Here is a 125,287-nt window from a genome sequence, read left to right on the forward strand (position 1 = left end):
GTCTCTGCTGCTTGCTGGCTCAAGGGTTCTTCCTGTGGCTCTTACTGCCTGGCACGCCTGGTTTGCCCTGAGGACTCTAAGGAGGGCTAGGGGGATGGGTGGGCACTGGCGGCATCTGCTGTAGCACCTTCAAGGTTTCTCCCAGGCAGGTCCTCACTTGGTGTTCTCTCCCAGCTGACCTGGGGTTAACTGCTGTCACTTGGACTGATGCGCTCCTCCCTAATTTAAGACAACTTCCTGAGAACGGGCCACATTGTTCTTTTCGGCAGCCCAGGTGCTCAGAGTAGAGTCTGGCACTTGGGAGAAACACTCAACAAATGGATGGGAAAAGAGTACATGGTGAGTTAGAATGTCCTCCGAGGTGCCCAGGAGTGGATAGGGCAGGACGCAAAACAGCAAACATTAAATGCAAGTGCCTGAGATTTGCATCCGAGGTCTGCCAGCATCCCAGCCTTGAGAAGGGCTCAGGTAAGGGTTGAGATGGGCATGGTGGGTGCAGGTGGGGGTAGGAATGGAAGGAGAGAACTGGGTCACAAAGAAGCCTCCAATCCATTTTCCCAGTACTCCCATGGATCTTCGGGGGGAAGGTCTCTTGGAAGAAGATCACAAGGTTAGAGTGTTAGTAAACCCATAGCCTGCAGGAGAAAAACAATGAGCCAGTAATTAGACACCTGGCCACAGTTCTTTTCTGGATTTAGATCAAAATCAGAGTCATGGGTCCTTGGCCTTAGACGTGACTTTAGAACTTGTCTGATTCCACCCCTCCTTGTCCATTTTAGAGGGAGAGAACTGAGCGCCACTGAGGGAAATTGGCTTGTCTGGGGTCACATAGTTGTGTCCGAATAGTCCAGTGAGAAGGAAAGGTGACCTAATTCTCACTGCTCTATTCTGGGCTCTGGGCTCATTTGCACAGTCAGCCAGGTCTCACCTGCCCTGGCATTAGCACTGTGGGCCTTTCCCCATGGTTTCCCATGACTAAACACACCTGACTCATCAGGTGACTGGGCAGAGTTTCTAGGGGTTCTGACACCTGCTGTCCTGATGCCACCCCCAGAACCCCAGAAATAAATACCCCTAATACAGGCTGCCCCAGAGACCCAGAATTTGTGCTTTCCAAGGCGGTCCTGTCTGGCTCTGTTCACAGTTCTGGCAGCCTGGGTTGGGTGAGGGGGCCTGGCCTAGATGACAGGTGCCTGGGCAGCCAGCTCCCCTGCCCTGCCGTCCAGATGCCAGATGACTGTGCTGAGGGTTCTTCCCTCAAGTGCTGGAGTTGGAATGTACAAACTTGAAGGCTCATTCTTCTCTGACACCAGAGATAAGCTGGAGGAATGGGAGGGTGATTGTGGGAGGAGATGGTACCAGGCTGTCAAGTCTCCGGGCAGCAGCTCTCATGGAATGGTATGCAGAGCAGAGGTGGGGCCCAAGACATCTGAGTGGGCTCCACTGATGTGGCCGATCTGCCTGTGAGGAAATGACCTTGAGGGAATGAAATAGTAACGGGTTGAGACTCATTTATTTTTCTATTGAGGTGTCACTCAGTGGCAGTAAAATTTTAGCATGAGGATTTGTAGGATGCTTAGAAATAAAAAAAAAATACATACCATATGGGGTCTTGTTAAAACCTGTAGTGGAAAAGATTAAAACTGAAAAGTCAGACTCTGCCACTTTATTCTGCATGTGGCTGTAGGAAGTGGGATAAGATAGCATATAGGCTGTTCTTATAAACTACATTCTCGAATTTACCACAGCCCAGAGGCAGCGTACAAGTGAAAATTTCCTTAAACTGGGAGAGGATACTGGGTTCGCATCCTAACAGTGCTAATATTTTATTGGGTACAATGTATCCTTAAACTTCTGTCTCATATTTTTAAGTAAATGAATTGGTTCAGGCTTAGCAATTGAGCACATGTATCCTCAGAACATGCCAGCACCTGCCCCAGGTTCTCAGTATATAAAAGAGGGACCCCGTCCTCAAGCAGTTCCCAGTCTAGAAGGGGCAGAAGACAGAAAACAATCCCGCACAGTGTGAGTGCACTGTCGCGTTACAAAGGGCTGAACTGTGAGCTCTGTTAGCCCCAGGGCGTGTCTAGCCCATGAACTGCTGTTTCCAGGGTCTGGCTGTACCTGCATACAGTTTGTGCTTAAGAAATATTTGCTGAATGAATAAGTGTCTATTAACTGTGTCCTCCCCTTCTGTTTCTGATCAGTTATATTTCCTAATTTGGGATTTTACATAGAAGAACAGTCAGGGTTTGCCTGTATATTTATTTAGATTTTTAATATGTTGAATAAAATTCTTCCAAAATCAACAGTGTTTGAGTTGCACAAAAAAGGCAATGATTTGGAATTTCATGGAGCTTGGATGTTATTTATTCCCATTGCTATAGCCACATGCACATGCAATGTGGACGTTTGATAACATTTTGTGGGATGAAAGAATGTATGCCATCCAATAGGCAAACAAGCATGTGCTCAATGTCAATACTCACCATGGAAATGCAAATTTAAACCACAGTAAGATACTAACATGCATCCACCAGAATGGCCAAAATGAAAAAGACTGACAGTGCCATGTTTTGGGGAACATGTGGAGCAGCTAGAACTCTTATACTCTGCAGATGAGAGTGTCAGGTGGTACAACTACTTTGGAAAACTTGCAGTATCGATCCATGAATGCCAAGCATACATCTACCTAGTGACCCAGCAATTGCACTCTTGGGTTTCTTCTCAAGAGAAATGAGTGCATATATCCACCAAAAGAATGTTTATAACAGCTTTATTCAAAAGCCCCAAATTCAAAACAACCCAAATGCTATAAATAGGAAAATAGATACATAAATCATGGTATAGTCATACAATGGCGTAGTCATGACACAGCCACAAAAAAGAATGAAGTATGCCACGCTCGACACCACAGATTACGCTCACTGATGCTGTGTTTAGCAACAGAAACCAGGCACGAGGGTACATACCATATGGTTCCATTTATATGAAGTTCAAGAATTGGCAAAACTAATCAAAGGTTAGAATAGTGGTAACCTCTGAAGAGCATCCCAGGCAGAGGTTCCAGTTATGCGCAAAGAAATGGAGTTTTGACAAGTGATGGTGTGTTGAGGGAAGGGTCAGCTCAATATGGCAGGAGGATTGCAGGAGCCATGGAGGAGGAGTGGAGGGAGAGAGAATGGGAAGGTTTCTTGGGCCATTTTGTAAAAGGCCCTGTGGTCGTCATTTGTGCTATTTGCTGCATATTTCAGATTCTTTCCCTCTGGCCACTTGGTGAGACTGTGCTCCTGGCCCTTTGTGGTTGAGTGGGACCATGTTTCCATGTTTTGTTCCAGCCAATGAGTTGTAACAGGAAACGGTGTGTGCCACTTCCAGGCAATGCATTTAATTGCTGTATGAGACCCTTCAGGGATCTCTCTTCCCCTCTTGCAATTGGCACTATTTGGGATGGTGGCTGCTCCATCAGCCTGGTCCCTAGGAAGACCAGAACTCCCCTGAGGCTGAACACAGGCATATATAGTGTGAGAAATAAACCTTGTAGTTTTAGGTTGCTTGTTACTGCAGCATATCCTTGTCTATTTGGGTTGATACAGGCCTTGATTATGGTGTCAAGTTCGTTTGTTCATTTATTCATTCACTCACTAATTAATTAATTAATTAATTAATTAATTAATTCAACACACTGAGCTCTGCTCTGCACTAACCAGTGTTCTAAATGCTGGAGCAGATTTAGTTTCTTCTTTCAGGAGCTTTCATTCTGTCGGGGAATACAGACAACATGCAAACACATGAATAATTCACAATCTGACTTACAGATTGCAGTAAGAGTTATAAAGGAAATAAGCAGGCTGATATGATGTAAAGGAATTGGGGAGGAGAGTGGAGATGGTCATCAAGAGGGGTTGCTTCATTTGAACTGAGACCCAAGGGTGGGATGGAGCTGTCATGCCAAGAGCCATGGGAATAATGTCCCAGGGAACAGCAGGGAAGAGCCTGCAAGGAAGGACCTGCTGTGTTTGAGCCACAGAAAGCAGATCTCTGTGTCTAGAGGAATGTGGGGGAGGGGAGGCGGAGGCAGGGATGCTATCTTTTTTTTTTAAGGACGCTATCTTGCAAGTAAGTTGTGCATGGCCTGCTTGGTGTGTTAAAAGATCATTCTTTTTCTATGTCTATTGTACGCAAGAGCAAAGCTAGGGAGTTACATTAGGAAGCTGTTGAATGTGTCCAAGGGGGAGGTGATGATATTGGCTTGAGAGTGATGACAGTAAAAGATGAGACAAGTATACACATTTGAAATATGTTTTGAGAGGAGAATCCACAGAATTTGTCAATGGATTGAAAGTGAGGTATGGTAGGCTAAATAATGGCCCCCAAAGATATCCATGTCTTAATCCCTGGGACCTGTAGATGCTACTTTATATAGCAAAAGGAACTTTGCATGTGTGATTAAGGTGATGATCTTGAGATGGGGAGATTATCGTGGATTATCTGGATGTAATCACAAGTATCTTTAGAAGAGGGAGGCAGAGGGAGATTTTACAGCAGAGAAAAAGAAGGCAAAGTGGAGACTGAAGGAAGATGCTCCACTGCTGGAGTGAGGAATGCAGCTTTAGAGGCTGGAAAAGACAAGGAAGTGGAGTCTCCCCTAAACCCTCTGGAGGGAGCGTGGTCCAGCTGACACTTTGATTCTGGCCCAGTGAATCTGATTTCAGAATTCTCACCTCAAGAACTCTTAAGAGAATACATGTCTATGCTACTGTTGTTGTTTTTATTGTGGTAAAATATACATAACATAATATTTAACATTTTAACCATTCATTAAGTGTTCAAGCCAGTGGTATTAAACTCATTCACAATGTTGTGTAACTATTACCATTATCTTTGCTTTAAAGACTTTCATCATCTGCAATAAAAACGCTGAACCCATTAAATACTAACCCCTCCTTCTCCCCTATCCCCACCTCCTGGTAACCTCTGTTCTACTTTCTGTCTCTATATTTGTCTATTCTAGATACTTCCTATAAGTGGAGTCATATAATATTTACCCTTCTATGTCTGGCTTATTTCACTAAGCATAATGTTTTCAAGGTCCATTGAGTTGTAACATCTATCAAGTTTTCATTTCTTTTTATGGCTGAATAATATTACGTGTTGTTTTAAGTCACTGAGGTTGTGGCAATTGTTATAGCAGCCACAGGAAACTAATACATGAGGGAGGAGAGAAAAGAAGGTATGAAGGATGATCCCTAGGCTTTTGGGCCTGTGGACTGGATGGATTGAGATGCCATTTACTGGGAAAGAGAAGTCTCAGAGAGCAACAGATTCAGGGTAGGAAAATCACAGGCTCTGTTCAGGCCATATTAAATTTGAGATGTTTGCTGGACTTCCAGAGGAGATGTTGAGGAAATAACTAGACTGTGGAATTCTGGGGGGAGGTCAGAGCTGGAGAGCTACACTTGGGAGGCGTCACCACATAGATGGTGCTTAAAGCCAATAGCTTGGTTGAGGCTTCCCAGGGAAAGTGTGGAGAGAGAAAAGGAGGGGGCTGGGCCAACATTTGCAGGTAGAGCCGAGGAGGAGGAGTCAGCCTATCTGGCTGAGAAGGAGCAGCAAGGGAGGGGGAAGAAAACTCAGGAAAGTTCTGTATCATGAGAGTTTCGGTGAGGAGGGCACAGCCAACCAGGCTTTGAGAGAGCGAATAAGGGGAGGACACTTATGACCTGGATGAGAGCAGAGTTTGGGGTAGGGCGAAGGGACAGAAGCCAGAGAAGGAGGAGTTAAGGACGTGAGAAACGGGGTAGTATTAGCCTTCTTAACTCTTTGAAGAAATTTTGCTGTGAGAAGGAGCAGAAAAATGGGATAAGGTGGAGTTCAAAACTTTTTAAGGTTGGAAATATTGTTGTAGTTATCTATGGCTGCCTAACAAGTACCCTAAAACTTAGTGGCTTAAAGCAATAGTCATTATATTCTTTTCCATGATTTTTGTTGGCCAAGAATTTGGTGATAGCTTGGCTGGATGATTCTTTTGCTCCACGTTGCACCAACTGGAGTCACTGATAGTATTCAGCTGTTGAACGGGCTGTTTTTGAGGGTTCAAGATGGCTTCACTCGTAGGTCTGGCACCTTGGTGAGCATGGCTGGAAGGCTGGGCTCCACTGGGACTGTCAACTGGAGTGCCTTCTTGTGGCGTCTCTAGCATGGTGGTTTCAGGGCTCCAAGTGTCCTGTGACAAGAAAGAAGCTACGTGGCCTTTTATGACTGATGTTTAGGCATCACAGAATATCACTTCTGCTGTACTCTATTGGTCAATCCAGCCAGAAGCCCACCCAGATTTAAGGGAGGGGACATAGCCCCCACCTCTTGATGGGAGGACAGTCAGAGAATTTGCAGCTATGTTTTAAACTCCTACAGATACAGAACATGTTTGCAGGCTGGATGGGAATGCACCATGAGATGGGAAGAGGTGAATGATGTGGAAGAGAGAAGAGAAAACCTCAGGAATCAACAAGTCCTTCGGAGGTCACAAGGGGACAATACTCAAAGGCTGGAGACTGAGCACTATTCTCCCTGGGGCAGGAGGGAAGGACATTGTGAGGACGGATGCAGAGTGAAAAGATGAGGCTGTTCCCCTCTGATGATTTCACTGTGCCCAATAATGTGCAGGCAATTACGTTACACATCATCTGCTGAGGGTAGTCGTTGAGGAGGGTTAAGAAGAAAAGAAGGTGTACGTCATAGTAATTTTAGAGAGTAGGAACATTAGGTATTTGTTTGAAAAGCAGAGTTTAACAGTGATGGCTTTCTGTTATTGTTGAAAAGAATATAGATCATAAGTACATGATTATTAATCCTCAAGTGTATATTAACAACAAAATCAGTTTATTGGTGATTGTTAATTATGCCAAGTATTTGTGGAACATATGAGAGATGCTCCAAATTCTAGGAAGTTGACGACCAATTCTTGCTCACCACACTCCTTTAGATGGGGTGTATGTGCTGTTATTTCAGCTTTATTGCTTGGAGGAACTAGAGTAACTTCATAAAGTAAGTCTGAGAAAGAACCCAGGATTAGAACTCTGAGATCATTTCTTTTTTTTAGGAGTACTGAGGACATGGAAAATACCTGCCTGTTTTACTTGAGAGGATATTTGGATCATCAACTCCTGAGAGTAATTAAAAAAACTCTCTGGCAAGAGTTGGTCTTGAGCAGAGTTACTTGGTAGGTGGTATCCTTTTGCAAATGATGCTTTTAGTGTTGAAAATATATTTGTAATTCTTGTTCTGGAATTGCTTTTAGAAGGAGTTTATGATTCGTGCACAAAACAATCAACAGGATTACTTTTATTTATTAGAGCATTCACCAAAATATTTTATCACAATCTCGTTCTAGGGGCTTCCCTGGTGGCGCAGTGGTTAAGAATCTGCCTGCCAATGCAGGAGACACGGGTTCGAGCCCTGGTCCAGGAAGATCCCACATGCCGCAGAGCAACTACGCTTGCGAGCCACAACTACTGAAGCCCGCGGGCATAGAGCCCGTGCTCTGCAACAAGAGAAGCCACCGCAGTGAGAAACTCGCACACCAGAACAAAAAGCAGCCCCCACTCAATGCAACTAGAAAAAGCCTGTGCGCAGCAACAAAGACCCAACACAGCCAAAAATAAATAAATAAAATAAATTTATAAAAAAAAATTATCACAATCTCATAACTCACCTTATTTAGTTTTAAATATTTCCAAAAACTGAATCCCCCATGAAAGTAATGAAGATTCATCTACAGCCAGGATATCCCAAGTAAGGTGAATGAGGGTTTGCTGAGAATTTCCAAAGGGGAGTTCTGAGGATGCACCTTTGCCAAAGTCCACACATACTTCATAGAATTACATCATGTCAGGAATGATAGAGATATCAGACTCACCCAAAACAAATTCATTGTCTATGTCCACTGATTATTATCTATGCCTCCTTTCCCTCCAGTATCCATTTTTTTTCATCTTATGAGAAACTTTATTCAATTTAGATTAAATGGACAAATATACTAAAAAACACAATGTACCAAAATTGACACAATAGGAAACAGAAAAATCTGAATATCTTCACACAGAAAATCACAGTTCCAAGTGGCTTCAATTCTTCCAGACACGTATGGAAGAAATAATGCCAATATCACACAAGCTTTTCTAGAAAATAGAAAAAGAACACTTCTGAATTCATTAATGATACCAGTGTAACCTTTATAGCAAAACCTGACAAAACTAATACAAGAAAAATTACAGATCAAGCTATCTCATGAACACTGATGCAAAAATTCTCAACAAAACACCAGCACTCAAATACAATAAGGATATGACATCACAAAGTGTATTCCAGTAATTCAAGTTGGTATGAACTTTTGAAAATCAATGTACTTTAGCACAATTACAGAATAAGGAAGAAAATCTATATGATCATCTTAGTAAATGCAGAATAAACATTTATTTCAATCCAAGACACTAAAATAAAAAGTCTTAGCAAACTAGGAATAGAAGGCAAACCCTGAGATCAGCTCGGTGCTTTGTGTCCACCTAGAGGGGTGGGATAGGGAGGGGGGAGGGAGACTCAAGAGGGAGGGGATATGGGGATATATGTTTATGTATAGCTGATTCACTTTGTTATACAGCAGAAACTAACACACCATTGTAAAGCAATTATACACCAATAAAGATGTTAAAAAAAAAGGGAACCCTCTCCATCTGATAAAGTATATATATCTATCAAAAGCCTGCAGTGAGCATCATTATTTTTGGTTTATATTAAATAATATTAAACAATTTTCCCTGAAGTTGGGAAGAAAATAAAAATGACCACTCTTACTACTTCTTTTTTTTTTTTTTAACCAGTCATCAATTTTATACACATCAGTGTATACATGTCAATCCCAATCGCCCAATTCAGCACACCACCATCCCCACCCCACCGCAGTTTTCCCCCCTTGGTGTCCATACATTGTTCTCTACATCTGTGTCTCAACTTCTGCCCTGCAAACCGGTTCATCTGTACCATTTTTCTAGGTTCCACATACATGCGTGAATATACGATATTTGTTTTTCTCTTTCTGACTTACTTCACTCTGTATGACAGTCTCTAGATCCATCCACGTCTCAACAAATGACTCAATTTCTTTCCTTCTTATGGCTGAGTAATATTCCATTGTATATATGTACCACAACTTCTTTATCCATTCGTCTGTTGATGGGCATTTAGGTTGCTTCCATGACCTGGCTATTGTAAAAAGTGCTGCAATGAACATTGGGGTGCATGTGTCTTTTTTTTTTTTTTTAAACATCTTTATTGAAGTATAATTGCCTTACAATGGTGTGTTAGCTTCTGCTTTATAACAAAGTGAATCAGTTATACATATACAATATGTTCCCATATCTCTTCCCTCTTGCATCTCCCTCCCTCCCACCCTCCCCATCCCACCCCTCTAGGTGGTCACAAAGCACCGAGCTGATCTCCCTGTGCTATGCGGCTGCTTCCCACTAGCTATCTATTTTACATTTGGTAGTGTATATATGTCCATGACACTCTCTCACCCTGTCACATCTCACCCCATCCCCTCCCCATATCCTCAAGTCCATTCTCTAGTAGGTCTGTGTCTTTATTCCCATCTTGCCACTAGGTTCTTCATGGCCTTTTTTTTTTTTCCTTAGATTCTGTATATATGTGTTAGCATACTGTATTTGTTTTTCTCTTTCTGACTTACTTCACTCTGTATGACAGACTCTAATTCCATCCACCTCATTACAAATACCTCCATTTCATTTCTTTTTATGGCTGAGTAATATTCCATTGTATATATGTGCCACATCTTCTTTATCCATTCATCTGTCGATGGACATTTAGGTTGCTTCCATGTCCTGGCTATTGTAAATAGAGCTGCAATGAACATTTTGGTACATGACTCTTTTTGAACTATGGTTTTCTCAGGGTATATGCCCAGTAGTGGGATTGCTGGGCCGTATGGTAGTTCTATTTGTAGTTTTTTAAGGAACCTCCATACTGTTCTCCATAGTGGCTGTATCAATTTACATTCCTACCAACAGTGCAAGAGTGTTCCCTTTCCTCCACACCCTCTCCAGCATTTATTGTTTCTAGATTTTTTAAATTTATTATTTATTTATTATTTTTATTTTTGGCTGTGTTGAGTCTTCGTTTCTGTGCGAGGGCTTTCTCCAGTTGCGGCGAGTGGGGGCCACTCTTCATCGCGGTGCGCAGGCCTCTCACTGTCACGGCCTCTCCCGTTGCGGAGCACAGGCTCCAGACGCACAGGCTCAGTAGTTGTGGCTCACAGGCCCAGTTGCTCCGCGGCATGTGGGATCTTCCCAGACCAGGGCTCGAACCCGTGTCACCTGCATTGGCAGGCAGATTCTCAACCACTGCGCCACCAGGGAAGCCCCCTAGATTTTTTGATGATGGCCATTCTGACCGGTGTGAGATGATATCTCATTGTAGTTTTGATTTGCATTTCTCTAATGATTGATGATGTTGAGCATTCTTTCATGTGTCTGTTGGCAATCTGTATATCTTCTTTGGAGAAATGTCTATTTAGGTCTTCTGCTCATTTTTGGATTGGGTTGTTCGTTTTTTTGTTATTGAGCTGCATGAGCTGCTTGTAAATCTTGGAGATTAATCCTTTGTCAGTTGCTTCATTTGCAAATATTTTCTCCCATTCTGATGGTTGTCTTTTGGTCTTGTTTATGGTTTCCTTTGCTGTGCAAAAGCTTTTAAGTTTCATTAGGTCCCATTTGTTTATTTGTGTTCTTATTTCCATTTCTCTGGGAGCTGGGTCAAAAAGAATCTTGCTGTGATGTATGTCATAGAGTGTTCTGCCTATGTTTTCCTCTAAGAGTTTGATAGTGTCTGGCCTTACACTTAGGTCTTTAATCCATTTTGAGTTTATTTTTGTGCATGGTGTCAGGGAGTGTTCTAATTTCATACTTTTACATGTATCTGTCCAATTTTCCCAGCACCACTTATTGAAGAGGCTGTCTTTTCTCCACTGTATATGCTTGCCTCCTTTATCAAAGATAAGGTGACCATATGTGCGGGGGTTTATCTCTGGGCTTTCTATCCTGTTCCATTGATCTATATTTCTGTTTTTGTGCCAGTACCAAACTGTCTTGATTACTGTAGCTTTGTAATATCGTCTGAAGTCAGGGAGCCTGATTCCCCCAGTTCTATTTTTCGTTCTCAAGATTGCTTTGGCTATTCGGGGTCTTTTGCGTTTCCATACAAATTGTGCAATTTTTTGTTCTAGTTCTGTGAAAAATGCCAGTGGTAGTTTGATAGGGATTGCATTGAATCTGTAGATTGCTTTGGGTAGTAGAGTCATTTTCACAATGTTGATTCTTCCAATCCAGGAACATGGTATATCTCTCCATCTATTTGTATCATCTTTAATTTCTTTCATCAGTGTCTTATAATTTTCTGCATACAGGTCTTTTGTCTCCTTAGGTAGGTTTATTCCTAGATATTTTATTCTTTTTGTTGCAATGGTAAACGGGAGTGTTTTCTTAATTTCACTTTCAGATTTTTCATCATTAGTGTATAGCAATGCAAGAGATTTCTGTGCATTAATTTTGTATCCTGCAACTTTACCAAATTCATTGATTAGCTCTAGGAGTTTTCTGGTAGCATCTTTAGGATGCTCTATGTATAGTATCATGTCATCTGCAAACAGTGAGAGCTTTACTTCTTTTCCGATTTGGATTGCTTTTATTTCTTTGTCTTCTCTGATTGCTGTGGCTAACACTTCCAAAACTATGTTGAATAATAGTGGTGAGAGTGGGCAACCTTGTCTTGTTCCTGATCTTAGTGGAAATGGTTTCAGTTTTTCACCATTGAGGACAATGTCGGCTGTGGGTTTGTCATATATGGCCTTTATTATGTTGAGGAAAGTTCCCTCTATGCCTACTTTCTGCAGGGCTTTTATCATAAACGGGTGTTGAATTTTGTCGAAAGCTTTCTCTGCATCTATTGAGATGATCATATGGTTTTTCTCCTTCAATTTGTTAATATGGGGTATCACATTGATTGATTTGCGTATATTGAAGAATCCTTGCATTCCTGGAATAAACCCCACTTGATCATGGTGTATAATCCTTTTAATGTGCTGTTGGATTCTGTTTGCTAGTATTTTGTTGAGGATTTTTGCATCTATATTCATCAGTGATATTGGCCTCTAGTTTTCTTTCTTTGTGACATCTTTGTCTGGTTTTGGTATCAGGGTGATGGTGGCCTCGTAGAATGAGTTTGGGAGTGTTCCTCCCTCTGCAATATTTTGGAAGAGTTTGAGAAGGATAGGTGTTAGCTCTTCTCTAAATGTTTGATAGAATTCGCCTGTGAAGCCATCTGGTCCTGGGCTTTTGTTTGTTGGAAGGATTTTAATCACAGTTTCAATTTCAGTGCTTGTGATTGGTCTGTTCATATTTTCTATTTCTTCCTGGTTCAGTCTCGGCAGGTTGTGCATTTCTAAGAATCTGTCCATTTCTTCCAGGTTGTCCATTTTATTGGCATAGAGTTGCTTGTAGTAATCTCTCATGATCTTTTGTATTTCTGCAGTGTCAGTGGTTACTTCTCCTTTTTCATTTCTAATTCTATTGATTTGAGCCTTCTCCCTTTTTCTCTTGATGAGTCTGGCTAATGGTTTATCAATTTTGTTTATCTTCTCAAAGAACCAGCTTTTAGTTTCATTGATTTTTGCTATTGTTTCCTTCATTTCTTTTTCATTTATTTCTGATCTGATCTTTATGATTTCTTTCCTTCTGCTAGCTTTGGGGTTTTTTTGTTCTTCTTTCTCTTATTGCTTTAGGTGCAAGGTTAGGTTGTTTATTCGAGATGTTTCCTGTTTCTTGAGGTAGGCTTGTATTGCTATAAACTTCCCTCTTAGCACTGCTTTTGCTGCGTCCCATAGGTTTTGGGTCGTTGTGTCTCCATTGTCATTTGTTTCTAGGTATTTTTTGATTTCCCCTTTGATTACTTCAGTGATCACTTCGTTATTAAGTAGTATATTGTGTAGCCTCCAGGTGTTTGTATTTTTCACAGATCTTTTCCTGTAATTGATATCTAGTCTCATAGCGTTGTGGTCGGAAAAGATACTTGATACGATTTGAATTTTCTTAAATTTACTGAGGCTTGATTTGTGACCCAAGATATGATCTATCCTGGAGAATGTTCCATGAGCACTTGAGAAAAATGTGTATTCTGTTGTTTTTGGGTGGAATGTCCTATAAATATCAATTAAGTCCCTCTTGTTTAATGTATCATTTAAAGCTTGTGTTTCCTTATTTATTTTCATTTTGGATGATCTGTCCATTGGTGAAAGTGGGGTGTTAAAGTCCCCTACTATGATTGTGTTGCTGTCGATTTCCCCTTTTATGGCTGTTAGTATTTGCCTTATGTATTGAGTTGCTCCTATGTTGGGTGCATAAATATTTACAATTGTTATACCTTCCTCTTGGATCGATCTCTTGATCATTATATAGTGTCCTTCTTTGTCTCTTGTAATATTCCTTATTTTAAAGTCTATTTTGTCTGATATGAGAATTGCTACTCCAGCTTTCTTTTGATTTCCATTTGCATGGAATATCTTTTTCCATCCCTTCACTTTCAGTCTGTATGTGTCTCTAGGTCTGAAGTGGGTCTCTTGTAGACAGCATATATATGGGTCTTGTTTTTTTTTTTGGGGGGTCTTGTTTTTGTATCCATTCAGCCAGCCTGTGTCTTTTGGTGGGAGCATTTAATCCATTTACATTCAAGGTAATTATCGATATGTATGTTCCTATTCCCATTTTCTTAAATGTTTTGGGTTTGTTATTGTAGGTGTTTTCCTTCTCTTGTGTTTCTTGCCTAGAGAAGTTCCTTTAGCATTTGTTGTAAAGCTGGTTTGGTGCTGCTGAACTCTCTCAGCTTTTGCTTGTCTGTAAAGGTTTTAATTTCTCCATCACATCTGAATGAGATCCTTGCTGGGTAGAGTAATCTTGGTTGTAGGTTTTTCTCCTTCATCACTTTAAGTATATCCTGCCACTCCCTTCTGGCTTGCAGAGTTTCTGCTGAAAGATCAGATGTTAACCTTATGGGGATTACCTTGTGTGTTATTTTTTGTTTTTCCCTTGCTGCTTTTAATATGTTTTCCTTATATTTAATTTTTGACAGTTTGATTAATATGTGTCTTGGCGTGTTTCTCCTTGGATTTATCCTGTATGGGACTCTCTGTGCTTCCAGGACTTGATTAACTATTTCCTTTCCCATATTAGGGAAGTTTTCAACTATAATCTCTTCAAATATTTTCTCAGTCCCTGTCTTTTTCTCTTCTTCTTCTGGGACCCCTATAATTCGAATGTTGGTGCGTTTAATGTTGTCCCAGAGGTCTCTGAGACTGTCCTCAGTTCTTTTCATTCTTTTTTCTTTATCCTGCTCTGCAGTAGTTATTTCCACCATTTTATCTTCCAGGTCACTTATCCTTTCTTCTGCCTCAGTTATTCTGCTATTGATCCCATCTAGAGTATTTTTAATTTCACTTATTGTGTTTTTCATCATTGCTTGGTTTCTCTTTAGTTCTTCTATGTCCTTGTTAAATGTTTCTTGCATTTTGTCTATTCTATTTCCAAGATTTTGGATCATCCTTACTATCATTATTCTGAATTCTTTTTCAGGTAGACTACCTATTTCCTCTTCATTTGTTAGGTCTGGTGTGTTTTGACCCTGCTCCTTCATCTGCTGTGTGTTTTTCTGTCGTCTCATTTTGCTTATCTTACTGTGTTTGGGGTCTCCTTTTCACAGGCCGCAGGTTCATAGTTCCTGTTGTTTTTGGTATCTGTCCCCAGTGGCTAATGTTGGTTCAGTGGGTTGTGTAGGCTTCCTGGTGGAGGGAACTAGTTCCTGAGTTCTGGTGGTTGAGGCTAGATCTTTTCTTTCTGGTGGGCACGTCCACGTCTGGTGGTGTATTTTGGAGTGTCTGTGGCCTTATTATGATTTTAGGCAGCCTCTCTGCTAATGAATGGGGCTGTGTTCCTGTCTTGCTAGTTGTTTGGCATAGGGTGTCCAGCACTGTAGCTTGCTGGTCGTTGAGTGAAGCTGGGTCTTGATGTTGAGATGGAGATCTCTGAGAGATTTTTGCCATTTGGTATTACATGGAGCTGGGAGCTCTCTTGTGGACCAGTGTCTTGAAGTTGGCTCTCCCACCTCAGAGGCACGGCCCTGATGCCTGGCTGGAGCACCAAGAGCCTTTCGTCCACACGGCTCAGAGTAAAAGGGAGAAAAAATAGAAAGAAAGAAAGAAAGGCTATAATATAGTGGAGTAAAATAAGGTTATTATAAAGCAAAGCTATACAGACAAAATCTCACCCAGAAGCATATACATATACACTCACAAAAAAAGGAAAATGGGAAAAATTAATATATCCTGCTCCCTAAGTCCACCTCCTGAATTTGGGATGATTCGTTGTCTATTCAGGTATTCAAAAGATGCAGGCACATCAAGTTGTTTGTGGAGTTTTAATCCACTGCTTCTGAGGCTGCGGGGAGAGACTTCCCTTTCTCTTCTTTGTTCGCACAGCTCCTGGGGTTCAGCTTTGGATTTGGACCTGCCTCTGTGTGTAGGTCGCCTGAGGGCGTCTGTTCCCTGCCCAGACAGGACGGGGTTAAAGGAGCAGCTGCTTCGGGGGCTCTGGCTCACTCAGGCCGGAGGGAGGGAGGGGTACAGAGGAGGCGGGGTGAGCCTGCAGTGGCAGAGGCCAGCGTGACGTTGCACCAGCCTGAGGTGCGCCGTGCGTTCTTCCGGGAAAGTTGTCCCAGGATCACAGGACCCTGGCAGTGGCGGGCTGCACAGGCTACCGGGAGGGGGCGGTGTGGAGAGTGACCTGTGCTCGCACACAGGCTTTTTGGTGGCAGCAGCAGCAGCCTTAGTGTCTCACGCCCATCTCTGGGGCCCGTGCTGATCGCTGCGGCTCGCGCCCGTCTCTGGAGTTCATTTAGGCGGCGCTCTGAATCCCCTCTCCTTGCGCGCCGCGAAACAAAGAAGCAAGAAAAAGTCTCTTGCCTCTTCGGCAGCTGCAGACTTTTTCCTGGTCTCCCTCCCAGCCAGCTGTGGTGCGCTAACCCCTTCAGGCTGTGTTCACGCTGCCAACTCCAGTCCTCTCCCTGCGATCCGACTGAAGCCCGAGCCTCAGCTCCCAGCCCCGCCCGCCCCGGCGGGTGAGCAGACAAGCCTCTCGGGCTGTTGAGTGCTGCTCGGCGCCGAGCCTCTGTGCGGGAATCTCTCCGCTTTTTCCTCTGTGCCCCTGTTGCTGTGGGGTCCGCGCTGATAGCCACGGCTCGCGCCCGTCTCTGGAGCTCGTTTAGGCGGCGCTCTGAATCCCCTCTCCTCGTGCACCAGGAAACAAAGAGGGAAGAAAAAGTCTCTTGCCTCTTCGGCAGCTGCAGACTTTTTCCCGGACTCCCTCCCATCTAGCTGTGGTGCACTAACTCTTTCAGGCTGTGTTCACGCTGCCAACCCCAGTCCTCTCCCTGCGATCCGACCGAAGCCCGAGCCTCAGCTCCCAGCCCCGCCCGCCCCGGCAGGTGATCAGACAAGCCTCTCGGGCAGGAGAGTGCTGCTCGGCGCCGAGCCTCTGTGCGGGAATCTCTCCGCTTTGCCCTCCACACCCCTGTGGCTGCGCTCTCCTCCATGGCTCCGAAGCTTCCCCCCTCTGCCAGGCGCAGTCTCTGCCCGCGAAGGGGCTTCCTAGAGCGTGGAAATCTTTCCTCCTTTACGGCTCCCTCCCACTGGTGCAGGTCCCAGCCCTATTCTTTTGTCTCTGTTATTTCTTTTTTCTTTTGCCCTACCCAAGTACGTGGGGAGTTTCTTGCCTTTTGGGAGGTCTGACGTTTTCTGCCAGCATTCAGTGGGTGTTCTGTAGGAGCAGTTCCACGTGTAGATGTATTTCTACTGTATCTGTGGGAAGGAAGGTGATCTCCGTGTCTTACTCTTCTGCCATCTTCTCTCCTCCCTCCATGTGTCTTTTTGAATTACAGTTTTCTCTGGGTATATGCCCAGTAGTGGGATTGCTGGATCATATGGTAATAGTATTTTTAGTTTTTTAAGGAACCTGCATATTGTTCTCCATAGTGGCTGTATCAATTTACATTCCCACCAACAGTGCAAGAGGGTTCCCTTTTCTCCACACCCTCTCCAGCATTTCTTGTTTGTAGATTTTCTGATGATGCCCATTCTAATTGGTGTGAGGTGATACCTCATTGTAGTTTCAATTTGCATTTCTCTAATAATTAGTGATGTTGAGCATCTTTTCATGTGCTTCTTGGCCATCTGTATGTCTTCTTTGGAGAAATGTCTATTTAGGTCTTCTGCTCATTTTTGGATTGGGTTGTTCGTTTTTTTGTTATTGAGCTGCATGAGCTGCTTGTAAATCTTGGAGATTAATCCTTTGTCAGTTGCTTCATTTGCAAATATTTTCTCCCATTCTGATGGTTGTCTTTTGGTCTTGTTTATGGTTTCCTTTGCTGTGCAAAAGCTTTGAAGTTTCATTAGGTCCCATTTGTTTATTTTTGTTTTTATTTCCATTACTCTAGGAGGTGGGTCCAAAAAGATCTTGCTGTGATTTATGTCAGAGAGTGTTCTTCCTATGTTTTCCTCTAAGAGTTTTATAGTGTCCAGTCTTACATTTAGGTCTCGAATCCATTTTGAGTTTATTTTTGTGTATGGTGTTAGGGAGTATTCTAATTTCATTCTTTTACATGTAGCTGTCCAGTTTTCCCAGCACCACTTATTGAAGAGACTGTCTTTTCTCCACTGTATATCCTTGCCTCCTTTGTCATAGATTAGTTGACCATAGGTGCGTGGGTTTATCTCTGGGCTTTCTATCTTGTTCCATTGATCTATGTTTCTGTTTTTGTGCCAGTACCATATTGTTTTGATTACTGTAGCTTTATAGTATAGTCTGAAGTCAGGGAGTCTGATTCCTCCAGCTCCGTTTTTTTCCCTCAAGACTGCTTTGGCTATTCGGGGTCTTTTGTGTCTCCATACAAATTTTAAGATGATTTTTTCTAGTTCTGTAAAAAATGCCATTGGTAATTTGATAAGGATTGCATTGAATCTGTAGATTGCTTTGGGTAGTATAGTCATTTTCACAGTACTGATTCTTCCAATCCAAGAACATGGTATGTCTCTCCATCTGTTGGTATCATCTTTAATTTCTTTCATCAGTGTCTTATAGTTTTCTGCATACAGGTCTTTTGTCTCCCTAGGTAGGTTTATTCCTAGGTATTTTATTCTTTTTGTTGCAATGGTAAATGGGAGTGTTTCCTTAATTTCTCTTTCTGATCATTCGTTGTTAGTGTATAGGAATGCAAGAGATTTCTGTGCATTAATTTTGTATCCTGCAACTTTACCAAATTCATTGATTAGCTCTAGTAGTTTTCTGGTGGCATTTTTAGGATTCTCTATGTATAGTATCATGTGATCTGCAAACAGTGACAGTTTTACTTCTTCTTTTCCAATTTGTATTCCTTTTATTTCTTTTTCTTCTCTGATTGCTGTGGCTAGGACTTCCAAAACTATGTTGAATAATAGTGGTGAGAGTGGACATCCTTGTCTCGTTCCTGATCTTAGAGAAAATGCTTTCAGTTTTTCACCGTTGAGAATGATGTTTGCTGTGGGTTTGTCATATATGGCCTTTATTATGTTGAGGTAGGTTCCCTCTATGCCCACTTTCTGGAGAGTTTTTATCATAAATGGGTGTTGAATTTTGTCAAAAGCTTTTTCTGCATCTATTGAGATGATCATATGGTTTTTCTCCTTCAATTTGTTAATATGGTGTATCACATTGATTGATTTGCTTATATTGAAGAATCCTTGCAGCCCTGGGATAAATCCCACTTGATCATGGTGTATGATCCTTTTAATGTGTTGTTGGATTCTGTTTGCTAGTATTTTGTTGAGGATTTTTGCGTCTATATTCATCAGTGATATTGGTCTTTAATTTTCTTTTTTTGTAGTATCTTTGTCTGGTTTTGGTATCAGGGTGATGGTGGCCTCATAGAATGAGTTTGGGAGTGTTCCCTCCTCTGCAATTTTTTGGAAGAGTTTGAGAAGGATGGGTGTTAGCTCTTCTCTAAATGTTTGATAGAATTCACCCGTGAAGCCATCTGGTCCTGGACTTTTGTTTGTTGGAAGGATTTTAATCACAGTTTCAATTTCAGTGCTTGTGATTGGTCTGTTCATATTTTCTGTTTCTTCCTGGTTCAGTCTTGGAAGGTTATACCTTTCTAAAAATTTGTCCATTTCTTCCAGGTTGTCCATTTTATTGGCATAGAGTTGCTTGTAGTCGTCTCTTAGGATGCTTTGTATTTCTGCGGTGTCTGTTGTAACTTCTCCTTTTTCATTTCTAATTTTATTGATTTGAGTCCTCTCCCTCTTTTTCTTGATGACTCTGGCTAATGGCTTATCAATTTTGTTTATCTTCTCAAAGAACCAGCTTTTAGTTTTATTGATCTTTGCTATTGTTTTCTTTGTTTCTATTTCATTTATTTCTGCTCTGATCTTTATGATTTCTTTCCTTCTGCTAACTTTGGGTTTTGTTTGTTCTTCTTTCTCTAGTTCCTTTAGGTGTAAGGTTAGATTGTTTTTTGAGATTTTTCTTGTTTCTTTAGGTAGGCTTGTATAGCTATAAACGTCCCTCTTAGAACTGCTTTGGCTGCATCCCATAGGTTTTGGATCATCGTGTTTTCATTGTCATTTGTCTCTAGGTATTTTTTGATTTCCTCTTTGATTTCTTCAGTGATCTTTTGGTTATTTAGTAACGTATTGTTTAGCCTGCATGTGTTTGTGTTTTTTACGTTTTTTTCCCTGTAATTCATTTCTAATTCCATAGCGTTGTGGTCAGAAAAGATGCCTGATATGATTTCAATTTTCTTAAATTTATTGAGGCTTGATTTGTGACCCAAGATGTGATCTATCCTGGAGAATGTTCTGTGTGCACTTGAGAAGAAAATTTAATCTGCTGTTTTTGGATGGAATGTCCTATAAATATCAATTAAATCTATCTGGTCTATTGTGTCATGTAAAGCTTCTGTTTCCTTATTTATTTTCATTTTGGATGATCTGTCCATTGGTGTAAGTGAGGTGTTCAAGTCCCCCACTATTATTGTGTTATTGTCGATTTCCTCTTTTATAGCTGTTAGCAGTTGCCTTCTGTATTGAGGTGCTCCTATGTTGGGTGCATATATATTTATAATTGTTATATCTTCTTCTTGGATTGATCCCTTGATCATTATGTAGTGTCCTTCCTTGTCTCTTGTAACATTCTTTTTTTTTTTTTCTTGTAACATTCTTTATCTTAAAGTCTATTTTATCTGATATGAGTATAGCTACTCCAGCTTTCTTTTGATTTCCATTTGCATGGAATATCTTTTTCCATCCCCTCCCTTTCAGTCTCTATGTGTCCCTAGGTCTGAAGTGGGTCTCTTGTAGACAGCATATATATGGGTCTTGTTTTTGTATCCATTCAGCAAGCCTGTGTCTTTTGGTTGTAGCATTTAATCCATTCACGTTTAAGGTAATTATCGATATGTATGTTCCTATGACCATTTTCTTAATTGTTTGGGGTTCGTTTTTGTAGGTCCTTTTCTTTTCTTGTGTTTCCCACTTAGAGAAGTTCCTTTAGCATTTGTTGTAGAGCTGGTTTGGTGGTGCTGAATTCGCTTAGATTTTGCTTGTCTGTAAAGCTTTTGATTTCTCCATCGAATCTAAATGAGATCCTTGCTGGGTAGAGTAATCTTGGTTGTAGGTTCTTACCTTTCATTACTTTAAGTATATCATGCCACTCCCTTCTGGCTTGTAGAGTTTCTGCTGAGAAATCTGCTGTTAACCTTATGGGAGTTCCCTTGTATGTTTTTTGTCGTTTTTCCCTTGCTGCTCTCAATAATTTTTCTTTGTCTTTAATTTTTGCCAATTTGATTACTATGTGTCTCAGCGTGTTTCTCCTTGGGTTTATCCTGTATGGGACTCTCTGCACCTCCTGAACTTGGTTGGCTATTTCCTTTCCCACGTTAGGGAAGTTTTTGAATATAATCTCTTCAAATATTTTCTCTTTTCCTTTCTCTCTCTCTTCTCCTTCTGGGATCCCTATAATGCGAATGTTGCTGCATTTAATGTTGTCCCAGAGGTCTCTTAGGCTGTCTTCATCTTTTCATTCTTTTTTCTTTAGTCTGTTCCACAGCCGTGAATTCCACCATTCTGTCTTCCAGGTCACTTATCCGTTCTTATGCCTCAGTTATTCTGCTATTGATTCCTTCTAGTTTAGTTTTCATTTCAGTTATTGTATTGTTCATCTCTGTTTGTTTGTTCTTTAATTCTTCTAGGTCTTTGTTAAACTTTTCTTGCATCTTCTCGATCTTTGCCTCCATTCTTATTCTGAGGTCCTGGATCATCTTCACTATCATTATTCTGAATTCTTTTTCTGGAAGGTTGCCTATCTCCACTTCATTTAGTTGTTTTTCTGGGGTTGTATCTTATTCCTTCATCTGGTATATAGCCCTCTGCCTTTTCATCTTGTCTATCTTTCTGTGAATGTGGTTTTTCTTCCACAGGCTGCAGGATTATAGTTTTTCTTCTGCTGTCTGCCCTCTGGTGGTTGAGGCTATCTAAAAGGCTTGATGGGAGGATCTGGTCTCCAGTATCCTTTATATTTAATTTATCAACTGGGTTTCCATCCACCCAACTAGCCAAGTTAGAAACTGTAGGTAAAGCTCGACCCTCTGCTTCATTACTCTACAAATTCACTTGTTTACTGTTCACCACAATCAGCTGGGGATACATTCAGCTGAAAGTTATAGAAAACCTATATAATAGTGGCTTAAACACATTTGTTTATTGTTCTCACATAACAAAAAGTCCAGAATTAGGCAGCTGTTGGTGTCCCTTCAGCTGTCCCATGATGACATGGACTCCTTCTGTTTTCAGGCTCCACCATCAAAGGGGATCCTTTCATCCTCAGGCTTGTTGCCTTTGGGTTGTAAGAGGGCTGCTGTACCTCCAGGCAACACATCCACGTTCAAGGCAGGAAAAATGGGAAAGGTGAAGCCAGCTGCATATCCCTTTTATCAGGATAGAAAAAGCTTTCCCAGAAATCTCCACAGTGTACTTTCCCTTAGGCTTCATTGGTCAGAACTGGTCACATGGACACCCCTACCTGCAAAGGGAACTGGGAAGTGTGGAACAGGATGGTCAGATTGGTCCAGACAAATAAAGATCCATGCCTGGGGCTAGACACATTCCCTCAGCCAAATTCCAGTTCTGTTAGCAAGGAAGAAGGGAAAATTGTGTTGGTAGGTAAAACTGTGTTGGTGGGTAAATAATAGTGTTGGTCATAGTTGCAAAGTCTGCTGATTTTAGTTCTGAGATAGCTCTCAGGTTTCCTATCTCTCTCTCCACTCTCTTAGCTCCTGTCCTCAGTGTCTTTTGACTTGTCTATCACAGCAGCCTCTGAACTGACCCTCCAACTTCCAACATAGCCCTCCTACCACCATCCTCCATCAGTTGCCAGACTTATGTTTCTAAAATGCAAATCTGATTATGGCCCCGCAAGTATAAGAACATTCAGTGGCTCTCTCTACTAGTGGCTACTCTGGCAAGCTTGGCCTAATTCCCATCCGTCTCCTCACTTGGCAAACTCTTACTCTTCCTTCGAAGCCAAGTCTAAATGTCCCCTCCTTTGGGAAATCCTTCCTACTTTTCTCCTGATCTAACAAAACTATTCTCTCCTTTTTTTCTCATATGTCTTTTTTATATATCAAGAATAGTACCTGTTATACAGCATTACAAAGTTATTTGCTCAGAGACCTGTCTCTTGCTAGATTATAAACTCTGTTCAATAGATTCTCCTTAGCAGCTGACATTGTGTGTAGCATGTAACAGGAGGTTATGGCAGAGGGAGCTCCTCATCTCCCAACAACTATTCTCACCTTTATCAGAAAAAGAACGCTGGTTTTTAATTGAGTTCATGTTACTTTGAATAAAGACCAAATATTTCAATCTCCCTTGTAGCTAAATGAAGCCATGTGACATAATGCCTGGAGCTAAAGCACCCACATTAGAGATGACATCAAAGTCACCCCATGAGATGGCAGAGTAAAAAGCTAAAAGGATGTGGGTCCCTGACATGGTATATAATGTCTTTTTGGCCTAGGCTTGCCTTAGTTTTAGGTGGAAGAGAAAAACATTTTCTTGTTTTTGAGCCACTATTATTTTGGGTTTTCTGTCACTTGTAGCTAAACAATTCTAACTGAAATGTGTAAAAATTGTGTGTGTGTATTTAACTAAATTGGTTGAATTATAATTGGCTGAACCCTAGCATGGCTTGAAAACTCTTGGCCCATAGACTGCATTATGTTCTCAGATATATTGGATATATATTCACATATTTTAAAGATATGTGAATACTAGGCATACTGGGCATGCCTCACGAATCCCTGTGGTCTCATAGCTGACTTACTGTGCCCATGCACATTGCCTACCCCTGAATGCATTTGCATTTACAGTGCTTTAGCCTAGAGTGGACTCTGTTAGGTTTTAAGCAATGGATTATTCAACAGCTTGCAAAGTGTTTGACTGCCCATTTGTTCTCCTGATGTTTACTGGTTTCAAAGGACTATTTATAAAGGGCAGAAAAGGCAGAATAAACACATTTCAGTCAGCCTCTGAAAACAGAGCTCAGTCCCTGAGGAAGAGTCACCTCTCCCTGGTTGAATTGTCATCAATCATTTATATGCAATGGCAGGAGCTAGGCCAACCCTTTGTCGGGCCAGGCCGGGGCGGGGGGTGGGCAGGGGTTGTGTGTCGGCGTGGGAGAGGTTGCCTCCTGTCATGGTTTGGTGTTTGCTCTGTTGGGAAGAAGGTAGAACTCTTTCCCCCTCCTAAACCCCATCTCTGACCCAGATTTGCAGTCAAATGTCATATTGGACAGGTAGACCAGCTGTTGGGGTCTAAAGATTTTTTAGAGGAAATTTTCACCATTTTGAGGTTTGAAATCTGATGTAATGTGATTGGGAGGAAAAAAATGGCTATGGAGTTTTGTAGTCCTGATCTAATATGTTCTGGGAAAAGTCATCTCAGGGGTATATTATCACATATAAAGACAGTCTAGGGCTCTTGGCTCACAAGGCCTTGCCGTTCACATGGGAATATCAAGAGCTGTGCTAAAGTCAGAGGTCTGGGTTCACATCCTCACTTCCCACATTTTAGCTGGGTGATCTTGACTAGTTGCTTGACCTCTCTGTATACAGTTCCAGTGTGTGCTGGAGTTGGGTCAGCCCTGTCAGAGAGCCAGGTGTTTGAATCTCTTCCCAACTCTGTGTTCACTGATGTCCTCTTGGGGTCATGTTGGCTGTAGTAGGAGTCTTTATACCAGGGAAACTGGCAAATCAGGGCTCCCTCCTGCCCATGGAGTTATTAAAAATTTATCAGGACTCCACTGCACTTTCCAGATCTGTACAATGGAGCTGATAATACCTATCTCACTTAGAGGATGAATTGAAAGACCTGGTGGGAAGCACAAGTGATAGCCCTTAATACGTGTTAGCTTCCTAATTCTTTTAACTGTGGCCTGTTAGCTATATTATTGTTGAGACTGTTCTTTGGGGAGGCAGGAGCTGACTTCAGCGGCTTTAAAATGACACAGCCATTTAACCTCTCGGTATCCCTTTTGCCCCTGGGCCATATTTGACTGCCATGGCAGGCTGTCAACCTGTCCTGACGTTTGAGTCATCTATGTTGCCTGATACAGATAACAGGGTCCTGTTGACAGAGTGATGCCAGAGTTTTGAGAGAAAAGCAAATGTGTGGTAGAAAGGCCCGGAGTGTTACATCAGAGTAGGGGACGCAACTTGGCCTGATTGGGGGCGGGGGGAGGAGGGGGAGGAATGGACCGTAATCACTGAATGCTGGGACGTAAGGGGCTACAAGAAACCACACAGTACCAAACCCTTGCCTTACAGCTGAGGAGACAGACACTCTCAGACCGAGGCTTGATCTTCCTTTACTGTTGTTTTTCCAGTTTCATTTTTGACCAGGCTGATGTTCTTAGCTTTTGATTATGGTGAAAACCAGATCAAGTTCAGAATCTGTAAGAGAATTTTCTGAATGGGATCAGAAAAGCAAGCGAGAAAATATCGTAAAATGGGAATGTAAATTGGTGCAGCCACTGTGGAAAACAGTATGGAGGTTCCTCAAAAAATTAAAAATAGAGTTACCATATATGATCCAGCAATTCCACTTCTGGGTATTTATCTGAAGGAAATGAAATCATTATCTTGAAGAGATATCTGTACCTTCATGTTCACTACAGCATTATTCACAATAGCCAAGATGTGGAAAAAACTCAAGTGTCCATTGACAGATGAATGGGTAAAAAAAATATGGTACATCCACACAATGGAATTTTATTTAATCATAGAAAAGAAGGAAATGCTGCCATTTGTAACAACATGGATGGACCTGGAGGGTTTTATGCTAAGTGAAGTAAGTCAGACAGAAAAAGACAAATACTGTATAATCTCACTTATATGTGGATCTAAAAAAACTGAACTCACAGAAACAGAGAACAAATTGGTGGTTGCCAGAGGTGGGGAGTGGAAGCTGGGAGAAATTGGTGAAGATGGGAAAAAAAAAAAAGAAAGATAATGTCTTAAAATATGAAGCATTATGTTCCACATCAGAAGTTGTAAGCTGCCTTAGGGCAGGATCATAGCCCCACAATGTGCATTCAGACAGCACTCAAATAGCTACTTTTTTTTTCCCCCAATGAATATCTTATCAATTAATTAACCAATTTCCACGAGTCTGTAATACCTGAATAGATACTATATTGAAATACAAAAAAACAAAAACAAAAGCAAAAACAAACCAGGGTACAGGATGGTATAAAGACTGGAAAGACACTCAAAAATGCCAACAGAGTATGTCTTTGGATAATGTTAGTGTGCATAGATAGACAGTGGATCGATTTCTTTTTCTACTCTTTGTGATACTTTATTCTGTGTTAGCTATTCCACAATAATGCTGCTTAACAAATGACCCCAAAACTCAGTTTCAATAGCAAGAATTGATTCCTGTACTAATAGTCTGAGGGTCAGCTGATCTAGCCAGGCTTGGATCCACCTTGTGGATTAGGTTCTGACCTGCTGCATGTGTCTCATTCTGTCGCCCAGGTGATTACCTAGGGAGCCTGTTCTCACAGTGGGTGATAGGAGTGCAAGAGGCCAGTCAGATTGTACAAGCACATGGAGGCCTCTACTCACATCAACCACTAACATCCCATTGGCCAAAGGAAGTGATATGGCCAAGCCCGTACAATGGGGCAGGAGGTATGCACTAACCACACTGGGAGGGGAGCAAGTATCCAAATTATCACGTGAACTTCTTTGAAAATAAGTACGTAAATACTTTTATAACTGAAAGTATGTCCTCATTAAAAATAACGATACTTTACCTTTGTATTGCATTTTATAGTTTTTAAAACATCTTTGCCATCATTCTGTCCTATATTCTTTCCAGTAGCCCAGTGATATGGTGGGGAAAGCAGCAACCCCATTTTTAAAGATGTGAAAATTCTGGCTACGTTATTTTCCTTGAACTGCCATAAAAAATTATCATAGGCCTGGTGGCTTCAAACAGAAATTTGTTCTCTCACAGTTCTGCAATCTAAAAATCTAAACATAAGATGTCAGCTGGACTGTGATCTCTCTGAAGGCTCTTGGGAAGAACGCTTCCTTGCTCTGGTGGTTGCCAGCATTCCTTGGCTTGCAGCTACACCACTCTAATGTCTGCCTCTATCATCACATGGCCTTCTTTCTCCTTGTCTCTGTGTGTCTCTTGTCTTCTTATAAGGACACTGGATTTAGGGTCCACCCTAATTTAGTACACCTCATCCTAACTTGATTACATCTGCAAAGACTATTTCCAATTAAAGTCACATTCACTGGTTCTGGGTGAACATGAAGTTTTGGGGGACACTAGTTAACCCACACACTGGCATGCAGAGTTTATGGCATTTATGCTCATAATTCCTCCAGTGTTTGGTGTCCTCCCCACCAAATCCATACCACGTGTCTTAGGCCAGAGCTTCTCAAACTTAATTGTGTACACATATCACCTGAGTGTCTTGTTAAAATGCAGAGTCTGATTCAGAAGGTTGAGGTGGGCCTCGGAGCTGGGACTAGGGTGAGGTAAGGAGGCCCTGACGGTGGGATCTCCTTAAATGTTGTGCCCTGGGTAACTTGCTAGTCCCGGCCCTGTGAGATTCAGCATTTCTGACTAATGCTGTGGATTCAAGCAACACACTTAGAGTAGCAAGGTCTCAAGCTGCAGTCTATGTGGGTTTAATGCTCGGTATCCAAGCCTCAATAGCGAAGAGGATGCTTTCCATTTTGAAGCTGGGTGCGTGGGCTTTGTAAGTCCTAGAAAAGAACACTGGTTCTGCTATGTTTTTAACGCTGGGTCTTGTGGGCTGACCTGGCTGCCAATATTGGTGCTTTGGGAACATCGCAGGGAGTTAAGAGGTAACATGGATATCTAGGGCCCCTTTGTAAGCCCCTCATCAGACCTCCATCCCAAAGCCTGACCGGTTCCTGGGATACCTGACTATTCCAGAACTGGCTCCCCCACTTTCTATCATATTGCCTGCAAGAGCACCCTTGTTCTCTCCCAATAGCCACAGTGGGCACAAGTGGGGGCTTCCTTTACCAGCCAGGTGGTGGGCTCAAACCAGCCATCCCATCACCAACCCCTACTGTTGAGCCCCCCAGGCTCTGTTGCATTCCCCGCCCCCTCTTTTCTCAAGGAGATATATATATACATAATTTTTTCCCCTTCTGGAACCTCATTTGCCTTCCCTGCTTCCCTGTCATGGGCCCTGCTTGGGGTCAACAAGGACCCTGATGACACACCCCTTGAGTCAGAGGACACAGGCTTGGGCTTTGGACCCTCCCCTCCCCTGAGGCCCTGGGTCACCTCACAAAGGGCTCCGCCTCTTCCCTGGGCAGTTCCCGCATCCCAGGGATCTCAGAGAGCAGCCAGGGGCCGGGTCTCCCAACTCACTGGCCCAAGAAGAGAAACAACGTCCTGCTGGGTTCCCGGACAGGACAGCACCGTCAGTGGGGGTCCCCTGAGAAGGAGGGGCGGTGGGATTTTTCCTCTGTAATGACTGGAGAAACTGAGGCCTGCTGGGGAATTATGGGTCTTCAAGGTCACATGGCGAGTCAGAAGGAAGTAAATTCATTTAGTTGAAAATCTCTTCAACAGTTGTTAGTGAGGAGCATTAGTGAGCCTGAAGAGAAACCTCACATTCCCATTCTGCTTACGTGCGTTCATAGGGGCTCTTCTGAGGGAACTGGGTCTTCATGCAACACGGATGTTTGGGCAAATGTGGGGAGGCTCCCGGAGGCTGTTTCTAAATCGTCTGATCTGGTGTTATGTGAAGTGGCTTCGCTGGAGCTCTGGGCTCAAGGGTGGCTTAATTCATTGGGATCAGACCTTTCACTCAGCAAAAGGGTTCAGCTCTGAAGAAGTCTGAGAACCCGTCACCCCAAGGCCGGTGGGAGCTCCAGGGCAGCGCAGGCATTTGCGAGGAGGGAGAATGCGCAGGCTGGTTTTGTTCTCTTTGATGGAGCTCAGTAACTCCACTCGGCTTCAGGAAGGTACCTGCTGTTGAGAAAGGGGACAGGGAAACTTGAACACAAGGAAGGGCCACGTGCTGAGCTTCGCTTTTCCAGGATTTCCAGGGTTCAACGGCTCTCGAAGGAAGGCAGCATGAAGGGAAAAAAGGGGTGAAACAGAAGAGGAGGTGGCTTCCTCCCACCCCTGCCATCCAGAGAGATTCTTGGGTGATAGTGGGGCGGCGGGGAGAGGAGGAAGCAGGAAAACCACGTTTGTGTGGGAAAATAATGAAAAAAATTCATATATATAGCATTATTTCACATGATCATATCTCCTGTGATTTCATAAAAATCATGTGTTCGTGTGGGAAGATAATGAAAGAATATAGTTCGTATGTATTTCATTATTTCACATGATTTTCCTGCCTCCTCCCCTTCCTCCTGTCACCGCAGAATCTCTCAGGGAGGTTGGAGGGGTGGAAGGGAGCCTCCCTTTCTATTTTACTCTTTGCTGAATGTACTGAAGTGAAAAAGAAGTCTTTACTTACAAGTGAATTACATTTTTTTTTTTTAGCAATTTCAGAAAACAAATATTGCAGGATGTCTTGGCTTCAAGTGCCTACAACTCAGATGAGTTTTCAAATGAAAGACTCATTTGCTTACTTTTTCGACCGTGGGACTGAAAATGAAACTTTCCCAGAATCAAAATACTCACTTCTTTGGCTCCCAGACCTTTTTTTAAAAAATTAATTAATTAATTTTTGGCTGCATTGAGTCTTCATTGCTGCACGTGGGCTTTCTCTAGTTGTGGCGAGCGGGGGCTACTCTTCATTGTGGAGCATGGGCTCTAGGAATGCGGGCTTCAGTAGTTGTGGCGCACGGGCTCAGTAGTTGCGGCTTGCGGGCTCCAGAGCACAGGCTCAGTAGTTGTGGTGCACAGGCTTAGTTGCTCTGCGGCATGTGGGATCTTCCCGGACCAGGGCTCGAACCCGTGTCCCCTGCATTGGCAGGTGGATTCTTAACCACTGTGCCACCAGGGAAACCCCTCCCAGACCTTTTTGATCCACCTGCACCTCCCCAGATCCTCTGGGGCAGCCAATCCTCTGACCTCCCTGGCCCTCCCCCACGGGTGCGTGACATGCGGACACTGAGCTCAGGAGAGGCCTGCCTTGGGCCTGGGGGTGGGGCAGGCAGTTCAAGGCTGAGCAGGGCTGGAAATGGAAGGGTGGGGTTTGCTGGGTTAAACTCAGTGGTCTCTGGAGTTAAGACCTGGCTCTGAATCTTGGTTCCACTGCTTACTCTTGGTGTGACCTTGGGCAAGTTACTTCACCTTCTGAGCCTGGTTTCTCCTTTGTGAAATGAGAAGGCAACCCGTTTCTGCTCCCTGTGGGTTGATGTGAGAATTGCACAAAGGGTTATATAGCACATGGAACTATATTCAATGTCTTGCAATAACCTATAATGGATAAGTATCTGTACACCTGAAACTAATACAATATTGTAAATCAACTGCAGTTAAATTAAAAAAAAAAGAATTTCATGAATGGATATCTAAAAACTGCACATTCCTAACCCTTATGGACCATCTATCACTAAATCAAAGATGTGCCCGTGACATTTGGTCATCAAATCAGAGGCCCTCTGATGCCCCTTTGCCTCTGGCTATTTTTTTGCTCTATGGTGCTTTTTCCAAAAGGTAGACCTGGATAAAAAGAGCTCACGATATGTCAGGAAATCTAGTGACAGTCAATGAGAAAAGAGTTGAAACCAATGGTTAAGTGAGGTTTCTAAGTCAATCTCACTGCAGAGAATAGCTCAGATATTGGAACTGTGAGGAAAAGCAAATGTTAAACCTGAAAGTTGCACTCCTTTTCATAATGGAGGAAAGTTCACCTTTTTAGAGGCAACAGACTGGAGAGGACGCAACTAGACCATATTCAAATCCATATAAACCTTTTAATTTACAAAGTCATATAAAATAACACACACAAAAATGCAGACTTCCCCACATACTGTAGATAAGAAATCAAACAGGGTTGAAAGGCACACATTAATTTCAAATTTCATCATAGGAAGTCAGGTGACCTTTGCACCCAATGTAAAAAAAAGTCCTTAAGTTGCTCTTTGGAAAAGCAGTGTTTAAGGTTTTCCTGCCATGCTTGTTTATTCCTCTGGGATGTGGCTGTGGAGTTGTGGAAGAAATGCTCCCCTGAAAGTCTGGTTAAAACTGGTCAACTCTTTTGAGTGTTTTCATGGAAATGTCAGACAACCAGGAAAAGCTAAGGAAGAAGGTTGAACCAAAGGTTTAGCTTTGGTAAATTAGGCAGAGCTGCATTTGACAGCAGACAGGTAAACTGTGACATCAAGGAGCATTATTTTAATGTCAGGCCCAGCTAGGTTCTAAATTAATGGAGCCCAGGACTATGGAGAAATGACTACCAAGTTCAACGCAGTTCACTTGGCACTGGTTTCTGCACAAAACGTTTCAAACTCAGTTCTTTTTGACATGGACCAGATTTTCCAAGTGCCCGAGCCACATCCATGCTTTAAGCTAGGCCTCAGAAGCTCAGGTGTTGCCTGAAGATTCTTCACTAACATTCACCTCTAAGGAGAGGCTGAAAGAGGAATTTCCAGTGACAGCTTCTGGCTCAGGGCCCAAGGGTCCCCAGCCAAGGCTGTCTCGAGGTGGCCCCCAGAATTGCAGAGATCTCTCTTCTCAAACAGTTTTGTTAGAAAATAAAGCAACAGCCAATGTTTTTGAGCATCTGAAGTCCAGCCAGGCCCCCTGAGGTTTGCATCCTAAAAGAACTTCAAAATGGAAACAGAGTCTCAGCCTTACCCTTGCAACCCACATCCTTTGTGTGACAGGAGAATATTTATAAAAACATAATAAAATACATCTGATATTTCCCTCTAACCCCAGTACTGCTTTTTACCTTCTTAAAACTCACTCCTCCCAACACTGATGAACCAAAACAGAAAATGACAATTGAGGCAGCTGTTAATTGGCCCACATTCACGTCTCAAGGCAGAGACAACAGAGCAAAAAGTAGAGAAAAAAAAAAGTCCTTTATCGGCTTTTGATTTACAAAGCCAAAGGCCTTTAGGGGAAAGGCCGTGAGTCATATAAACAGACACAAATCCAGAACACTGGGTAGTGATAAGAGCAAGGCTTCCTTACCCCACAGACCAGCCAAAGGCCGTAAGTAGACAGAAGCCCCTGGGGAAGCTGAGAGCCCTTAAGTTGGTGGTCTTTGGGGACGGGGCTGCCCTGTGTCCTGTTCTTCTCTCCCAGACTGGTTGGGATGGAGACCTCACTGGAAGCCTTGATGCTGGGAGGTGGTTTTCATGAAGAGAGAATGGAGCCCATCTTCCTGAGCCCCAACCCAGAATAGAAGCTGTTGAGACATGGAGTGGGTTTGAGGAATGGGTTTCCCTGAACCCCTGTGTCACTGTGTCTTTAGAAGGACTTAAGGGATCCCCTTTAATCCTGGCTGAAGGATCCCCAGGAATGGAATGGGACTTGCAGGTGGGGCAGTAACCAATGTCCAAGACCAGATGGGTCAATGGTCACCTTGGCAGATGTCACTCGGGACTGATGACACTGAGGGCCACTACTCTGACCCCTTGTCACCAACTGGTACCAGGTAACCCCACCTTTCCCCAGACCTTCACCCCCAGACTTTGACCTACAGGACAAAAGTGTATGCGGAGGCTCCCTCTGCCATTTTCACAAGATGGTAGTTAAAGGCACTTCTGTTAAGGAAAGACATATTTCTTTTCATACCTGAGTTTGGGGAATGAGATCTGTCCTTGCTACATGTGCATTTAACCTGTCTTTCCTTTGACTTAGCAACAAAGCAGATAAGCACACGGACAGCTTCTAGCCATGCACTTGCAGGTTCTGCAGGGCATAGCTACACGCGGAGCCTTAGAGCAATGCCGAGCAGTGTCCTCTCTCCCGCCCCGCGTTACAGAAGAGGTGAACTGAAGCCCCTTCCGCAGGGGGTAGCAGAGGGCAGAGTGAGGAGAGGGATGTGCTAGGCAGGGTGCTGGAAATGAGGCGAGGGTCTGGGTGTCCGGTGGTGAATATATGCTGTCAGCCTGGAATGTACACATGGTGCAGGCTGTTGACCCAACGTCCGGGTAGGCCCGCCCTCTGTGTAGGCCCAGCAGGCCTGCTTTGCTCACTCCTGGCCGCCGGTCAACTTGTGGAACAGGTCCTCGTCGAGTGTTTCATTCTGGTCCTTGGAGCGGGTGGACAGGAAAATGTAGCCCCCGATGTACTCATGCACGACTTTGCAATCCGCACTCAGGCAGGTGAATGCGATGGAGACATTCTGATCAAATTCGATCGCCACCTGGAAGAGGAAGGCACAGGTATGCTTAAGCTCTGACAAGGACGAATGAGAAAGAAGCCGCTTGGTTGGAGATGGTCCCAGAGCTGAGGACTGCTGAGGTGCTGACAGATGGGTTTCCCCAAACCCTGCAAAACCCACCGCTTGCATCAATGCTTACAGAAAACGTCTCTGCTCTCTGGGCGCCCTCTTGTGGTGTCAGCTTTGCTGCACACCTGGCAAAACATTCTTACGCTCAACACAAAAGATATTTCCTGTCTGGCTCTTGTTTAGATGAAAGAACTGTCTAAGCACTCCCTGTGTGGAGGGGCAGAGTGCTTTGCAGATTTTTTAGTGGAGAGGAAAAGGCCCACGTGAATTTTCCTACAGCCACGGCCCTCACTCCTTCCCAGCTGGAAGTCATAAACTCTAACACTAGAAGAAACCGAAGCTTCACCCGTTCTCCACCTTGCCTGCCCACTGGAATCAGCTGGGGACCTTTAAGAATCACTGATCTACACAGAACATTCTAGTCTAGAACCCTTCATTTCTCCCAATTCCTTCTTTCCATCATCCAACAGTGGGTGAGTACAGGCACATGTGTCACTTAGATGTGATTTACAATTTCATTTCCAAAGATCCTTTTCAGAAGACGGCCTTTCAATGAATTTTAACACAAAGTGTACAAAATGTGTTAGTTTACTAACTCTACTTTTGTCATACACTGGCAACCCCTTTAATATCTAGAGACTAGATATTATAAAATTAGGACCCATTTGTCCAGTATATACATAATATATACAGTAAAGTTAAACCAAAGGCATGTAACATAGAGCAATGGATAAGTTGAAATGTTCAATAGTATACACCAGCAAAAATCTTTTTCAAGGCTCATTATTTTGCAACATCTAAGCTTTTCAGATGTCCTGAGGTGACAATATATGATAAAAAGTAGAGCTAGTGAATTAACCAATGGGTGAATATCTTTGTTAAAACTGATAAATAAAAGCAGCATCTTGGATATGGAATTGTTAAACCGTCTCTGAGAAATGTACGTCAGGACTAGCTCACTAGGTTAGCAGCAGAGGGGCAGAAGGAAGTATAAAGGGAGGCATGTATGTGGATGTGTTCGTATTTATATTTTGCTTTCTGTCTCATTTTTGATGGAACATTAAGGGAATGTAGTATTTTAATCATAACTCTGCCAATATCTTTATATAGATGCCTGTTGCCATTTTTGTCTTTTATGAAATTTTTGTTGCCAAGAAAGGCAGGATTACATTTTTTTCCTTGTAGATTGAGTTGGTGTAGTGTATTCTTGGTTATCAAAATACTCAAATAGCTTTGTGACTTTGAAATGGTAAATATTCCTGATGTCTGAAAAAGCACAGTACATAACTGTATGATCTTACTTATATGAAAATGGATACTTAGTTGTATAGATACACAAACGAAACCTAGAAGGAGACATCAAATGGTAAACTGCTTATGATTATGGATGACTTTGTTTTTTGCTTCTTGTGTTTTTCGGTTTCCTATCATGCACATGTTAACTTTTAAAAAATAAATGTTATTTTAAAAACAAACAAACAAAAAAAGAATCACTGATCTCAGTAATTCCCAGAGTCAGATTCTTTTCTTTTCCAAACAGCGTTATTGAGGTATAACCGATGTATAATAAACAGATCTATTTAAGGTGCACAGTTGGATCATTTCTTTTTTTTTTTTAAATTGTAGTTGATTTACAATGTTGTGTTAACTTCTGCTGTACAGCAAAGTGATTCAGTTATACATATATACATTCTTTTTTAAACATTCTTTTCCATTATGGTTTACCATAAGATATTGAATATAGTTCTCTATATCCTATACAGTAGGACCTTGTTGTTTATCCATTCTATATATAAAAGCTTACATCTGCTAACCCCAACCTCCCACTCCATCCCTCCCCCAATCCTCTCCCCCTTGGCAACCACCAGTCTGTTCTCTATGTTCGTGAGTCTGTTTCTGTTTTGTAGATAGGTTCATTTGTGTCATATTTTAGATTCTGCATGTAAGTGATATCATATGGTATTTGTTTTTCTCTTTCTGACTTACTTCACTTAGTATGATAATCTCAGGCTGCATCCATGTTGCTGCAAAAGGCATTATTTTGTTCTTTTTTTTATAGCTGAGTAGTATTCCATTGTACCTATGTACCACATCTTCTTTGTCCATTCATCTGCTGATGGACATTTAGGTTGTTTCCATGTCTTGGCTATTGTGAATAGTGCTGCTATGAACATAGGGGTGCATACATCGGATTGAATTAAGAGTTTCATCAGGATATATGCCCAGGAGTGGAATTGCTGGATCATATGGTAATTCTATTTCTAGTTTTCTGAGGAACCTCCACACTGTTTTCCCTAGTGGCTGTACCAAGTTACATTCCCACTAACAGTATAGGAGGGTTCCCTTTTCTCCACATCCTCTCCAGCATTTGCTATATATAGAGTTTTTAATGATGGCCATTCTGACTGGTGTGAGGTGGCACCTCATTGTAGTTTTGATTTGCATTTCCCAGAGTCGGATTTACATGGCCTTGAGGGTACAACAAGGTTTTCGAGTCACTGCCTTAGAGGCCATCTGATCTCAGAACATTGTTCTGCAAATGAGTCCAGATGGCCAACAGCCCTGCTGAGAGGAATCCATGGTTCTTAAAAAAAGAAAAATGTGAGTCTCTTATCCTCGCTCTACACTGACAGCTTTATACTGGAAAAATGGGAATGCCAAAGAAATGAGGTAAAAATCCTATATCAGCAACAGCAGAATGTCTTAAATCATCAGGACACTCAGGTGTGTCTGACTTGGTCTAGCACATCCTGTGATGCAGGCATGGCCTGACCTGGTTCCTAGGATGGAGATGATGGGGGCTGAGGGCTCCTGAACTCAGAGGCTAAGTTTCCTCCATTGGAGGTACACAGTTTCCTCCCCTGTGTACCTCGCTGGCTTCTCTGATACTTTTCCCCTTTGGGACTGGAATGCTCTCCAGGTGGGCAGTTGAACCTCTGAGTTCTCAACCAGTTACACCTCTTGGCAGCTAGTCAGATGACACCTGTTTGGATTTATTTTGTATGATATTTACATCTCAGGTAGTTTCAGCTAAGTAATTATCAGTCTAAATCTTACATAATCATACAATGAGTTGAAGGAAATTAATCAAACTGCTCAGCAATTTTAGAGTCTGTCTGTATGGAGACTAAGCCAACTTGTGTTAATTCAAAAGCATTTGGTCTGTGCTTGCTAGGAAACTGCCCAGAACTGCATGTGATTATTTTAGCAGACAATTACCACATGCTTGTGGTTTCTGAGTTCTAAGTATAATAACACCTTCTTAAAATCAAAATAAGCTGCAGTTCTGAGGGAACACACATTTATAGGCTCAATGCTGAATGTACCAAAAACTTTCACTTTACCTGCCGGATTTCCCAGTTTACATTCCACTGTTTCATATTTGTAAATCTCCATGTTGTAATTGGAATCCCAGTGGTTGCATCGATTCTAATCAACCTGTTATATGAAACTCCCAGAATGTCATCTTTCTTGCTTCCTTTAAATCTGAAAAAAAATAATTAAAATATGTAACTGCTTCCTTAACATGATGTTCATTCACATACAACTTCTTAAAGATAATACCAACATTTCAAATCATTTCTGAGGAACAGACAATGAGGGATTAACTTTCTATAGAAGGGCATTTTTATTAGGATAGAATATGAAGGCTGGAGAGTAGGCTGTCCTGCAGACATCATGTAAGTGAAATTGACACCAGAGGAAAGCAAAATAAGAGGCAGTCAAGTCAGTTAATTCAAATTAGCACCAACTGTGTATGCTAGGTACCCTTCTAGGCACTGGGAATACAGCAGTGACCTAAACAGACAGAATATTCCTGACCTCATGCAGCTTGTGTTCTAGCTGGGGGAGAGGGTCATGAATAAGTGAAATATACATGCCAGATAAGGTCATAAAGGAGGATCAGGCACAGAAGTGGGACAGGGAATACTGGCAATGATGTAGTTACAATTTTAAATCGAGAGAGAAGATCTCAGTGAGAAGGGAGATTTGATCAAAGAACTAATGTCTGTGAGGGAGTGAGCCATGTGGATATCTGGGGAAAAAGTATCTTAGGCAGAGGGCACAGCCGGTGCGAAGGCCAGAGTTTCTTTTTTTTCCTCAGGCTCAAGGCCCTGCTAGGAGGCCAGTGTGGCTGGGCACAGTGAAGGAGGGGAGAGGATGTGAAATTCCAGCACTAAGGTCTTGTAGGGCCACTGTAAGGATTTGGCTCTTACTCTGAGTGTGACACAATGCCTTCAGATGGTGGTGAGCAGAAGCCTGACACGGTTTGACTGAGATCTTAAAAGGATCACTCTTGCTGCTAAGTTGAAAACTTAGGGGACCCCGGAGAAGCAGAGAGATCTGGTAGGCACTGTGAACAGAGGTATGGAAGATTGTCATGAGCAGCCAGAAGTGTTTGGGCCATTTGTGACAGGACAGTATTCTAAAATTAAAAAAAAAAAAAAAAAAAGAAAGAGTTCTACATTCTAGACCAAATGAGAATAAACTGGGCTCCATGAAACCACTTAAAATTGAACAGAAAGTGAGAGAGGCAAGTGAGCATTGTAATCACCTGACAAGGTAGTAGGTGAGGCCGAATTCAGGTAGAGACTGCCATGCCTGAATGAACCGCAGCTTGGCTTCGACCAGGGGCATCTGGGCCACGTTCTGATGGGCTTCCAGGATGCGGGCTGCCAGCTAAGCAGAAGTGGGAGATGTCAAATTCTCCTTAACAGGCACTGACTCTCTACAGCAATCATCCCGTTGGCCCCGGGTCCCCAACGAGAAGAATGAATGCAAGGCCCAACTACAGCTCCACAAAGACAATTCCTCCCATTCATTCATTCATTCATTCACTCTCTCTCTCTCTTTCTATAATACATGCAAATCACTGTGGAGAAACAGGAAGATGGACCAACACATAAGTATCTAAGCTTTATGTAGATGAAGAGTCCTGAGTTCTTCTTTCTGGGGTCTGTGGTCTCCATGGACAATGGTTCTACCTGAATCAGTTTATCTGTGTAACTTTCAACCCACTCTTATGGAAGCATAACTTAAAATTTTAATTTGTGGGGACTAAATCATTATTTTTAAATTAGGTTTATTCTGAGAATATTGCCATGTTCAGTTAGCAGTATAGTTACTGCTAACAAAATTCACATTAATTTCTTAATATCATCTAATACCCAGTTCACAGTCAAATTTCCCCATCCGCTGATTTTTCATGATGATGATCTAAGTCATTTTAATTATTTAATTTCAGAAAATACAGAATTTGCTGCAAACAATCACCCCAACCAGATTAGTAGTACCTGTTTAGACTTGTGCTTTTTTGCACACCTAGGTGACACAAAACATTCCGGGTTCATATCCATGTTTTCGAGACTGGAAGCCACCTGAGATGCTGAGTTCCGGTTTTTCATCCTCAGAAATGAAAGGATGTTAAGGACCTCTGGCTGGTAGGAGCTGTCCGCCATGGTTTTGCCCTTTGATGCCAAGATGCAGGCAGCCATCCACTGGGCATACTGACTCTCCTGCAGCAAACACCAGAGAGCTGAGAAGTAAGTTCAAATGCAAAGCAGCCATGCTGGGAACAGAGCAGGACCTGGGCTTTCATCTCTATGATACAAAACCGTCACCTTCCCAGCAAGGGAAGATACGAAGTGGCACACGTTCAGACTGGCTGTTAACCACGTAATTTAAAGTCCAATGAGAGCTTTTGAGTCCTGTGTTGAATTTCTAGATACCATGGGGCTAGAGAATACGAATGCCAACTTTAAGAAATTCCATGCGGGGGCTTCCCTGTTGGCGCAGTGGTTGAGAATCTGCCTGCCAATGCAGGGGACACGGGTTCGAGCCCTGGTCTGGGAAGATCCCACATGCCGCGGAGCAACTGGGCCCATGAGCCACAACTACTGAGCCTGCGCATCTGGAGCCTGTGCTCCACAACAAGAGAGGTCGCGACAGTGAGAGGCCTGCGCACCATGATGAAGAGTGGCCCCCGCTTGCTGCAACTAGAGAAAGCCCTCACACAGAAATGAAGACCCAACACAGACAAAAATATAAATAAATAAATAAATAAAAATTAAAAAAAAAAAAAAGAAATTCCGTGCGGAGAAATTTGCATTTAAAGATGAACCAAGGAGGGACTTCCCTGGTGGTGCAGTGGATAAAACTCCATGCTCCCAATGCAGGGGGCCCGGGTTTGAACCCTGGTCAGGGAACTAGATCCCACATGCATGCTGCAACTAAGAGTTTGCATGCCGCAACTAAGGAGCCTGTGAGCCACAGCTAAGGAGCCCGTGTGCTGTAACTAAGGAGCTGATGAGCTGCAACTAAGGAGCCGGCCTGCCGCAACTAAGACCCAATGCAACCAAATAAATTAAAAAAAAAAAAAAGATGAACCAAGGACACAAAGGAGCTCCATGGGGCACAGACAGGTGAAAACCCAAACTACCCGATAGCGTCCTTGACACGTATTTCCATTTTCATATCACATCTTATCTCTATGACAGAAGAAAATGAGGAAAAATCATTAACTGACTTCTCATATTATTTATCCTCTGGCCTATCCTTAGTAAAGATTCTAATCCCATGGTAAGAATCAGGTCCATTGGTGGTGCTGAACCAGTTAGTGGTGGCTTCTATTGTTTTTTAATGTCTGTGCTCATTTGTTACCTCAGGGAGAGAAGGGGAGTGGTCCCAGAAGCCGAGGGGATGCAGGTGAAGAGTCGAATTAATTCTTCAGGGCAACAGTAGGTGTGGTTCACTGAATCACTGGCCTCAATCTTCACCCTCCTAGCAACCACACCTCTTGCTATGTAATTTTACAGTCCCTCCCACCAGAGCCAGAGTGTAATTTCCCATCTCTTGACTTTGGGCCTGGCCCAAAGTGCTTTAGTCAGTGGAGCATGGGTGGGAATGACAGTGTACCTACTGATTGACTGCAAGCTTAAGATTTAGGAGGTCTCACACATTCCCAGTTCCCCTCTGGCACTTCTGCCATCACTATGAGAAGAGCCTCCTCCCCAGGCAGCCTGGGACCCAGAATAAATCCCATGAGCTCAGCCTGCGATAAGGAGCCAGCCGAGCCAGGTGGATGGCTTGAAGCAGATCTGCCCAGACGCCCTCAGCCTGGATCACTCAATCCCCAGCCCACCCGCAGAATGTTTATTGGTATGTGTCTTTGTGATTTTTGTGATTGTTTGTTACAAAGCAATAGCTGACTGATGAGTGCTCTCATTTGAGAAAACACCTGAGACGGTTTGTCCTCAGGCTTAATAAAGGTGAAGTGACTTACCATTTTTGTGGTTTTACTTACATGGTCACATCTCAGATATACTTCATTCATACCATCAGCAACCGGGATTAGTAACTTGATTCCAAATTTTCTCCCTGCTACATTTACATCTGGTACAACTTCACAGCCTGAATGATAAAAGGCAAGGACAGAACTGAGTTCTGAGAGATCTCTTAGACAAATATCAGATGTGCATCTAAAATAAAGACTTTGAACATAAGCTCCTCAGATTTGGTTCTCTTCTGAAAAACTGAGGAGCAGGCTGATAACATTAATTAAAGGATAACTAGATAAGTTATGAACATAACATGGATAAATAAAAATATTTCTTTTATGGATTTCTTAAATAATCATCAGTTGAATTCATTTTTCTGGTTGATTTGGCTATTCTAACTCATATAATCGATTATTGAATATAAGCTTTGAAATGAATTAAAGCAGAGGGAATCCTCTGATTGTCACAATGATAAGGGAATTGAGTGCATTAGTTAATTTAATTTTTAGTTAATGGAGTTACCAGTACACTCACAGCCACTTTCAGAAATCAGGCACAAAAGTGATACTGAATTAGACATAACTGTTTTGGAATTCAGAGTGCTTTTCAGGATCCAACAATGTCTCATGTACTACATTTATGACACCAATTACCACCACTTCAGAGACTTGGACACACTGGGAAAGAAGGGACAGCATAACATAAATAACCATTCACTGGTTTGCATTTCAGGTCCATGTTTCACAGGGAGGAGGAGCTGCAGGCAGGCGGCCACTGACAACCTGTGACATAAGAGGTTCCTCTGGGAGTGAACCTGCTTCACCGGTGGGAGTCTTGGCTTTCTTCCGCTTGCTGGGCCGTGACAAGTCATACAAAGATATTGGACCCTCTTACCTCTAAGATTTAGTTTTTCTACTGGTTCTCCTTGTTCAAGTTCCTTATTTTTAAAGTAGGCTATAGACGTGTCTTTAAAGACGAACCAATATTGTTTGAAAGCTTTTAATATTAGCTTCTTGGGCCTGCAAATTAAAGTACAGTAAGCATTTGAAAAAGCATCCAGAAATGTAGGACACATCACAAATTCAAGTGGATCAAGATGCTCTAGGGACCCTTTGAAACAACATCCTCTGTAATTTTAAAAATAATTTTCAAATTGCTAACTCATTTCTAAAAACTGAAAATGGGGTTTTGATATGAGATGCAGAAGTTAACACAAAATCTCAGGAGCTAGACCACCTGGGGCTACACTCTGGCTCTGCTACTGTATAAATGTGTGACCCTGGGAAAGACACTTCATCTGTCTGGGCCACATGTACTGCTTCTGTGTGATGGGAGAGTATCAGCCTCCAGTTCACAGGGCTTTTGTGAGGATGGAAAGTGCTTATCTCTATAAGGTACCTGGCAAACTGAAGTGCTCAACAAATTATTATTATTATTACTATGATGATGATGTGAGAAACATCCATGAATCTGGTGACATCTAAAATTTCAGTTTACTTCTTGAATCTGAAAAAGCTGTCTATATGGACAACACAATCTTCAGATTATCAGACATAAAAATCAGATATAAAAGTACTTTTCTGTACTTTCCTCTTGACCCTTAAGAGGAACCATGAGAAAATTCCTAGTGAGCCATGGAAATCACCAAAATCTACAGCTAATCTACATAGACTCTACTCTTATTAAAAAATATTTTGACACAACATTGTAAATCAACTATACTTCAATTAAAAAAATATTTTGGGGGAAGATCTCCAACCATGATATCCGTTGGGGCCAGAAAACTTTGTACTCTGGGCTAGACAAGGTTGGCGGTGCCAATGGCAAGCCTCAGCTGGGTCATTCAAAATAGAAAACAAGAGATCGAGCTGGGGAGTAGGGAAGGGGATACAGATGGACAGAGAAAAGGTAATAGGAATTGTATGTGGTTCAGTGGAACAATCCCAGCCTTGGGGGTGCATCAGGGTATCTCATGTCTGAGGGGTAGATTTCTGCATTCAAGAACAGAGGAAGAGAGGAAGCTTGGGCTTAACTGCACTCATATATAATTTGGGGTAAGTCTTTTAATATGTCAGTACTAGTCTTTCATTAGCTAAAAATGTGCTATCCTTAACAACAGGATAAGGGAGAAGATGTTCGTTAAAAAACCAATGTATTACAGGAGATTATTATATCACAATCACACAATAAAATTGAAAAACATTATACGGAGTTAATATTTCTAGGATTTAGAAAATCACTACATTAAAATAGTATTTATCATGTTGAGAGTTGTAGGTAGTATAATTCTAAGGAACATATTTAAAAGGTTACTTGTCTAAGAATCAGATTCTCCAAAGTTAATATTTTCAAAATAAAATCTAAAGACACGGCCTACAACCAAAAGACAGTGAAGTCTCAGTTTAGTCCTAGGCATCTAAATATTTCCATTCAGAATTAAGAATGAAACTCTGCTTCTCTATTTTAACTGGACTTTAAGAGTATCAAAAGATCTTAAATTCCCTCTACTATTTTTTTCCACGTTGGTTCATCCTCCAGCTGCTTTCGCATATCCCCAAAACTAATGATGTTCCAGAGGCTGAGGCAGGGCAGGGAAGGAGGAGTGGAGAAGGTGGCTGGGTGGGGAATGGTGCACACAAGAATGAGACAGTTTTTTGTACACTGAAAACTAGATGACACTGTTGAAAGAAATTGGAGAAGACACAAATAAATGTAAAGATATTCCATGATCATGAATTGGAAGAATTAACATTGTTAAAATGTCCATATTACTTAAAGCAATCTACAGATTATATGCAATCCCTAACAAAATCCCAAAGACATTTTTCACAGAAATAGAATAAAAAATTCTAAAGTCTATATGGAACCACAAAAGACTCTGAATAGCAAAAGCAAACCTAAGGGGGAAAACAAAACAAAACAAAACGAAACAAAACAAAAAACAAACAAACAAATGAAAAAACAAAGCTGGAGGTATCACACGCCCTGATTTTAAACTAAATCACAAAGCCATAGTAATCAAAACAGCATGGTATTGGCAGAAAAACCCATGCAGTTATGGACAATTAATTTATGACAAAGGTGCAAAGTACATACAATGGAGAAAGAATAGTCTCTTCAATAAATGGTGTTGGAAAAACTGGACTGCTACAGGCAAAAAATGAAACGAGATCACCATCTCACACCATACACAAAAAACAACTCAAAATGGATTAAAGACTTGAATGTAAGTCTTGGATTAAAGACTTGAATGTAAGTCTTAACCATACCTAAAACCATAAACTACTAGAAGAAAACATAGGCAGTATGCCTATGTTTGCTAACATTGCTAAGACATTGGTCTTAGCAATATCTTTCTAGATAAATCTCCTCAGGCAAGAGAAACAAAAGCAAACATTTAAAAATTGGATAACATAAAACTGAGAAGCTTCTGCACAGCAAAGTAAACCATTGACAAAATGAACACACAACCTACTGAATGGGAGAAGATATTTGCAAATGGTATATCCAATAAGGCGTTAATATCCAAAATATATAAAGAGCTCATACAACTCAACAACAACAAAAAACAAACAACCCAATTAAAAACCAGGCAGAGGAGCTGAATAGACATTTTTCCAAAGACATACAGGTGGCCAACAGGTACATGAAAAGATGTTCAACATCACTAATTATTAGGGAAATGCAAATCAAAACTACAAGGTTAAAATCATCTCATGCCTGTTAGATTGGCTATTATAAAAAATACAAGAGGGCTTCCCTGGTGGCGCAGTGGTTGAGAATCTGCCTGCTAATGCAGGGGACACGGGTTTGAGCCCTGGTCTGGGAAGATCCCACATGCCGCGGAGCAACTGGGCCCGTGAGCCACAATTGCTGAGCCTGCGCTTCTGGAGCCTGTGCTCCGCAACGGGAGAGGCCGCGATAGTGAGAGGCCCGTGCACCGCGATGAAGAGTGGCCCCCGCTTGCCGCAACTAGAGGAAGCCCTCGCACAGAAACAAAGACCCAACACAGCCAAAAATAAATATAAAAATAAATAAATAAATAAAAGAGCCTTCCCTAAATTAAAAAAAAAAAAAAAAAAACAAGAAATAACAAGTATTGGTGAGGTTGTGGAGAAAAGGGAACCCTCATACGCTGTTGGTAGGAATGCAAACCAGTGTAGCCACCGTGGAAAACAATATGGAGATTCCTCAAAAAATTAAGAATAGAACTACCATATAACCCAGCAATTTCATTTCTGGGTATTTATCCATAGAATACGAGAACACTAATTTGAAAAGATATATACGCCTTTATGTTCACTGTGGCATTATTTATAAGTGCCAAGATATGGAAACAACCAAAGCATCCATCGATAAATGAACAGATAAAGAAGATGTGGTATGTATATGTAAATGAATATATACATATATATTCACAATGGAATATTAGCCACAAAATAGAATGAAATCTTGCCATTTGTGGCCACATGGATAGACTTTAAGGGTATTATGTTAAGTGAAATAAGTCAGATAGAGAAAGACAAATACCATATGATTTCACTCATGTGTGGAATACAAAGAACTAATAAAAAAACAAAAGACAAAATAAATGAACACACCAAACCAAATCAAAACAAACACCTAGATAACAGAGACCAGAGTAGTAGTTATTAGAGGGGGAGGGGTGGGGCAGGGATGGTGAAATGGGTAAAGGGGATCAACTGTATGGTGATGGATAGAAACTAAATTTTTGGTGGTGAGCACACTGTAGGGTATACAGGAGTAGAAATATAATGTTGTACATATGAAATATATAATGTTATAAATCAATGTTATCTCAGTAAAAATAAATTTCAGAAAACCAAAAAACAAAACAAGCAATCGATAAATGTTACCTGAAGAATGACAAAAAAAAAAAAAAAAAAGAAAAGAGACAGTGTCAAATACTCATGGAGCTTGTAAGTAAAAGAGGGAAATGTATAAGTAAATAAATATAATAAAATGTGGTAAGTCATACAACAAGGACATAGGAGTGGTGAGTAACAGAGTACACAACATTTAAACATAGAATGAAGGATCAATAAGAATTTGATGGGAGGAACAGGGAAAAGAAATTTCAAAAAGAAAAGTTCAGGGACTTCCCTGGTGGCACAGTGGTTAAGAATCCGCCTGCCAATGCAGGGGACATGGGTTTGATCCCTGGTCCGGGAAGATCCCACATGTCATGGAGCAACTAAGCCTGTGTGCCACAACTACTGAGCCTGAGTGCTGCAACTACTGAAGTCCGTGTGCCTAGAGCCCGTGTTCCGCAACAAGAGAAGCCACTGCAATGAGAAGCCCGCACACTGCAATGAAGCGTAGTCCCTGCTCACCACAACTAGAGAAAGCTCACATGCAGCAACAAAAACGCAACACAGCCAAAAATAAATAAATTAAAAACAAAAAAAGAGTTCAGGCAACTGCATGTGTGAAATGCAGATACGAGTCAGAGACTGGCACCTTGCTGGTAGGAGTTGGGTCAACACTTCTTGGACATCTGCCTCATGCTGGGTGCTAGGCTGAGCCATGGAAATGGGCAAAGAGGCAGTTTCTGAGGCTACAGCATTTCCATGTGTGGGGCTGATGGGGACCAGAACAGCAAGAGGACCAGGGCCACAGTGGGACTCTGAATGTCCACCTAAGGAGCTGGGCTTTATTTTCTAGAAAAATGGTTCTCAAATTCTGGTGTTCATCAGAATTGGAAGGGAACTTGTTGAAGATATACAAGCCTGGGCCCAGTCCCAGAGTCCTTCCTATTCAGCAGGTCCAGGTTAGGGCCCAGGCATCTTCATTTTAAGTAACCTTTCCTAACCTGGTTCCCTCGTTTGAGAAACACAACTCCAGACCAGTGATCTCCAAACTAAAACGTGGCACACCCAATCCTTAAACTATTTTGAGTACCTACCCCCTAACATATTTACGATTATTTATTTGTAATATTTGTAATATATACATTACAAAACTTATATAAACCTAAATTAAAAATAAATATATATGAAAAGTTTGGTTTGTTTCAAGAAGGGAGGTTATTGCTCAGTTATACAAACCCCAGTGGAGGAAGCACACTGTTGGCCGTGTTTACTAAATCACACTATTCATATTTTAATGCCGTCTACCTGTTTGTGAAGGTTTTTGTTGAAACAAGGCTGTTAATTTCCATCTTCCCTGATGTCCATCACTCACTTATGCAAATTGATCAGGATATGTTGCACTTTAATATTTTTAATAAGTGGGTTTAAAATACACTATCACTCTTAATTTGGATGCTTTAACACAGAAAAATTCTGTTTCCAGGTTTTAAAGGTGAGCAGATAATATTGTTTTGATAGGCAGTATCATTATTGGCAACACTGTGGCAATGGAAACATTTCCAAATAATTGTTTCAAAATGTTCTCTTCACAGCATTAATATCTTTCAAAAACTCATTATTTTCTCACTCATTTTACAATCACCTTTTCCTAAATGACAGATTAAGTGCATTTATTATTTTGAAAGTATCTGGAGGCTCACTACTGATGGCCACTTATCATTACAGAAAGGTCACAGATTTGGAACTTTTTTTTTTTTTTTGGCTGCATTGGGTCTTCGTTGCTGTGCGTGGGCTTTCTCTAGTTGCGGTGAGCAGGGGCTACTCTTCGTTGCGGTAGCGGGCTTCTCTTCGTTGCGGTAGCGGGCTTCTCATTGCAGTGACTTCTCATTGCAGAACACGGGCTCTAGGCGCATGGGCTTCAGTAGTTGCAGCACGCGGGCCCAGTAGTTATGGCTCTTGGGCTTAGTTGCTCCGTGGCATGTGGGATCTTCCCGGACCAGGGATCGAGCCCGTGTGCCCTGCATTGGCAGGCAGATTCTCAACCACTGCGCCACCAGCGAAGCCCGGCAGGTGGGTTCTTAACCACTGAGCCACCAGGGAAGTCCCTAACTTTTTTTTTTTTTAAAGTATAACTCTTACAGGTAATTTTGCATGTGATAACCAGTGAGCCTTAGAGTAGGACCAAAGATTATCGTGGTCACCCTCCATCTCTTTAAAAATACTGTAAAGATTCTACCAAATTTAAGAGTCTCATATTTATGAACTAAATCACACTGACAGTCTTCTATAGCACATTGGGTACGTCTGACTGGAACTTCTTTGCTACAGTAACTTGATTATGAATGACCCCATGAATGAGTTTTATTTGTAACCTCTCCCTATAACCCTGCTGTGGAGCCATTTATTCCAAGGTAGTCTCTCCAACAGTGGTTACACCTTACAGTTTGGGGATAAATCATTGTTTTTACTAAATATGTAATTTACTATTAGGATTGTATCTTGCCTGATTTATATTTAAGGGTTTGTAGCAAGTAAAATCTTGAGAGATTGGGCATAAAGTTCTAGATTGATTGTTATCTTCTCTTAGCCCTTTCAAGATATCTTCCAGCCAACAAGAACTGTTTTTCCTTTATAGGAAATCTATCTTTTCTCTTTGACTTTAAAGACTTTCTCTTACCAATGGTTGGCCATACCAAGATGTACGTTTATACTGATTTATTTTGTTGGGATTTGTGATTCCTGAATTTAAGGAGTTTGTCTTCGACAATTATGGAAAATAAGCATTCTCTTTGGAATGTTTGCTTCTTCCCCTTTTTTCCTTCTGAAACTCCTAATTGAACCTTCTCATTCTATCTATACCATATCTTCCACCTCTACCTTTCTAAGTCCTCTCTTTGTGTTTTGAACTTGATGTTTAATACATGTATTCAATTTTAAATTTCTATGACTATATTTTTCTTTTTTAGAGTTTCTAATATTGCCTTTCATTACAATTTTTACCTTTCAATGTACTTAATGATTCTAAACATACTCATTTTATGGTTTCTTCAGATTGTTCTATTACCTAAAATTATTAAAATGGCTAATCCTCTTATTTATTGGGCCTACTGACTTTTCTTTATGGTGGTTCATGAACTCACATGGTTAGTAATTTTTATTGGGAGGTTGTTTGTTTGTTTGTTTTGGGGGTGTTGCTGTTTTCTGTAGAAGGCCCACGCATGCTAGATTGTGAATATTTCCCTCCAAGTATTTTTGCAATTTCATTTGCTAGGGTTTCATAGCTTTTGTGGTTCTGGACCAGTTTGTGTTTTATTTTTCAGAATTCTCTTATCATATAAGACATTTAAATTTAGATCTACATCTGTGTGTGGCACAGACCTTGGCTCTGATTTTTCAAGAGACATTTCATCTCCCCACACAACACTCTATGCAAGGATGAACTTACTCTTCCTTCGACTGATGGGCAGTTTTTCTACTCCCTGTTAAGCAGAGAAGGCAGCTCTTGCAAGTTTCTGCCTTTAGGCAGCAGCTTCAGTCCTGGCTCACAGCCTTACAGGAGGCAACCCCACCTTGAATCCTGTGTGGGGATTAAAATCCCAGCCCTGAGCCATGAGAATCAATGTTCATGGCCAAATCCCCCTGTACAGATGAAGCTTCATTTGTAGAACTAGTTCCCTCTTCGTTTCCTGCAAGCTGAGATTTCCCAGTCTCACTTCAAGATCAACTTTGTATTGACAATTCTTTTTATCTTACCCAACATTCAAATGAATTTATAGTGAGACTGAGATTTGCATCAGATCACAGGCCATGTTGCTAGGAAGTGAAGTCCACTATTTATATAGTGGTTCAATAGATGTGGTTTAGGGGGAAAAAAAGAGCTTCACTGTCAAAGAAAAAAAAAATTAACAATCAAAGGGTTAGTTCAATGCTCTTCTCCTGCTGAGGAAAGGAGGCCCAGAGAAATGAAGGGTCTATAAGGGTCACACACCCATTAGCAGCAGAGCTCCACTCTCCAACATCTTTCCTCCCTTCCCTTCTCCCTTTCTGTTTCATCCCCCCTCCCTTCCTCCTTTATTTTTTTCTTCCAGAAACCATATTATATATTACATTCAATGCCTTGAAACCTTTGGTAGATAAAGTGTGTCCCCTGGTGAAATATGAGGACAACTTCATGAGTTTTAGCATAATAATCACCCTAAAGTGATACGGATGCAGGGCTTAATTTCAGGATATCGTTTCCTTCATCAAAAACATCTATAGGAAGAATAGTGTCATCATTTGGTTTGTGAAGAGCTCAATTTGCTCTATATAGAGAATACGGCAACTGAATTTCTTTTAAGAACAATTATTAATAATTTATTAAGATATATTTGTGGATTCAAATTATTATTTTTTTTCTGTAGCTCTGACTGTAACAATATGCGTGGTTGCAACTATTTATGCCACAGAAATTAAATGAATGACCCTATTGTTTGGAACCATCTGCTAAAATCACACTAAAAAAAAAAAACCTTGTAGAAACCCAGTGACAAATATTGTTACCTTCGGATGCTTGTTTCTCATTTATAGCTGATTCATTGTTCATTCTTTCCAAGTCTTTCTTTGCATCATATGTTAAAAAAAGCGACTTGTGTTTCTTTTCAAGCCAACTGACTCAGTGAAGTGTCAGCTTGTTAAGAAAAGTCAACAAACCATAAAGTAACTGATAGAACGAACTTCAAAGGGACCCTACTCCTTTCATCCTAACCCACCTTGGCACCATCACAAATGTGGCAGCCCTTTCTTTCCATGAAGAAGGTAAAAAACTTCTCTGCCTTTTTAACAGTTTCAGATTGACCGGAGGTGACTGGGGAGTTTATCAGAAATACTTTAACAGGCGAAGGTAGGTAAACTAAGGTGACTACTCTTTATAAGCCCAGGATCAAAGTTCTAGAGACAACTAATTTTTAAACCATGAAAGAGCTTTCAAATGGTGTGAGAGTCCTGAGCAGGTGGACCATAGAAGGAATTCCAGTCTGGCATATGTGTTCAGTATCACTGACACCAGCCGTGTTTACACCATCATTTAATGAGCCAGGCACCATGCTCAATGCTTCATATGCATCATTTAATTTAATTCTCCCAACAAGCCTAAGGGGAGGTATATCCCCACTTTATAGATCAGGAAACTGAGGCTCAGGGACATAAGGACAATGCCCGAGGTCACCCAGCTGGTGTGCATAGTGGAGCTAGGACTTCATCCATTGCCTGATGCCAAAGCTCATGCTCTTACCTTTGAACCATGAACCTGCCTAATGGATGTTCAATTTAAACTCCTAGACTCTTTACCTGCAAGATTTTGTGTAACTTCTTTCCTCTTCAAGGGTGACTTACCTAAATAATCTGAGATTATCTGCAAGTTTAGGGATATCAGTAATGTCCTCCTAAGGAAAAGCAGATAACATTTGACAAGTAGTCATTAGACAGGTGGTGCTGATACTCTGTACCTGCACTGTCCCACACTGTAGCCACCCGCCATGTGTAGCTATTTACATTAGAATTAATGAAAATTAAATAAATTGAAAAACTCAGTTCCTCAGTCACACCAGCTACATTTCCAGTTGTTACCCTGGGGGTGAGGTGGGGGAGGGTTAGGACTGGGATCGGGCACATGTGGGGCTTCTGGGGTGACTGGTAAAGTTCTAGTTCTTGATTTGGGTGGTGACTCGGGTGATAAATTAATACTAATTTGTTAAGCTGTACGTTTTTGTATTTTTTACTTTTCTGTGTCATATATTACACAAATGAAAAAAGATTTAAAAAACTACCACACACTATCATTCAAGTTAAAAATTTGAGTTAGAAACTACTAACTTGGGGCTTCCCTGGTGGTGCAGTGGTTAAGAATCCGCCTGCCAATGCGGGGGACACGGGTTTGAACTCTGGTCCGGGAAGATCCCACATGCTGCAGAGCAACTAAGCCCGTGCACCACAACTACTGAGCCCATGTGCCACAACTACTGAAGCCCATGCGCCTAGAGCCCGTGCTACTCAACAAGAGAAGCCACCACAATGAGAAGCCTGCATACCACGATGAAGAGTAGCCCCTGCTAGCTGCAACTAGAGAAAGCCCGCGTGCAGCAACGAAGACCCAACGCAGCCAAAAATAAATAAATAAAATAAATAAATGTATTAAAAAAACTACTACTTTTATGTATGAACAAAATATTTTACAATGTTTACATCAGAGTGGATAAGTCTAGCTATATCTAGTTCACTGATTAAACTCTCAGAAGGAATCTTGTTCAAAGTTCATTCTGTGGTGTAGGTTGGTGCCTTTTTCAAACTGAAAAGACTATTGTCTGGCATCAAATAAAAATACTGGGGGAGGTGAGAAAGGAATTTTTTATTTATTCTAAGAAGGATGACTTTTCCATTGTAAGTATTTAGTGGAGGATGTAGACAAAAGAGAAGTCCAATTTCATGGGTCCCATGCCTCTGATAAATGTGATTCAGGGCCTGAATCTCTACAGAATCTGGGAATTCAGTTTGTATGAAGTATTTGCTTTGGCATGATACCAATTTCCTATTTTAAGGAATTTAACCATAATAGAACTCACATTAAACACAAAACTATATGACTCATTTTTATCTATTACTATTTATAGCCAATTACAATGACTCTACCTCTCTGATTCAATGTGACTAAACAAATGACTGAGGAAGTTAAACAAAAGGGTGGCTCCCAACGAATGAATCAAACAAGGAGGGGCACTGCAATTATAAAGCTGACATTCAGCTACATTTCTTGGATAAGGAGCAATAAAGATGATAAAACAGTGTTATTTCTTTATGTTTTACTGGAGAGTTTTTCTTTATTTACTAAAGTCAAAAGGTTCAGGAATTTTTTACAATGTCCAACCTTGCCCAGTTGAAATGTATGACTAAGTCAACAAATCATATGGTTTCTCTACTTTCACAGCTACCTCATTCTTCTAGACTTAAGTTAAAGAGTCAATTCATGTTCCACACTAGTGAAATGGAGCCCTCAGCAGTCTTTCCCTCATACAAGCTAGCTTATCTTTAAGAAGAAATACAATACGAAAGAATTGTCATTGAGAGTGATGAAAATACCTTACCGTCTCTTACAGAGCGACCTGAGAAAAGCTAGTCAGTTCTTGCTAGGTTTAAGTTTGTCAGATGAAGAGAGTATTTTCCTTTTTCAAAATCAGACAAAATATTCCCTTATTTATAATAATAAAAAAAACTCATCTATGTTTGTCAATCAGTCAGAGCAAAGCCACAATTCCGAGTTATCAGAAAAATTCATACCAAAGTGTTGTCTGCTTTTCCACCTTCCAGGGTCACTTCCAAATTAGAAAGTGCTGCTTCTACTTCGTCGACCTCAGACTCATTTGTAAAATCCTGTATTTCAGTAGACAACGACAGTTTGCTAATGTGATACTACAACAAAAACAGAGGTTTTAGGAATGTTATAAACACAAGGGAATCCATCAGTCATTTCTTCTTTGAAGACAATTCCCCTGTAATACTGAACATCTCCTGGAAGGAGATCTCCCAGCTATGTAGGGAAAATGAAATACAATTTAAATTATTCTGAGATTTATGGTTAGTCATGTTCCAACTCAGTTCTTTTTCATCACTGGTTGAACTTGTAGTGCAGAAGAGATGAGGACGGCAAGACTGATGCCTTATAATATGTGCATGTGGATGGGTTATGAGGAATATTTTAAATTTAAATTTACTACCCTCATTTTCAGCTCTTTTTCAAAGAAAAAAAATCAGTATGAAGAAAATGAAACTTTAAGGAGAACAAATTTGCTTTGTCTCCTTTCAGAGAAAGGTACCGAGGTTCCCATACCTGTAGTGCTGCAAAGATCAACATTTCTTCCTCTGTGCAGTCAATTTCTTCTAAGAGAATGGCCCACCTGGCTTGTTCATAGAGTTGGTTTATTCGGACAGCATCGTACTAGAGAAAGAAATAGATATATGTGTGTGTATGTATGAGGGGGCATATTTACATTCCACAATACAAAAGATCTAGAATAACTGAGGCCAATCCTTGTTAATCAGCTGCAATAAACTTTAGTTCAGGTAACTGAAAGAAACCCCTCTATCTTTCCACTGCCCCAGCTCATTTTACTTCTGAATTAAGAACTTTCTTTCTCAAAATATTTTCCAGAGCTTCTTCAAGGGGCCAAACTGACCCATCTTAGATTCCAGTATTTTCCCTTTCTTATCACACTTCTATTGTTGGGAAACACAGGTAGTGAAATGGTTTATGTGGTAAGTAGTATAAGGAGAAGGGGTCCCCAGGCTGATCTGTAGACTCTGTAAATCTAATCAGAATCTGGCAGGGGTTTTTAGTGGAATTTCATGCAAGCTGATCAAGTTGGGCTGGAAGAGACAATGTTCAAATATCTCCAAGAACATTTTGAAAAAGAACAATGCTGGGGAGACACTTGTCCTCCCAGATATTAAAATATATAATAAAGTGGCAGCAACTAAAATAGTGTGGTATTGGTATAGCAATGCACAAAATTTCAATAAAGCAATATCTAGCAACAGACCTATGTATGTATATAATTTAATATAAAATAAAATGGCATTTTATCAGCAGGGGAAGAAAGAATTCAGCACTGTAACAGTGTTAAAAATGCCAAGCAATTTGGAGAATAAAAATCGAAAATCACAAAACAATTTTACACATCCAAAACACATAAATTACAGATAGATTAAAGAATCTAAACATGCAAAACCACAATGAGATACCACTTCACATCCACTAGGATGAATCTAATCTAAAGGACAGATAATGACAAATATTGGTGAGAATGTGGACAAATTGGAACCCCTGTGCATTGTTGGTGGGAATGTAAAATGGTGTAGCCTCCATGGGAAACAGTTTGGCAGTTCCTGAAAAAGTTGAACATAGAATATTATCCAGCAATTCCACTCATAAGTATATACTGAAAAAAATTGAAAACCGGGACTCAAACAAATACTATTACACCAATGTTCATAGTAGCATTATTCACAATTGCCAAAAGCTAGAAACAACCAAAATATATATCAATAGATGATTGAATAAACAAAATGTAATATATATCCAATACATACAATGGAATACAATGGAGTATTATTCAGCCTTAAAAAGGAAAGGAATTCTGATACATGCTACAACATAAATGAACCTTGAGGACATTATGCTCAGTGAAATCAGACAGACACAAAAGGACAATTATTGTTTGATTCCACTTATATGGAGTACCTAGACTAGGCAAATTCATACAGACGGGAAGTAGGATAGAGGTTACTAGGGGCTGGAGGAAGGGGAGAATGGGGAGCTTTGTTTAATGGGTACAGCGTTTCTGTACAGGATGATGAAATAGTTCTGAAAATAGTGGTGATAGTTGTACAACACTGTGAATGTACTTAATGCCACTGAATTGTAGACCTAAAAATGGTTAAAATGGCAAATGTTATGTTTTGTATATTTTATCATAATTTTAAAAAGTAAAAAAAAAAAACACCCCAGACTTGTACATGAATGTTCACAGCAGTATTTTTCATAATAGCCAAAAAGTAGAAACAATCCAGATGTCCATCAGCCGACAAATGCATAAATACATATACATATAATGGAATATTATTTGGCAATAAAAAGAAATGAAATACTGATACATGCTACAATATGAATGGACCTTGAAAATATTAAGCTAAGTGAAAGAAACTGTCACAAAGTACCACATAGTTTGTATATTGTATAACTCCATTTACATGAAATGTCCAGAATAAGCAAATCCATAGAGACAGAAAGTAGACTGATGGTTGCTTAGGATTAGGAGGGTTGGAGGGAAATGGGAAGAGACTCCTAATGGGTGATGGACTTCTTGGTGGGATGATGAAAATGCTCTGAAATTAGATAGTGGTGTTGGTTGCACAACTCTGTGAATATACTAAAAAACACTGATTTGTACATATTAAATGGGTGAAATGTTGGTATGTGAAATGCATGGTATTATGTGAATTATATATCTAAAAGCAGTTATAAAAAATCTAAAGATAACAATCAAAACTATTAGAAGGAAACATGAGAGAAAACTTTTTGTAATTTTTCAGCAAGGAAGCCTTTTCTAAGCAAGACAGGAAAACTTTAGGTTATGCTGCATAAGGCTGAGTTGACAATCAATAACTAAACATTATTAAGTGAAAAATACCCTGAAGAAGATTATATGTTTATAAGATATAGATTGAAAGAAAATATCTGCAATAAAAAAGGTAATATCCATTTCACACAAAGTGCTCCTATAAATAAATACAAAAAATATAAAGAGTTCAATAGAAGATGGGGCAAATATATATATCAACGGGCAATTCACAGAAGAAACCAAAATGGCCACATAAACATTAGAAAAGATTCTCAACCTCACTAGTAATCAGAGAATTCAAATTAAAACAAGAAGACATAGGGCTTCCTTGGTGGTGCAGTGGTTAAGAATCCGCCTGCCAATGCAGGGGACACAGGTTCGAGCCCTGGTCCGGGAAGATCCCACGTGCCATGGAGCAACTAAGCCTGTGCGCCACAACTACTGAGCCTACGTGCTGCAGTTACTGAAGCCCATGTGCCTAGAGCCCGTGCTCCACAACAAGAGAAGCCACTGCAATGGGAAGCCCGCACACCACAATGAAGAGTAGCCCCCGCTCGCTGCAACTAGAGAAAGCCTGCGCACAGCAACAAAGACCCAACACAACCAAAAAATAAATAAATAAAATAAATAAATTTATTTAAAAAACCCCCAAAAAACAAGATGACATAATTTCTATTTTCTTATCAGATTTACCCAGGCTGTAAGTACTGATAATGGCTGGTATTGGTGAGGATGTGGTGCAAACGGGCACTTACACATATGAGATCAGTAGGAAGAATTTTGGCGGGATATTTAAATGGTTTTTTTGCCCTTTCATGAGCATGTCCACAGTTACTATTCTAAAGAAATGCAAAGCACTCATCAAAGACACTTGTACAAGAATGTTCACAGTTTTTGAAAGAGGAAACATTTCAAACAACTCACAGGTCCTGATAAACTATAGCCTTTCCTTTGATTATTTTGTACTGGTTAAAAAAAATGAGTCAGACACATATGCTGACATGAAAAGATGGCCATGATATATTATGAAGTAAAAAGAAGTGAGCTACACAGCAAATACATGATCCTATTCATGTAGGAAGAAAAGATCCTGAAAATCTGTTCAAAAATATGTTTATAAATGTATGTGAAAAAATCTGCATGAATGATTAATCATTAAGCTGTTAACTGTGGTTAGTTCTCAGGAGAAAGGTCATGGTAAAGGACTATTTTCCACTTTTACTCTAAATAATTCCTTTTTAGTTTTAGCCATTTTTAAGTGTACGGTTCAGTGGCATTAAGTACACTCGCATTGCTGTGCAACCATTACCACCATCTGTGTCCAGAACTCATTTCATCTTGCAAAACTGGAATTCTGTACTGATTAAACAATAACTCCTATGTTTGATTTTCTTTCTTTTTTTTTTTTCATATTGAGGCTACACTTTACTGTATCCTTTAAAAAAGATAAAATGTTGAAGATAACATGGGGGAGAAATAGAAAGATAGTCAGAATACTTAAACAGGTTTATCACGGGTTGGTTGGCATGAGTTTGTTTTTCCTTTTTCATTAACTTTATGTACACTAGGGAAAAAGGTGACAGGGAAGGTCAAAATCCGCAGTGAGCCGAGCCTGGCAAGCGGTGCTGCTCTTAGGCCAGTGGGACTGTGACCTGTCCACAGGCTCCCTCCTTCTCAGCATTTCTAAAGCTGCTTGGAAAGGAGGGCAAATGCAGATCCAGGGGTGTGGTTTTCAGGAGGCTGGAACAATAAGAATCTTAAGAAAGTCTGTCCTGGTTTTGTGAACTTTGACAGGTGTCATGGAAACCCTCAGGAGTTTGCCCCAGAATCCTCCAAAAACAAACCAAAACATGACACGCATAAAAACATTCATGGTATCATCATTCATAACAGCTCCAAACCAGAAACAACCCAATGTCCCTCAACTGGAAAATGGATAAACAAGTGTATCCAAATGTGTCCATCCACACGATAGGACACCATTCCGGCAAAAACACAGATAAACTTCGAAGTCATCATGCCGAGAGTCCAGATACAAGACTACACACTGTATGATTCCATACGTGAAATTTCTAGAAAAGGTAAAACTCAAGACGGAAAGCAGACCAGGTGCGGGCTGGGGCTGGTGGCAGGGACTGACCACAGATGGGTATGAGGAAACATTTTTGGGTGACACAAGTGTTTTAAAACTAGACTGTGGTGATGGTTGCACAACTATATAGATTCACTAAAAATCACATTGTACACTTACAATGGGTAAATTTTATGGTATGTCAATTATACTGTAATCCAAAGACATGACAATTAAACAAACCACACACACAGTGCACACCAAAACCAGGCACCCAACCCCCAACCCTCTCCCCCAAAAAGGCCCCGCCTTTAATTCACAGCTGAAACACAAAATCTAAATAGTATGTGCGGTTGCCGAAATCTGAATTGGACTAACAAACTGTCATATTTATCTATCATCTATCTATCATCTATCTATCTATCTATCTATCTATCTATCTATCTATCTATCATCTATCTATCTATCTATCATCTATCTATCATCTATCTCTCCCTCTCTGTCTGCTGTAGGGGTTTTAGTGAGAGTAAGTTAAATCACCCTATAAGGCTTTTCTCTCAAATGCAGTTAGAAAAGATTTAAAAAATTTAATAAGAGCTTCCTCACCTAAAAATACTTAACTCCCCTCCACCCCAAGCCAGATTAAAAAAAAAACTCTTTGACAGAATATTGGTTAAACAAGAGTTGCCTGCATTTACAGACTAACATCAAGAGAAGAGGCCGGGCCAGCCTGGCTCCTGCTGAGGAACCTGGATTCCTCTGCGGCATCCACAGAGCTCTGGATTTTCCTCTTTGGAGGCTTGTTCACATTCCCACTGAGGCTCTGGGACAGCACAAGGTCCTGGGTCTTCACAGGTTCATTCATTAACAGGTATCCCAAAAGCTTTCTTCCTGAGAACTCTTTCAGTGGTTTCAGCGACTCGGAAACAAATTTTTCCCTGGTGGGAACTGGCTACGGCTGCCCTCTCCTTGGCCCTCAATTTCCTTTGTCTCCTGGTTAATTGAAAATAGAAACCACCAAAGCACGTGGTTTCTGCCAACTCCACTGCATGAATCCCTGTTTCTCCCTATCTGGCCAATTCAGTAAACCCTTCCCTCCTTCCACCAACCAACAATATAAAAAATAACAAAACCTACCTCCCATAGTTTTCATGCTCTCAGGAAAGGATTACTATTTGGATCTAATCACTCTTAAGTGATTCCCTAAAAACTTGGGTAGCAAGTTTTTAAAATTAATTAATTAATTAATTATTTTGGCTGTGCTGGATCTTCATTGCTGCATGTAGGCTTTCTCTAGTTGCGGCAAGCGTGGGCTACTCTTCGTTTAGGTGCGCGTGCTTCTCATTGCGGTGGCTTCTCTTGTTGCAGAGCATGGGCTCTAGGTGTGCGGGCTTCAGTAGTTGCGACATGCGGGCTCAGTAGTTGCGGCACACAGGCTCAGTAGTTGTGGCGCACGGGCTTAGTTGCTCTGCGGAATGTGGGATATTCCCGGACCAGGGCTCAAACCTGTGTCCCCTGCATTGGCAGGCGGATTCTTAACCACTGGACCACCAGGGAAGTCCCCAGTTGGATAGCAAGTTTTAGTATCTTCTAGGCCTCTTATTAAAACTGATGTGCCTTGGGACTTCCCTGGTGGCTCAGTGCTTAAGAATCCTCCTGCCAATGCAGGGGACATGGGTTTGAGCCCTGGTCCGGGAAGATCCCACATGCCACGGAGCTAGGCCCGTCCCATGCGCCACAACTACTGAGCCTGCACTCTAGAGCCCACGAGCCACAACTACTGAGCCCATCTGCCACAACTACTGAAGCCTGTGTGCCTAGAGCCTGTGTTCTGCAACAAGAGAAACCACTGCAATGAGAAGCCCGCGCACCACAAGGAAGAGTAGCCCCTGCTCGCAGCAACTAGAGAAAGCCCTCGCACAGAAACGAAGACCCAACACAGCCATAAATAATAAATAAATAAATAAGATAAAATAAAAGACAAAACTGTAGTTCCCAGAGGCTCTCATTATAAAAAAAAAAAAAAAAAAAGTGCACTTAAATGGGGCAAGAGAGTATATAATGATGGAATTCATTTTGAATGAATTCAAAAGGGACAAAGGGTGTACAATAAAAAGTCAGTCTCTTACCTTTCCTTGTTCCCCACAAAGTGTAGTTTCTCTACCGATTGTTTTGTACCTTGTTCTTTTTCATTCAGTAATATTCCCTGAATATGCTCCCCATCAAAAGAAAGCTGATTCATTCTTCCTAATCAAAACACTGTATGAGGGCTTCCCTGGTGGTGCAGTGGTTGAGAATCTGCCTGCCAATGCAGGGGACACGGGTTCGAGCCCTGGTCTGGGAAGATACCACATGCCATGGAGCAACTAGGCCCGTGAGCCACAATTACTGAGCCTGCACGTCTGGAGCCTGTGCTCCGCAACAAGAGAGGCTGTGATAATGAGAAGCCCACGCACTGCGATGAAGAGTGGCCCCCACTTGCCACAACTAGAGAAAGCCCTCGCACAGAAACGAAGACCCAACACAGCCCTAAATAAATAAATAAATAAATAAATAAATAAATAAATAAACCCAAAGTTAAAAAAAAAAAAAAAGACAATTAAACTCAACAGTTTAAAAAAAAAAAAACAAAACAACACTATATGAATGGCCCATAACGTATTTAACCAGTTCCCTATTGATGGATGTTTAGGTGGTTTCCAATTTTTCCCTAAAAGAAATAATGTAATAACTGTTCTTGTGTACAGACATATCAACTCACATATTTGAGTATAACTGTGGTATAAATATCGAGGGGTGGATTTTCTGGGTCAAAGCCATGCAGAATTGTAATTCTGATAGATATTGCCAAATTGCCTTCCACAGAGGCTAGATTAATTCTTAATTTGACCTACAAGCAGTGTATGTATGAGAGAGCCTGTTTCCCCACACTCTTGCTAAGATAGTGCATGAAACTTTTTGATCTTTGCCAGTATAAGACCTTATAAGAGCCATTGTGGTTCCTTTTCTATGAACTATGTGTTCACATCCTTTGCTCATTAGTCTACTGGGTTGTTGGTATTTTATTATTGATTTGGAAGAGCTCTTGATATATTAGAGACTGGCCTTTTGTTTGTAGTATGTGTTGCAATGACTTTTTTTTAACTTCATTTATAGTTTTTTGCCATGCATAAAATTTTCATTTTTTAATTAAAATGTACCAATCTTTTCTTTATGGATTCTGGATTTTGCATTTTTAAAGTATATTATATTTGAAATGTATTCTAGTACTTTCATACATCTGAGATTTTAATCAGCGCCTGTTGCCTCAGCTCTACAGCTTGCTTGGATCTCTCCTCTGAAAGCCAGAGAAGAGAAGCTCCCTGGTCCTATTATATGATTTAACTCCTAAATGTAGGGTACCTTGTATGTTTGCAGTGGTTTCATGGGTGCTATCTTTGCTCTTCTTGATTTGATTGTAGATTCTTTGAAAGCACAAACTCTATCTTAAGTTTCTATATCCCTCTACCCAGGAGCCTTAAACTTGCTTTCATTTATAGCACTCTGTACTTTAGGAGGGCAGAGAAGGGAGGGCTGCCACAACTCTAGAGTGGTTGGGGAATCATCCTGCACCCCAAAGTCCTATCCCACCAGCTTGAGTTTTCCTGTCACCTTTGGGTTGACAGCTGCTATTTTGCTGTTAGATTCAGATACATTTTGTTCATAGGCTATGGACACAGAACTCCTTACCAATTAAGCAAGCAGGGGCTGGAGGCAAAGAGCCTAGGACAACAGCCCTAGTAACCTTTGCCTTCCGGGTTCTTGTCCCCTTCTGGAAGTATGATTCCTTTTAATCTTCCACTTTTTAGACAACACATTTTTAACACTGCCCCTCCATGTTTGATATTTATGCTGATGATCTGCCATGTCTGAATTCCTTGACTGTGATGTCACTTACATGTTCCTGACTATTATTTTAAGCAGTAGATGACTGAGTTTACTTTGAGCATTGAGCTCAATTGCCAAAGCAAGGGTTTTAATGGGGAATCTCTTGGCAAGGAAATTGATAGGAGGGTCTCCAAGGACCAGCTGATCCCATCCTGGAGCAGGCGACTAGGAAAGTCTGACTCTCCCAGCATCCTTGCAGCACGTAGGGGTTGAGAGTAAAGGAAATATCAGAAATGCTCCCTAACTCCAAGGAGTTTGCAGTTTATTTGTAGAGAAAATCCATGAATGTGGTACAATTAGAGGTGTGAGTCCTGAAATTACACTCAGTTGTGGCTCAGAGGAGGGAAGGGCCAGTGTGACCAAGAGTAGAGAAAAGCTCCTTTCTGGAAGGAATAAGACCTGAATGTGATCTTAGGGCAGGGTTTCTGAATCTGCGATTCTTGGATTTGGGAGGCTAAATCAGGTGGTCCATAAGCCTGGATTAGGAAAACCTACACCTCTATTTGCAATGGCTCTTAATGGAAATTTAGCATTTCCTTCCATGGTGAATGTAGGCCACAAACCGCAGTACTACAGAGCACTTATGACTTCATGACTACCAGAATCACAGATTTTTCATATTGCATCACAGTTGCTGTTTTCAAATAATGCTCACATTCATCATCACTTTGATATCAACTAATTAAACAGATATGTTACTTACATCCATTTTGAAAAAGATTTTGGTTACTATAGTTCAATATAGTTCCATTTTGTAATCCTATGTATTTTATTTCATAAATTTGAAAACGTTATTCTAACATCCAGCAGTTTTGGGCCCTCAACTTCTATCTTAGTTCTTGGCACACGGTAGTTGTTCGATAAACAAATGAATAAATAAAACAACAGGGGCACAAGTCTGAAGAGATAAGTTGGGGCCACATTCCTGACTTAGCAATTAGAAAATGCATAAGTATGTTTTATTTATGTGTTATCTAGTTTCAGAAAAAAATTTAAGGCAGTTTATTAGAATAGATAGCATACAACAAGGTAGATTAAGTTACCTAGGAACTAGTCAAGGAAAGAGTAAAGCTGAGTCAGGAATGAGGCTAAAAAATGAGGTCACAGAAAATGTAAAGATTTGGTTCTAGCAGGCAACACAAAAAAGAAAACCTGAATAGTTGTATAATTCACACTGCCCTTAAGAAAATCAAAACAATTGGTTAAGAGAAGCCATAACAGTAATTTCTCCTGAAGGTTTTATCAAAGAAGAGCCAAAGTTTGCTTTCTTACCATGATTCACTGGAAGTGATGTACTCCAGATGCAAGCTAGGCCCATGGGCAGTAAGCTGGATCTCAACCAAAGACTGAGCAAGAGCTCCACAGAAACAAGGAAGAGGGCTTATTTTGAAGCAGATGCCAGTTAGGTAAGCAGTGGGAGTCCAGATGGGCCTCTGGAGCCCAGACAAAATGAGGACCAAGGAGGAGACAGTGACACAAGAGGCAGAAACACTGCCGTGGATGAGGAAGGGATGGGTGCAGAAAAGGCGACCCGAGGCAGGCCCCTTGGACAAGTGCCCGGTGGTAATCAAAGAAGAGCAGTCAGCTCGGAACTGGGATGGGAAGGATACAATCATGCTGTGCACTCAGAGGACTGGTGACCCAGTGTGTGTTTTCTACTTTGGGCCATTTTAAGTGCCAATTCACAACTCTACAAAAGGGAGAATTGGGACAAGGAAGGGGCAGATGTTCAGAGGAGTTATTTCACCATTCAGCTGTCCTAGGAAACTTCAGGTGGGAGATGTGCACTTAAAATGAGAGTTGGCAACCAGCTGGGGTCTTTATTTATCCAGATGATCCCTCTGTCTCATTGCCCAAGACTCATTCAGCACCGCAGTGGGGAGCCAGGTGTGTGCTATCATGAGGTCCTGGCTTCTTTGCCAAAACCCCTCCCCTCTTAACCTGGGCCCTGACAACTCCCTCCTTCCTAAGCATGAAGGACTCCAACTCTGTGAGCCACTCTCTTCTTGTTTCTGCTTCACCGTGAATGGAGAGGGGCAGCATATGCCATGAGTGAAGACCCTTAGAGACTCCCCTAACTCAGGGGTAGCCTACCATGCTCGCTAGAGACAAACAGATGAAAATCCAGAGACCAGTATACATTTATTGGTCTAACCTTACAGAGCTAAACAGAAGGTTACATAAATTAATCCTAATTTTGAAAACTAAATAACTCAATTTTACACTTTCATGCATTCACATTAAAAAAAAAAAAAGGAGAGACAGAATTGAGAAAAAGTATCTTACTTTGGGATTCAAGTCAAAGAAAGTGTAGTATTTAAATCGTAACAGCAGCTGCTCATCCTCCTGGATGCCTTGTTCCATAAGGGAACGTGAGGAGTCTAGCCAACTAGAAAACAACAGGATGAGTTTTAAAAGTCAATCAATTTTACACACATAATTATAGTATTATATAATGTGTTTATATATACATATGCATGTATATCTAAATGTATACGTGTGTATACATACACCCTTGAACAAAGTCCGGGTAAGTAATATAACCAAAACTCAGTAAGGGAGATGACTTGATAATAGCTTATATCTCCATTTTATACATACAGCTTTCATACAGCTTTCCAAGTGCTTTTTTGTATGTATATATTTTCTCACTGACACTTTAAAGTAACCAACTGAAGGAGCCAGGGCAGTTCTTCTTCTTTCTTTTTTTGAGTTAATTTTTTTTACAATTTAATTTTATTTATTTTAGCTGCACCAGGTCTTAGTTGCGGCACGTGGGATCTTTAGTGGTGGCATGCGGACTCAGTTGCGGCACGTGGGATCTTTAGTTGTGGCATGCGGGCTCTTAGTTGCCGCATGTGGGATCTAGTTCCCTGACCAGGGATCGAACCCGGGCACCCTGCATTGGGGAGCGCAGACTCTCACCCACTGGACCACCAGGGAAGTCCCCCAGGGCAGTTCTTATTTTCTCAGTTTTATGGATGAGGAAAATGAGCCTCAGCAACATTAAGTGATATGTTCAAGGTCACATGCCTCGTGGTGGAGCCAGAATGAGAATCTGCGCTTGCTGACTGTTGCATGTACTTGTGCTGCATGTACTTGTTGACTGCTGACCACTTCTACACCAGATAGTCCAACCCAGAACTGGCTCTATCTTACAGAAAGTTCTATGTAGAACTTTCTGTAACGATGGAAATATTCTATATTGCCCTGCCCAATTGAGTAGCCACTAGTCACACGTGGCTACTGAAGGTTTAAATGTGGCTAGTGCCACATTTTAATTTTAATTATATTCAAACATAAATGTAAATGTCCATATGTTGCTAGTGACTCCTGTACTGGGTAGCACAATTCTAGAGTTTGAAAGATAAGTACTGGCAATGGTGAGGGGTGATGAAAAGTTAACAACAAAACAAGGTGGGAATGAGGGGCATCCAATACCACTGAAGGAAAATGGCTTGAACTTCTATCAATTATTTTATATATGTTTATATATATTGATTATATATACTTATATATGTAATATTCTATTACATATTATATATTCCCTTTTGGGAGAATAAGAATAACCAAGATTCAGTCTCCAACCTAAAGGAACTGACAGTCCAGTAGGGTAACCAAGCCTCATACTAAAGGAACAAGGTAACACTGGAGCCAAGAACAGGACTCAAGGGAAGTGACTGATCTTGAATGGTGACATCTGAGAAGGAGTCTGTATGTGGCTGGGCTTTAAAGGACAAACAGGGATGGGCTGGTAGAGGAGGAGGGAAGGAGAGGGTTCTGGAGCAGGGGAAAAGCTGGAGATGAGGCGGTGACAGAAGAGTGAGCATGCACGTGGGGGGATGGGGTGCATGAGAGCACAGCAGGACGGACAGATGGACATCTTCGGGGCCAGATCTCACAGGGAATGGAGTGCTGTTAACAAACTTGACTTTGCTTGGTGGACAGCAGGGAGTGAAATAGATGGTGGTTTGAGAAATAGATTGTGTTTTCTGAGACCACTTCAAACAAACGCTGAAGGACTCACTCGTTGGATCGCAGAATGGAGAAGGAGTGCTCTACGAAAGACAGTGAGGCCACCTTGGGTCTCCTCTGCTGCTCCATGGGGACCAACCCACTTATAAGCTGTTCTACATTCCATAAAATACACTTTGCACACGTGTATGGGCAAAGAATTAGTATTCACATATGGTAAACCATTGAATTAACCCAGTGCATAAATGTTGTCACATTTTAAATGTATTGAAATGATGAAAGGCTGCATTTTTCCCTTTTGTTGCTAAAATCAGCACTGATTTTTGTGAATAGTATACAATCCCTAGGCATGCTAACTTAAAAATGAAACACCCCCCTCCCCCATCCCTGCAGCATCTCTCTTACTATATCAACATCAGTTCACAAAGAAGCAAAACGAAGTCATGTCCTTACCCTGTGTTAAGCTTGGCTTTGTCAACCAGAGACCGAGGCTGGTACATGTCAGCAAGAGCTTCTGGTGACTGAGGGGGCTGGCTGAATGCGAGGATACTGCAGTTTTGTTCAGTCAAAGGGCTGTCGCTAAACCAAGTCATTGTGGATGACACTGGCGTTCCGTTGATGGGGTCATATGTGGGGGTCATGGTTCTACTGTATAAGCCAGGACTTACTGCAAAGCAAAGGAGAGTATGAACTAGGATATGAGATTTGGGGTAGGAATCTTTAGAAAAATAATTACCAATATTGCTTGTACTAAAATGGATTTTGAACTTAAATGTTTGTTATCATTTAAAATAATCAGATGAGTCATGAGTGATGGGGAGAGAAGTTAAACACAGGTAAAACTCCTGTCTGAATATTTAGCTCCTGGGAAGCTTGGGAACTCATAGGCTGTAAAAACTTCCAAAATCAACCCAGACAGATGTGGGACTATCTCCTTCTCAATAATTCAAAATTCTCCTATTCGGTGGTGAGTTCTGGCACTATTAGAAAACTGGAGCTCTTGCAGAATGCATGCATACACTATATTCTTTGGCAAATCCCCTAAACAAATCACAGTATTTACAATTTTAAGAACCCAGCTAGTTGATGGTTTATAAATCATCTGACTCTAATTTGCATAAGGAAAGCGTAAATAATCCTTTTCATTCTTTGCATTGGAATATACTATGCAAGAAACCCTCAGAGTTGCAAGCAAGCTAGAGATTAATTCTTATATATAGGCATATCTTATTTTATTGTGCTTCGCAGATACTGGTTTTTTGTTTTTTTAGAAATTGAAGGTTTGTGGCAACTGTGTGTTGAGCAAGTCTATTGGCGCCATTTTTCCAATGGCATTTGCTCACTTTGTGTCTCTGTGCCACATTTTGGTAATTCTCCTAATATTTCAAACTTTTCCATGATTAATATATTTGTCATGGGGATCAGTGATCAGTGATCTTTGATGTTACTTCTATGACTTGCTGAAGGCTCAGATGATGTTAGCATTTTTAGAAATAAAGTATTTTTTAATTAAGGTATGTACATTTTTTTAAAGACATAATGCTATTGCACACTTAATACTAACAGTAGAGTGTAAACTTTTATATGAGATGGGAAACAAAAAAAATTTGTGTGACTTGCTTTATTGCTGTGGTCTGCAATATCTCTGATGTACGACTGTAAAAATAAAAGGATGATGCCTTTACAGAATTTTTACTGCCCCTCCTGTTACACGCCCAATGCAAAATTTAAATTGAGTTCAGGAAAGAGTCATATGAAGGTAGGATCAGGAAGAGAAGTATATCTGAGTGATCTAACGAATTTCCTTTATCCCACAAATTCATGGCCAATTCTACTAAAGTTTTACATTCATCAGCGACCTAATACATACAATTAAAATAATGAGCCATACAACATACCTTGTCAAAAAATTTCTCTTAGTTCTAAAATTAGTTGGATATTCTATCCTCATCACTGGAATCCTCAATTTTAGTCCTTCTTTGTTTGGGGGAGAGAAGAAAGGTGAGCAGAGGGGAGGAGAGTTCTTGGGACTTAAGAATTTAAGAAATTCTTGGATTTAATAATGAATTAAAACAACAAAACATCTATCATAAATCTTACCTGGTGGACCTGAATTTGTTGGAGAACATTCCAGGCTTAAAATATCTTCAATTATGGGCTCCTTATTATTTTTTTCTTTTCTTTTCTTCTTTTTAAAATATTCACCAGAAGGCTTTAACAAGGAAACTTCTTCTGCTCTTCTAATATCTAAAAAATAAAAAAATATAAAAAAGAAAGAAGAGGGCTTTCCTGGTGGTGCAGTGGTTAAGAGTCTGCCTGCCAATGCAGGGACACGGGTTCGAGCCCTGGTCCAGAAGGATCCCACATGCCGCAGAGCAACTAAGCCTGTGTGCCACAACTACTGAGCCTGCGCTCTAGAGCCCGTGAGCCACAACTACTGAGCCCAAGTGCCACAACTACTGAAGCCCATGCACCTAGAGCCCGTGCTCCACAACAAGAGAAGCCACCGCAATGAGAAGCCCACGCACCGCAATGAAGAGTAGCCCCCACTCGCCGCAACTAGAGAAAGCCTGCACACAGCAATGAAGACCCAACACAGCCAAAAATAAATAAATTAAATAAATAAATAAATAAATAAAAAGAAAGAAGAAATGCAAAAAGTAAAAAGAAAATTCCTTCTAAGACTCAGAGTCATGTTGGGCATCTGAAACCATTTCTCAGGAAATTCCTGAGAAATAAATGGAACTAAATCGCATTCCTTTTGAAGAAACTGAAGGGGATAAGTGACTCCTAAAATGGGTGTGTGTGGGGGTCAGATAGTTGAGGGAGATTCAGTCTAGGAAAATTTCTAGTTTGTTTTTTAATCTACTGTGAAAATGTTTCAAACATATCCAATGTGAAGGGAATAGTATAGTGGCTCCTTCCTGTGCTCGGCACTCTGCTTAAACTGCTCTCAGCATTTCGCTATGCTTGTGTCATCTATTTACTACGTTTTCCCCTCCCTCCTTGCTTCTTTCCTTCCTCCCTCCCTTCCTTCCTTTTCTGTTTTTAGGTTTTTAAGCAACAACCAAAGACCCCACCTTTTTTCTTTATGGACCAGCGGTCTTCAGAGCCTTTCTCTGCCCAACAGCTACTTTCATACCCGAGGCAGACACAGTAGGTGCCCTGCCCACCCCTTAGCCATCACCATTTCAGTGCGCTCTGACCCCCTTCCAATGGCAGCTAGGATGTGTCTCTCTACCCAAGGGCTTGCTCTGGATGCCAGAGTCCACACTGCTCAGATATAGATGCAACAGGCCACATGAGTTCAGAGAATTAACGCTCCCCAAGAACAGCCCTCGATGACTCAATGACTGATGAGAATGGTGTATTAACACCCTAGCTCCCTTGCCCCTTGGGTGGCACAGCTCCAAGACATGTCCACACTGCCTCCCAGAGGTCCCCAGTTGCCCACAGTGTGACTTGATCAGTGATACTTGCTCATTAGTGGCCTTCTCTTCCCAGTCTCACTTTCCCACTCCCAGCCAGTGTTTCCTGGCATCACCTTCCAAATAAATAATATTTGTACTTGAATTCTTATCTCAGGTTTGCTTCTGGAGTGCTCAAACTAAGAAGATAGTCCCCATTTTCCTCCATTAATCAAATATACGTATAACTGCCATTTCCAACCAGAACTGATAACTTTATAAACACACTGGGCTGCTATGATCCTAGGTAAAAGCCAAGGAATGTGGATGTTAGAGTTTCTGGGCAGCTTTCCTGGAGGTAAATGCACTGATTCTATAGGTCCTCCTACCTCTTGGTTCAAACACTGCTTGGTGCTGAGGCTGAGGCTGGCAATTGAGCTCGATTCCCTCCCAGTAACCAAGCCTGACTGTCAGGTTGCAACACACACCTGTGACCATTCCAAATGCATAATTTATACACAAAACCCGGAGATGAATCAAAATTTGCAGTGGAAGCTTTACAAACAAAACAAAACAAAACAAAACATCGATATCTCCAAGCCCAAGATTTGTGTCTTGTCTTTTCTTCGAGGGAAAAAATCATCCTAGTGCTAAATTTGATTTAGTTTCAATTGGTCACATATAAAAAGTGATTATTAGGGAATTCCCTGGTGGTCCAGTGGTTAGGACTCGGCCCTTTCACTGCTGTGGCCCGCGTTCAATCTCTGGTTGGGGAACAGAGATCCCGCAAGCCATGTGGCATGGTCAAAAAGAAAAAAAAAAAAAAAAAAAGGGTTTATTAGAAATGCCAAGTTGAGCCTTTTAGAACTACCATGAAGGTATAATCTGGAAAAGAAAAGAATGTATGAATGTTTCTGTTTATTTCAAAACTTCAAGTTTTCGGCCCCAGCTACAATGTGTGCTTCCAGTCAACTGTGGTGTGTGAAATGTAGAATTTTATTTCCTCATTCACTCTGTCTTCAAATTTTCATTAGAATATTACTGAAAGCAAGGCGCCCTGTACTTGTCATTTGCTCACCATGCATCAGGGACAATTCTGGAACTTATGTTTTGTAATGGAAGCTTCCATTCATTTGCTCAGTCAACAACCAGTTACTAAGCAGCTGACGTGTGCCAGGCATTCTCCTAGGTGTTAGGAACACAGACATGCTCAAGAAATGGTTCTGTCTTCACCTTATTTAATACTATACCAGCCTGCACTACCCAACACTGGCACTCTCAATCCTGTGTACACTATTATACTTTTTCCTTTTTTTCTCCACTACCTATCTCCTTTTAACATCTTATTTTTTACATGATTTATTTTCTGTCTCTGTATGCTACAATGTAAGCTCAAGGAGGGCAGAGATTTTGGGCTATTTTTATTGCTTAACCCATCCCTAGCACTCATCCCAGGGCCTGCCAAACCAATACATATATATTTGTTGAAGGAATGAATGAGCAGTTTACAGTTTAATGGGGAGATAGATCACTCACTCACGTACTGTATATACTGTGTTCAAATACTAAATCTTTGCCTTGGAACTCAAGAATATACCTACACACTTTCAAAAAATATAAAATAAGAACACCTTCCTGACCCAGGGTTTGCTCCTATTATGGAAGTCCCAGGAAGAAGAAATGGTTTGGACAGTGTTGTCTCTAATGGCTGTTAAAGTTTCTGATCCATAATTAAGTGGACTTTTCTGCTTAAAATAAACTCCACAAATGATGTTTGCAGACAGAGTTATTTACTGGAGCCAAATGTTAAGGAAACAATTAAGACATTGCATCACCATTATCTCAAAAACAATATAGACATATCGGTTCTATGGTGATAATAATTTAATGGAACTCTTTTTTGTCTTAAATATAATGATGATTTCAGTATGGCTTAGAGAAATGAGTTTTGGGTGGGAAATCTTAATGGGGTTGTCTCTTCTGTTTACAAATCTCTTTTTAAATAGTTTTAAGCTTTGTGGAAGTGAATCTGATTTATTCCAATAATGTTCCATTTGGTTTAACTTCACTTAAATGGCTAAAGTCTCCAGAACTGGGCTTGAAAAGTATGCTCCTAATAAGGGACGAGTTCTGTAAAGCCAACTGCTTGTTGGCAGAAGTGCACGTATTTTCCTGTCCTCCTCTGCTGAGAGTCCAGAGGGCGCAGGTGCCTGCGGGAACTCACTCAGGGCTCTGCAGATGTCGCTGACCGCTCTGAAGACCACGGCCGAGAAGCTGACTCGCAGTCGCACTGTCTTCACATTGGGCAGGCGGAGGCGAAGCATTTTATGCTGAGGGGTGAAGAGAAGCTTTGCATCTGCCTGGACCCCACATTTGTCCAGGGTCCAGTGAGTTTTCAGAAGCCAGCAGTGCTTCTGTTCCCACCAAAGGGCAAAGTCTGACCAGTCCTGGGCTATGTCTGCAAGAACGGAGAACACAGTGCAGTAAAGTGAGAGTGAGCACTCGCACCCCAGAGTCAAGTCCCTTGTGTGCAAAACTGAAGCCAACGCTGGTCTTCAGCTCCCACCTCCTCCTACAACCCAAGGTTTCATCATTCTTGGCTTCTTGTCAAAGTCCCTAAGGCGGGGCAGGTAGAAGACAGACTGAACCTTACCTTCTTTATATTTAAATACTATGAAAGGAAGAGAAACATACAATTTTTGTTCCTGATGAAATACTAAAGTTCTCTTCTCCCAAGTCCCTTGGTGTCATGGTCCTTTCTGGGAAGGCCAGGAGCATCACCTCTGTTTAATCAAGATTATTTCTCTAATAGAAATGAATCCTTCCACAAGGGAGTATCAACAGCTCCCAATCAAATTCCACGCAGAAGTACTGGGAAGCTGACATTTCACTCTTCTCAGAATGTCCATCTCTTATTAGTTCCACCATATTCCCAATTTCCAAAGTGTTTACACTGAAATCAGAGCTGAATATTTTCTCTCTCAATGGTAGCATCAACATTGAATTCTTCTCCTTCTTCAATGCCCCTTGGCATCTAGGTTGAATCTTTCCCCTTTGCCAATGTTAGAGTCAATATTCAATCTTTTATTTTGCTAAATAAAGAGCCACTGGTATTTTTATTTACTTAAAAAATAGTTTCTCCCTCTTTCTTTCTCTCTATTTAGATTAGAAAACCTTTCTCTCAGTGCTATTAGAAGAAGTATAAATGCTATAACTATTTTGGAAAGTCCTATTCAGTAATTTTTCTCTGAGCTATATACGCATTAGAAATGCATGTACTGTATAGTCACCAAAAGACAGGTACTATCTGTAAAAGCCCCCAAATGGAAACAATCCAAATATCTATCAACAGGTAAATGGATAAACTGTGGCATAACCATACAATGGAATATTATACAGCAATGAGAATCGATGAACCCAAACTATATGCAATAGCATGGTTAAATCTCACAGACATAATGTGGCAGGAAAGAAAGCAGATGCCTAAGAGTATATTATCCTGTATAATTCCACTTATATACAGTTTGCAGACAAGTAAAATTATTCCTATGGAGTAAGAATTCAGGATAGTGGTTACCCTTGGTGGGGCAGTGGCTGGGAGGAGTTAGGTGTGGGACTTGGGTGGGGGAACAGGTAATGTTCTCTTTCTTGATCTGGGTGGTGGTTTTAAGATTGTGAAAATTCACTGAACTGTACACTTATAATAAGTGCACTTTTCTGTACGTATATGATACTCCAATGAAAGCTTACTTAAAAATACTTTATATCACTAGTGTAAATGACAAGCCAACATCTGTGGTCTTAAGTAGAAGACAAAAAATAAATACAAAGAAAATAGAACATTATTAAATTCTAGGTACCTCATGTTGACTCGTGATGTGAAGACTCTGACCCTGAAGACTTCTTTCCTTGTTTTAAACAGGGTGAGTAGCAAATGGTGGACAATGTTAAAAGACACATTGGCACCAGGCCGCCTGCATCATGGAGCAATCAAGCATTAACGGAGAATCACACAATAATCTAAGGCCCCAGGTGTGGTCTAAAGTCACCATGGAAGGGGTCCCGTTCTTGTGCAAATAGATTTTTACACCTACTGGGGAGCTTTAGTTTGCCACCAAAGACTCAAATTTTCACATTGGGGGTCAGGGGGTGGTTTGGGCTCCTTCAGGTCTTCCCATTTCTCTTCCTCTTGCAGGCAGGGGCCATTACAAGATGGATGATCAAAAAAATTTAGATGGTCAGACAATCCAGTTCAGCCATTTAGTGGTGATGCAACAGAGAGGGTTTCAAATGTAGAGAAACCATAAAGAAGCAGCAACTTACTGATCTGTTCCACTAACTTGAGCATCACTCCCCCAATGTGCAGGTCTCCAGACACTCTCAGTGTGACGTCCTTCTGCTCCTCTTCATTTGGATGGTCAACTTGGATCACGAGTTCCCAAGAAGCAGACGCAAAGTCTCTGGATGAGAGCATTGTGGCAAATGCAGGTGTCTGTGCGTAAAAAGGCAGACAGATCAGAAGGATGCTGGGACTCGCCAACCAGACCTTGCAGAGCAAAACTCTTTTTTCCCCCATTTTAGCCCTGTCTTCAAAAATGCCGCAGGGTTCCTGATATTAAATTCAGCATCTTAACTTTAAAGACAAAAAGTCTTATAAAAATGATCTTAAGCCTTCTAAATTTATGTACTTCACTTTTCCACCCTCCCAGGTCCACCTGGCTATTTTCTGTGCCTGCCCAGTGCATCCATCCTTCTCTACTGACTTTTCTTGACCTTCTCTGAACTATTTTAGCAATAGGCAACAAATCATGGCAATCCTTGACACTTAAAAAAAATCAACTTTATTGAAGTATAATTTGTATACAATAAAATGCATTGAATTTAAATGTACACTTTGATGTATTTTGTTGTATGCAAATTATACGTCAATAGAACTGACTTAAAAAAAGGAAATTAAAAGAGGAAATTAAGGGCTTCCCTGGTGGCGCAGTGGTTGAGAGTCTGCCTGCCAATGCAGGGCACATGGGTTCGAGCCCTGGTCTGGGAAGATCCCACATGCCGCAGAGCAACTGGGCCTGTGAGCCACAACTACTGAGCCTGCGCGTCTGGAGCCTGTGCTCCGCAACAAGAGAGGCCGTGACAGTGAGAGGCCCGTGCACCGCGATGAAGAGTGGCCCCCGCTCGCCGCAACTAGAGAAAGCCCTCGCACAGAAACGAAGACCCAACACAGACAAAAATAAATATAATTAATTAAAAATGAGGAAGCTGATAAAATCAGACTTAATGCTTATTAAAAAAAAAAAAAGAGGAAATTAAAATCTTTATCTTGGGACTTTCCTGGTGGTGCAGTGGTTAAGACTCAGTGCTCCCAATGCAGGGGGCCTGGGTTCGATCTCTGGTCAGGGAACTAGATCTCACATGCATGCCACAATGAGTTTGTATGCTACAACTAAGGAGCCAGTGAGCTGTAACTAAGGAGCCCTTGAACTGCAACTAAGGATCCCGCCTGCTACAACTAAGACCCAGCACAACCAAATAAATAAATATTAAAAAAAATCTTTATCTCTAATGTATATACATATGTATTATTACATTCCTCCCATAAATACTGATGACATCTTCTGGTATGAAAATTCAAAAAATAAAAATAGAGCAAAATTGTTTCTTTTCTAGTCATATAAGGTAGTTTTATCTTAAGCACATAGAGATACAGGTCATTAGTTATTGCCACATATTTGATTTACTTGAGTAACCATTTTATATCATATAGAGGTTGATAAACAAGTGTATCAATTAAGTTTTTGGACACACCTTTAGCAACAGATTTAAAACAGGAGTGACAGACATACAAACCCACTCTTCAAAGTACAGTTAGGGGTGAGAACTTCAAACCCATAGTGTTCTCCTCGTTGGAGGAACTATGATGAAAGAAGCTAAGCAGTATCAGAACTGAGTGCTGTGGGGGTAATAGGAACACTGGGATTCCAAATTGGCAGAACTTAAAAATGTCAGCTCTCTCTTAAATAGAAAGCAAATGATACTACCTCTCCTGGCTATTTTAAAATTTAAAATAAAAATCAGTCATTTAAGTGACAACAAATGTTTTTCACTTTGCTAGGTAAAGACAGCTTATGAGAAATCTATGTTTTCATAAGGCCTGTTTTTAAGAAACATCTGTGCATGCAAACGGCCCAGGAAAGGGCTTCTCTAATGGAAAGTGCACACGAACCCTGAGAACCTTATTAATATGCAGATTCTATTCAGCAGGATCTTATTAACATGCAGGTTCTAGTCAGCAGGTCTGGGGTGGATGTGGAGACCCTGCATTCATAACAAGATCCAGCTAATGCTGGTCTTCCTCTCACACCCTCAAATTGCAACAGCCACTTGAAAAATTAGCTCCAGGACTCAGTTCCTCCCTTCAAACTAACTAGATCACTTATTAAGCCAGGACTATGGTGACCTTTGAGGAGGTCTGCAGAAAGTGGGCATAGAGGGAACGTACCTTAACATAATAAAGGCCATATATGATGAACCCACAGCTAACATCATACTCAATGGTGAAAAGCTGAAAGTATTTCCCTCTAAGATCAGGAACAAGACAAGGATGCCCACTCTAGCCACTTTTATACAACATAGTATTGGAAGACCTAGCCGCAGCAATCAGACAAGAAAAAGAAATAAAAGGAAGCTAAATTGGAAAGGAAGCAGTAAAACTGTCACTGTTTGCAGATGACATGATACTATACATAAAAAATCCTAAAGATGCCACCAGAAAACTACTAGAGCTCATCAATGAATTCGGTAATGTTGCAGACCACAAAATATATATACAGTAATCTGTTGCATTTCTATACATGAACAATGAATTATCAGAGAAATTAAGGAAACAATCATATTTACCACTACATCAAAAAGAATAAAATACCTAGTAATAAACCAACCTAAGGAGGTAAAAGATCTATACTTGGAAAACTATAAGACACTGAAGAAAGAAATTGAAGACAACACAAACAGATGGAAAGATATACCACATTCATGGATTAGAAGAATTAATATTGTTAAAATGACCATACTACCCAAGGCAATCTACAGAGTCAATGCAATCTCTATCAAAATAGCAATGGCATTTTTCACAGAACTAGAACAAATAATTTTAAAATTTGTATGGAAACACAAAAGACCCCGAATAGCCAAAACGATCTTGAAAAAGAAGAACAGAGCTGGAGGAATCACGCTCCCTGACTTCAGACTATATTACAAAGTTACAGTAATTGAAACAGTATGGGACAGACACAAAAACAGACACATAGATTAATGGAATAGAACAGAGAGCCCAAAAATAAACCCACACACTTGTCAATTAATCCACAACAAGGGAGGCAAGAATATACAATGGAGAAAAGACAGTCTCTTCAATAAGTGGTGCTGGGAAAACTGGACAGCTACCTGTAAAAGAATGAAATTAGAACACTCTCTAACAACATATACAAAAATAAACTCAAAATGGATTAAAGACCTAAATATAACCAGAAACCATAAAACTCCTAGAAGAAACCATAGGCAGGACACTCCTTGACTTGAATTGTAACAATATTTTTTTGGATCTGTCTCCTAAAGCAAATGAAATAAAAGCAAAAATAAACAAATGGGACCTAATTAGACTTAAAAGCTTTTGTATGGCAAAGAAAACCATAAACAAAATGAAAAGATAACCCATGGAATGGGAGAAAATATTTGTAAAAGATGCAAAAGACAAGGGATTAGTTTCCAAAATAGACAAACAGCTTATACAGCTCAATTAAAAAACAAAAACAAAAGCAAAAACAACCCAACCCATTCAAAAAATGGGCAGAAGACCTAAATAGACATTTCCCCAAAGTAGACATATAGATGGCCAACAGGCACAGGAAAAGATGCTCAACATGTTAATCATCAGGAAAATGCAAATTAAAACCACAGTGATATTGCCTCATACCTGTCAGAATGGCTATTATCAAAAAGACTACATATAACAAGTGTTGGCAAGGATGTGGAGAAAAGGGAACCCTCCTACACTGTTGGTGGGAATGTAAATTGGTGTAGCCACTGTGCAAAACAGTATGGCAGTTTCTCAAAAAACTAAAAATAGAACTACCACATGACCCAGCAATTACACTACTGTGTATATATCAGAAACAAAATAAAACAAAACAACTGAAAACACCAATTAGAAAAGATACATGCACCCCAATGTTCATAGCAGTATTATTTACAATAGATATGGAAGCAACTTAAGTGTCCATCAACAGATGAGTGGATAAAGAAGATGTGGAATGGAATATTAGCCATAAAAAAATAATGAAATTTTGCCATTTGCAACAGCATGGGTGGACTTGGAGGGTATTATGCTGAGTGAAATAAGTCAGACAGAGAAATACAAATACTGTACAATATCACTTATATGTGGAATCTAAAAAAATAAAACAAACTAGTGAATATAACAAAAAGGAAACAGACTCACCGATATAGAGAACAAACTAGTGGTTGCCAGTGGGGAGAGGAAAGGGGGGAGGGGCAAGATAGGGGTAGGAAATTAAGAGGTACAAACTATTATGTATAAAATAAATAAGCAGCCAAAACTAACACAACCTTGTAAAGCAATTTTACTCCAATAAAAATAATTTAAAAAAAATAAAATAAGCTACAAAGATATATTGTACAACTCTTAAAACTCTGAGCTAAACTCTCAGTACCTTCACTAAGCATTCCTACTAACATAAATCTTTCCCAGTGAGGACACAATAAAGATAACTCAAACTCATAACACGCCATTGAAGTATTTGACTTTAAGATCCTTACAATTTCTAAAATGCTATGATTTGAGGTTTTGTTATTTACAATGTTTTGTACATAAAGAAAATAACCTTACTTTTAAGGTGACTCCTTGCTGCTTGTTTTGTGAACAATCAGACACAGGGTTTTTTCTTTTCCTAACCTGGGCAATCAAAACACTTCTCATTTAGGCAATAAATGGTGATTCCCTTACAACGAAATTCTGGCTAAAATTAGACAATCTGGTTTCCCCACATTCCTCTCCTATCTTTTCTGCGCCTTTTTGAGCGAACTTCTCATGTTCAGCAAGCTGTTACTTGTTGAGGAAAGCACATCTAAGTTAAAGACCAGAACAAGAAGCAAAGCGCACCACCAGACCTGCCTTCCTTTGGGGAAGCCCAGTTTACCACTTCCTCGGGTCCTTTATAGAAAACTCAATCAAGAAAGACAGACAGACGCAGGCAGGCAGACAGAGAGAAAGACGGGGGGAAATAGACGCAACGCTTCTCTGGAAGATCAGAGTAAGTGGGTCCGAAGGCCTCTGACCTGTCTTTTGCCAGCTCTGCAGGGTCCTGGGGCCCAGGAGAGTGTGGTGGGTGGGTAGAAACCTGCCCCCTACCCCCATAAAGACAGTACCCGCAGCTGGACGGAGAGTTTACTTTGCGCAGCTAGATACGCAAGGACGGAGAAGGTGGTCACAAGCCTAGGACGCGGTTTTTAATTCAGCAGCCATTTAAGTGCAAGGAGCTGTAGAAAGGCAGGGGCGGGGGTCTCGGGAACCAGCGGTGCCCATCGCAGCCTCCCCTCCCCGCCTGGTCCCGGCCCCTCGCCACCCACCTCCTTTCCGGAGCCTGCGGCGTGCGGAGTCGCTGCCCCCTGGAGACCCGGCCAGAGGCCACTCCGGCCGAGCCAGGGGCGCGCGGTGGCGGCAGCTGCTCCGCGAGGTTCGGCTGGAGAAGGCTGCGCGCGGACCTGCCACCTAGACTGGCGCCCGCCCCCGCCGCCCAGTCTCCGCCCCGCGCGGCCCCCGGGGCAAGGCCGGCCAGCACAGCGGGCAGGCGCCTGCACGCCCAGCCCCCGCCTGCCAGGTCCCGCTGCCCGGGGAGGGGGCGCTCCGCAGACTTTACGGGCAAAGGGTGGTCGCCGGGCTACCGCGCGGCGAGAGGGCGGGGAGAACCCGGCGGAGGCTCAGCCCCGTGCCCCTCTTGCGACCTCTCATCCTGCCCACCCTCTCTTAGACCGCCTCCAGTTTCCCGGTTCCCCGAGGCCCGCCCGGGACTAGCCCGGTGATTAAGGTCCTGCTACTTCCCCGCCCTCAGGATGTACCAGTCACTCACACCCCGGGGTGCGTCCACGCGCCAGGAGCCTCGGCTTCGGGCGAGAACAACCGCCTCCCCTCTAGAGAGCCTGGAGGACCTGTGGTCGCCAGGTGGAAGAAAAAAAAGCGGTTCATCTCTGAGTAAGAGGGTGGTGTAAACCCCTGAGAAGGGTGAGGCACCCCAAACATGCACGATGGAAGACCCCGGGGGAACCCAAGGCCACGCCCCTCGCGGAAGTCTGGGTGGCTCACCTCACATTCACCACCCAGCCCTCCGCTCACCCTCCTGTTGGATTCACTTCCGAAGAGAGCAGGAAGGGTGGGTGACCTTGGGGAATTTACACAACCTCTCCAAGCCTCCTTCGCCCAAATTACACACTTTTGTTGAGTGTTTACTATGCACCAGGCCTGGGCTGAGTTTTGAGGATACAGTGGTTATAAAATAGGAAATTATAGTTTTCTCATCTGTAAAATGGGTAAGGGGATGGAATTCCCACCACCAGAATTGCATTCAGTCCATGGAGGAGTTCTACGCAGTATAGTAGTCTTTAGTGATTTTTGTCAAGTACGTAAAGCTTTTGATAACTTAAATATTAATTTAAGATGTTGTAAAATTTAGAAGTGGAATCTTTGTTTTTGCTTGGACATGACCATATTCAGCCATTATTATGGTTTTGAAAGTACTTTACATTTAATTTTAAAAGGTCAGTTGAACAACCGTCAGCAAATATGGGATTTTATAATTAAAATGATTAAAAAATTTGAAACAATTTCCTAATTTGGTAGAGTTTGTCAACTATAGGAAAGTGGTCAGCTGTCATCTGGTCTGACTTCCCTGCATGCCTAATACCAACTGAGCAAATATGCACTTATTTGGGGCAGAAAGTGTCTAAGACTTGGTTTCTGGAGACTGTGCATGGTTGATCAGACCATGGACTGTCTTCAGGATCTTGGATATGATCATGAAGCAGTAACGGCTTTCTTTACACCAAATTGGTTTTCCATTTTAGTTGAAATTATCTGGATTGTGCCAAAGAATTTAACTGGTTTTAAGCTTTCTGCTTGGCCTAAATTCTTTTTAAAGCTTTTTAATGGAAATATTATATATTTATACGCAAGAACAAAAATCATAAATATACAGCTGATGAATTCTCACATACTGAACACACCTGTGTAATGAAATTCCGATCAAGAAACAGGACATTGCCAGTCCCCAGAAGCCCCCTAATCCCACCTTTTAGTTACTACCACCCCTTACCAAGAGTAACCATTATCCTGACTTCTAATCCTCAGATGGGTTTTGCTGATGTTTGTACCATACATAAATGGAATTGGATGATGTATGCTATTTTGTGTCAGGTTTCTTTTGTTCAGCATTATATTTTTTAGTTTCATCCATATTGAATGTACTAGGCTTTTTTTTTTTTTTTCTCACTACCTAGCTATTATTGTGATGCAGGTCCAACTCATCCCCTAAGGTTCTGGTTTAGAAGTGTATTAAAAAGTATATTCTGGACTTCAAAATTTCATACATATATAAACAAGCAATACTCACCTTAATCCCTCTTAAAAAACAAGCAGAATCAACACTTTGAGTCTGTTATTTAATCCATACATACTCATCAAGCAATGAATAAGCTTATTTATTCATTCAGCCACTGTATAACTGTGAGCTAGACACCAAAACAAGTGCTGAGAATGCTCAGATTAGGCACAGACTTTATCTTCGTATCATGATATGATGCGAAGGAATAAAGAGGAGGGATGTGTACCTCTCCCGGGTGTGTACCTCTCCCGGTTGTGTGGCGTGGTGGGGAGTATGAGAAAAGGCTTCAGAGAGGAGATGGGTTTTGAGATGGAATTGGAAGATTTAGTTGCCTATAATAACCTGTAGTTTCTAGAAAAATATTTTAAGGTATTTTTTAGTTAGCAGATAGTTATTGTACTTCAAGAGATGTATTTCCTGATCTTAAAAATTTCCATGTTCATGGTGCAAATATTGAAACAATAACTATTATCAGATACTTATATATGGCAAAGCTGGCCTGAGAATCATTACCCTCAATAGGTTAAGTTAGTCATGTTTGCATTATCATGTGGGATATGAGTGTGTAACAGAAAAGAACAAACCTGAAATGTACATGATAGCCCATTCTCAAGGCTCTGCCTCCCTTTAAAGATATAACACTTCTCATTCATGTAGAGATAAAATGTTGTGGAACAGAGGTTTACAGGAACATGGTGACCTGACCTACATGGATAGCTGCAAGCACAAAGGATTCCAGCACCAAGAAGTTTGAAACAACCAGCCACGCTGCTCCTCTTTTAGTGTAAAAGAAGCCTGAATTCTAACTCCAAGAAGATAGTTCTTTGGGACACTAGTATACCATCTTCTTAGTCTGCTGGCTTTCTAAGTAAATTTGCTGTTCCTTGCACCAACAGCTTGTTTCTCGATTTATTGGCCTGTTATGTGGCGAGCAGTAAGAGCTTGGGAATAAATACATTGGAGTGGATGAGAGATGTGGCCATGTTCTTTTTTTTTTTTTTTAATTTAATTAATTAATTAATATATATATATATATATATATTATTTATTTTTGGCTGTGTTGGGTCTTCGTTTCTGCGCGAGGGCTCTCTCTAGTTGCGGCAAGCAGGGGCCACTCTTCATCGCGGTGCGCGGGCCTCTCACTGTCGCGGCCTCTCTTGTTGCGGAGCACAATCTCCAGACGCGCAGGCTCAGTAGTTGTGGCTCACGGGCCTAATTGCTCCGCGGCATGTGGGATCTTCCCAGACCAGGGCTCGAACCCGAGTCCCTTGCATTGGCAGGCAGATTCTCAACCACTGCGCCACCAGGGAAGCCCGTGGCCATGTTCTTAATCGCTGAACAGAAAAGGGAAACACAGCAGTAGAGGGCCTTTGACCAGCCTGGCTACTTCAACTTGTGAAGCACAAGTGACTTTCTTCCTCTAACACCTTTTTACTTCCACCACATGAGCCCTCAAAGTTTAAAAAATTCTTTATAATTAACTTAGAGAGAATGAGAATGCTGCTAGAAGGAGAAAAGAGGTGTTTTTTCCTGATTGATGCTTTTATTTGACAAAACAAATAGGCCGTTACCCAATGTAAACGTCTGTGTTGCGCATTCAGCTTATAAACATTCTGCAAGTCTGGCAACTAAGAAATGGCAAGAGTCACCGAAAATGTATTTTTGTTTTCACTGAGTCCTTGCGACTCAGGAGTTGTGTTCATGTCTGTGGACAACGTGTTCTATTGAGTGCAAAGAAGCAGAATGTGCCTATTATAGCTACACCCTCCTTTCCAGCTGTACAGATAATGAGCACTTTCTATGCCCAGGCAAGTTCTAAAATGTTCTCCCTGACAGGGTAGAGAGGTGTGTCTTGATGTATCGACAGGCACCGGATGAAGAAGTGTGAGGAAGAGCAAAGAAGGCCTTGCTCCTTGCTGTTGACAGTGAGAAGAGCAAGAAAGATGGTGCCTCCCTCCCTCCCTTCCCCTCCTTATTTCTTTCTTCTTCCTTCTTCCTTCCTTAACATCCATCTCAATCAAAGGGTACAAAAGAATATACACTGATAATTAAGTCTTCATCCTCTCCTGATAATGAAGTTCCCTTCCCCGGAGAAAACTATTACTATTTCCTCTTGAACCTTCCAGAGATAGTCTTTGTCCGTAGACTATTTAACTTTTATATGGTAGTATTCTATACATATTTTTTTCTGTGTTTAGTTTTCTCACTTTAAAATATCTAAGTTATCGTAGTGGACATCATTCATATTCATGGCTGCCTACCACCCTTGGAAAGTCCTCTTTACATATTTGTAGAAATTCTTATGTTATTATTTCAGTCTAGAAATCAGAGCTCAAATTCTCAACCTCTCTTGCACAGGCCTATGACCTAGATCCTTTCGCTCAGGCACACACAGACACAACTTTAATTTGGAAGTGAGTGAGATGCAAAGACAAGATGTACCTGAGGTTTCCATCTGATAATCATAGGCAAGAATCATTGATGGATTATAAAATAAGTGAGTAAAAGTATGTTGAGAAACAGGATATTTGTAGTCTCAGAATATCTCCCTACAAAGTATTTGTCAATTACATAGGGAAAGATACATAGTAACTTCAGAGTGGAGAAAACTGGCAGTTATCACCTTAATCAAGTGATCAAAATGAACATCATCTGTAATAATGCATATTGACCTCACACACCTGAGAAGACACAGCATCACTTCTGAAGTATTCTTGCCCAAAATATACAACCTCAATTTAATCATGAGAAAATGTCAGACAAACCCAAATTGGAAGACAGTTTATGAAATAAGTAGTTAATATTCTTCAGAAGTGAGAATGAGAGACAGAAAAACTGAGAGACTGTGTCAGATCAGAGGAGACTAAAGTGACAACTAAATGCCATGTGCGATCCTGGATTTAGTCCTGGAATGGAGAGCGGACATGGGTGGGGAAGGCCTGTGAAATGTGAACAGGGCAGTAGGTTAGTTAATAGTATTATTTTAGTACTAATTTCCTGGTTTCCATAAGTGTATTGTAGTTATGTACAAGGGTAGACAAGTTCTCTGTGTACCATTTTTGCAACTTTACTATAAGTCTAAAATTATTCAAAGTGAGGAAGAGGAGGAAGGCGGCGGCAGGAGCATGCTCTGACCCTGAAGCAACTCACTAAGAGGATAAGGAGGGTTCAGGGTTCTGGATTCAGCTATGACCTCCAGTGAGCAGGGGGAGAAAAGTCCATGTACAGATGGTTGTTTGCTGTAACCCAGAGTTTTCAAACTGGATTGGGGTTTGGGGCCCATGTCTGGTATTCTTACCCCAGCAGTGAATTTATAGCATGTTGGTTCAGGATTTGAAAACTGACAAATTTGGGTTCACCTGCTGGTACTGCTGACACAACAGATCAGAGGGCTTGGGCATGTTTTAGTCTGGATCTCTGACGAAACTGAGAGCTCTCTGATCTCAGTTTCTGGTTCTGTAAAATGGGAGTAATAATACCCATCTCGTAAGGTGCTGTGAAATGAGAGAATGTTCCTGAAGCACAGAGCACAGAGCCTGAAACATGGAAAATGTTCAATAACTTTATTTATTACTAGAGTAATAAGTAAATAAGAAAGGATGGGGTGTTCTCTGGGAAAGAGGAGGAATTGGAGACTCTGAGGCTGTTGCATCTCATCCCAGTGAAGTAAGACCTCTCCTCCTTTCTTGCTCACAGGTAAGGGACCAAAGAAGGGGAGGAATTGTCACTTAGGTGAACCCGTAGGAATTTATTAACTTTTTCAGACTGCACCTCAGGGAAAATGTGACAGTTTACACCCAGGTTAGCAGGAAAAGGGTCACAGTGAGCTCTTTCCAAATCCAATGCAGGTGTAAGGTGCTCTAGAAATATTGGAATGATTTCTGTCCTGCTTTCTTGTAATATATGTTCAATAAACACTAGCTACTACTATAGTAGCAGGTATGATTTTGAAAAATCCAGAATGCTGAGTGTGAGAACGGTCATGGTCCTTTATTTTTCTAAATCTAACTTCATATTTTGATTTTTGGTTAAAGATAGTTGATTGGCAACTCATACTTATCTTTCCTTCCTATTGACTCCCTGCTAAAATTATAGTATAGGAATAAAAAGGTATAAACCTACAATGACAAAGGTTAACAGGAGAAAGGCCATCAGCCAATAAGAGATTTCAAGATTTCCTAGAAGATAGAAAATTGAAGAAGAAATGGTTAGTAATGAAGCAGAGTAGTGAAATCCATAGTCTAGGAGTGAAAATGGGAATGTAACTGAGGCTTTCCAGAATATTCTCAGAGAAACTCAAGTCCTGGAAATGTCAGGTATGACAGACAGTGGATATGAAATGTGTTGTCAAAAACAAGTGAATGAATAGAAATTCTCTATAAAGAATAGTCAGTCCCCTCACTGTCACATTCAGGGTAAATATATGGCTGCAAGATCTCCACCCTGCGGGGCCAAATCCAGAGGGCTCTGCTCTTTAGAAGTTAAATGTTTCCGGGCTTCCCTGGTGACGCAGTGGTTAAGAATCCGCCTGCCAATGCAGGGGACACAGGTTTGAGCCCTGCTCTGGGAAGATCTCACATGAAGCGGAGCAACTAAGCCCATGCGCCACAACTACTGAGCCTGCACTCTAGAGCCCGCGAGCCACAACTACTGAGCCCGAATGCCACAACTACTGAAGCCTGCGCACCTAGAGCCTGTGCTCTGCAACAAGAGAAGCCACCCAATGAGAAGCCTGCACACCGCAATGAAGAGGAGCCCCCGCTCGCTGCAACTAGAGAAAAGCCCGTGCGCAGCAACAAAGACCCAAGGCAGCCAAAAATAAAATAAATAAATAAATTTATTTAAAAAAAAAAAAAAGAAGTTAAATGTTTCCTTTGAAAAGGTTACTTGGTATAAAGGCCAACTCCCCACTCAATTACCCTAAAGCAAAGCGTATCAGTGAAACCTCCCAAATAGATCATAAAAACTATATCCTCATTCTCAAATGCTATCAAACATTTAAGGAAATCCTCATGAGAGAGAAGCAAACTTTAAAAAATCCTTATTTTATTTTATTTAATTTATTTTTTCCAGTTTTATTGAAATAATTGACATGAGAAAATTTAACACAAAAAAATGAGTAAAAAGATAAGAAACCTAGAGGGTCAATACAAGAGAAGAGCAAAAATACAGTGGGGTAAATTATCACAGAAATAATGTGAGAAACTGCCCAGAAATGAGGAACATGAACCTCCAGTTTAAAGAGTTTACTGGATACCCATCAAATAAATAAGAGATAGCTACACCAAAGTACAGCATTGTGAAATGTAAGATCACTGTGGAAATATAAAAAACCTAAAAGCTTTTAGGAAGAAAAAACAGCTTATCTACAAAGAACCCAAATAAACACTCTATACCCAGTCAGACCATCAATCAAATATGTTTCAGACATGCTGGGACTCAGAAAATTTAATTCTCACAAAACCTGTCTTAGAAACGTTCTCAAAATGAGCTCTAGAAAACAAGGAAGTGAATCAAGAGAGAGGAAGACCTAGGATGCAGGAAACAGTAGATCCAATCCAGAAAAGCAAGGGAGAATTGACTGCCCTGGGAGGAGGTCTCTGGGGCAAAAGAAGACATCGTAGAATACCTGATGTTATGAGAAGTTTGGAAAAAGATTTGGGATATGGTAAAGGAAAGTAGGACAAGAAAAAATAGTCATTTAGAAAATTCAGGAAAGCAAATGGATGTGAAAAAGGAAATATAACTTTTTCAATTTCAAAAATTAATCTATAGACAAAGCAAATAAGACTTAATTATAGTTATGAAACAGAATGTAAACATTGTCAGTGTGATATAATAAGAAAGATATTTGGTCTTTATCCAGTTCCTGACACACAGTTTTTAAAACCCTTGGAATTTCCTGAGTGATAAGGGTGACAGGAGTGTCTTTCATTGTAACTGGTGACTCTTGGCAGGACCCTGGATAGCCTCAGGCTGGGGGCTGGTCGCCAGAAAGACCAGGCCTTGATTAAAATCTTGGAACTTTCAGTACTACCCTCTAATCACTAGGAGCCGGAACTTGAGTTAATCACCAACTGCCACAATCATGCCTATGTAATGAAACCTCCATAAAAACCCTTCAGTGATGGGTTTTGGAGGGCTTCTGAATTGGTGAACACATCCACATGCTAGGAGGGTGGTGCACCCCAACTCCACAGGGACAGAGGCCCCTGCACTTGCCACCCTTCTGGACCTCATGCTCTGTACCTCTTCATCTGCCTGTTCATTTGTATCCTTTCTTATTAACTGGAGTAGTAAGTACAGTGTTTTTTTCTGAGTTCTGTGAGTCTTTCTAACAAATTATTGGGCACTGAGGGAGGGGGATTGTGGGAACCCATGACTTTGTAACCAACTCAGAGTACAGGTAACTTGGGGATGCAATTCTTGTAACTGGCGTCTGAAGTGAGGGCAGTCTTGTGGGACTGAGCTCTTAAACCTGTGGGGTCTGCCGCTACTCCAGGTGGCCAGTGTCAGAATTGCACTGACTTGAAGGACACCCAATTTATGTCAGAGAATTTAGAGAATTGGTTGGGGAAAAAGCCCTCCAGTCAACCTCAACAATGCAAAAATAAAGGCACAGGTGACAGAATTTGAGGGTGGAAGAAAGAAAGAATAGATGAAGGCAAATGTTAGAGGTGCTAAAAGCCTCATGTTACATTATGGGATGCTAAAAGATATGGTTGATAAACAAGTAATCAAGGTTTTAGTATATTACTTAAAGTAACAAAAGTAACCAAGAGAAGAACTAAAATAAAAATAAGTCTAGATATACCTATATTGGGAGGTGGGAGTTTTGTAAGAAAACTTAATACTCATCTATTACACGTGGAAGTCCACAGATGATGTCTAAAATTGGTAAATTAAGAATTAGTAGTAGAAACATATTATATACAGTTGATTCTTATTATTCATGGGAATTATGTTCTATAAAGTTGCCATGAACACTGAATTAGCCAATAATGAACCATTGCTCCTAGGGAAAATATGTGCAGACACACACACACACATACACACATACATATCTCACACAGATCATAATCTTAAATTTAAAAACAACTCATCCTTGTAGATCCTATTTTTAAACATTTTCTGAAGTTCAGAAGTGTTAAATGACTAACCCTAGGCTGCTGCACTAATAGATGGACAGAGTTGGGATTCACACTACATCCAAGTGACCCCAGAGCTGGAGCTTTTTGCAGGACACTGCACAGCCCACTGATCTCCATCCTCTGGTCATCTCTGTAATGGAAGAAATTTTCACATATTGAAGTATGGGGAAATCATTCTGGCTTATAAATGATTTAGCTTAAAGTTTATGCTAAACTATTGATAAAACAGCCTGTTTGTGGTCTATCAAACATCTGCTTTAATCATTAAAGAAAAGGGTGCATTGATTAGAAGAATGTCCATATTAAAAATAAAGATTAAATGTCTCCTTTCCTGGGATGGCAGTGCTGGTATTCCTTCGATGATAAGACACCCTTCCCAGGTGCCAAGGACATATTGACTCGCTGTGTATGTGCTGTGCTGATCTGTTTGTTTTTGAAACCTTGAAAGAATGTATCCCTGACTTGTTTGATGTTCTTTATTCTGACAAGATATAAAAGTGCTGAAAACCATGCTTCTCCAGAGCAGTTCTTCAGAGCTATTGGAGAGGCTATCTCCCCAACTATAGTCCTCAATTTGGGCCAAATAAAACTCTTTTCTATTCCTATTATAGATTGTTTATTGATTATTTCCAATGACATTGCTTGGCATAGCCTGTAGGATGTCAGAGAAACCCACCTGAAATCGCCTGGAGTCTACTTTGGACTAGCGCTTGGTACAAAGCACGGGCCTCGTGAGCCCCTCCAGCTTCACAGCACCTTTCAGGTGCTTCAGTGAGTTTTTCCTGATATCTGGGTCTCCTTGCATTAAGTGACAGTCCATGAATTTTATTTGAGCTGTTTGTTATCTTGACTTGGAGTCTTAAGATAACAAACCGGTACATTTCCTAGTGGAAGGGACCTAGGGGAAAGTTACTAGGCAGAGAACCTAGAGGGAATTTCCAGGCAGGAAAAGCCTAGAAGGAACTTTGGAGTGAACTGAGTTGGCTGACCTTTTTTTTAAAAAGTGGCTTAGGGCTTCCCTGGTGGCACAGTGGTTGAGAATCTGCCTGCCAATGCAGGGGACACAGGCTCGAGCCCTGGTCTGGGAGGGTCCCACATGCCGTGGAGCAACTGGGCCCGTGAGCCACAACTACTGAGCCTGCGCGTCTGGAGCCTGTGCTCCGCAACAAGAGAGGCCGCGATAGTGAGAGGCCCGTGCACCGCGATGAAGAGTGGCCCCCGCTCGCCGCAACTGGAGAAAGCCCTCGCGCAGAAACGAAGACCCAACACAGCCAAAAATAAATAAATAAATAGAATAGACTAGAATACCGTGCCCAAAAATTAGTAAAAAAAACAAACAAACAAACAAAAAAAAAACCTCAAAAAACCCCCACAAATCTGATCATGTCAGTCCCATGCTCTAAACAAGTCAGGGCTCCTCTGCTTTCCAATTTAAAAAAAAAAAAAAGTGGCTTAAAATTGGAAATATTTGTCCTTTACAGTAAAATGAAACTAAAAAAAAAAAGGGTGGGAAATTTTGCTTTTAATGCCTACCAGCTCCTGGACAGGCAGCCACCCACTGGAACTCCAGTTAGGTTCATGTACAGTTGGTACAGAGCTAATACTTGCAAGTACTTATCTAGCCCTACAGTGGCCAGGGACACTTGGGACACTTTTGACATTCCAAAACTGTTTTTTTGTGTGCACAGTTAGAATAAGCTACTTTGATAAAACATCTTTTTAAAATTCTGACCCTGAGAGAACAAAAGCACTCCTAGGAGAATATTTGAAATTATAACTCTTGTCATGTCCTTGAAATGTAAACATAGCCCACATTACCTGAGACTACAGCCCTGGCTCAATTAGTAGAACCTAAAACTTAAAAAAAAAAAAAAAAAAAGGGAAAAGAGGCCTTTTAAAACTCAAGCAGGAAAACTATGAATCTCTGTCTGTGTCTAGCTGGATGTATGTATGTCTGTGTGCACATTAAAAATATGATGTTTCTACCTCCAGATGATATAAAAATTAATTTGTAAAAGAGCTCTACTAGTTGACTTAAATATTAGCACTTACAGATCAATATTTCTTTCTTTTTTTTTTTTGGCAGCTCCGTGCAGCATGTGGGATTTTATTTCCCCAACCAGGGATTGAACCCATGTCCCCTGCAGTGGAGCATGGTGTCCTAACCACTGGACTGCCAGGGAATTCCCAAATCAAATATTTCTTTTTACTTTTTATTTTTAAAACTTTTTATTGGGGTATAGTTGCTTTACAATGTTGTGTTAGTTTCTGCTGTACAGCGGAATGAATCAGCTATATGTATACATATAACCCCTCTTTTTTGGATTTCCTTCCCATTTAGGTCACCAGAGAGCACTGAGGAGAGTTCCCTGTGCTATACAGTAGGTTCTCATTAGTTACTTATTTTACACTTAGTATCAATAGTGGATATATGTCAATCCCAACCTCCCAATTCATGCCACCCCCCTTTCCCCCTTGGTGTCCGTACATTTATTCCATACATGTGTCTCTATTTCTGCTTTGCAAATAGGTTCATCTGTACCATTTTTCTAGATTCCACATATATGCATTAATATAGGGTATTTGATTTTCTCTTTCTGACTTACTTCACTCTGTATGACAGTTTCTAGGTCCATCCACGTCTCTGCAAATGGCACAATTTCTTTCATTTTTATGGCTGAGTAACATTCCATTGTATATGTACCATATCTTCCTTAGCCATTCCTCTGCTGATGGACATTTAGGTTGCTTCCATGTCCTGGCTATTGTAAATAGTGCTGCAATGAACATTGGGGTGTGTGTATGTTTTGGAATTATGATTTTCTCTGGGTATATGTCCAGGAGTGGGATTGTTGGGTCCTATGGTAGTTCTACTTTTATTTTTTTGAGGAACCTCCATACTGTTCTCCATAGTGACTATATCAATTTACATTCCCACCAACAGTCCAGGAGGGTTCCCTTTTCTCCACACCATCTCCAGCACTTACTGTTTGTAGTTTTTTTTGATGATGTCCGTGCTGACTGGCGTGAGGTGATACCTCACTGTAGTTTTGATTTGCATTTCTCTAATAATTAGTGATGTTGAGCATCTTTTCACATGTTTGTTGGCCATCTCTATGTCTTCTTTGGAGAAATGTCTGTTTAGGTCTTCAGCCCATTTTTGGATTGGGTTTTTTGTTTTTTTGATATTGAGCTGCATGAGCTGTTTGTATATTTTGGAGCTTAATCCCTTGTCAGTTGCTTTGTTTGCAAATATTTTCTCCCATTCCGGGGTTGTCTTTTTGTCTTGTTTGTGGTTTCCTTTGCTGTGCAAAAGCTTTTAAGTTTAATTAGGTCCCATTTGTTTATTTTTGTTTTAATTTTCATTACTCTAGGAGGTAGGTCAAAAAAGATCTTGCTGTGATTTATGTCATAGAGTATTCTGCCTATGTTTTCCTCTAAGAGTTTTATAGTATCCAGTCATATTTAGGTCTTTAATCCATTTTGAGTTTACTTTTGTGTATGGTGTTAGGGAGTGTTCTAATTCTATTCTTTTACATGTAGCTGTCCAGTTTTCCCAGCACCACTTATTGAAGATACTGTCTTTACTCCCTTGTATATTCTTGCCTTCTTTGTCATAGATTAGGTGACCACAGATGAGTGGATTTATCTCTGGGCTTTCTAACCTGTTCCATTGATCTATTTTTCTGTTTTTGTGCCAGTACCATATTGTCTTGATTACTGTGGCTTTGTAATATAGTTTGAAGTCAGGAAGTCTGATTCCTCCAGCTCTGTTTTTCTTTCTCAAGATTGCCTCGGCTATTCGAGGTCTTTTGTGTTTCCATACAAATTGTAAAAAATTTTTTTCTAATTCTGAGAAAAATGCTATTTGTAATTTGATAGGAATTGCATTGAATCTGTAGATTGCTTTGGGTAGTATAGTCATTTTGACAATATTGGTTCTTCCAATCCAAGAACATTGTATATTTCTCCATCTGTTTGTGTTGTCTTTGATTTCTTTCAACAGTATCTTATAGTTTTCTGAGTACAGGTCTTTTGCTTCCTTTGGTAGGTTTATTCCTAGGTATTTTATTCTTTTTGTTACAATGGTAAATGGAAGTGTTTCCTTAATTTCTCTTTCTGATTTTTCATTTTTAGTGTATATGAATGCAAGAGATTTCTGTGCATTAATTTGGTATCCTGCAACCTTACCAAATTCACTGATTAGTTCTAGTAGTTTTCTGGAGGCATCTTTAGGATTCTCTATGTATAGTATCATGTTATCTGCAAACAGTGACAGTTTTACTTCTTCTTTTCCAATATGGATTCCTTTTATTTCTTTTTCTTCTCTGATTGTCGTGGCTAGGACTTCCAAAACTATGTTGAATAACAGTAGTGAGCGTGGACATCCTTGTCTTGTTCCTGATCTTAGAGGGTATGGTTTCAGTTTTTCACCATTGAGAATGATGTTTGCTGTGGGTTTGTCATATATGACGTTTATTATTTTGAGGTAGGTTCCCTCTATGCCCACTTTCTGGAGAGTTTTTTTTTTTTTATCATAAGTGGGTGTTGAATTTTGTCAAAAGCTTTTCTGCATCAATTGAGATGATCATATGGTTTTTATTCTTTAATTTGTTAATATGGTGTATCACATTGCTTGATTTGTGTATTTTCAAGAATCCTTGCATCCCTGGTATTAGTCTCACTTGATCATGGTGTATGATCCTTTTAATGTGTTGTTGGATTCTGTTTCCTAGTATTTTGTTGAGGATTTTTGCATCTATGTTCATCAGTGATATCGGTCTGTAATGTTCTTTTTTTTGTAATATCTTTGTCTGGTTTTGGTGTGACGGTGATGGTGGCCTTGTAGAACGAGCTTGGGAGCTTTCCTGCCTCTGCAATTTTTTGGAAGAGTTTGAGAAGTGTCAGTGTTAGCTCTTCTCTAAAAGTTTGATAGAATTCACCTGTGAAGCCACCTGGTCCTGGACTTTTGTTTGTTGGAAGATTTTTAATCACAGTTTCAATTTCATTACTTGTGATTGGTCTGATTATATTTTCTATTTCTTCCTGGTTCAGTCTTAGAAGGTGGTACCTTTCTAAGAATTTGTCCATTTCTTTCATGTTTTCCATTTTATTGGTGTATAGTTTCTTGTAATAGTCTCTTATGATCCTTTGTATTTCTGTGGTGTCAATTGTAATTTCTCCTTTTTCATTTCTAACTTGATTGATTTGAGTCCTCTCCCTTTTTTTCTTGATGAATCTGGCTAAAGGTTTTTCAGTTTTATCTTCTCAAAGAACCAGCTTTTAGTTTCATTGATCTTTGCTACTGTTTTCTTCGTTTCTATTTCATTTATTTCTGCTCTGATTTTTATGATTTCTTTCCTTCTACTAACTTTGGGTTTTCTTTGTTCTTCTTTCTCTAGTTGCTTTAGGTGTAATCTTAGGTTGTTTATATGAGATTTTTTCTTGTTTCTTGAGGTAGAATTGTATGGCTATAAACTTCCCTCTTAGAACTTCTTTTGCTGCATCCCATAGATTTTGGGTCATTGTGTACTCATTGTCATTTTTTCTAGGTATTTTTTGATTTCCTTTTTGATTTCTTCAGTGATCTTGGTTATTTAGTAGCATATTGTTTAGCCTCCATGTGTTCGTGATTTTTACAGTTTTTTTCCCTGTAATTGATTTCTAATCTCATAACGTTGTGGTCAGAAAAGATGCTTGATACAATTTCAATTTTCTTAAATTTACCAAGGCTTGGTTTGGGACCCAAGATGTGATCTATCCTGGAGAATGTTTTGTGTGCACTTGAGAAGAAAGTGTATTCTGCCACTTTTGGGTGGAATGTTCTATAAATATCAATTAAATCTATCTGGTCTATTATGTGACTTAAAGCTTGTGTTTCCTTATTAATTTTCTGTCTGGATGATCTATCCATTGGTGTAAGTGTGCTGTTAAAGTCCCCCACTATTATTGTGTTACTCTTGATTTCCCCTTTTATGGCTGTTAACATTTGTCTTATGTATTGTGGTGTTCCTATGTTGGGTGTATGAATATTTATAATTGTTATGTCTTCTTCTTGGATTGATCCCTTGATCATTATGTAGTGTCCTTCCTTGTCTCTTGTAACAGTCTTTATTTTAAAGTCTATTTTGTCTGATATGAGTATTGCTATTGCAGCTTTCTTTTGATTTCCATTTGCATGGAATATCTTTTTCCATCCCCTCACTTTCAGTCTGTATGTGTCCCTAGGTCTGAAGTGGGTCTCTTGTAGACAGCATATTTATGGGTCTTGTTTTTGTATCCATTCAGCCAGTCTGTATCTTTGGGTTGGAGCATTTAATCCATTTACATTTAAGGTAATTATCAATATGTATGTTCCTATTACCATTTTCTTAATTGTTATGGGTTTGTTTTTGTAGGTCTTTTTCTTCTCTTGTGTTTCTCACCTAGAGAAGTTCCTTTAGCATTTGTTGTAAAGCTGGTCTGGTGGTGCTGAATTCTCTTAGCTTATGCTTGTCTGAAAAGCTTTTGATTTCTCTGCTGAATCTGAATGATATCCTTGCTGGGTAGATTAATGTTGCTTGTAGTTTTTCCCTTTCATCACTTTAAGTATAACCTGCCACTCCCTTCTGGCCTGCAGGGTTTCTGCTGAAAAATCAGCTGATAACCTTATGGGGATTCCTTTGTATGTTAATTTTTGTTTTTCCCTTGTTGCTTTTAATATTTTTTCTTTGTATTTAATTTTTGATAGCTTGATTAATATATGTCTTGGTGTGTTTCTCCTTGGGTTTATCCTGTATGGGACTCTCTGCGTTTCTTGGACTTGATTGACTATTTCCCTTCCCGTGTTAGGGAAGTTTTTGACTATAACCTCTTCAGATATTTTCTCAGACCGTTTTTCTTTCTCTTCTTCTTCTGGGACCCCTATAATTTGAATGTTGGTGAGCTTAATGTTGTCCCAGAGGTCTCTGAAACTCTCCTCATTTCTTTTCATTCCTTTTTCTTTATTCTACTCTGTGGCAGTTATTTCCACAATTCTATCTTCCAGCTCACTTATTTGTTCTTCTGACTCAGTTATTCTGCTATTGATTCCTTCTAGTGTATTTTTCATTTCAGTTATTGTGTTGTTCATCACTGTTTGTTCTTTAGTTCTTCTAGGTCCTTGTTAAACATTTCTTGTATTTTCTCGATCTGTGCCTCCATTCTATTTCCGAGATTTTGGATCATCTTTACTATCATTACTCTGAATTCTTTTCTAAGGTAGATTACCTATTTCTTCTTCATTTATTTGGTCTTGTGGATTTTTACCTTGCTCCTTCATCTATAACATATTTTTCTATTGTCTCATTTTTGTTGATGGGTGGAGCTGTGTTCCTGTTTTGCTGGTAGTTTGGCCTGAGGCTTCCTGCACTGGGGTTTGCAGGCTGTTGGGTGGAGCCAGGTCTTGGTGCTGAGATGAGGACCTCTGGGAGAGCTCACACCAATTAATATTCCCTGGGGCCTGAAGTTCTCTGTTAGTCTAGTGGCTTGGACTTGGCGCTCCCACCACAGGGGCTCAGACCTGACCCCTGGCCTGGGAACAAAGACCCGAAAGTCACGCGGCATGGCAAGTAAAAAACAAACAGAAAACAGACAAAGCCCAATGCAAATAATAAAAACAAAACCAAACAAACAAAAACAAACACACAAACAAAAAAAGAAAAGAAAACAAACAGACAAATAAAACCCAAAACAAATTAGAAAAAGAAATCCAAGCAAACAAAAAGCAAAGCAACAAGCAAACAACAACAACAACAGGAAAAAAATCACAAGGAAAGCATAAAACCAGAAGACACCCAAACAAACAAGAGAGTTCAAAACCAAAACCAATAATAAAAACAAAACTAACCTAAACAGAAAAAAAAAATAAAAGAGAATAAAAAAGAAACTAAAAGAAAAGCTAATAGAACAAAAGAGAAACACACAAAAATGACAAAAACAAAAACAAAAATAAAAAAAGAAATAATGAGCATAAAAACAAAACAAAACAAATTAAAAAACACAATGGAAGAAAACAACACAAAAATATCCAAAAAACAAACCAACAGAAAAAAGACCCAAAAGAACAACAAAAAACAACAACAAAAAACAGACAACAAAAAAAGAACAGAACAATAACAAAGAATGAAAAATAAAATAAAATTAGAAAATTTAAAAATATATTAGAAAAAATAAAAGTGAAAAAGAACAACAGCAACAACAAAACAAAACACAACAACAGCAAAAAAAAAATTAATTAATTAAAAAAAATTCCCTGGTACCTCCACTATCAGTGTCCTTGTCCTCACGGTGAAGTGCATGCAACCCCTGCCTCCCCAGGTGGCCCTCCAAGACCTCTAGGTAGGTCTCTGGACCCGCTGTGTCAGCCTCACCTCTGTGTGTATTCCTTTCAACCAGCATCTGCTCCTGAAGCTGGCCCGGAGCACACGTGTCTGTGTAAACCAGCTGGGGTGCAGGCCTCCATGGGTGTGCCTGCAGGGGCTTGCGAAGCCAGAGGAGGCCTTGAAAGTGGGCGGTGCTCAGCCCGCCTGGACCCATAAGGCCAGAGGAGGCCCCATAAGGCCAGAGGAGGCCCCGTCAGGGGACACACGCAGGCCGCCAGGACCCACGCAGCCTGTGGAGGCTTTGTGGGGTGTGCAGTACTCGGGTCCACTTGGACCCGCATGGCCAGAGGAGGCTTTGGTGGTGGCAGGGCTCAGGTCCAGTACCCACGTGGCCTGCAAAGGCTTTGGCTGGTGTGGGGCTCAGGCCCAGGACCCTAGCAGGCTCGACAGGGCCTGAGCAGGTGGGGGAGACCCTGGCTTGAGGGGAGGGTGAGCCCAATCAGGTGTGCACCCGTGCCACTGCCCAAGGAGGTTGGGCCAGCGGGTGGGGAAGGGTGCCACCATGGAGGCCCTGCCAATTGTGCTCCACTCAACAATGGTGCTTCACTTCCCTGGTGGCCCAGGCTTTCTCCACCAACCTTCCTTGCCATGGAGCCCTTCCCTTCTGCTGCCCCATGCTGCCTCCCCACCACCAACAGCCATCCCCTCCCTGGGTCCACCCTCCAAATTCCACTCTCTGGCACCCAGCCCTCCTCCTACCAGGGAACACAGCTCAAGCTGGGGTGTGCAGGGCTGTGGCATGGACCATGTGCATAGGTCCCACTCTGTCCTGCCCTTCACTGACTGGCTGCTGCATTCCCCTCCAAACCCCCTATCTCCCAAAGGTCCCTCTCTGTCCCCGCTGATCCCCTCTCTGTGAGTGGGCCCCTCTGAGTGTGGGAACCTCTCTTCTTGCCCAGCCCCACCTCAGGGGTGCTGGTCCCATCCCACCTCCACTTTTCTTCACCCCCTCCTTCCCTCTCACATCCTACCCAGTTGTGCGGGGATTCCTCCCATCCCCTTAGGTGTCTGAGGTCCCTCATTAGTGCTCAGTAGGTGCTCTGTGAGAATTGCCCTGATGCATTCTTGTTGCACTTGTGAGGAGATGCAAACTCCACATCCTCCTACTCCACCATCTTAACTCCACCCCCAAATCAAATATTTCTAAATATAACAAAAAACTATCCCCAAATCTTTAAAAGATCATGTGATCTAGGATTAATCTTTAATGAATGAAAACAAGTTTAAGTTTTTGGTTTGATTAATACAGACATGTCTTTAGAGTCATAAACATTATATATAATACTTTTATTTTACCTAGGTTTACTAAAAGTCAATAAGCTCATATTATCTCTGTTACAAAATTTGTCAACAAGAAAATTAACTTGGTAAGATGATATTTTTGTAAGTAATAAATAGAGATAAATGGGATAAAAGTTTTTAAGTGAACTCTTTAAGAATGATTGTTTTGTGGTATGTCTACCTAAAAATAGTTTCTCCAGACTTGAAACTTTAGAGTTTTCCTAGATTAAGTTAAATGATAGTTCATTGAATATACAGGTAACTTCCAATTAAGGTAAAATACTAAAACAGTAATTGCTAAGAAAGTCTAAATTTACCTACTTTTGTCTCCTTAATAGAGAAAAACTAAAGATGCTTGAGTTTGTTGGACACACGTCTTGTACCCCAATGAGGGAAGAAATTAGGTTATGAGAAAATGTATGTTTTTAGAGATTATGGAATATGTTCACAAGTTTGCCAATCAGGAAATGCTGATATGACAAACAGTTCACAATTGCTTGCATCTTGGTTTTTGCCAGAGATTAAAGTTTTTTAAAAGGTTAAAATTGACAATATATAGGTAATTAAAGATATTAGAAATAATAAGGGAAATATTTCAGTATACAATGAAAATAAGATGTGTGTTTTCAGTAAAAGAAAGTATGAAGAATGGAAATGCATTTTGTTAAGGGAAAAGAAAGTGATTTTTGTCCTGAAGCATCTCAAAGAGAGATATTAAGCTAATTAGGCTTATTCAGTATGTTAAATTATGTGGGAAGCATTGTCAAATAAAAGGTAATGTTAAGTCTTCTTCATGTTATATCTACATAAGTGTGTATTATGACTTCCAGAAATTATGTGAAATTCCTGGAAGTCTTATATGTCCTGACATAAAATGTTATGTTGTCATCAAAACTGAGGCTTATGCTAAAGGGACTGAACCCAAGTATCAGGAGAATGCCCTAGATTACTTTCATGCAAAGGCAACAACAACAGAATCTCTATAGATAAAATCCATTCCGCTTCTGCAAGAAAATTGACACCTCATTGTCAGGATTTTGCCATCCTGATGTCCTTGTAACATGGCAACAGTCTGTTCCTAAATAAGAGATATTAAGGTGGGTAAGCAATAGCTGTGAATTAAACAGTCAGGGCTATGGAAAACCCAAGATGGCTACTGGGTTCTTCCCAGCTCTCTGAAGAACCCCATTTTTCATGTGATGGATTAAAGCCTTCTCTTTCTGCAAGGCTGATGATGTCACGATGGTAAAGAAAGTGTTAGAAAATGTGTTTTCCACTTGGAGAACATCTTCCATAATCCCCAGTGATCAAGACACTCACTTCATTGGGCAAATCATATGAGTCTTAAAAAAAATCTTGCAAATTTCTTGAAATTATCACTGTCACTGTCACCTTCAATCATCAGGCAAGGTCAATAAAACTAACGGGAAAACTGGACTTGAGCAGAACAAAAATTAATTACATGGGATTGAATGAACTGGTAAATACAATTTTTATGACTTTTTGTTTGAAATATTACTGGCTTTTAATTTTTGTCTTCCAGATATAAGGGAACCTTTCCTCTTAAGCTAATTATAACTTACAACAATTTTGTAAGTTATATCTGTATAAGCAGATTGAAGCATTTATCTTTCCTCTCTACTTGATCCCTCCAGAAATTGGAAACTCTTAGGTTCCCAGCAGCATTTCCAGGTGAATAAGGAAGGCCACTTCCTGGCAGGTGCAGGAACCTCAAGATATTTTAGACTTCAAGAAGAGAGGTATACACCTAAATCTGTAGGTATTGCAGGCAGAATCTGATGGCAAGTTCTTGGCATGGTTTTCCTGGTCTTGAGAGGACTTTTAAAAGTTCAATTTGAGATTCCTCTTGAAAAGTTCCAGCAAAGCCAAATTGAAAAGAACCTATATGATCAATTCCACTTATGTAAATAATCAGGCCAAGTTTATTGAAATCAGACTTATTTTTGCAAATAAATCAGTCTTAATTAAACTATATTTGGTGAAAAATGAAGATAATTTAGAGAGAAAAATCATGTTTCCATAATATATCTTTGTGGATATTGAAGTTTTGTATATACCGAGGTTTTCTATTTACTACCTACATCCAAGATGCCTCTTTGTTGCTATGTTACATTATTGTAAAGTTTATTGAATTATTGAAAGTATATTCTAAGCTTGTTTCTGAAGCTGATCACAGTAATCTATCTTTGGATGAAGATCAGATGCCACATGACCTGCATCCAGGAGATCATGCTTACTGGAAAAGACATCATATAAAGGACTCTCCAACCTAGATGAAAGGATCCTTATCAGGTACTCTTAAGTAGCTCATCCACAGTGAAACTTATGGGAATTGACTCTTGAATTCATATTTATGACTTAAGAAAGCCTCTGCACCTGACTGTTCTATAGAAAGGACTTCTGACCTCAGATGACATCCATACCAGGACAAAAAGATGACAGCAATGGTAGACAGCTGACCCAAGAATCTGGACTGGGCCTGTAAGACTCATCTTATTAATTCAATTGTACTGTTTACCAAATACTCATCTCCCTATCAAAATTGAAAGTTATTGTTTTACTTCTAGCTATACTTTTGCTGCAGTGTTCAAAATGGAAAGAAAATTCTTTAGTAAAGTTGTCACAGAGTATAGCTCCTGGGGGCAATCTAACTGACTGTTGGATTTGTCATCAAATTCCTCCATCAGTACAAGACCAACTTGGCCCCTCCTAACACCTATATCATGACTTTTCAGATGTTTCTAACGTTACCACCCACCTTGACTGACCTCCTTCTGGCCTAACCTTTCAGGTTCAAATTCTTCAACATATTAATTTGTCTATCCTTTGTCTGATACTATTCATGATCCTTAGAGACCTGACACAACTTACCCTAGGACACCTCACTCTGTTCCTTACTTAATTAACAAATGTCCTAAAGAGAAAAACACAAGAAAATTATGCCAGCAACTCCCTTATGTCAAATACCATACAGATAGCTTTTGGAAAGCCTACAAGAGAAATGACCCATGGTTTAATACCGCATTAACAAAACTTCCAACTGATGAAGCTATCAATGAGAGCACTCTAGGAGGGATCACTTGTGCTCCCCCATCTTTTGTCTTCATGTGGTATTGGAATTGATCCACCTTCCTAAAGATGGGCACATAGTCTTACTAGCTGGCAAATAGAAGGTTTATTTTTACTAGGATAATATGTTACTCCATTGTCTATACATAAGTAAGTAGATGAACCTCCTTTCTCTCTTCAGTACAGAGTCAAGAGATCCATGTTAGCAAGATGCCAAGATACCTCATGACAAAATCTTTTGGCAATCTTGGTTCCTAATGCAGGAGTATGTGTAAACAGAGATACGATTAGAAATCTATCACCCACCATTGGTCAAATAGTTGAGGAAACTGCAAAAAAGCATTGCAGCATAACAGACATCCCTAAATTCCTTAGCCCATATAATATTAGATAACAGAATTGCCTCATATTTTTGTTGGTTAAACAAGGAAGCATTTATGCTATTGCTCCCACTACTTGCTGCACTTATATCAACAGCTCTGGAGAAGTAGAGGCACACACACACACCATTTCCCAAAAGGGTGAAATGGCTACAAGATCAGACATTTTTTTCCCATTTTGCTTACAAATGATTATCATTGTCATAGTATGTATTATTATTCGTTTCCTGGCTAAGAAGCTACTCAGGACATGTATCACTACTTGCTTTAAGCCTACTGTTAAAAGCAGGTGTAACATAGCCAGGTCATGGAAGAAACCTGAATGCCCATCAACAGACGAATTGATGAAGAAGATGTGGTACATATATACAATGGAATATTACTCAGCCATAAAAAGGAATGAAACTGGGTCATTTGTTGAGACGTGGATGGATCTAGAGACTGTCATACAGAGTGAAGTAAGTCAGAAAGAGAAAAACAAATATTGTATATTAACGCATATATGTGGAACCTAGAAAAATGGTACAGATGAACTGGTTTGCAGGGCAGAAATTGAGACACAGACGTAGAGAACAAATGTATGGACACCAAGGGGGGAAAGCGGCGGGGGGGTGGGGGTGGGGGTGTGATGAATTGGGCGAATGGGATTGACATGTATACACTGATGTGTATAAAACTGTTGACTAATAAGAACCTGCTCTATAAAAATATAAACAAAATAAAGTTAAAAAAAAAGCAGGTGTAACAATGTTTATGTGATGATTCAACATAATTGATAAAATCTATAGCCTATAAAATGTTTCCCCATTAGCATACGTCTGTGCTTGCTCACTATGTCTGATTAGACACCCCCCTCCCTCCCATCCCCAAGTGGATAACTAGGCAAATCTCTTCTTCTTTTTTTTTTTTTCTCGTGAATGAAAGAAATGTCAAATTTTGGTCACAGCTCTAAAGCAGACGTTACATTTTTCACAAGGATGGAAATGGAGACACCTAATGCTGGGCATTAAGGAGATGGGTTCACACGGCCCTCACAGCACTATGGTCTGGACGATGATCTCTGGGTTCTTGATGTCCTTCTTGCTCTGGACAGTCCTCAGCTACAGCTGGGCTGGGCTGGGCTTCAGTCCTTCCCCAGCCTTGGCTTTTGCATACTTGATGGTCTGCTGCAGAACATGGTGCATGGCCAACACGGTATTTTCACAGGCCACCTTGAGACTGTTGAGGTGCTTGTGCATCCATGCCAAAAGCACGGCAGTGAAGAGGTCCCCGGTGCCTATGAAGACTGTGTCCACCTTGCACATCTCCATGTGGATGCTCTGCATCATCACAGTGCCGTCAGGGGTCTGGGTCCTCTGGCTCCCTGGCATGATGCCCCTCGGGGGTGGCAGGTCTGAGCTTGTGATGACCACCATGTCAGGGCCCATTAAGTGCAGCACGTCCATCACTCACTGCTAAGTCTTCTTCCTGGCTGTGGATCTTTCTCCAGCTCAGCAACTCAGCCTCAAATTGGTTAGGGGTTATGATGTCTGCAACTGGCATGACCTCCTCTCTGTAAACTAGAAGAAGGTCCTCAGGGAGGTAGATGGAACCTTCTCTGTTCCACTTGTCTCCCATCACGGGGACGTACACGACCAAGAGACTGGAGTTCTGCTGCTTCAGCTCCTTCCTGGTGTCCACCACCATGGCCAGGAAGAACTTGTCTTGCATGTAACCTGTGAGCACATAGTCATATTTGTTCATGTTGTTCAGCTCCAGCCCGTCATACAGCTCGTAGAGCTCATCTGAGTTCAGCTCTTGGCCATTCCAGTGCAAGTAGCCTGTGTGGTTTGAAAACTGGACAGAGTTCACTACATCAATCTTGAACCCCAAAACCTGTAGCGGGAGCGTGGTCGCCTGGTTGCCCACTTAGCCACAGATGACATGGCTCTGAAAGGAGAGCACCTGGCAATCTTCCTCCTTGCCAGGTCTGCCTCAGTGGCAGGGCCGGGCAGGGTCAGTGTCTCCCCCGCATGCTGGGGCTGTGCTCCACTTGGCTCCAGCTGCACTCAGGCTCCGCTCTGCTGCAGCCCTGCTCAGTGCAGGCACTCTGCTTGAACGATGGGCCACCTCCCTCTTAGGCAAATCTCTATACATGTATAAACAACAAAAAAAAGGAAGCCTAACACTGAGGGACATGATGGACCCAGGGCAGGCAGCAACTACCCTGGCATTGAGGGACAAATATTTTGCTCATCAGTGCTTTCTATTGAAAGATTTGCAATCAGAAGGGAGAAATAATGGAAGGAAATGTTCATATATTGAGGTATGGGAACGTCTGGTTTCTGGATTATACATGATTTGACTTAAATTTTATGTTAACCTAAACAGCCTGTTTGTGGTCTATTGAACATACATTGTACATCTGCTTTAATCATTAAAGAAAAGAGTACATTGACTAGAAGTAAAGAATGTCCACATTAACAATAAAGATTAAATGCCTCTCTTCCTGTGATGCCAATGCTGGTATTCCTTCAGTGATAAGACTGCCTTCCTAGGTGTCAAGGACATACTGACTTGCTGTGTATGTGCTGATCTGTTTATTTTTGAAACCTTGAAAGGATAGTATCCCTGACTTGTTTGATGTTCTTTGTTCTGACAAGATGTACAACTGTGCTGAAAACCATGCTTCTTCAGAGCAGTTCCTCAGATTAATCTAAGAGGCTGTCTCCCCGACCATAGTCCTCAATTTGGGCCAAATAAAACTCTTTTATTTTCCTATTATAGATTTTTTATTGATTATTTTTGAAGACATCTGTGTGAGAGCTGAAACAAGAAGGCAGACTTCTGCTTTGCTCCACCTCAGCTGGGCACAAGCATGTTAGAGATGACTCAAATTTTTTGTTGTCTACCACAAAAGCACCTTGAGTATTAATTTTGGAGTTAAAATAAATTTTAGCTAGTAGACAAATTCACAAATATGGAACCATCAAGTAGTGAGGCTCCACTGTATAGAGATATGGACTTAACACCCAGGAGAAAGAGCTAAAAGAATTAAAAATAGTTGCCTCTGGGAACAGGACACTGGATGGCAAGGAGTGAGGTATGGGACTGTTGCTTTTAATCAAGTATAAATTTTAATTTGTTAACAAATTTAAAATGAATAACTTTTCAAAAATATTTTAAACCACTCCTTCTTCCATGACTTCTTCTCCCCTTCTTCCAGGCTAGTGGAAAATGTAATCCATCATTATTGGGTTTCACTTCCCTGACCTCCAGCATCTCAAGAAGATCCTGAGATTATTTTAGAAAAGGCAGAGCTTTCTGGAAGGGGTGTCTGGACTCCAGTCTCACTGGTCTCTAAAAATTTGTCTTCTCTAAGTACTTACTTGAAAGAAATGTCTCTCTTTTTCTGAGCCCAGTTTGAGACTGGGTCTTGCCCTGTGGCTTCCAGGGCCACAATGAATACCTCTCTTGCATTTTTCAGGGAAGAGGATGGTTCTTGGGAAGGGGGTGGGGGCAGATGGCAACCTCAACTTCTCAGTGGGAATTGCAAATGACAGTTGTTTCCAATCCTTGACCACTGGGAAGGGTAAATTCAAGCTTGCAGTTTCCTGAGTCATGAAGGCAACATTTAGCCTTTTGGTGAGCACTATCTGTGTCCCAGACACAGAGTCTAGTTCTTTGTATGCATTATGTTACTTAATCCTCACAACCTAAGGGGACATTTTACAGATGAGGAAACTGAAGCTTAGGGAGCTTAAGCAATTTGCTCAAGGTCACCCAGCTACTAAGTGGCAAACTTGGGATTTGAACTTGTATCTGGTTAACTCTCAAACCAATGCTCTCAACAGCTCACAATACTATTGGCACACACATGCAGTGTTCCTTTTGCAAATTTCCAATTCTACTTAGTTTTGATAGGTTGAATTTCTGGCAGCTTCTGAGAGTTTATTGCCATTTATGAGGACTTTATCTTGGCAGGATGGTTTCCTTAGAGTCCACCGAGGAAGGTGTGTTTTTTATTGCTTCTCACTTTGTTTAGACTGTTCCTTCCATCTGTACTGCCTTCCCTGACCCTTTCTTTGTGTATAATTCCTACCCAGCCTCTAAGAACTAGCACTGTAGGTGGTGAGGCTGTGGGAAGCACAGGTGGAGGAAGGAGAAATTTTAACCTTGAATGAAGATTGACATTTAAATTTTTACCTGGAACTGGACTATCTCTTACCAAACTGAGATTTTTTTTTAAAAAGGACCAGTGGTGTTGGGAGCACTTTTCATGATCTAAGAGGGCCCAGATGTTTTATAAAAGTTGCCCTGATTTTCATCCAAGGAGGGAAAAATTAATACCCCTTCTCACATCAACAGACAGAATGGGAAACAAATAAAATAGTTAAAAAAAATTATGCTGCATGAGTCTTGCTTAGTTATTGTACTAATAATGCATATATTTATATAATACTTAACATGATTGCAAGCTTTCTACTGTTTGGATAAATACAATTTATTTTAAACCATTAAATCTACTGTTTTGAATTGTCTCAGTTTCCCCCCAATTTAAGACTATGCTGGACATCTTGCTAAATTTTTGTTCATGTATGTAAAAATTTAAAGGGTTTTGGTATGATTGCAATTTTTTTTGACAGAATATTCTCTCCAGCAATATATCAGAGCTCCTCTAAGATTATTATGCATTGTTACTATCACTGTCCTGTATTAAATATTGTGCTCTACTAGGCCCTTGGGATACCTGCCTTTGACACTCAACTGAAATAGCAAGGGACATATGGCAACAATATAATAATGATAATGTGTGTGTTTATTATTTTACAGTTTCATTTACCTTAATAAATGAACAGTTTCATGTACCTTTCACATTCAAGACTTCTCAAACTATACTGTGCAGATGAATCATTTGGGTATCTTGTTAAGATGCAAATTCTGACTCAGTGGGTCTGTGTTGGGGCCTGAGAATCTGCATTCCAGCAAACTCCCAGATGATACTGATGCCACTGGTCTCAAGACTACATTGTGAATAACTAGTCTTTGTTCATCTTAATTCCTGTGATAATCTAACGAATAACAAAAACCTCAGGTTAAGTAATTTGTCTTCAGTCCTGACAATGCAGCTTCTTTCAGTCATTCATTTGTTCACTCACTCACTCCTTCAGGCACTGTGGAGACTGCAGCCAGTGAAACCAAGCCCCACCTTTGTGGGACTTGTCTTCTAGTGGAGAAGACCGACTATAGGTGAGTAAATAAATAAATACAAATAAAACAATTTCAGGTAATAAAAGTGTTTACAAAGGAAAATAAAGCAGGGCAAGAGATTGACTATTAACAGGGGTCTTCTGGATCTAAAGTTTATTCCCTATACTCGTTGATTAAAGATATGGCCTTCACTATTGCATAACACTTCGTAGGTCATGTTTTGCTATCAAACCTCTTCCCCCTACTTAGTTTTCACAATATCCCTGTGATAAGTTTAGGCAAGGATTCCACACAATCCAGCTGGTGAACCATTCAAACTTCTTGAACTAAAATACAGAGGGAGAGAGGCACTCTCCTTAAATAAAAGGTACTGTAAAAGGTCTTTTGTTTTCATTTGAGTTGACAAAGGGACCCTTGGCCTCTTCTTGCCAGTCTCACTCATCGAGGTCGAAGGGGAAGGGAGATGGGAGAGATGACTGCTTGTGTGTGTGTGTGTGTGTGTGTGTGTGTGTGTATGTGTGTGTGTGTGCACCACACTCAATCCATTTGTCTTGGAAGACTGCGTCTAGCTGTTAGGATATTTTGGTTGTAGGCAACATAAAGCAATTCTGTCTTAAAAGGGTAAACAAATAAAATTGAAAGATATGGTTAGGTAGGTATAGTTCACAGAATCAGGGAAAAGCTCCCCATTAGACTTTGGAAAGCACAGAAACCATGGCAGATCAGGGATCTAAGGAGTCCCTTTAGGCTTCTCTCTTCAGATGAATGGGCTCCATATGGTTTCAGACACATATGGCTTTGTGTCTGTTAGGGGTTGAATTGTATCCTGCCAAAAGATATGTTGAAGTCCTAGAACCCAATACCTGCAAAAGTGATCTTATTGGGAAGTAGGGTCTTTGCAGATGTATTCAAGTTAAGACGAGGTCATACTGGAGTAGTGTGGCCAATCCAATATGGCTGGTCCCCTTATTAGAGGAGAAGTGACAGAGACATGTGGGGAGAAGACGGCCACTGACAATGGAGTCAGAGAGTGGAGTGACACATCTAAAACCCAAGGGATGCCAAGGATTGCCAGCAAACACCAGAAGATAGACGAGGCAAGGATGGATTCTCCCCTACAGATTTCAGAGAGAGCATGGCTCTGTCAACAACTTGATTTCAAAATTCTAGCCTCCAGAATTGTGAGACAAAAAATTTCTGTTGTTTTAAGCCATTCAGTTTGTGGTACTTTGTTATGGCAGCCCTAGGAAACAAATACAATGTTTTTCTGCTCCAGGTTCAAACTCCAAGGAGCAAACATCTGAGTAGCCCAGCTTATGCCATGTGCACACTCATGAGATCATATTTGGAGGGGTTGGCGGTTCTTCAAAGGGTAAATAGATGCTGTTGCCAGGAGTAGGGAGAATGGGTGAGGGCAGCAAAATAAGGATATGCACCTGGTATGAACCCATGTGTGCTGTTGGAGCCTCATGACCTGAGATGGGGGTGGAGGAGTGATTTAGGAATGTTCAGGCCACTTCCTTGGGTTGCTCCAAACCCTGGTGGTGTTTCTGTGAGCTCTTCCTGACTGGAGCAAATTCAAACCTCTTTACAAATTGAACATTATCACAAGGATCTTGATAACTATACTGAAATTTTCCATTTTTTAAATCACCCACCCACATATGCACCAACCCAACCATTTATCTGTTTACCCACCCATCCATCCACTTGTTGACCTACGCACCCTTCTCATCACTGCTAACTGATCTATATGCTTATCCACTCATCTTCTACTCTACCACCTGTTCATCTAACTATCCATAAATCAGCACCTACGTCTGTCAGGCAATATTCTTTTTTTTTTTTTTTTTCATTTTTTGGCCACACTGCACACCTTGTGGGAGCTTAGTTCCCTGGCTAGGGATCGAACCCAGGTCCATGGCAGTGAAGGCACCGAGTATTAACTACTGGACCGCCAGGGAATTCCCCATTAGGCAATGTTCTTCAGTTCTTTCATTCATTCACTCATTCATTCAATAAATCAATCAGTATTTGTTGAGTGCCTCCTCTGTGCCAGACAATGTTCTAGGTGCTGGAGATAAAGCAATGAATAATAAGATATGGTCTCTGCCCTCCTGGAGTTTGCAATATTGTTGTAAATGTAGGTGTTAAACCAATAACTAGGAAGACAATATGTGAGGCAACTTCTCCTTCTGTCGTAATTCTTTTTCCCCTGATGCCTCTCTCTGTTTAGTGTGTATGGAAAACTTTGACTTTGGAAAATTTACAGAGCATATAGCATAGGCAGATGACTGGATTGGAGAAAAGGAACATCACTTCCTGAGGTGAGTGAGATTGAAGTCCAACTAGACTCTAAGCTCCTGGAGGGCAAGAAGAGTGTATATTTTAATTCATCACTTTTTCCCAGGACTTGTCACAGAGAAGGCACCAAGCAAACATTTGCTAAATGATAAAGAGGGCAAATATTTACTCTGTAATTTCCTGAGTTTTGACCCTTTGAAATATTTTTTTTTCTGATTCCGGCACTTTCAAGATCATAGTTTATTTATTACTTCAGATAAAAAGATAGTATACATATTAGGGAATCCCTTAAAATTCAACTCTAGAATTATACAGCATCTATAACTTTTGCACTGAATGTTAACCGAAAAAATCTCTAAACACCTGAAAGCCCCACTAGTAACATGAACTATGGTAATAAAAAATTTGACATTTAATTTGTTCAATATATAGTATTTACATTATGAAACCAATGGTGATACGATAAACAGTGATAAAGAAATAGTAAAAATAAACTTTACAAAGTTTTATATTCTTACAATATGCTAATTATCATAATTGTATATAAAAATAAAACATAGCAGAGTTTTCTGTTACAAAATTCTTAATTATCTGAGTTGTAGTCATTACTTGCTAACGATTTACATGCAACAATTGCTAGTACTGACATTTGATTTTTTCCCCCCCAAAAAGTGTGAGTAGATATTTATTTAAGAGCAGACATTAATTTACTTGTGGATAGAAAAAGATAAAACTGTACTCAAGATTAGTACTGGTCACAAACCTCTTCTCTATAGAAATGATAAAAATAGTAAGACCGAAAAAAATTCCTGAAAGAAGATGCATAGGCAAAGAGTACCATGAATGGCACAGCTCAAAAAATCTTGGGACCAATTAGACACACATCTTTTCTCTCTCCTTCAATGATGAGAGGTCTATTCTGCCATCAAATTATAATAACTGTAGCAAGTAAGGGATACCAGGTGTACAATTAATTAAACCTTGCAAAATACTAAGATGGGCAGGGGTGGCCAGAAGAAGGAACAATTTCCATATAATTCAAACTATATACAACATAACTAGAATGGGAGCTCATCCCAAACTGGCTGTGTGAAACAATTGGACTTTTATGATTTAATAGTTAAAATTATAACAAGTGTAATAATACAATAGATTTACATGGGAAGCAAGAGCCAAGGGGCACTTTATATTATTTACTGTGTATTTCAGCTTAAAAATAATTTTGCTAAGTATACATCTCAACTGAGGTCTATGTATAAAATGTACTAATAGATACAGATATTTACCTTTGGTGACTTAAAGGCCTTTTTGTGATTTCTGTCTGAATTGCAGACAGAATGCTAGATGTACATGCACATGTGGAAAAACTCAACCTGAGGTAATCCAAAAGATATGCATGTGAGGAGCCTGGAGGTACTCTGACAGTCAAAGCACACCAGAACCCAAACAGGCAACAGTGAGGATGGCAACAAGGAATGGAATGCCAGTATGGCAGAAAGAGGAAGACCAGCAGAATCCTGCATACATACACAAAAGAAAAAGCCACTCACCATTTCATAAAACAAAAGCCAATTATAGTGTGGGAAGTGCAAACTGCAGAAAACCAGAAGTCCACAGAAGAAAAACAACTGGCTCCTGTGAGAGAAAGGAGGACGCTTGGTTCTGAGCAGGGTCACTTGGTGAAGGCTGTCACCGTTGCCCACAGCACCTCGTTGGTGCTGGCCTTCAGACACTCCACCTCAGAGACCCTTAGAAATATTTAAAGACAATATTTAAAAAAAAAGAAATTAGGGTAGACCTTAAGTAATATTTTTACAGATTTCTGTAGCTGTTCTATCTCCATTGTATAGATAAAAAAAACATCCCAGGAAACTGAGAGGAAATATAGACGAAATGATTCAGAATAGACAATTCAAAAATGATTGTACTTTAAGGACTCCCAAAGAGCAAAAATAAATGCTAGGAAAATCATTCTCAGCATTGTGAAGCTTGGCAGGACTCAGACAAAAAACTTATTTCAGTATATTTTCAACATATGTTATAATGCTTTTAAAAATGCATTTTTCTCGATTATAAAATGCATGTCAGTGGTAGAAGATGTAGAATGGAGAGCCCCACGGGGAGCCTCACACTCTCCTCCTCAGAGGATCACCTGAGTTCTTCCATCCCCTTTTTGGGAGAGTTCCTGAATGAAAGCCAAGCTGTTCCTATGCTCCTCTGACAGTCCTTTACTGAGGAGACACCAAAGGGCAATAAGAGGGAATTTTATGGCACCGCTGGTAAGTGGTGCCTTCAGTCCAGCTGCTTGGGACCCAGCTGGGAGAACTTGAGACAGGTGGCCACACCAGGGATATTAACAAATGGAGATTCTAGGTTTGAGAAGGTTCCCTCCATCTATTTCCAATTGAGGTGATCAGGTAGCAGTGGGGAGGATGGAAGTGAGAGAACACAGCACGTCACACCTGCCAGCTGCTGAGTCTTTGGAAGTCTCTTTATAATTTCATTTATTTATTTTTACTAAAGTATAGTTGATTTACAATATTATGTTAGTTTCAGGTGTACAACACAGTGATTCAGTTTTTAGAGGTTACACTCCATTTATAGCTATTATAAAATAATGACTATATTCTTTGCGATGTATAATACATCCTTGTAGCTTATTTATTTTATACGTAGTAGTTTGTACTTAATCCCCTACTCCAATCTTGTCCCTCTCCCCCCTGGTAAACACTAGTTTGTTCTCTATATCTGTCAGTCTGTTATATTCATCCATTAAAAATTTTTTTAGATTCCACATATAAGTGATAACATACAGTATATTTGTCTTTCTCTGTCTGACTTTTTTCACTTAGCATAATACTGTCCAGGTCCATCCATGTTGCTGCAAATGAATTTTTTTTATGGTTGAGTAGTATTCCACTGTGTATATATACCACATCTTCTTTATCCATCATCTGTTGATGGGCACTTAGTTTGCTTCCATACCTTGGCTATTATAAATAATGCTGCTATGAACATTGGGGTGCATATAACTTTGGAAGTCTATTAGTTAAAATCCCAGAAACACACAAAATGTTATCCATAAGCCGCTATCCAGAAATGATAAACTTGTTAATATTTTGATGTAAGTTTCTTTAGTCATTTTTTTCTGTCTCTATATAGAAAAATATTTTTGACAATAATAAGGTTCATATATACACTGTTTTATAAACTGCCTCTACCATCTAAAGGATTAATGTATAATACATTATGTATTAATGTATTTTTTTCCCATTAAATATTACTAGTCAATGGATATTTGTTTACTACCTGGCCCTACTATGCTACTTGCTGTGGGATTTTTTTTTTTTTAAATAGATTTATTTATTTATTTTTGGCTGCATTGGGTCTTTGCTGCTGTTCATGGGCTTTCTCTAGTTGCGGTGAGTGGGGGCTAATCTTCAGTGTGGTCCACAGGCTTCTCATGGTGGTGGCTTCTCTTGTTGAGGAGCAGAGGCTCGAGGTGCACGGGCTTCAGTAGATCTGGCATAGAGGCTTAATAGTTGTGGAGCAGGGGCTTAGTTGTTCCACAGTATGTGGGATCTTCCGGGACCAGGGCTCGAACCCATGTCCCCTGTATTGGCAGTAGGATTCTTTTATATATATATATATATATATATATATATATATATATATATATATATATTTATGTTCAGATTTTCTTTTATTTATTTTTTTATACAGCAGGTTCTTATTAGTCATCCATTTTATACACATCAGTTTATACATGTCAATCCCAATGTCCCAATTCATCACACCCCCACACCCCTCCCCCATGCCGCTTTCCCCCCTTGGTGTCCATATGTTTGTTCTCTACATCTGTGTCTCCATTTCTGCCCTGCAAACCGGTTCATCTGTACCATTTTTCTAGGTTCCACATATATGCGTTTATATACGATATTTGTTTTTCTCTTTCTGACTTACTTCACTCTGTATGACAGCCTCTAGATCCATCCACGTTTCTACAAATGACCCAATTTCGTTACTTTTTTATGGCTGAGTAATACTCCATTGTATATATGTACCACATCTTCTTTATCCATTTGTCTGTTGATGGGCATTTAAGTTGCTTCCATGACCTGGCTATTGTAAAAAGTGCTGCAATGAACATTGGGGTGTATGTGTCTTTTTGAATTATGGTTTTCTCTGGGTATATGCTCAGTAGCAGGATTGCTGGGTCATATGGTAATTCTATTTTTAGTTTTTTAAGGAACCTCCATACTGTTCTCCAGAGTGGCTGTATCAATTTACATTCCCACCAACAGTGCAAGAGGGTTCCCTTATCTCTACACCCTCTCCAGCATTTGCTGTTTGTAGATTTTCTGATGATGCCCATTCTAACTGGTGTGAGGTGATACCTCATTGTAGTTTTGATTTGCATTTCTCTAATAATTAGTGATGTTGACCAGCTTTTCATATGCCTCTTGGCCATCTGTATGTCTTCCTTTGTGAAATGTCTATTTAGGTCTTCTGCCCATTTTTGGATTGGGTTGTTTGTTTTTTTAATATTGAGCTGCATGTGTTGTTTATATATTTTGGAGATTAATCCTTTGTCCGTTGATTCATTTGCAAATATTTTCTCCCATTCTGAGGGTTGTCTTTTCGTCTTTTTTATGGTTTCCTTTGCTGTGCAAAAGCTTTTAAATTTCATTAGGTGACATTTGTTTATTTTTTGTTTTTATTTCCATTACTCTAGGAGGTGGATCAAAAAAGATCTTGCTGTGATTTATGTCAAAGAGTGTTCTTCCTATGTTTTCCTCTAAGAGTTTTATAGTGTCTGGTCTTACATTTAGGTCTTTAATCCATTTTGAGTTTATTTTTGTATATGGTGTTAGGGAGTGTTCTAATTTCATTCTTTTACATGTAGCTGTCCAGTTTTCCCAGCACCACTTATTGAAGAGACTGTCTTTTCTCCATTGTATATCCTTGCCTCTTTGTCATAGATTAGTTGACCATAGGTGCATGGGTTTATCTCTAGGCATTCTATCCTGTACTATTGATCTATATTTTTGTTTTTGTGCCAGTACCATATTATCTTGATTACTGTAGCTCTGTAGTATAGTCTGAAGTCAGGGAATCTAATTCCTCCAGCTCCTTTTTTTTCCCTCAAGACTGCTTTGGTTATTCAGGGTCTTTTGTGTCTCCATACAGATTTTAAGATTTTTTGTTCTAGTTCTGTAAAAAATGCCATTGGTAATTTGATAGGGATTGCATTGAATCTGTAAATTGCTTTGGGTAGTATAGTCATTTTCACAATATTGATTCTTCCAATCCAAGAACATGGTATATCTCTCCATCTGTTGGTATCATCTTTAATTTCTTTCATCAGTGTCTTATAGTTTTCTGCATACAGGTCTTTTGTCTCCCTAGGTATGTTTATTCCTAGGTATTTTATTCTTTTTGTTGCAGTGTAAATGGGAGTGTTTCCTTAATTTCTCTTTCCGATTTTTCATCATTAGTGTATATGAATGCAAGAGATTTCTGTGCATTAATTTTGTATCCTGCACCTTTACCAAATTCATTGATTAGCTCTAGTAGTTTTCTGGTGGCATCTTTAGGATTCTCTATGTATAGTATCATGTCATCTGCAAACAGTGACAGTTTTACTTCTTCTTTTCCAATATGGATTCCTTTTATTTCTTTTTCTTCTCTGATTGCCGTGGCTAGGACTTCCAAAACTATGTTGAATAATAGTGGTGAGAGTGGACATCCTTGTCTTGTTCCTGATCTTAGAGGAAATGCTTTCAGTTTTTCACTATTGAGAATGATGTTTGCTGTGGGTTTGTAATATATGGCCTTTATTATGTTGAGGAAGTTTCCCTCTTTGCCCACTTTCTGGAGATTTGAGGTAGGTTCTCTCTATGAACACTTTTTGGAGAGTCTTTATCATAAATGGGTGTTGAATTTTTTTTTTTTTTTTTTTTTTTAAACATCTTTATTGAAGTATAATTGCCTTACAATGGTGTGTTACCTTCTGCTCTATAACAAAGTGAATCAGCTATACATATACAATATGTTCCCATATCTCCTCCCTCTTGCATCTCCCTCCCTCCCACCCTCCCCATCCCACCCCTCTAGGTGGTCACAAAGCACCAAGCTGATCTCCCTGTGCTATGCGGCTGCTTCCCACTAGCTACCTATTTTACATTTGGTAGTGTATATATGTCCATGACACTCTCTCACAATGGGTGTTGAATTTTGTCAAAAGCTTTTTCTGCTTCTATTGAGATGATCATATGGTTTTTCTTCTTCAATATGTTAATATGGTGTGTTACATTGATTGATTTGTGTATATTGAAGCATCCTTGCATCCCTGGGATAAATCCCACTTGATCATGGTGTATGATTCTTTTAATGCATTGTTGGATTCTGTTTGCTAGTATATTGTTGAGGATTTTTGTATCTATATTCATCAGTGATATTGGTCTGTAATTTTCATTTTTTGTAGTATCTTTGGCTGGTTTTGGTATCAGGGTGATGGTGGTCTCATAGAATGAGTTTGGGAGTGTTCCTTCCTCTGCAATTTTGTGGAAGAGTTTGAGAAGGATGGGTGTTAGCTATTCTCTAAATGTTTGATAGAATTCACCTGTGAATCCATCTGGTCATGGACTTCTTTTTGTTGGAAGACTTTTAATCACAGTTTCAATTTCAGGGCTTGTGATTGGTCTGTTCATATTTTCTATTTCTTCTTGGTTCAGTCTTGGAAGGTTATACCTTTCTAAGAATTTGTGCATTTCTTCCAGGTTGTCCAGTGTATTGGCATAGAGTTGCTTGTAGTAGTCTCTTAGGATGCTTTGTATTTCTGTGGTATCTGTTGTAACCTCTCCTTTTTCATTTCTAATTTTATTGATTTGAGTCCTCTCTCTCTTTTTCATGATGAGTCTGGCTAATGGCTTATCAATTTTGTTTATCTTCTCAAAGAACCAGCTTTTACTTTTATTGATGTTTGCTATTGTTTTCTTTGTTTCTATTTCATTTATTTCTGCTCTGATATTTATGATTTCTTTGCTTCTGGTAACTTTGGGTTTTGTTTGTTCTTCTTTCTCTAGTTGCTTTAGGTGTAAGGTTAGATTGTTTATTTGAGGTTTTTCTTGTTTCTTGGTAGAGGTAGGCTTGTATAGCTATAAACTTCCCTCTTAGAACTGCTTTTGCTGCATCCCATAGGTTTTGTATTGTCGTGTTTTCATTGTCATTTGTCTCTAGGTATTTTTTACTTCCTCTTTGATTTCTTCAGTGATCTCTTGGTTATTTAGTAATGTATTGTTTAGCCTCCATGTGTTTGTGTTTTTTACGTTTTTTCCCTGTAATTGATTTCTAATATCATAGCTTTGTGGTCAGAAAAGATGCTTGATATGATTTCAATTTTCTTAAATTTACAGAGCCTCGATTTGTGACCCAAGATGTGATCTAGCCTGGAGAATGTTCCATGCGCACTTGAGAAGAAGATGTAATCTGCTGTTTTTAGATGGAATGTCCTATAAATATCAATTAAATCTCTCTGGTCTATTGTGCTTAAAGCTTGTGTTTCCTTATTAATTTTCTGTTTGGATGATCTGTCCATTGGTGTAAGTCAGGTGTTAAGGTCCCCCACTATTATTGTGTTACTGTCGATTTCCTCTTTTATAGATTTAGCAGTTGCCTTATGTATTGAGGTGCTCCTATGTTGGGTGCTTATATATTTATAATTGTTATATCTTCTTCTTGGATTGATCCCTTGATCATTATATAGTGTTCTTCTTTGTCTCTTGTAATAGTCTTTATTTTAAAGTCTATTTTCTCTGATACGAGTATTGCTACTCCAGCTTTCTTTTGATTTCCATTTGCATGGAATATCTTTTTCCATCCCCTCACTTTCAGTCTGTATGTGTCCCTAGGTCTGAAGTGGGTCTCTTGTAGACAGCATATATATGGGTCTTGTTTTTGTATCCATTCAGCAAGCCTGTGTCTTTTGGTTGGAGCATTTAATCCATTCACATTTAAGGTAATTATTGATATGTATGTCCCTATGACCATTTTCTTAATTGTTATGGGTTTGTTTTTGTAGGGCCTTTTCTTCTCCTGTGTTTCCCACTTAGAGAAGTTCCTTTAGCATTTGTTGTAGAGCTGGTTTGGTGGTGCTGAATTCTCTTAGCTTTTGCTTGTCTGTAAAGCTTTTGATTTCTCCATCAAATCTAAATGAGATCCTTGCCGGGTAGAGTAACCTTGGTTTTAGGTTCTTCCCTTTCATCACTTTAAGTATATCATGCCATTCCCTTCTGGTTTGTAGAGTTTCTGCTGAGAAATCAGCTGTAAACCTTATGGGAGTTCTCTTGTATGTTATTTGTCATTTTTCCCTTGCTGCTTTCAATAATTTTCCTTTGTCTTTAATTTTTGCCAATTTGATTGCTATGTGTCTCGGTGTGTTTCTCCTTTGTTTTACCCCGTATGGGACTCGCTGTGCTTCCTGGACTTGGGTGGCTATTTCCTTTCCCATGTTAGCGAAGTTTTCAACTATAATCTCTTCAAATATTTTCTCTGGTCCTTTCTCTCTGTCTTCTTCTTCTGAGACCCCTATAATGTGAATGTTGTTGCATTTAATGTTGTCCCAGAGGTCTCTTAGGCTGTCTTCATTTCTTTTCATTCTTTTTTCTTTAGTCTGTTCTGCAGCAGTGAATTCCACCATTCTGTCTTCCAGGTCACTTATCCGTTCTTCTGCCTCAGTTATTCTGCTGTTGATTCCTTCTAGTGTAGTTTTCATTTCAGTTATTGTATTGTTCATCTCTGTTTGTTTGTTCTTTAATTCTTCTAGGTCTTTGTTAAACATTTCTTGCATCTTGTCGATCTTTGCCTCCATTCTTATTCTGAGGTCCTGGATCATCTTCACTATCATTATTCTGAATTCTTTTTCTGGAAGGTTGCCTATCTCCACTTCATTTAGTTGTTTTTCTGGGGTTGTATCTTGTTCCTTCATCTGGTATATAGCCCTCTGCCTTTTCATCTTGTCTATCTTTCTGTGAATGTGGTTTTTGTTCCACAGGCTGCAGGATTGTAGTTCTTCTTGCTTCTGCTGTCTGTCCTCTGGTGGATGAGGCTATCTAAGAGACTTGATGGGAGGAACTGGTGGTGGGTAGAGCTGACTGTTGCTCTGGTTGGTAGAGCTCAGTAAAACTTTAATCCACTTGACCGTTGATGGGTGGGGCTGGGTTCCCTACCTGTTGGTTGTTTGGTCTGAGGCAACCCAACACTGGAAACTACTTGGGCTCTTTGGTGGGGCTAATGACAGACTCTGGGAGGGCTCAAGCCAAGGAGTACTTCCCAGAACTTCTGCTTCCAGTGTCCTTGTCCCCACGGTGAAACATAGCCACCCCCGCCTCTGCAGGAGACCCTCCAACACTAGCAGGTAGGTCAGTTTCAGTCTCCCCCGGGGTCACTGCTTCTTCCCCTGGGTCCCGACGCGCACACTAATTTGTGTGTGCTCTCCAAGAGTGGAGTCTCTGTTTCCCCCAGTCCTGTCAGTGTCCTGCAGTCAATTCCCACTAGGCTTCAAAGTCTGATCCTCTAGGAATTCCTCCTCCCGTTGCTGGACCCCCAGGTTGGGAAGCCTGACATGGGGCTCAGAACCTTCACTCCAGTGGGGGGACTTCTGTGGTATAAGTGTTTGCCAGTCTGTGACTCACCCACCCAGCAGTTATGGGATTTGATTTTACTGTGATTGTGCCCCTCCTACCGTCTCACTGTGGCTTCCCCTTGGTCTTTGGATGTGGGGTATCTTTTCTGGTGAGTTACAGTCTCTTTCTGTCAATGATTGTTCAGCAGTTAGTTGTGATTCTGGTGTTCTCACAAGAGGGAGTGAGAACACGTCCTTCTACTCTGCCATCTTGAACCAATCGGCAGGAGTATTCTTAACCACTGCACCACCAGGGACGTCCCTTGATGAGGGATTTTAAAGATGTATTAATTAGAGTTTCTAGCACCAAGGAGATTACAGTTTAACTAATAAGAAGACATAAAATAGGTATAGTAATAAAATAGCTAAATAATATGACAGCATTAGAAGAGTCCACACATCACAGTTTGGGGAAGATTTTTTGTTGATGGGGATATAGAATCAGAAGACTTGAAATTATCTCAACAATGCTGTTCACTAAATGAATTTGCCACACAATCATTTTCAGTCTCCTCATCTATAAAATGGGAATAAGGATAAAAACAATAATACCTACTCTGAGAGGTTGCTTTGGGGTAAAATAACAACAATAACTTTAGTAATAGAAGTAGAAGGCACTTATACAGATCTTACCATGTGCTGAGTACTGTTCTAAGAATTTAACATACACTAGCCAACCAAACATCATGGCAGCCTTAAGTAAAGAACTGTAATTATCCCCATTTTATAGATGAGGAAATGGAAGCAAAAAGAAGCTAAATAACTGGCCCAACATCATACAGTTTAGAAGGGGCAAAGTGGGCTTTGAACCCAGGCAGTTTAGCTTTGTGTTGACTATGTATCTGAAAGAGGTTTTGCAACTGGAAAATGCTTTATAAATGGTATTATAAATTTTACTGTAAATAAAAAGTTCTAAATGAGAGCCCCTGGGCTGTTAGAACTGTAGGTTTCTTTTTATTTTTTGACCACACTGCATGGCTTGTGGGATCTCAGTTCCCTGAACCCAGGCTGCGGCAGCGAAAGCCTGGAATCCTAATGACTAGGCTACCAGGGAACTCCCAGAACTGTGGGTTTCAATGCAAGAGGTTTCCCTGGTGGCACAGTGGTTAAGAATCCGCCTGCCAATGCAGGGGATATGGGTTTGAGCCCTGGTCCGGGAAGATCCCACCTGCCACGGAGCAACGAATCCCGTGCGCCACAATTACTGAGCCTGCACTCTAGAGTCCGCGAGCCACAACTACTGAAGCCCGTGTGCCACAACTACTGAAACCCATGCACCTAGAGCCTGTGCTCTGCAACAAGAGAAGCCACCACAGTGAGGAGCCCGTGCACTGCAACAGAGTAGCCCCTGCTCTCAGCAACTAGAGAAAACCCGCATGCAGCAATAAAGACCAACACAGCCAAAAATTAAATAAACGAATAAATAACTAAATTAAAAAAAAAAAGGAGGGGTTGGGGAAGGCTTCTGGAAGGCATGGCCCTTTGAAATGGGAGCAATGTCTCCGTTTTGAAATCAGCTGCTGTCTGTGTCTTTCACTAGTCTCAAGAGTGAAATCAGAAAATGAAGAGACCATCTGAAACAAGGACAAAAGGAGTATGTTGGTCATAACTGAGATGTTGAGAGGCATGGCTGGACCTGGGATTTCATCAGAGCCCTGTCTCTTTCTCACCTTGTCTTGGCTCTGTTTCCTTCTGCAATGGTGTTATTCTCAGGCTGACTCAACTTGGTGAAAAGGATGACCTTCACTATGCCCATTATGACTGCACAGTTGGAAATGCTGAAAGTTCTGACAATGTCCTGGGAAGGCTTCCCATCAGTCTGGTGGGAGCAGGTGCCCACTCTTGGGAGGGTGGAACCAGCCTCAAGTGAATCACATGGACTGAGGAGGATTCTTATGGAATGAGAGTGGGATGGGTTCTCCAAAATAATGAGATGCTGGGCAGAAAAAAAATTATGTCTGCTCTCGACTTGCTACTCTGTGTGGTCCATGGGTAAGCAGCATCAGCATCACCTGGGAGTTGCTAGCAATGCAGGTTCTTGTTTCCCACCGCAGAGCCACGGAATCAGAATCTGCATTCTAACAAGATCCCAGGTGATTCCTGTGCCCAGTGAAGTATAAGTGCTGTACCACAGAGTGCTGTTAGAGAGATGTGGTTGATCTCTCTCACTTCTCTTCCATGTGGACTCTGTGAATGTCTAGAGTTGCTACAGTCATGAAAACATCACAACCAGGAAATACAGGAGAAGGGAGGACAAGTAAGGGCAGTGATACCCTTAACTATTGGCAAGAACCCTCTCCCCTCCCTCAGCTCTCCTCTGGCCTTGTCCATCCCACTGGCTGAGAAGTCCATGGGGCTTAGAGGAGTGCCCCCTGGAGACCACTTCTAGACCCTTTTAGGGCTTCCACTGGGTACATGAGACTCAGGAATTCCCTGCACAACTGGCCCCAAGCATGTTTCTGCCTGGGCTTATTCTCAGCCATTGCACTCTGATCACCCAGGTCCCAGTGCCTCTCCAACCTGCCCTGAGCAGTGCCTCGGGCTGCCCTTCTATGCAGGGTGGATCCACCACAAGTGCGTGCTCCCCTAGGTCTGAGCAGTGGCCCCGGGACCTCACTTTCTTGCAAATGCTGTCCATCTTACTTCTTCTTCTTCCCTTCTCCTCCTACCTCTGAGGCACTTTGGGTTTTTTGGAGGAAGGCAAGAGGAATGATCCAAGGAGGAGAGAACATGGAAGTAGTTTGTGGGGAATTGAATGACTCTATCCCAGGTCTCCAATATTATAACCTACTTCAGTGCACACGTTTTTCTTTGTTTTCATGGACAAATATCCCTTGCCTGGGTTTGGTCATTTCATATCTGCCTGACTTTTTACTTTGGCACTAAATCTTCAATCAGCCAGTCTGTGAAAGGGAAGAGTAGTCCCTGCATCTGGGACTTGGCTTAAGTGTGTACGCTTGAGGCCATTATTGTGTGGGACGGAGCCAGGGGAGGGAAAAGTGCATGAGTGGGCTGTTGGCCTGGGCCTAAGGAGATATTAGTCTATAATAGGTGCTCAATAAATGTTTAATTGTGTCCTTCTGTGCTTGTTTCTATCTGCAGCGTTTCTTGGTAGGTAGTCGAAGTGCTTTACCACATAGCTCCCACTAGATGTCACTGTTGTCCTGTTTGCAAATCGTATCTACGTCTTTTCCTCCCGCCCCCGCCCCCATCTTGGTCTGATTTCATTAGATCTAGAACACAAATATGTCCAGTTTTAAGTTAGAGGGCAGATTTTCCTTGAACAATTATCAGAATCCTTGCTTTACTTACATGTTGTCACTGACTTCCTATTACTTTTGTTGTTTTACTTGCTCACACTGGGCATTTGAAGGTCTCTGTAGGTACTTGAAATTTGAATTGAATTGAAAAGAGGGAGTTTCTAGGGATTTGAGGAGGATAGTGTACTCCTACTTTAACTTACTACAGTACTATTTATTTCTAAAAATTAAGTAAATGCCTTGATTCTACCAGCGTTTTTTTTTTTTTTTTTTTAATATTTATTTATTTACTTATTTTGGCTGCACTGGGTCTTAGTTGCAACCCGCGGGATCTTCATTGCAGTATGTGGAATCTTTACTTGTGGTATGCGGGATCTTTTAGTTGTGACACATGGGCTTCTTAGTTGCGGCACACATGTGGGATCTAGTTCCCTGATCAGAGATCAAACCTGGGCCCGCTGCATTGGGAACGCAGAGCCTTACCCACTGGACCACCAAGGAAGTCCTTCTATCAGGGTTTTTTTTTTTTTTTTAAAGACCACCTTCTTCCTCATTTTTTTTTTTTAATTAATTTATTTATTTATATATTTTTATTTTTGGCTGTGTTGGGTCTTCGTTTCTGTGCGAGGGCTTTCTCTAGTTGTGGCAAGCGGGGGCCACTCTTCATCGCGGTGCGGGCCTCTCACTATTGCGGCCTCTCTTGTTGTGGAGCACAGGCTCCAGGCGCGCAGGCTCAGTAGTTGTGGCTCACGGGCCTAGTTGCTCCGCGGCATGTGGGATCTTCCCAGACCAGGGCTCGAACCCGTGTCCCCTGCATTGGCAGGCAGATTCTCAACCACTGCGCTACCAGGGAAGCCCTCTATCAGGGTTTTAAACCAGATCTTAAGCCAAATTCGGTGTGAATTTGAAAAGGAAGAAAAAAAAATCACTAACCTCTAACACAAAAGTAGCATTTCCTTTGATTATAAATATAGACAACAAACCACAGTAGTAGTTCCTGGAACTATGCCACAAGTAAAGCCACAATTTTTTATATCACACTTGTTGCCTGAGGGCCTTTGCATTTGCTGTTCCTCCTGCCTGGAATGCTTTTACCCCAGATATGTAGGTCTAAAATGTCACTTTGTCAGAATGGCATTCTCCAAACATCTTGTATAACATCATCCCTCCTTCTCATCATTACTTTGATTTATTTTAGTTATAGGACTTATCTGACATATTATGTCATCTGATACATTAGACATTCACTTGTTTATTGTCTGCATCCACTAGAATATGAGCTCCAAGGGGCCATGGACTTTGTGTCTTTTTTTTAAAAGTCTCTAGAGCCTAGAACAGTGTCCAGCACAGAGAAGCTCTCAATAAATATTTATTGCATTAATAAATGAGATAATGAGAACCAGCTTTGCATTCATATCTGTACTAGTTTCCTATTGCTGCTGTAACAAATTACTGACAAAAATTTATTATCTGAAAGTTCTGGAAGTTAGAAGTCTGAAGTGGGTCTCATGGGACTTAAACCAAGGTGTTGGCAGGACTGTGTTCCTACTGGAGGCTCTAAGGGAGAATCCACTTCCTCGTTTTTTCCACTTTGTAGGGGTTGCCCACATTCCTTGACTTGTGACCCCTTATTATTTCCAGCATTATGTCTCCTTCTGTGACTTGGATCCACTAGCCTCCCTTTCATTCGGACCCTTGTAATTACATTAAGCCCACCCAGATAATCCAGGATAATCTCACCATTTCAAGGTCCTTAACTAATCACATTTGCAAATTCCCTTTTGCAGTTTAAGATAAAGTATTCACAGGTCTTGGGGATTAGGATGTGGACACCTTTGGGGGCCATTATTCTGCCTACCACATTATCTGTGTTATTTTAAAAATGAACTGGTTTGGATGATTTTTTCTTTAGAAGGTCTACGTGGTGGTATAATGATGGGAGACATGGGGCTGGATTATGAAGCAAACCCTATGTGTGTTGATTCTTTTTTGTGTGTGGGGAATGACAGTGTTCACTGCCTTGTTCCCTTCTCCACTCCTTCCCCACCCACACTGTTAAGGATCTACCTGAGCCCAGTCCCAGTACCACCTTTGGCCACCTTGGATAATTTCTCCTCTTCTCCCAAATTGACCTGAGGAAAGTCAACAGAGAACGTGGATTTGATGAGGGAAGGAGCAGTAGGAAGGATCCAATAAAAGCTGGAACTGTACCACTGTAGAAAACAAGAAAGACTCTGTCTTCATTTCTCTTCCCTTGAGTTGAGATCCCATCCATAGTAGACTTACATACTCACAACTTTACCCACTACCTACACTCTCCTCACCTCTCCAGCCTTCACTGGCTGCTAAGAAGCCAAATACCCTGATCACCTACCTGAGCTTATCTCCTGCTACCCTCCCACAAGTTTGCTCTGATCCAGCCAACCTGGCGTCCTTGCTTTTCCTTGAGCACACCAGCTTTGCCCTTGATTGTGGGTCTTGCCTTGGCTGTTCCCTCTGCCTGGAATGCACTTCCCTAGTCTCAGTCTGACTGTCCCTATGGACGTTTTTGTCTTCATCTGTAAAAGACCTGCCAGGTCTCAAAAGGCTTTTCCAATTCCTAGGATTTTGGACCTCCAGCTGGTCATGGAACTTCTAGGGCAAAAATGATAAAAGAGGGGTCTTCTCTTATTGTTGTGATTGTATTTCACAAATTTAATTACTAAGAAATACATTGGTAAGTAGCTTTTTATATACTTTTTCAGCTCTTGAGTATTATAGTCAGGGTTTCTTAGCTAAATGGTTACCTTTACCATTTGGTTGGGAAATGTGAGTGCTGGTTTAATCACTTGGAGTTTTATTGAACATACTTATCTCAGCTCCACCAACTATATACTGTGTGGCCTTGGAAAATTAATTTAACCTCAATTCTGAAACAATTAAGAGGTTATTTAGAGCTTTTCTTTTTTTTAACCTGGACCATAATGGAGCATTAGGGGGGAATATCATAATAGCTAAAATTGTAAATCGTAGCTAAAATATTGTACATTTTATATACATCTGTTTTTTTCTGGGAGAATATCCATACTTTCATTGATTTCTCTAAGCAATCCATGACTCCCCAAAAGCTAAGAGTCACTAGGTTAGATGATTTCCGAGGACATTTCTCATTTTAGATGACTGTTTATTGCCTTTTACCTGCTAGGCACTGTAGAATGGCGATTGAAGAAAAAAAGCAAAGTTCTGGTCCTTATGGAGGTCCATGTCTGGAAGGGGAAACATATATAAACAGAGCAACAAATAACTATGGAATAACATGCTGAAGAAGGTGCTCTGAAGATATCCCTCTGAAGATATTTGATAGGATAATGGGACTATCACTTAGGAGACAATCGTAGACATTCAAACAAGTGATGGTGGAGGCCTAGACCACCGGGGTGGCAGTGGAGTTAAGGATGGAGATGAAGTGAATGAATGCAAGGTGTCTTTTGGAGATAGCCTTGGCCAGACTCCATTATGGAATGAATGTTAGTAAGAGAAAGAGACAGAAAGAATCAGCTAAAAGGAATCTTCAGCTTTCTGGATTGAAGAACCAGTGGTGCCATTTCCTGAGATGGAGAAGTGCTGATGGCATTTCAGAGAGGCAGTCAAAGTTCACATTTGGACAAATCATATGGGCAGATTCTAATTCGCAGAAAAAAATCCTTAAAGAACTAGTAAAGTCTATAATGGCTTCTCTGATGTGTTATCGCTGGAAATCTCCATTAACTGGCATGATTTTAGATGTTCCCTTCAGTGACCTTCATTCAACAGTCAATGTTTGGTGAGCCTCTGTTGCATGCCTCCCATGTACTAGGTGTTGGAGGAGGTCATGGAGAGGACGTGACCGCTGGTTGACCTGTGAGCTGGACCCAGGCAATTGGAGGCTTGTCACCCCTCCCCTGTCCTCGGAATGTACATTCTGCCCACTGTTCCCACACTGGGAGCTGGTTTCAAGGACATGGCCTTGAGAGATCATGTGTTGTTGGGACCAACTGAAAGGCCTCTGTATAAACTTTAAGATTCTCACAGTGGGTGTGGAGATCTACTCCTCTTGAGGCTGCCCAAGAC

At 40.7% G+C, this 125,287-nt stretch overlaps 1 protein-coding gene and 1 pseudogene across 7 annotated transcripts; both read right to left on the reverse strand.

The window, feature by feature from the left end:
* Window positions 1-30,620: 30,620 nt before the first annotated feature.
* On the reverse strand, window positions 30,621-78,725 carry FERMT1 (FERM domain containing kindlin 1). 6 transcript variants are annotated; one of them, XM_082359047.1, is made up of 16 exons: window positions 78,429-78,725; window positions 73,101-73,269; window positions 71,002-71,235; window positions 67,471-67,617; window positions 65,824-66,037; window positions 63,682-63,784; window positions 53,108-53,215; window positions 52,558-52,689; window positions 50,620-50,669; window positions 41,309-41,433; window positions 40,441-40,547; window positions 38,432-38,653; window positions 37,693-37,817; window positions 36,482-36,623; window positions 32,881-33,050; window positions 30,621-32,087 (listed from the first exon to the last, which is right to left on the reverse strand). In XM_082359047.1, exons 2-16 carry the CDS (start codon window positions 73,249-73,251, stop codon window positions 32,036-32,038), a joined length of 2,082 nt encoding a protein of 693 aa, XP_082215173.1. In that variant the 5' UTR covers window positions 73,252-73,269; window positions 78,429-78,725; the 3' UTR covers window positions 30,621-32,035. The 6 variants fall into 6 exon arrangements, with proteins under 6 accessions (XP_082215173.1, XP_082215170.1, XP_082215169.1 ...); XM_082359044.1 differs by lacking the exon at window positions 78,429-78,725 and adding an exon at window positions 78,228-78,352; XM_082359043.1 differs by lacking the exon at window positions 78,429-78,725 and adding an exon at window positions 77,689-78,028.
* A 2,747-nt stretch (window positions 78,726-81,472) lies between these two features.
* On the reverse strand, window positions 81,473-119,694 carry LOC309614272 (pyridoxal kinase pseudogene; annotated as a pseudogene). The gene is made up of 2 exons: window positions 119,609-119,694; window positions 81,473-102,728 (listed from the first exon to the last, which is right to left on the reverse strand). The product of its transcript is annotated as a pyridoxal kinase pseudogene (transcript).
* Between the last annotated feature and the right edge of the window lie 5,593 nt (window positions 119,695-125,287).

Source organism: Balaenoptera borealis (assembly GCF_965194805.1).
Source record: "Balaenoptera borealis genome assembly, chromosome: 16".
Lineage (NCBI taxonomy): Eukaryota > Metazoa > Chordata > Mammalia > Artiodactyla > Balaenopteridae > Balaenoptera > Balaenoptera borealis.

Excerpts from the sequence above, each read along its gene's own strand:
- FERMT1 (XM_082359043.1), bottom strand. The coding sequence starts at position 77,778 with ATGAGAAGTGTTTTGATTGCCCAGGTTAGGAAAAGAAAAAACCCTGTG. Across the intron at positions 71,236-73,100 it reads CAAGTTAGTGGAACAGATCA|ACATAGCCCAGGACTGGTCA; the intron begins GTAAGTTGCTGC and ends CCGTTCTTGCAG. Across the intron at positions 40,548-41,308 it reads AGAAAAACTAAATCTTAGAG|GCTGTGAAGTTGTACCAGAT; the intron begins GTAAGAGGGTCC and ends TTTATCATTCAG.